Source organism: Erpetoichthys calabaricus, chromosome 4, assembly GCF_900747795.2.
Source record: "Erpetoichthys calabaricus chromosome 4, fErpCal1.3, whole genome shotgun sequence".
Lineage (NCBI taxonomy): Eukaryota > Metazoa > Chordata > Cladistia > Polypteriformes > Polypteridae > Erpetoichthys > Erpetoichthys calabaricus.
The window spans coordinates 188,752,672-188,863,206 of NC_041397.2; the positions used below are offsets into that span (position 1 = coordinate 188,752,672).

Below are 110,535 nucleotides of genomic sequence, written 5' to 3' on the forward strand. Positions count from 1 at the left end.
GCCTTATCAGTTACAAAAAATATGGCTCAAGGCTATGTCCCACTACAGTATTAATTTATGCAAGGTTAGAAAGACCGTGTCACTCATGTGGCGTCTGTGGATCACCATACTGGCTCACATCAGGTATGCGATACCACTCTGGGTAGAGAAGGGCGCTGTTACTAACATTCTTGTCCCATCCCTCTGCAGCTCAGAGAAGACAACCCTTGAGGGAGAACGAATCCGCCCTTCTTCCACTGGGACACCCTGCCCCTTCCAATCTGAGCCATATAAAGCTGACCATCCCCAGAATGCAATTTTTCAGTCTTGACCCTGACCCTGCTTCAGGAGCCCCATAGACAGATGCTTAGTGAAGAGCCATCAGTGTCTATTGCTTATATCTTGATATTTTGTGCTTGCAACATTGAGCACCTGTTAATTTTGCTGACAAAAGCCATTGTTTGGTGATTTATTTTCAAACAGGATGGCCGGGTTGGCACCTCAGTTTTTCTTTGGTCTTTGTCTGTTCTTTGTACCATGACAACAGGTATGTGGACTTGCCGTTTAATAGGATTAAGACCAATCCCATAACCATTAGATCTTGCAGCTAAGCTATTTTATCAAAGTGTTCAAACTCAATTAAAAAGAACTTTAGAGATACAGTAAAACAATGCAGAATTATTTCTTTAGCCAAAAAAAATGCTGTGACACCTTTACAGTATATGATTTAAAAAAGTAAGGATACATCCATCACTACTAAATATATATGACAGCCTACTTCAGAGTTGCATGGCCACATGAATATAGAGATTAGCAGAAGGAAAAATTAAAGACACTTAGAGCTAAAAATCGAAAAAGCCAGAAATTAAGGAAATTCTCAAGGAGATTAATGGCTCCAGTGACTTGGAATTTTTATATAATCAAATAACTCCCATACTAGAATAGTCATAGACATGTCCAAAAATATGAGACATTACTGCAGCTAAAAAAATGATAATTACAGTGCATGCCTTTCCTGCATACATGAGGAGTTTCTCTGGTTATGTTGGTTTACCCCTCTATCCCAAAAATACACATATTAATTTACATTGAATCTTTAAGTTGACTCACATGGGTGAGTGTGTCTTCCGACTGTCATCCCATCCGGGTAGGCTCCAGATTCATGAGACATGAAGACTCAGGAAATCGATGGAAGAATGATATTATTTCTGAAACTAAATGTTTCTCCTACTATGCATGACTGGAAAGATGGAGCAGATGGCTACAATCTTCTTTAGTATGCAAAACAGTTAAATGCATCTCCTAACATCCTTATAACAAATTCATGTTCAGTCACAAAAAACATAATATAAAAGGAAAGATAAAACACGTTTGATTTCAAAACAGTTTGGTGTAAAATGTTCTCATCTCAGTGCTCATCTTGTGATTAAATATTATAATGTAAAATCAAATCATACAACTTTAACGCTTGCAGCTTCATCTTAACCGTCAGGGCCCTGAGTTCAAGTCCTTACCTAGCTACTGACTCTGTGTAGTTTGACTTTTCATCCAAGGATCAATAGTTTTTCTGAGCTCCTTTCCAAAGACTTCCATCTAATTTAAATTAACAACTGAAAATTGCAGCAACAACTAACAAGTTAAAAAATTTAAAGTACAGTTTGCTTTTTGAAAAAATATGTTACTCTTCTTCTTCTTTCGGCTGCTCCCGTTAGGGTTTGCCACAGCGGATCATCTTCTTCCATATCTTTCTGTCCTCTGCATCTTGCTCTGTTACACCCATCACCTGCATGTCCTCTCTCACCACATCCATAAACCTTCCTCGTCACACCCAATGCAAATCTTAGCATCTTTTACTCTGCCTCCTCCAGCTCTGTCTCCTGCTTTCTGGTCAGGCCACCGTCTCCAACCCATATAACATAGCTGGTCTCACTACCATCCTGTAGACCTTCCCTTTCACTCTTGCTGTAAAAAAAGAAAACAGACAAGTTGAAGTAACTTATCTTAAGCTAAATTGGAAACTTGAAACTATTTCTTTAATTAAAGTAGCACATAATGTTTCTTTGGATTTGCCAGTGCTTATTAAATGGGAGTTTTGGGAATTTCAGAAATATGTGTACAGAGGGTTCTATTCAATATACTTTCAGTGAAAACTGAACTTTCCCCATAAATTTCCTTGAAGAGTAAGTTTGCCAAATTTCAATCAATTTGCTCCACTAGGAATGGAGTTTTTTCATGCTGGCAGATGGAAATGACGACAAAGAGTCAATGCTTTTCATACTACTGTATGTGCAAACACACCTATGAAAGAACTTGTGGAAAAGAGGCCATTAGGCTGAAGATATGAAACAACTTCCCACCAATATTTTTAAACATCATTCAATTGATATTGCTAATGTGGAAGAAACCCCCCAAGGAAGACAGGAACAGTTCAATCAATTAGGTTTTTATTCAGTCACAGATGAGTACATGGACTCTATGTTGCCAGGTAGAAGAGAAAAGTTCCCTTTTTCAATTGGCTTTTTTATATTTTCTCCCTCCCCCTTCCCCTTAATTAATCAAAAAGCAAAATATCGTTTACCTAAGCATTTCATTTTATTACGCTAATGATCCATCTGTTTCTGTTTTGTGTTCATGTTAGATGGGGCCTAAAGAAGGAAAGGTCATCTTTCCTGTGTCTAACACACGCGTTCCTAAAGAGGAAATTGTCCCAGGTCAGCTTACCTTGCACCTTGTCTCATGACAGACGCCTGTATGAAAAATCTGCAGTTAGAGCAAAACAGCTTTTAAAACTTTAAAGCTTGCAAGTAATTTTTTTCTTTCTTTCACCGTAAGAACCACATTTAGACTTCCCTGGTTCAATTTATGCCATTTTAGTAATTTCTGCACATGTATTTTTTATGTGGATTCATTTTATTATTATTCTGGCAATCCCATTAGGTTTGGTATTATCACCACCATTTGTGCTGTTCTCTGCGTGGTGTCACACACGTGCACATGGGAGGCAGCTAAAGGGCTTGAGGAAGGGCAGTTCCGAATCAGACCAGGATGTGGCAGAGTGCACTGACTCTTTTTCTCCCTTTCCTGCAGACCATTCATGGGAGATTCCACCTGGCCCTCTTGACATCATTTCCGGGACCGAGTCTATGGAAGTAGACCTTGCCGGCTCTGGCCCGTGTGATGTCACGTCCGGGCTTGAGCGTATGGTTGAAGACCCTTATGAGCTCAACCCCTCTGACCTCACTTCCTGTCTTCCCCTTTAAAAGCCTCCACCTTTTCCCTATTCCCTCAGTTCTGTTTTGGACTTGGTTTTGTGCACAACAGTGCTATCATTTACTTAAGTTTGCAGCCAGGAAACCAAATATATGGGTGGCTGCCCCAAGCCTTGCTACGGCTCTTTGTGGAGTTTGTGACAGTGGCTACAATTATACTGTACACAGTTGCTATGTCCGTTGCCAGTCACATGACACAGAAGTCACTCGACATGTTAATTATCATGCTTGATATATTTTGTGACTTAAATTCCTTTTTCATTTTTTTGTGCTATTTCTTTGCATCTTTTTTGTGTTATTTTATTCTGTTTGAGGTTTTATTACATGGACAGTTCTTTTTTGCAGCTTAGAATATTATTAGATGTACTGTACAGTATATTTTAGAACATTAAACAATATTTAACATTTTTTGTTGTGGCTCTTCTTCACTGTATATGCTAGACCTTACATTTACATATTGTACTTCTTGTTTCCTTTGTTCATCTGACATTGCTTCCTTCTTGTAGATGCTGGGTGACATTACTCCGCTGAATGTTTTGTCTTTTTATAGATATATGCATGCTGTATATAGATATATAAACAAAGGATAATAACAAACAACGGTAATCATAGATTTATGTTACCTTAGTTTGAACTTTTTCTCTACTATAGAAAAAGATACATAACTTAATTCTGATCTTTCAGTTAATGTGGTCAAGACAAATGTTATTTAGTTAATTATTAAGTTTCTAGCATCTGTACCTTTGACAGTGATGTTGATGCCTCAAATCCCATAGACCAGGGGTGTCCAAACTTTTTTCTCTGGGGGCCACATACAGAGAAATATACAAAGGGCTGGGCCACCCACTAGTGGTGAGCTACAGTATATTGCCTCATCTCCTGTGTATTAAATTAGCAAAATCAATCAAATATAGGTAAATTATGCTTCATAAATGAATATGTTTAAAGAAAAAACAGTATCACAGCTCTCCATTAATGGGTTTTCATTTATTGTATTTCAAAGTGCTCTCATCACATGCAATCGAGTAAAAATCAAAAGCACAAGCTTTATCTGACACCTAATGTTTTAAGTTAGCTGACAAATCTTCAGTTCACCGCAAAACTGCATTTCTGGACAAGTGAATGTTGTTGAATTCCTGCATTTTCTCCGAGCACATTAGATAGATAGATAGATAGATAGATAGATAGATAGATAGATAGATAGATAGATAGATAGATAGATAGATAGATAGATAGATACTTTATTAATCCCAAGGGGAAATTCACAAATTATTATTATTCACACATTATTCCTGCGACTTTACTGAGGCACTGTTTTATGAAGTCACCATCTGAGAAAAGTTTCCCGTGACGGGCACTGAGTTGCATTACCTTGTAAATGGCTAATGTGGCATTTTCTTATGTTTTGTTAGCACAGAAAAAAATCCTGTTGTTGAGCTAGCAGACTAGTTGCCATTTGCTTAACTTTCTGTTCACTCGGCACCGGTGTAGGACGTATAGGTCGGATGTTTGGTTTCGTAGTGTTGACAAACATTATACTCTTTCATCACTGCTATAGTTTCATTGCAAATCAAATAGACACACTTGTCCTTGGCTTCTAGAAGAAATATTCATTTTTCCACCGTGTCTGAAATTTTCTGCACTCACTTGCTATTGTGCATTTCTTTGTTCTGCCATTTTTGGTCACCCGTAGTAAAATTGTTCTTTGTTTGCACTTGTTTGAGAAGATGCTGTCTTGATCAAGACAGTAGCTCCACCTTTTGTTAAACCTAAGAAGTACAATACAGTTAAGAACAAATTTCATGTGTGGGCCATATTTCATTATATTTTTAGAATTTGCTGCGGGCCAATTAAAAATGGACCACGGGCTGCAGTTGGCCCGCGGGCCGTAGTTGGACACCCCTGGCATAGACTAACCACTCTTTACTGTACTTCAGCACTCCCTCCCCTTTCCTTCTATTTTTATAATCTTGGGTATTTAAACAGAGTAAATAAAAAAGCAGCAGAAAGAGAAACACTTTTAACTTTGTATTATAGGTAACACATTTTATTATAACTAGTGCTATACAAGCAAATAGAATTTGCTTTGCAATCCAAAAGCATACACCTTGATAATGCTAGATGTGTAGAATCAGGTGGCCCAATAACTTATGGTTGCATTGGATTCTTCCTTTGTCAGCTCTTCATCTGCAAGGCCCAGGCAGCTTGCCTGTCTCAATATGGCTACTGAGATGGAGTTGTCTCCTCTTCGTGAAGGTATTGCAAAAGAGGGAGGTGGTCTTCTCTTCATGGCAAGACGGTAAGAGAGGGAGAGGTGGAGGGGGAGCCTTGTCTTATACTGGTCCATCTTCTGTTGGTATACTTCTGGACCAGTGGGTGCAAGCAGCTTCCTTGAGTTATCCAGTTCTATTTCGGCCACAATCCAATTTAAATGATCAATAGAGTAAGTCTACTTGACACTTCCCCTTTCCCAATTCAGCTACTTTACAGTGTGGTTGTAATAAACAAGCAAGAATGGAAACTATGAAGCCATAAAACTAGCCCAGATGGTGATTTCCTCATCCATGAAACTCTGGGGGTAGAAAATTGGTTTGTCCAGCTTCCTAACTCTTTAACATTACAAATAAAGACATACAAAATATTTATCGAATTGTGCTAGATATCACTCCACTATAGGCAGTCTGCAGTGATTTACTGTATATCCCCCAAGTTCCTCTATGTGTATGTGTTTGTGTGTATGTGTGTGAAACTGCTCTGAACTTTCCTATTGAATTTAGGAAGAGAAACTCATAGTACTTATAGCACCTGAAAACTTATAGTACAAAAAAATGACCTTTCACAATGATTACTCTTCAATTACTACCATACCAATGACCTGAATAAATTAGATGGTTTTATCCTAAGTACTGAGTTACAATCAATATTTCTTGGAATCAAAGTAGGTGTACTTAAGGTCTGGTTTCTGTTGACTCCAGGTGTAGGTGACACCATGTGCCAGTCCTTCTGGGTTGGCTTTCTCTGACACAAGTAGAAGGATGTTCAGCATGCTTTTTCTTTCTTTGTTTAGAAGCTCTTTTCCTTCTTTGCCTTAGTCACACCTTTTGGTAGTGGGTGGTAGTGCAGGTTTCTTACAGCAGTGCCCTTTTGCTAGCATACAATTTATGTCTGCTGGATAGTTGGTGATCACTTGACTCCAGTCTTTAGCAAGGTAAATGTGTTGCTTTAGTACAGCCTCTCTTTTTCTTGTGCAATTCAATTAAGGACCATCATCCACTCTTCCAGTCCATCACTAGGTTGCCCTTAGGAATAAAAGGGATCGCTTATGCTTTTATCTCAGCCACAAACTAGGCAATATGTGTCCTGCTATATGGATCAGAGTTACAGCCAGCCCGAGAGCAAGGAGACCATATAGAGAGAGAACACATCTGGTGCTTGCTATGGGTTATAAAGGAAGTAACTGACATTTTGCAGTTAGTTTTTTCAGTGTGCATAAGCCCAACCTTGTGGTTGACAATTGGTGCAAAGGTTTTTCCATCAAGGTTTCCAATTGGTGAGTTATGGCTCTTTGTTCATTGACCCAAGTGTTTAAATGGTGCATCATGGAGACATCTCTGGATGTCACTTTGTGATTGATCAGTCTAATCAGATAAGGTCTAAATAATGAAATCCAAAGTGGACCTGTAGGAAGGGAACTCATACTTGAGCTGAACTTAACAGTGACTGGCAGCTGGCTTATAAGCAAAGGATTTATCTGCCAAAGCAAAGCAAAATTGATGATGCCAATCTATCCTACAATGGGCTCCATCATTAAGTGTCCTGTACTGTTTATGGTTTTGTCTCAGAGTAACAACCTGGAATATGCAGCATGTGACATCATTAATGCAGCAGTTTAAAAGGTTGAGTCAAGTACTTCTTGGTCATCCGAGAATCTGGATATTTACCAGTGATTTACCAGCATGTTTCTGTGTTTTTCTGAAGTCTTAACTTATCTCTGTGTCATTTTCACTGTGTGTTTTAGTTACTGTTTTGGCTGAGGTGAAAGGATTAGCACTGATATTTAGTTCATGAACTTTTGCTTGGCTTTTTGACAGTGTCCCACCACTCGGTCATTATCTTTATAAAGTAACTTCCTTATTAACGACAGTATGCCATATTTAGAGGTGTTCAGAAATTAGTTATCTTAATAGGTTCTTTCTTCTGTAATTTTGGTTCAGTGTTTCCATTTGGATGATTGGTTTTGAGTTTAGCTAGCTCTCTGACTATGCTTCATGGTCATCACAAAGATTTAAATTTAACAAGGTTCAGCTTTCAGCTCTCCTACTTGAAGAATTAGTCCATGTGCTTATTAATTGTACCAATGAAGACACATTTCCTTACAATTTTACAAAATTTTCTGTAATCCTACTCATTTTAGTTGAAGAATTTATTGTTATAATAGATTGCCTCCATTCTAGTTATCACTCCCTAATTTTAAAATCTATTTTAAAGCATGTTTTATCTCTGCTCCCTTAAAGTGAAAAGATTTAGCCCCCCTCCATTCTTTCCTCCTAGCTCACTCCACTTTCTCTTAAAACAAGTTTGTCAGCATTGAACTTCGTTTGCTGCATTCCAAACTCTGAATTTATTAGTCTACTTTACATTTACATCACATTAAGTCTACAGTTAATGTCTATGACAAAAAACTACACTCCCTAATTATCTTGAAATATTCAATAATTGCTAAAACTAAACCCGAAACTAATATATAGGATCAGAAATAGAATAGAAATAAAAAACTAGTACAAAAAAGCAAAACTATAATAGCCTTGGTGCTCACCAATTTAGATGCACTCACAGAAGCAGGAGAGCACAATGAGCATTCCCATTAGCATTGCCTTTTATTCAGGAAAAGTCATGCTCAGTGACTGTAAAAATATGATACATTCCTGGCAGGGTAAATAAAAGTTCATGTGCAGATCAGATCAGGGTTTTCTGAATACAAAACACTCATATTGAAGTGGAAAATACATGTTTATTTCAACAAGTAATCTGAAAGAGTGATCAAAACCAGACAGTAGACCAGATACAAGCACACAGAGAAATAAATAACCAAAATCCAATGATGCAAATACCAAAGTAGACTTCAAACAACAGGCAAACAGTCAAAACACTGTAAATTGTGAGCAGCAACAAAAACACTAGACAAAACCTGTAATCATAAACAAAGCAAGATTAAGCAGCACAAAATACACAAGTGGCCCTAGATAGTCCATCCATTCTCCAACCCGCTGAATCCGAACACAGGGTCACGGGGGTCTGCTGGAGCCAATCCCAGCCAACACAGGGCACAAGGCAGGGAACCAATCCCGGGCAGGGTGCCAACCCACCGCAGGACACACACAAACACACCCACACACCAAGCACACACTAGGGCCAATTTAGAATCGCTAATTCACCTAACCTGCATGTATTTGAACTGTGGGAAGAAACCGGAGCGCCCGGAGGAAACCCACGCAGACACGGGGAGAACATGCAAACTCCACGCAGGGAGGACCCGGGAAGCGAACCCGGGTCTCCTAACTGCGAGGCAGCAGAGCTACCACTGCGCCACCGTGCCGCCCGGCCCTAGATAGTGACTGTTGCAAAGATTAACTACCCAATCCCAGCAATGCCACCACTGAGACCACCCTTTTATTTCTCTCTCCCCTTCATTATGTGACTATGTGATCTGTTCCATTATTTCACTGAGTAATAATTTCTGTTTGTTTTCGCTAATACGATCTTTACTATCCTTTTTTGAGACTTTAGAATTTTCGTAGTTCCATTATCTCTAACCTGCTCTGCATGTGTACTGCGCCAACGTTGTTGGAATCTTTTAATTCTCGCGGATACACCTCTTCATTGGGAAAAAACAGTACTTTTCTTTCCCTGATGGCAACACGAATTAGACGATCTACATGTCTCTGACTTAAACTTTAAATCTGAACAATATATTCGATCTCTTTTCACTGTTCCGTTATTTCACTGAGAAATAATTTCCATTTGTTTGCACTAATGCAATCCTTCCTATCCGTTTTTTGAGACTTTTGAATTTTCGTACTTCCATTATCTCTAAACTGCTCTGCATGTGTACTGCGCCAACATTTTTGAATTCTTTACGAAGTTCTACTTTGTTATCTACTCTTTGTCCTTTATTTCCTGTGCCGGGCATGGTTAAATCTCTTGGCACAAAATCTTGTCTCGCGGGATGTATAAGTGTCTCTCCGAGAAAATCACGTCTCGTCTCCTTCCAAGATTTTTCTTTATAATAGAGAGATGTTGTTTTTCTTCTGTTACTATTAACATCTTTACCTGGTAGTTTTGCTCAATTTTTGAAAAGGGTCTGGCTGCTGACACCCGTTAAAACATGTGAAGGATGGCACTATCCATATTTAAGAAAAAGAAGTCTGCTCGTCCCTTTCTTATGCATTCTAGCCTGTCACTGAAGTCCTCTCCCAAATACTTGTAGCAGTAACCCACATCACCCTCTATACTCCACTCCCTAAATATTGATGTAGAGGCTTTTTCATGTGGCAGAAGTCAATAAGCAGTTCCTTGGTTTTACTGATGTTGATCTGAAGAAAATTCTCTTTGCACCAAGAAATAAAGTTCTACACCTGACTCCTATACTCTGTCTCATTCCCCTTTATCATTACACCCGTTAAGTGTGGAATCATCTGACAGTTTCTGCAAGTGACACAACCTGATGTTATATTTATAGTCTGAGGTGTACAAGACAAAGAGAAAAAGAGACAGGACCGTTCTTTGTGATGCTCCAGTGTTGCTTACATCCATATCAGAAACACAGTCCTTGAGCCTCAATTTTCTCTTGTCTCTTGCAACATTTTATGAGTTTTCTTTTCTATCTATCTATCTATCTATCTATCTATCTATCTATCTATCTATCTATCTATCTATCTATCTATCTATCTATCTATCTATCTATCTATCTATCTATCTATCTGTCTGTCTGTCTGTCTGTCTGTCTGTCTGTCTGTCTGTCTGTGTCAGCTTTTGTAATATATACAATTAAACTTAATTTTATACTGTTTAAACTGCGATATGAATAAAACAAAAAATAGTAATTGTTTATTTTTTTAGTACTTATTTTGACTAGTCCTGAAGTGCATTCCTAGAGGCACTTTTCTTCCTAATACTAAATTTTAGGAAGTGTTTCTATCCCTTTTTTTTGCATCTTCCAGTTTCCAAAGCTTTACTATGAAAACAACACACCATTTTTGATTTTTCAGACTGTATGATATTTAGGCCAACTTGTACTGTTGTTTCATAGATATTTTTCTGGTTTAAATTCTCCCATGACGCTGAACTGGATAGGCAAGCTTAGATGATAGATGGATGGTTGGAAGATTTAAAGTACTTTGTTTTTTTTCTTAAATAATGTACTTATTTAATATATAGCACTTTTCACAGTGAATCCTATCTTAGTTTAATTATACAACTGGTACAGGGTATTACAAAGAACATGTAAACTTAAAGGGTAAAATTATTTCTCCACTACATGGTATATATGCATTTGCCATGTGAAATTGTGTTCTACAGTTAAGCATATTCTACTATAAGTTAAAAAAAATATAAATTGCCCTCACTGGTGCTTTACATTAGAAGCTAGTGGGGCATGGGGCACCTCCAGAAAACAAAAGCTTAAAAACTTACTGAATACGTTGAAGGTAATTGTTGAATATTGATCGGTGTCTTGTGATTACACAATTTTACTAAATAATTAAACATTTTAAAATAGTTCATACAGTGCATGTCATTATAAAATCCATACATTTTTAAAAGAAGATCAGCGGTGCACGCCATCTCAGCATTTGTCTCTCTCCGTATTAACCTTTCTCTCCACGGGGCCATGATTTTCTTTTGTTTTGATTTACTTCTGTATTTACGTTCTTACCATAAGAAAATTATTATCAGGAAAATGAGATAAAATGATTATATCCAGATCCCTTTTGTTGTCACAAACCTGCATTGGAAATATGGAAGGCATGTTTTCTTATATTGAAATTTTTGTATCTTCATCTGTATGTTTTTAAGTCTTTAACTTCTCAATGGTGTCCCATACCCCATAAGCCTCTATTGTAAAGTGCCAGTGAGGGCAAGATATTTTTAAAAGTGTATAGAAAACATTTAGCTTTGGAACGCAGATTTACATGACAAATGCATATATGCCGTGTTTATGTAGAATAAGTTTGACTTGAAAAATATTGAACTTATCCTCTAAAGTTTAAAGATCATGTCACGTACAACAGGTAGGACTTAAGCCTTTGTCCTGTTCATTTTAAATCTGGCACTGTAATCTGTAATGTATTTGACAGTAAAAAAATCACAAATACATCTATTTCATTATTTATTTTTACTACATTTGGGCTGGTTAAGCAATGTACAAAAATTCACATTTGGGGACAATTCCCAATGCCATAGCCAGCAGATCACTCTATCAGCATGATTTAAATCTTTATTATCTCCAAAAAATATGTTGCTCATGTGTGATGTTTTGTTTTTTTTTATTCCTAGCTGGTGACATATTATCCCTGCGGAACAACTTATTTTAATGAGTGAGATTTTATATGGCATTTTATTTATTACATTAGTGAAATGAATATGTGCTCATTGAGTCAATGATGTTGACAGTACATTAGGAAATTATGCAAAAGTCAAAGTGAGTAATGTGGTTTTTGCTTTTCCGCCTTCTACTTTCCATCTACACTACATAAGTGCTGAATTTAAAGTTTTACATACAGCACAAGTGTGTAATTTGGAAAAACTTACACTAAACAGGACAGAGCATTGCTTACTGACTGCAAAGAAACAATGAGCTATTCATCTACTTTCTTGTACTTACTGTACATTCATGAAGTATACTGTAATCCTGTGGTTCTCAAACTCAGTCCTGGGGATCCCATACGGATGAAGGTTTTTGTTCCAACCAACTTCTGTTTTTAATTGGCTCCTAGCCAAATTAAGTAAGCTGTTATTTCCTAGTTTGTATGTTTTGGGTTCAAATAAATTACAATAGTTTGGTAAATGTTTATTAGAATGTACCAAGCATTTATGTGTGTTACAGGGGGAATCATTTAGTGAGTTTCTTAACTTTGTTTTCTTTTTTTTTTTTTAAAGATTTTCATAATTATCACCATCATTTCTATTACACCATTCCATGTGTTCTGTTATTTAACTGTTTTTACTAATAAGCATGCTATGGGTCTGATGCTGAAGGAGATGCAGCCTTTCAGCACTCAGTGCCATTTCCCAGATGCCTGCTCTGCACCTTCTTTTTTGTTCTCACAGTTAATCCTGGCAACAAATGGGACAATCAACACCTTCAGTAAATAACAGAAGGGTAATCTTAGTTGTTTTTATTTACGTCCTCATTTTATGCGGAATTTCCTGTCTGTTCCTGACATGGACTGCCATTCCTTTTGACATTTCTATGCCTCGTGTGAACAGATGGTTCAGTGCAGCTTTAGCCTCTATGAATAACAGACAGGCAATTTATTTTATTTGAGCCCCTCATCTTAATGGTTATGCTGGTTTTACATCTTCCTTGTTTTCTTGAGTCCCCTTAAATTTCCCTTGGTAGTCAGGGTATCTTTAGCAATTCATACCACTTGGTATCAAGCTGTCCTTTGCTAGTTTGTTCTAGCATACGTGACCTAACTATTTCTTTTGTATCTTTAAATATTTAGAGTCAGTATGATTTGTTGTCACTCTGGATACTAATGCTCCTTATCTTTTGCATCAGCTGCTCCTGGATATCCAAACATGATTTTCCTCTTTATGCCAGTGGATATGCAGCATGGTTATATGGATTTCCTTCAGTTGTTCCTTATGGGTTTTGGCTCTGGTTTCCAGATATTCAGGATTGCATTGTCCTTTGTGCCACTCGAGAACCTGACTGGCTTTGGCCATTTTATTCAGGGTGGCTTTGTCTTTTTGCCTTTCAATATTCAGGAAACTATAATTGTACATCTTTTATTGCCCCTTTTGCTCCCGCTTCTACAGTGTGGCACTTGGCCCATGTGTTCCTGGATATTCAAGCTTCTTTTATAACTTAAATCACTAGACTTCCTGGTTGGCTCTTTTCCTTTAACCATAAGTGTCAATTCCTATTTGGCTCCTTGGTATTCAGTATGGCTTTTTAATATTTATGTTTGTTTTCGTTCCTTTTGCCAGTGGATAACTAGGATACTATATCCTTATCTGTTTTACTCCTGGATACCCTGGTTGGTCATTACATTTTGTTTCTGAGTGTACAGTGTGCTATTTGGTCCTTTTGTCCCTGCACTCCCAAAAAAAAAAAATACATGCCAGATTGGGTTCTTCAGAGTGATGCTATAGAGGAACCATTTTTGATTCTTAAAAGCATGATCCACAAAAAGGTTCAAGAAAGAACATTTTCTTTAGATAGGTAACAGGCTCTATAAATAACCAAGAAGAGATGGTAGCAGTTTTTTCCTTTGCCCAAAGACATGCAGGTTGGGTAGGGTGGTGATGCTGAATACTATATGTATGTATGTATTTGTGTTTACCCTGCGATGGGTTGGTGCCCTATCTTTGTTCCTGCCTTGCCATAAGCTTGTTGGCATAGGTTCCAGCTTTCAAGTGATCCTGCTCAGGATAAAATGGATTTGGGACGATGGATGGATATTAGCAGATTTGTGATGTATTAGTGGTTTTCTGATTTTAAAAGGACTCTCACTGCATACAGTAACACAAGCTAAAATTAAGGTTGTCTTGATGTTGGTATCCTTATTAGGGAGACTACTAGACTATTCAAGATTTCTGTTTTGTCCACATGTTAGGGACCTTTTCAAAACCCAAAGAACCAGGTTCATATGCAAAGAACCCTTCACAGAATTAAATGAATCATCATTAAGCGATGCTTCCACGAGGATTCACACACTGTGATTAAGTGCCATTAAAGAACCGCTACATTTAACATTGTCAATATAAATACATGTTTTATCCCTTTTGCTCCTAGATATCTTAACTAGTTTTGCCTAATTTGCTTCTAGTTATCAAGTGTATTCAGTGTGTTTTTGCATCTGTGTATTCCAAATTGCTGTGTACCATGTACTACCTTTACTGCTGAATATTTACACTAACTACTTTATATCCCTGAATTTGCAGAATGGTTTTGTCCCTTTTGGATATTCAGAACAATGAAATTTTAGCTGCTTGTTTCCCTTTTGTTCTTTGGTGTAAAATTTGGTCCTTATGATCCTGAATAATTATAATTAATAATAATAATTTAGATGAATCCACCTTTATAAATGGACAAGTGTCTGTGTATCTTTGTGTCTGTCTGTTTGCAATATGTCTGTTATATCCCATTTGGTAGGAGATTCATAACAACAGTGATAATGTTTGTGATATGTGATGTTTATGATCTGTTGGAATGACAAATGCACTTTATTACTACATGTATTACTAAATACACAGTGGTGTAGCTAGAGTTCATGCCACTCGGGGTGGGGCGGTGCTTCAATTTACCGCCCTCCAACATATCTGAATATGTTAATCTATTTAAATAAAAAATTAAAATGAAAAATTAAGATACATTTTGCATAGATTTATTCATATATAGAGAAACAGCAATAATTTTTCACATATAATTATTTATAAGCATCAGCTAGACAAGAATATAGTATAGACGCACTGTTCTAATTATTAGTTTAATATAATTATGCTGCGAAAACCAGAACCAGTGTAGTGTACAAGTGATAGGTTTGGATGTTTTCTGCGCAGAGCAAGAACGCATTCGGATTGATAACGAAACAAAATTATAAATTGTAAATTAGTTGTTTATCTTCCTAGAAATTATTATCGTTGTAATGTTTATGTTTATTTTTGTTATTGCCTCATAAATTTCAACAGCTCTGTCTGATGTCGTCACAGAAGGACAGTCTGAAAATAATTTTTGAAGCATTTGTGGATAAAAGTCAGAGAATTTTACTTTTTTCATTCATGAATGATATTTTTCCTAAACCCTGCTGCTTACACACGAATTGTACTGAGCCTTATGGCCAATAATGTGGCCTCAAAAAATGTGCCGCCCCCTCTGCCCACCCCTAGCTACGCCACTGAAAATACACTCCAATAGATAGTGTACTGCAGACGTTAACTTTAAATACTATGTTGATAATTTGCATTTCAACCATTCTTAGATAGTAGCACAGCTAGTTCAATATCATTTAATTATCTGGTTATATCTGGAAATATTGAGATATCCTAGCTATTATCTAAATAAACAAGCTTGATGGACTGAATGTTCTCTTCTTGTTTGTCAAGTTTCTTATGTTCTTATGATGATTTTGTCTTTTTTGCTCCTGGCTTTTTTCATTGTGCTTCTTGGTATTCAATGCATTCAGTGTGACTTTTTTGCCCCTGCATATTCTGGCTTGTTTTGTATCTTGTACCCATGGGCATGGGTGTTGTAGTGAGCTGGGCCATCTTAATAGCATTATAGGCCCCCGGGCAAAGCAGTGCACTGGGGCCCCTACCTAAACAACCACTCAGCAAGTTACAACATATATAGGTTAGCATGAGGCCCCTTCGCTTGTGGGGCCCCCAGGCAACTGCCCAGCGTGCCCATGCATTAAGACGGGCCTGGTAATGAGGGGAAAAAGAGTAATGATTACCCGGGGACTCGAAGCCTGGAATGAAAAGTATGTTTTCGAGAGAAAAGGACCCCCAGACACTGCTTATGTACAGGGTCCGGAGTTCTGCGCCAAACTCCTGCCTATCTGCCTACCTCTGCCCTTCCAGTTTTATTACTTTAATGTTCAGGCTAAAGCTATCTATATCCTGTATACCCCCAACTATTCAGACTCACTCTTTCCCTTTTGGAACGGGATGTACCTATTTTACTCCAGGCTATTTGCTAAATGTAGCGTCGCTTTTGCCCCCGGATATCCAGACAATCTTCGTACTTTGTGAAACAGGATACCTTGGCTGGAAGTGTCCCTTTCAACCCTGAATATTCAGGCTATCTCGATCACTTCTATCCTGAATATACAGGCTGGCTTTGCTTATTTCTACCTGGATATTCAGGCTAGCCTTGTCCCTTTAACTCCTCACTGGCTTTGTCCCTCACGCCCACACACATCCAAACCCGCTTGCCCTCGGCTCCTCTCATTTGCTGTCTGGCAGTTCGATGTGACACACAGAGGCTCCCCTGGCGGGCAGTGAATGTTCTCACTGTTCCTCTTTGAGACTCTCTCTCCAAGGATTAGGCTCATAAAGTGAAACTGCGTTCCTCCCTCTCCCTCTCCCACTCCTGCTCTCTCTTACACGCTCTGTGCGTCGCTGTCTCTCTCTCTCTCTCTCTCTCTCTCTCTCTCTCTCTCTCTGATACACACAAACGCGCGCACAAGGCGCGTGCACATATAACAAACATGCCGATTTCTGTGCGGCTGTTCTCCGCTCTTCTGCTCGTCATGGGCGCCTCTCCATGTAAGTAAACGTTTCAGTCTGACATTTTTATTGTGCTGTTCGCTGCGCCTCCAAACAGCACCAGTATCGTCCTGTTTTCTTTTATTTGCCTTAACGACTGTAAGGTACAAAATAAATTAAATCAAACGGCCCATTTTGAAGACGTGCCTAACTGATGCTGCTTGGCGCACACGGGTAAACTTTGCAGCTGTATAGTACATTTCTAGTTCATTCGCATAATGTTGCATTTCTTTTACCCTGTCATCTTGTAGTTTTATTGTCACCAGAAGAGGCTACCCAGTTCCTGTCAAGGCGGAGACGGGCTTATCAAGTTTTTGAAGAAACGAAACAGGGCCATTTGGAAAGAGAATGCGTGGAGGAGCAGTGCAGTCGCGAGGAAGCCAGAGAGGTGTTTGAAAATGACCCCGAGACAGTAAGGATACCTTGCTTCAAATTGGGTGGCGGCTTGTCAGTCTGCATGAATTTGGACAGTTCTCATAAGTTAGGGTTAACCTGTTTGCCTGACAGTTAAGAGCTGGTGCTGTAGGTGTCCTAAACGGATGAATTCAAAAGTATAGCAGAACAATGCAATTCTGCTTAGAAACTTGTAAATACTATCAATTGGCAAGGGATTACAACTACAAACTGGCCCCTTGGAGAGAAGCTATTCATGAAGTCTTAGGATTTACCTAACATATGGACCCTAGATAAAAAGCAAACAGTTGAAGAGGGTAGAAATGAGAATCACAAAAGGTGTGGACACATTTTAGTTAAAATAATATTCTCTTGACAGGTTGAAAATCATTTTCTAAGATTGTGGCAAGACGTACCTTGTTTTTTCGTGATGAATCATTAATGGTGTGATAGCTTTTGTGAGGCTGCTAGGCGTCAATGTCAAATCATGGCCAGCCAAGTAATCTTTTAAAGCATTTTACTACATTTGGATAGCAGCCAATTGTAAACATTAGTGGGCTTAAGAAGAATACTATATGTGCACTTTGACATAACTCTGCTTGTGATGCAGCGCAGCATCTGTTCATTTTTTTGCAACCCACTTTTGCTAATAAAATGTCTTGGGTAGCTGAAGCCTCACCTGGCAGCAGCAGACAAAAGGTAAGATGCATTCTGGGAGTGGGCAACAGTCATCATAGGACACAACACATAGCCTGTTTGTTTAGTGTCACCAGCTTTCCTCACAGTTTGTCTTTGGTCTGTGGGAGGAAATCCAAGTCCATGTAGACCACTCAATTAATAATGGACAAAACGTATAAGCTCCACACAAACATCTCCCCAGCTGGAAATAACACAAGCTTCCCATCTCTATTAGTCATCATTGCTGTCTGCTGCACATTAGTTCTGCATGTTGTGCAGCAGTCAGCAGTAATAAATTAAACAAAGTGAAAGACTTGCATAAGTGTGCCGATAATAATTGTCAAGTGCAGACCATGCTTTGAGTAGCACATCTGTAAAGCACTTATTGCTAATAATTAGGAGCATCAGTTTGCTTTGCAACCGTTTACCCCAGTTGAATATCATTTGTTGGTTATATTGGTAACTTGTCTATTTGTAGCCTCTGTTTTTAGTAAAATGCTATTTTTTTTCTTCATGTACTGCTGGGCAGTTGATTAGAGTTCACATAAATGAAAATGAATGCCATTAATTTCTTCAAATGTTAAACAACTGTCATTTTGATTAATCTATAAAAGTGTTAGATAATAACTCACCAGGAACTCGAATAACCTTATTAAGAATCATCTAAGCTAAATGAGTTTGGCCATCATTCTTTGCTGGATTTTGAACTGTTGGGTACAAATATCACTGTCCAGAACTGACAGAACTGCTGTGTGATGATAGCAGAGTCCATTGAAGCATACTGACAAATCAGTCATTATTTTTAATATTTAGATTTTGTACTGTAACCTAGCACCTCACAAAATAAATAACATCACATTACAAGATTAGCATATTTCATCAAATAAGGGAAGAAAAACAGCAATATGTTTACTTATGGAAATACATGTACTAATAACGAAGATATTTTGGAAATGTCTAACATTTAAGTTACCTTAAAGGGTACCATTTTATTTAGAATTGTTTGATTGTAACATTTCTCTTTGCTGGTATCTTCTCTAGAGATAGCATACATACAGTTAAGGAATAGAGTGTAGATTTTTTTAAGAACTGTAACAATGCTAGAATCTGCACTATAATGCAATTGTTCAGTTTAATTTATTGTCATTATACATTACAGTACAGTGGAAAGTATTTGTTGCGTCCTGCTGGTGAAGATGAATGCAATGACAATACAGTGCATGATACATTAACACTGCACAATAGACTTATGTCACAAAATGTTTAATATTTTAATGGTCAATAGCAATATATATCAATAAAAATATAATAGTGTCACATAAAAATGTAATCATCAGGTCATAATCGTACACATATCTTCAAAACAATGACTTTCAGGCATGTGGGCAAAGTTAAGATGAAAAGGGTTAACAAAGGTGCAGCTTTGTTGCTCCTAAAAAATAAGGAAATAGTATGATTGTCATATACATATGAAACAAGCTCAAGCGTCCTTTCATTCTAAATTGTTCAAACGGCATAAAGATGAAAATTCAAATTATTACTTGATCTTTTGCCATAACTGCCTTTTTGTTTTTCAGATTTGTACATTTAAATAAATCCTATACCACTGTGCCGTAGAGACTGCATTCATTCAGTATGCACAAGATAGAACGTTGTTCCTTTAAAGTGTTCATTTTTTGATCGTATAGCATAGTGGCCATTTTCTTTTAGGGTTATTTTTTCTATTATAATGAGATTTAAAATATTAGTTCTCCACACATCGGTTCATGTAATATCCAGGATTTAAAACACTGTAGTTGAAATTTTCTTAGAAGTGCAAACCTGTATCACCTCCATATCTAAATGTCAGCGTGCATATTTTTTTAAGAAATATCCCTGGAACCAAAACATCAACTCAAATGACTTTTCTTACATTCTGTAGAGGGGTAGATCTAATTTTAAAAAAAGAATAAGCTTTTTAAATGGTAAAATTTTTAATGATGGTCAAGACAGTGTAATCTACTGAACACCACTGAGCAGTGTTCTCTTTGTGAACCAATCAAAGAAGACAGCTGTTCAAAACAGAACATTAATCCTTTTGTTTAACTGCAAGTAGATTGCCACATTGGACAATTGGTGGCTTATTATTTGCCAAAAATATATGTATTATTTGTGGCACTTAAGGAATTTTCTGGCAACATTAGGTCCATTTTTATGGCTAAAGTACTCGTAGTGGATAAAACATTTTATAACAGTGAGACTCAAAAGGTGGATGGAATTGAGGTAGAAATGTAGTAAGCACTGGACAGTATAGGACTGTATTTTTGAATATGCTTTTTCATTGTTGCATGAAAGGAAGGGACAGTGCATTGGTACTGGTAGACTGGAGTCAAAGGCTTAATTTAAAAAAGTGAGTTACAAGAATGTCATAGAGCTTAGTCATGGCAGAAGATTTTTTTTGGTTTGCTATTTCATCATCTTTTCTTTGAAAAAATTACAAAGAAACTTTGACTGTTAGTAAGTTGGAAACAAAAAGAAAAAAAAACCCTGTTATGTGCCCTTATTTGTGATTTGCCACAATAATTAGTCATTGCAACAGCAACAACAACATTTATTTATATACCACGTTTTCATACAAATGATGTAGCTCAAAGTGCTTTACAGGATGAAGAAAGAAAAAATAGAGAAATAAAATTAGGCAATACTAATTAACATAAAATAAAAGTAAGATCCGATGGCCAGGGAGGACAGAAAAAATAAAACCTCAAAATAGCTGGATGATAAAAAAAAACAAAATCTGCAGGGGTTCCAAGGCCATGAGACCGCCCAGCCCCCTCTAGGCATTCAACCTGACATAAATGATCTCAATCAGTCCTCATGGTTTTCAGGCTTCACATGGAAGAATTTGATGATGATGGTCATGTGGACGTCTGGCCTTCAATCCATCGATGTAGATCGCTACCACAGAAAACCGGAAAAAGAACAGCAGAGAAAGTAGGTGGTTAGTACGGATTTTGGATCCCTGAAAAAAAAAGATAATTAAATGCATATACAGAATATCAGGGTTAAAATGAAACTATGAGAAAGCCATGTTAAAATAATGGGTTTTTAGCATTTTTTTAAAGTGCTTCACCGTATTAGCCTAGCAAATTTCTATTCTTAAGCTATTCCAGATTTTAGGTGCATAACAGCAGAAGGCTGCCTCACCACTTCTTTTAAGTTTAGCTGTTGAAATTATAAGCAGACACTCATTTGAAGATCTAAGGTTATGATTTGGGGTGGGGGTTCCCAAACAGATTCATAATCAGTGACAACAACTGATAACACTAATCAAATTTAATTAACTGTTTTCTCTCTCTGTCTCTCTCTCTTATTCTACATTTAGAAAAGTACCGCAGTATGATTTTTACATTTATAAGACATGCAGAAATATTTCTATTTTTGCTATAGATTTAAATGCTTAACTCTCTTTCATTACATTTTAACCTTTTCTCTGTGCAGCTTGGACCCTTCTTAATGTGTGTCTTAATAATGACAATTCAAAACTAGTAGAGCAGACACCCAGGCAAACAACACTGAATCATGAAAGGCTGCAACTACTTTAGTGTCAAGCCCCTCTAATTAGTAAACAATTAGAATACCTGGAAAAGTATAATGAAAATCAAGATGAAAATTTAAAAAGAAAGAAATATACATTTTCCCATATAACTCCTTAGTACATTTTAATATTTTACCAAACCTGATTTTCTAATTTCTATACTGTTCCCAAAACACAGAACTTAGGAAATAACAGTTGTCTTAATTAGCCCAGGAGTCCAACTAAAAACAGAAGCTGGTTGGAAGAAAAACCTGCAGCCACAGTGGGTCCCCAGGATGGGGTTTGGGAATCTCTGATTTGGGGTACAAGGTGAAAGGCATTCTGAAATATAGGATGGAGTAAGCTTATTTAAGGCTTTGTAAACCAATAAGCAGTATTTTAAAGTTAATTCTAAATGGCACATTAAACCAATGTAGTGACATCAAAACTGGAGAGATGTGCTCAGATTTTCTTTTCCTAGTTAAGATTCTGGCAGCTGCATTCTGCACTAGTTGCAATCAATTGATGTCTTTTTGGGTAGTCCTGAGAGGAGTGCGTTACAATGATCTAGCCGACTGAAAACAAATCCGTGAACTAATTTCTCAGCATCTTGAAAAGTTATAAGGGATCTAACTTTTGCTATATTTCTTAAGTGAAAAAGTGCTGTCCTAGTAATCTGATTGTGATTTAAAATTTAGGTCACAGTCAATAATTACCCGTAAATTCTTTACGTCTGTCTTGACGTTTAAGCCTAATGGATCAAGTTTATTTCTAATATCCTCTTTTACATCCATTTTTGTCAATCACTAAGATTTCTGTTTTTTTCTTATTTAGTTTGAGAAAATTACTACTCATCCACTCAGAAACACAAGTAAGACATTGTGTCAGTGAACCAAGAGAGTCAGGGTCCTCAGGTGCTTTTGATAAATACAGTTGTGTGTCAAATACAGTTGTGTGTTTTAGCTCATGTTATGCCTTGAGATAATATGACCTAATGGAAGCATGTAGATAGAAAAGTGCAGTGGACCCTGGATAGATCCTTGTGCAGCTACACATAGAATATCATGTGTCTTTGAAGTATAATTACCACAACTAACAAAGAATTTTCTACCTGCCAAGTAAGACTCAAATCAATTTAAGACACTGTCAGAGAGGCACACCCACTGACTAAGGAGATTTCTAAGAATATTGTAATCAATGGTATCAAATGCGGCAGTCAGATCTAAGAGGATGAGAACAGATAAATCGCCTCTGTCTGCATTTACCTGCAAGTCATTTACTATTTTAACGAGTACAGTTTCTGTACTGTGATTTGTTCTGAAACCTGACTGAAACTTGTCAAGAACAGAATGTTTATTCAAATGATCATTTAGCTGCATAATGAATGCCTTTTCTGGGATTTTACTTAAAGTCAGGTTAGAAATAGGTCTAAAATTTTCAAAAGCAGAGGAGTCAAGATTATTTTTCTTGATCAGTGGTTTAACAACAACAGCCTTAAGACAGTCTGGGAAGACCCCCGTATCTAATGATGAATTTACTATGTCAAGAACACTATCAATTAGCATGCTGGATACTTCTTTGAAAAAACTTCTTGGCATTGGGTCAAGGACGCAGATGGATGGTCTCAGTTGGGAAATTATTTTATATAAATTATAGATCTGTCCTGGTGAAAGAATTGAATTTGTTTAAAATGGAGTACCAGGGTTTAAGAGGATCAGTATTGGGGGGATGTACTACAGTAATCGCTATATCGCGCTTCGACTTTTGCGGCTTCATTGTATCACGGATTTTATATGTAAGCATATCTAAATATATATTGTGGATTTTTCGCTGGTTTGCAGATTTCCGTGGACAATGGGTCTTTTTATTTCTGGTACATGCTTCCTCAGTTGGTTTGCCCAGTTGATTTCATACAAGGGACCCAATCAGAGCACGCGGTTAAGTTCCTGGGTGCTGATTGGCTCAGCGATGGGCAGCAGCATTTGATTCTGCTTTGCGTTAGCCAGCATCTCGTCTCGCTCATTCAGCATCAACGTGTTTCGTTTTGTAAAGAGTTAACTTTTGTGTTTATCTTTGTGCGTAGTCAAGCCCTTTGTTATGTCTCCAAAACAATCTGCTCCTGCTACTGCTTCCGGGGCTGTGCCCAAGTGCCAACAGAAGATGCTAATGATTGCCAAAAAGGTAAAATTTTGGATATGTTGAAGGAAGGGAACAGATACGCCACTGTAGGACTCCATTACGGCATCATTACTTATTGAACTGTTGGCCGTAAGTTTACGTCCCTACTACTTGCCCAGAGAGTTTGGACATGTCATTGTCATCGTGTACTCCTCGGGCAGACGAGGAGTCAGCGAGTGACATCATCCATTCTGCTGTTGCTAAGTTACAAACGCAGCACCCTGAGGCGCTTGTGCTAATCGCTGGAGACTTTAACCATGTGATGCAGGACAAAACATTACCTGCATTCTCCCAGTATGTGGACTGTAACACCCGGGGAAATAAGACTATTGATTTACTGTATGCAAACGTTAAAGACGCATACAGCGCCACCCCGCTGCCTGCGCTTGGGAAAGCAGATCATAACCTGGTTCTGCTTCAGCCTCACTATAAACCAAAAGTGAGAGTCCTACCTGTAACCACACAATCATTCAGGAAGTGGACCCCGGAGGCTGAGAATACTCTGAGAGAATGTTTTGGAACTACAGACTGGGATAAACCTGCAGGGATCTCATAGTGAGAACATTGAGGAAGTTGTTGACTGCACTACTGACTACATCAACTTCTGTATGGACATTGTAGTTCCAGTAAGAACAGTACGCTGCTATGCTAACAACAAGCCATGGATTACAAGTGACATCAAGGGCCTTTTGAACCAGAAGAAAAGGGCTTTTAAAGACGGTGATCAGCATGAGCTCAAGCGCGTGCAGAAGGAACTCCGAGTCCAGCTCAGGGCGGCGAAGGAGCAGTACAGGAGAAAGCTGGAGCAGAAGTTGCAGAATAACAGCATGAAGGAAGTGTGGGATGGGATGAAGATCATCACTGGCTGCAGCTCGAAGCGGGGTACCACCATCGAGAGAGACGTGAAGAGAGCAAACCAAATGAACAACTTCTTTAACAGGTTTGACCACCCTAACCCACTCTCACTCTCACCTCGGAGTATTGCACCCTCCACACATCCTTCTGCTAATACCAGCATAGGAAAGACATCCCCACCCATAATTACAACAGCGCAAGTGAGCAGAGAGCTGAGGAGACTTCGTGCCAGCAAAGCAGCGGGTCCAGATGGAGTATCGCCACGACTGCTGAAGGTCTGTGCATCGGAGCTGGGGGGGGTCCTCTACAGCGCATCTTCAACCTGAGCCTGGAACAGGGGAGAGTCCCGAGGCTTTGGAAAACATCTTGTATCACCCCAGTCCCAAAGGTAATCACGTCCTAGTGAGCTGAATGACTTTCGGCCTGTTGCTCTGACATCACATGTGATGAAGACCATTGAGAGGCTGCTGCTTCACCACCTTAGGCCACAGGTTCAACACGCCCTTGACCCTCTGCAGTTTGCATATCAGGAGAAGGTGGGAGCAGAGGATGCCATCATCTATATGCTACACCGATCCCTCTCTCACTTGGACAGAGGCAGTGGTGCTGTAAGAATTATGTTTCTAGACTTCTCTAGCATCTTCAACACAATCCAACCTCTGCTCCTTAGGGACAAGCTGACAGAGATGGGATTAGATTCATACCTAGTGGCATGGATCGTGGACTATCTTAAAGACAGACCTCAGTATGTGCGTCTTGGGAACTGCACGTCTGACATTGTGGTCAGCAACACAGGAGCGCCACAGGGGACTGTACTTTCTCCGGTCCTTTTCAGCCTATATACATCGGACTTCCAATACAACTCGGAGTCCTGCCATGTGCAAAAGTTCGCTGATGACACTGCTATCGTGGGCTGCATCAGGAATGGGCTGGAGGAGGAGTATAGGGACCTAATCAATGACTTTGTTAAATGGTGCGACTCAAACCACCTACACCTGAACACCAGCAAAACCAAAGAGCTGGTGGTGGATTTTAGGAGGCCCAGACCCCTCATAGACCCAGTGATCATCAAAGGTGACTGTGTGCAGATGGTGCAGACCTATAAATAACTGGGAGTCCAGCTGGATGATAAATTAGACTGGACTGCCAATACTGATGCGCTGTGCAAGAAAGGACAGAGCCGGTTATACTACCTTAGAAGGTTGGCGTCCTTCAACATCTGCAATAAGATGCTGCAGATGTTCTATCAGACAGTTGTGGCGAGTGCCCTCTTCTACGCAGTGGTGTGCTGGGGAGGCAGCATTAAGAGGAAAGACGCCTCACCTCTAGACAAACTGGTGAGGAAGGCAAGCTCTATTGTTGGCATGGAGCTGGACAGTTTAACATCTGTGGCAGAGCGAAGGGCGCTCAGCAGTCTCCTATCAATTATGGAGAATCCACTGCATCCACTTAATAGTATCATCTCCAGACAGAAGAGTAGCTTCAGCGACAGACTGCTGTCACTGTCCTGCTCCACTGACAGATTGAGGAGATCGTTCCTCCCCCAAACTATGCGACTCTTTAATTCCATCCGGGGCGGTAAATGTTAACATTTAACATTATACATAGTTATTGTCTGTTTTTCACCTGCATTATTATCATTCTTTAATTTAATATTATTTATTGTATCAGTATGCTGCTGCTGAAGAATGTGAATTTCCCATTGGGATTAATTAAGTATCTATCTATCTATCTATCTATCTATCTATCTATCTATCTATCTATCTATCTATCTATCTATCTATCTATCTATCTATCTATCTATCTATCTATCTATCTATCTATCTATCTATCTATCTATCTATCTAAATAACTCCTCAATGATATAGGATACATAGGTTTGTGCATAGTAAACAAACAGTGTGTTTACATACATAATTTTAACGAATCTTACCTAATATCTAAGAGAATATAAAGGGTTTATGTTGTATAACTGTGCGGGAAATGTTTATAAGAGTGTGGGAGAGTTTATAAGGGCTTAAAATATATAAAAATAACCATATAAACATATGGTTTTTACTTCACGGATTTTCATCTTTCGCGGGGGGTTCTGTAACGCAACCCCCACGATCGAGGAGGGATCACTGTATATTATTTCTAATATCATCAATTTTATGATTAAAAATACAGTAAAAACCTTACAAGTTTCACTGGAAGCTTTTTGGAGGCATTCCATTGAATGACCTGGGATTAGCAGACAATTAATTGTGGAGATACAGTATAGCTATTAAAAGAATACTCCATCCAAAATCATTTATTTTGTGATGTTAGCAGTGATGGCCAAGAAAATTCCCAATGCAATGGCCTTAAACAAGAACCAATGCTGAACAACAGAAAACAATTTCATAATGTCCATGAAAAAAAACTCTTGTTACTTGTATCCCCATGTCAGGTATTCAGTTGCATGCTCATAATGTTCCAAACACATGTATTTTTGCCACAGCATTGTTGCATAAGCTTCTTCAGGAAGATCCTATTGTGAACATATTCAAACAGGATTGATCATTTGGGTGGCATTTTTCCTTTAATCTCTTTTTTAGTGTTGTTCAGTGAATTTTGACAAAACGTTATTCGCAGTAAATTTGCTGCATTCATGTTGGCCCTCCTTCATCTAATTATTTACTGATAATTCAGCTGGTTTAGGAGATTTTTTTTTTTAATACCAGCTCCCCATAATACTTTGTGAGGCCAGTGCGACGTCCTCCGGAGCTGTAACAGCCGACATTGATGGGACCACAGGGTATTTAATATTGATCATTTGCATTTCAGAATCTGTGGAATGAGTTATCTGTGCTTGTACCTGAATGTGCAGGTCAATCTTCAAGTTCTACGTCAACATAAGAGATGGAGGTGCATGCCCCATGCATGTATAATAATTAGCCACATGCAGCTAAAAAACAAACTTTGAAGGAGCCTGACACCCACAAACACAGGAAACTCTATGAAAAGAATAATAATAATGAAAGATTTATTACTATTTACAACACATTTCTATCTTTTTAAAGAAGAAAAAGTGCAAAGCATCAACACAGACAGTTTGGAGAGCCTTCAGTGCAACTTCAAAAAATAGAACGAGTTAGTGGCTTTAATCATGACACACCACTTTTAATTTTCTTCCGTTTAAAGACCTACATGTTTTTTCTGACTTTTGAATAAGATTTTGGCTTTTCTGCTTTGTTTTGACAAAATCTATGTTTGCACATCTCTGAAAGCGTACTTTCTTCTTTGATATCATGGAGGCACAGTGGTGCAGTTGTTGGCACTGCTGCTGCACAGCTCAGATCACCTTTTTGGCCACAATAATTGCTCCAGTATAGTTGGCAGATGTTTTCCTAGCCCTCAGGGACACTTTAAAGGCGACTGCATCATTATAATCCAGTCAAATCTAGTTCAGTTAGTTTTTCCCCATTGACTTTAATGCAGTTCCCCAAGTTTGGCGAATATCGCAAACATTTCTGTGATTTCTGGGAACTCATGGCGAAGTGAACTCAATAGTGTTCGCTTGTCACTTCTCTTTTGTAGCTTTTAGTTACACTTATCTTGCCAAGCTGTTTTTTTATAAATTAGGCACTACTTGTTTTATGTATTGAAAAACTGAATGGACTTAATTTTCATGTTGTGGTGGTCAGTGTTTTATGTACAGCCACTTTTGTTCGTTGCGATTGTTTATGAGGACTGTACCGATACTTGGCATCCAAGAAACATCACACAATTTATGAGAGCGACTTGTTTTAGGAAGTAGTGTTTGGCTTTGTCTAGACCAGGTTGTTTCTGAGCGAACTATGGCTAATGTTATCCGAAGGAACACCATTATGCCATTCCTTGCCTTAGCCAGTACTGCAACTAATAGGAAGAATGGCATTAATTAATCCAAAATCACCTTACCTGCTATTTAAAATGGAAAATTCCAACGTTGTTCATTAAATAGATGCCTGTCTGAATCATTGATGGAAATAGAAACTATTCAACTGAAAAAAATGAAAAGGCTCTTACTTGAAATGAATGTGCAAATAATGTCCAACATTTACAGGAACAATAAGCTGAATGGAGTAATCTCTTAACAATTCAGTTAATTTCAGAAGTGTAGACTATAATGAAAAGTTTTAATATATTTCAAGTTATGACAGCAATGACCAGAATTTTTTATTTATGGGTATCTAAATGGTGTCTCTACTTAAAATGTTTCTGATGAGGATAATGTTTTATAAAAGATTGCCATTTTGGCAAGATGGTCCTTAGAGTAGAGACTAGGGATGCACCGATACCGAAACGGGTATCTGGTATCGGCCTCGATACCACATTTTCTAAAGTACTTGTACTCGTTAAAAGTCCCCCGATACCAGGGACCGATACCACAGTCTGAGAAATGTCTATGTTTGAGCGGCGTGTAAGGGATTAATCACAGGCGCCGAGTGCCCGCCCCCAGGCCCCGGCTGCAGCTCAGAGCGGGGAGAAGGCAAGGTGAGGTGAGACATGTCAGCCGTGTGGAACTATTTCAAAGTGAATGAAGACGACAAAACAAAGGCGGACTGCAAATTGTGCTCAGCGAAATTGTCCAGAGGAGGCTCAAAAGGTAGCGCATTTAACACAAGTAATTTAATCAAGCACCTAAAATCCCAACACGACAACGAGTACAAAGAGTTTACCCACGCTTCTAAACCAACACAACCCACGCTGCAGCAAACTCTTGCAAGACGAGAGAAAATGTGCAGAGACAATCCACGTGCTGTGAAAATAACACAGGCAATTATCGAGTACATTGCATTGAGTGACCAGCCACTCTCGGAGGTAGAAAATGTGGGATTCCTGCGTCTCCTCCATGTTCTGGAGCCCAGATATGATATCCCAAGCCGCCGCTACATGACTGACATGGAGCTGCCTAAACTAAACGACTCCGTGAAAAAACATATCCACAGCCTACTGCAAGCCTCCTCTGCGTTTAGTTTCACCACGGATATTTGGACAAGCAGTGTTAGCCCCGTGTCGCTAATTAGCCTAACCTCCCAGTGGATAGACGAGAGTTTCTTGTTTTTTTTGTTAAATTATATGACTAAAGCTGTTACCTGTAAATTTAAATCATGTTTTTATTAAGTACTCGGTATCGGCAAGTACTCGGTATCGGCAAGTACTCGGTATCGGCGAGTACTGAAATGCAAGTACTCGTACTCGTACTCGTTTTCCAAAAAAGTGGTATCGGTGCATCCCTAGTAGAGACGCAACAGGAGACTAACCTGGACAGGTCCGTATTGCAAAAGAAGTAAGTGCTCTGGTAAGTGAAGAGCACCTACATCCGCCACTGTGCATAGTGGCTAGGGAATCCATTCCTGGGATTCCGGACATTTCCCATTGCTGGGAATGAAACTGCTGGAATTCCCGGCTGAACAGGAACGGCCAAGCTTGCATATATAGCGTGTAAAAATCGATCAAGAAATAACAGAGTTATAGTTGAAAATAATTAAGGTGGCGTCATTGCTGCAGCTTGCACTTCATCAGACAACAGCTTTGAACAACAACTTGAAATTTCAATGCGTCAGTCTGTTGCATCCGCATTATCTGTGCCAAGAAACTTGCCATCACAGAATGATGACAAGAAACTGGATGCATCAGTAAAAGCTGAAATGGCGGTGTTTCAGAGCAACGGCAAGCGCGGGCGTTGTTTATAACAAGTGTATCAGTATCTGATGACTGTGCCACCTACTTCAGTGGAGGCAGAGCGTGCTTTCTCAGTGGCTGGCGTACTCTGCACGAAGGTGCGCTCTCGCCTGGATGACCACACACTTGACACGTTGTGCTTTCTACGCTGTTATTACCGCAACTAACTAGATACATGTACTTACAGTATTTGACAGTATCAAATGCTTGTAGTTAAGGTTAGGCTTTTATTGGTGTCAACATATTGCAGTAGTTTAATTAAAAACAAGTGTCACTCGTTCTAAAACCGTTCACATGTGAGATTCCCGTGCACTGTGTCATTCCCGGGAGCCCGGGATTCCCAGGAATGGATAAACCCGTCCGGGAATGGATTCCCTAGTAGTGGCCTATGGGCTTAAAATACATTTTAGAAGTAGTTTTTGCAAGGGCTCTGATCTTAGGGAGGGGTGTTAGTTAGGGCACCCAGATATCCCATATTTTCTGAGACAGTCATGTACTTCATTTCCTGTCTTAAAAAAGTTAGCCTACTTTAGCAGTGTACATACCATGTGAAGAAGGGAAAAACAGAGTGGTCAGACAGAGGATGACCAAAATTTAAGTGTAAAATTTGGTTCACAGACAGAGAACAATTATGAAGCATCTGTATCTGAGAAAGAATATTTTAAGTTGTGCTTTTGTAAAAGAATGTGCTGGTATTTGTGATTTTTAGTTCATCTTGAGGCCAGTGGTTTGTGTATGTGATTGTTACCGATAGTGCACACAAAATGTATCATATCATTCGTGAAGCTGTCCATGACTGTGGGCAACTCTTGTGTGGTTGTTACGAGTGCAAGCAGTTATAGAAAATATAGGTGTATGTTCTAATACTGGCATAAGCTCCCTGATTTCATTCTTGGAATGTTGCAATGGCTCCATGTCTTTGATCACACTGTTTCCAAAATTAAAAAGCAATAGAATATGAGCATTTAATCGATTGATTATCCCTGCTGTCTTGCTGATGTTTCTGATGCTTACAGTACCAGTGAATAATTACTGGAAAAATCATCCAAATGCTTAGTAGAACAAAATGAATTACTACTACTCAATATCTTGTATATATTTCTTGTAATTAATTACTTTACAGAGTACCCACTAAGAGAAGAGGAAGCAGTTACTTTTTGTTTCATTTTAGCTTGGCTGCTTAAAGTTATAGTAACTGATGTCACTCCTGCACTAAATGCTGTAACTGCATCGTCTTTCCGTTTTATTTTTTTATTGGAGAAGTAAAATGTGAATTATAAGTACTATTTGCTTTATTACTAAGAACAAAATATGTCGACTAATTAGAAAATTGGGTGAAACAAAACTTGCCATTGTCCAAGATTAGAACTGGGAATCCTTACTTATAAAGAGTGGTAAAAATTTATTTATAGTCCCATTCAGGAGTTCAGCTAAATATGCCTTGGTTACTCAGATCAGATTGTCACTTTTTTTATCTTTGAACGAAACCTTATTTGAAATGCAGATTTACTTTTTTTGGCCGCTTAATAAATCTAATTTTTATTTGTAGCTATGCAGCCCAATTAACAGTATAATTTAAAAGAAAATTGCTGAATAAATATACCAATATTTTATAAGAGCTTGTTGAAACAAATGTTGAGCTAGAAAAACGTCCAATACTTCATGTCTGTTTTCAGTTTTTTTAAACTTTTCTATCACCAATAAATCAGTTTTGGGCTGGTGTGGAAGTGTTAAGCCACCTGCAGTGGCTTCAGATTCTGTAAACCTGTGTTTTTAGCACTTCACGTGATGCACAGTATACAAGTCCTTCATAAACATACTTCTTTAAAGAGCATACCATCCTAAAGTATTTTATAAATACAAAAACAGGAGTTGGGGAAGTAATTACATTTTTTGGAGTCAAAAATCTTATATGTAATTATAGTTTTGTCAGGTAGTATGAAAAAACATAAATTACAGGAGTGAACATTCCACGTATGGCTTTTTTTCATTAGGATATTTAGAAACTGTGTAGTGTATGAATACCACATATATAATATCTTTTGAGGCTGTGTGAAGAATTCTGTTCCTTCCTATGGACAGGAACACTGTCCAGTCCTGGTTTCTGCTGTTGCAGTGTCTTTCCCCCATGACCCTAAATTGGACTTGATTTTGTCTTAAGAATGTTAAGTCTCTAAAGTGCAATAAAGTTTATTAAAATCATGCCAAGAATAAAAATGCTACAATTTCTGATGTGGCTAGACTGTTTCACAGAACATGTTTAACACATTTAATTACATATATTTTATTGGAACTTTATTTTATTGTACCTTTCAATAGTTCTATGGTTAATACTATATTATTAAGCTGAAAAATGTGCCAACCAATACTGCTTATTGTTCATTTACTGTAGGGATTCCATTAAATATTGAATCTATTTCCTCAGTAAGTGTCGAACAATTGTGAATTGACAATGTACAGTGATTTCTATTTGCCCTTTCTCTTCTTAACTGTAATGCAAATACAGAACTTGTCAGTGAAGAGTGGTTTTAAAGCTAAGATATTTTTTCTGTTTTTTTTTTTCCAGGATTATTTTTATCCAAGGTACACAGGTAAGTTAATGGAAAAATTACAGTCAGTGTGTTGCCTGACGTTTATTTTTTCCTTTTAAACATCCTGTAAGTAACTAAACACAAATGTACGTTTGAAATCTGACTTTGTAATGCCTCCCTGGGTTTTCACCTAGTGAAATGTCAGAAATGTCAGGAGTTGCTGGATTTATACCATGTAAGTAGTTATCAATAGGCTATTTAGCATTATTTGGTTGTAGTATACCATGATGAAAAGACAATATAGTTACACTATTGCAATACTCATGGTTGGTTCACTACTTGTGTGTTTTGCCTCTTGCTGTTAGCTGTTCTCATCAATAAATTAAATGTTAAATTAATATGCTCAAAACTGTTAAGGGTAATTGATCTTGATCAATATATAATGTGTAACAGTTAATATTTTTTACTATATAGGTATGCATAAAAATCCACCAGATAAAACTACTGTGTATACCTTATTCATGCAAGATACTTACATTTAAGTAAAATGCATTCAAACCACACTAGTAAGCTTCAAATGCAAAACCACAATAAAATATAACAAACCGTATTTTTATTACATATTTATATGCCTTAGTTTTTTTTTCCAAGGTACTCTAGTTTTCAAGCTGGACCCTCAGGTTTGCTAGAGAGGATTATTGTTTGTAAGAGTGTAAAGGAAGCTTGAATTTACTGTTTTTATGTAAAATCACGTATCTTTGTTTTTTGCTTAACTTAAACAAATATAAGGAATGCTTTTTTAAAGGATCTCATATCTTTGTGCATTTTATAGGTTGCTGTACAATTAATTTTAACAGTGGACAATGGAGAAGAAATATTGGAAATGCATGTATATAAATGTTTTAAGCAATTTTGCTCAAATTTATACCCTTTATTTTTAGCAACATTCAGTAGTGAACGCCACCCAAGGCATAAGTATACAAACATAGTACAGAATTTTACAAACATTTTGGACATTTTTAAGTGCAGGCAGGTTAAGTGATTTTCTTACTGTCATCTAGTGGGTTCTACATAGAAGCTTAATTAGCAACCTGACAGTTTAGTCTCTAGATCCTTAGCCACTACACCATACTGCCTACCAAGGTAGGGAGCTCATGGATTACTTATGACATATAAACAAATATAATATATATTATAATAATATAATAAAGACATTTGGCAAGGTTTAAGTGTAAGAAAATCACATGATTATGTTAACAAATGACAGCTATGCAACATTCCTTTAAATGTAATATTGTACCTATGTAAGTGTTCATTATTGATTTCTGTCAGAGACTGTTCATATCTTTATGATGAGTCATGTATTAGACAAATAAAACATTTAATTAGTAATAGATAACTCTTAAACATCTTTGATCTACATGGTTTTTGTATTTTTTTAATAATAAATATGTACATTTATATAATCTAATGAGTATGTTTTAAGATTATTAAAGGTTTTCAGTCTGTGTATGATATGATTTAACAATATCAATTTATAATTTCAGTTTTCTTTTTTGTGCAGAATGCATTCGAAAGTTTGGTTCACCTCAGGATAAGAATCCAGCACTTACAACATGTATACACAGTGAGTTAAAATATGGTGATAGAAAATATTTACGGTTTAATGTTATTTAATGTACAAATTATTGTTTGTGTTCTCATTAATTTATTAGATAATATTCATCCATTATTATTTTCCATATTTATTTTATTTTTTTATGTGAAACTATTTGGTGTGGCTTAGGGGCCCAATGGTTAACATTGGTTCCTCAAAGAAATACAGGTTAGGTTAGTTACAAACTCTAAACTAATTCCATGAGTGTATGTACATGCATATGAGTTGGCCTTAAAGTGGTCTTGTGCCCAGTTCAAGGCCAATCCCTGCCTTGTACCCAGTCCTGCCAGGATAGGCTTCTGCCCCTCATGACTCTGAATAGAATTTAGTGGGTTTCAGAATGCTGTGTTGTATTATGGTTATCTTGCATGGTACAAATGATTATTTTCACTCAGATTGGTACCAGTTAAATTAAATAAACAATAACATAATTAAAAGTGATTTCGGAATTTGTTAAGGATTAAACTTAAATATTTTTGCTAGAGATTTTTAAAAAATCATTATTTATAAGCCATCTACCTGATGCATCTGCTGATAATACCTTATTACTTTTCAGTCTTGTCTCACCATTATCAAAATTAATTGTACCTCATTTTAATTTAAAACATTGTTTGCTGCCACTTCCCTTACCCATTGAATATTGGACTTAGGGTAGAGTGGAGTTGAGTGGTCGGAGGCTAAATGTTAAGCATTCAACTCTAGTCAGAGAAGAAACTGAGTGCTGGAAAATTGTTACTTGACCTAGAATTCTATTGTTTGGCTTTCACGTTTTGTCCAATTTGGTCATGATTCTGTCCGCTCCCATATTCTTTGTGGCTCCCAATTGAAGGCGCCCTTGCTTTCCCAGTTTCTCATCAGGGTTTTCTGTTTGATTCCCTAAAGCCTAAATTCTCCAAGATTTCTTTGAGTCTGTCTTGTCATTTGTCAATAAGGAGAACTTCCTGGTGGATAAATAAGGAACTAAAAAGATGTTACAAAAAAAAAAAACAGCTTTATAACATGCAAAAGACTAATAACTCCACTGGTAACCATAGGGCATATGAGAGCAACAGTTAAAAAAAAGTATTAGGAAAGGTAAAAAGCAATTGGAGAGAAATATTTCAGTAAAGACAAAAGTTACCCAAAGAAATACCACAATATTATATATGGTAAAATGGTGGTCAAGGAGTAGGTGAGGAGTATTTAAGAACAGTAAAGGCGAGACAGAATGCACATTTTTTGATTTTCATTTACTGCAGGTGAAATCATTATGTTTTCTATTTCTATGCTGTTAGCACAGTAGTATATCATATTTTTGGTTGCAGAGTATGCCACTTATCCAAAGCTTTATCACAGAAGTCTTTGTTCTGTATGTTGAAGTGTTCTAGGTGGAAAAGAGGGAAATAATCAGTTTTATTCTAATATAGAAACGTCAACACGTGGAAGTGTGTGTGTCTGTTTGTCCAGCCTAAAAGTGCGAGGCTATAGCATGAAGCTCAAAGAAATTGACTCTGTTGCCAAAATGAAACAGCCGAGAAAAGAGAAACTCACTTAGCTGCTAATACACAAGTGAGGTGAGCACATCAGCAAAACGAAACCTCAGAGGAGAGAGAAGTTCACTTAGCCGCTGATAGACAATGGTGGCAAGCACACCAGCAAAACTAAACCGCAGAGAAAAGAGAACCTCGTTTAGCTGCTAATGCACAACCGATGTGATTGATTGATTGAAGTGCCAGAATCCATGGTTTCTAGGAGCCTGGGCTTTTTACAGCATGGGCTTATACAGGTAGTATATTATAAAAGGTTTCATCTAGCAGTTCAAGTGTAAGAGGGGCATATATGTATAATATGTTAAAAGGTTTATTTTAATGTTGAAATTATAGTGGTAACTTATAAACGTTTATTTATAACATATTGGAAATTGAATATCACTGCTAATTCTGAGAACACTATAGTATTTACACCACCTATTACAAGGCTTAAAAACACTGTCGGATTTACATACATTTAACAACATAAAATTACTACACCTACTATTGTACCATACCTGATTGCTTTAAGAAGTCTTACTTCATTGTTATTTATTTTATTTGTCTATAACATGTTGTTCTCAAAATGTATTGTTTAAGACTACAGAAGATCACTACTGTTTTCATTTTTAAACTTGTGTTTAAAACCAGATGTCTATTGAATTTATTTACTGTACATAAACTCTCATTACAAAAAAATGAGGCAAATTACCATTTATTTTTTGTAATGTGAAACTTGATTCTTGTTTCAGAAACTTTAAACCCTTTACTTACAAACCTGTCCAGACAGGCAGGCTGAAATTTGTAGGTGCCACTGAGATTTGTTTTTTGTAGTTCTTCTAATACTTGTAAAAGTTACCATCAAAATGTTCATAACATCTTTGCCTGAACGATTTTTTAGCTAACGCTGTGAGAATGACTTTAGAGGATATTCATCTTCATCTCATGTTAAAAACTACATGAGAAAACTACTACTAATGCACATATTTCCCAGGAACCTAAGCTGTTTATTTTCAGTATTTGTTTCTGTAGATTACAAGAAAGGGCATGTTTGTGCAATTTGAGTCTTGGGATTCTGGCACCCTGTATACTTATCTATTTCTATTCAGGAATTCTTGCAGTGGTTGTTTCCTATCATTTGTTTTTACATTCCATTTACAGTGTAGTGTCCAGGGGGATATGTTTAGTAGTTATCTCATGTTTTTTTTTCCCTGACATTTTGCAAGTAAATTGCCCTAAAGGAAACAACTTGTGTTCATCTGCAAATTCCAGGAATATCCAGTTCATTTAGTGGAAATGACGGCGAAGTATGATGCTGTGTTTAATTATATTTCAAAAGAAAACTACTAAATAAAAATGTATTTTTGAATAATATTCCAGTAATTGCTAAACAGATCATTTTTTTTGTCTGCTTCCAGTGTGTACTTTCAGGTTTATTATCATTTTTTTGGCTGTAGTCAGTATAACTGTCATTTGTCAAGTCTTTATAAAAATTGTTTAAAATGAAATCTTTAGAAGTGTTTTCAAGATAGGAAGATTTTTGTAAAGCTTGTGCTATATTCATAAAACTAAAAATCTTAAGTTAATAAATTAAATGAAATTTTTTAAATTCGGTGATCTTTTTTTACAGATAATTTTAGTCATAACAAGTAAGTTAAATTAAATTAAACCAGCCACAGGGGATGCACAAAACAGTGTTTCTCTTTGTGCCGGTACCAAGCCCAGATAAATGGGGAGGGCTATGGCAGGAAGGGCATCCAGTGTAAAATTTTGACAAATCAATATGCGGACAACAGTACAAATTTCCATACTGGATCGGTTGAGCCCCAGGTTAACAACGACCGCCACCAGTACTGTTAGCCAACAGGGTGCTGGCAGAAATTGGGCTACTGTTGGCCGAAGAAGAAGAGGAGGGGGGAGATGTGTCCGGAGGCAGGAGGAGAGGAGGAAAGTAAAGAGAGTGGAACTGAGGGTAGGAACTTTGAATGTTGGCAGTATGACTGGTAAGGGGATTTGAGTTAGCAGATATGATGGAGAGAAGGAAAGTTGATATATTGTGCGTGCAAGAGACTAAATGGAAGGGGAGTAAGGCCAGGTGGATCGGAGGTGGATTCAAATTGTTCTGTCATGGTGTGGATGGGAGGAGAAATGGGGTAGGAGTTATTCTGAAGGAACAGTATGTAAAGAGTGTCAGGCAGAGTAATGATTATGAAGCTGGAAATTGGAGGTGTGATGATGAATGTTGTTAGTGCATATGCACCACAAGTTGGGTGTGCAATGGTTGAGAAAGAAGATTTTTGGAGTGAGTTGGATGAAGTGATGAACAGTGTACCCAAGGGACAGAAAGTGGTGATTGGGGCAGATTTCAATGGGCATGTTGGTGATGGGAACAGTAGAGACGAAGAGGTGATGGGTAGGTATGGTGTCAAGGAGAGGAATGAAGAAGGTAAGAGGATAGTGGTTTTTGCCAAAAGGATGGACATGGCTGTGTTGAATACGTATTTTAAGAAGAGGGTGGAACATAGGGTTACGTACAAGAGTGGCGGAAGATGCACACAGGTAGATTACATCCTATGCAGAAGAGTTGATCTGAAGGAGATTGAAGACTGCAAAGTGGTGGCAGGGGAAAGTGTAGTTGAGCAGCATAGGATGGTGGTCTGTAGGATGACGTTGGAGATCAAGAAGAGGAAGAGAGTGAGGTCAGAGCCAAGGATCAAGTGGTGGAAGTTGAAAAAGGAAGACTGCAAGGTTGAGTTTAGGGATGAGGTGAGACAGGCACTGGGTGGCAGTGAAGAGTTAACAGACAGCTGGGAAACTACAGCAGATGTAGTAAGGGTGACAGCAAGAAGGGTACTTGCCATGACATCTGGAAAGAGGAAGGAGGAAAAGGAAACCTGGTGGTGGAATGAGGAAATACAGGAGAGTATACAGAGGAAGAGGATGGCAAAGAAGAAGTGGGATAGTCAGAGAGATGCAGAAAATAGATAAGAGTACAAGGAGATAAGGTGCAAGGTGAAGAGAGAGGTGACAAAGGCTAAAGAAAAGGCATATGATGAGTTGTATGAGAGGTTGAACACTAAGGAGGGAGAAAAGGACCTATACCGATTGGATAGACAGAGGCCGAGCTGGGAAAGATGTGCAGCAGGTTAGGGTGATAAAGGATAAAGATGGAAATGTACTCACAAGCGAGGAGAGTGTGTTGAGCAGATGGAAATGTACTCACAAGCGAGGAGAGTGTGTTGAGCAGATGGAAAGAGTACTTTGAGAGGCGAATGAATGAAGAGAATGAGAGAGAGAAGAGGTTGGATGATGTGGAGATAGTGAATCATGAAGTACAACAGATTAGCAAGGAGGAAGTAAGGACAGCTGTGAGGAGGATGAAAAATGAAAAGGCCGTTGGTCCAGATGACATACCTATTGAAGCATGGAGGTGTTTAGGAGAGATGGCAGTGGAGTTTTTAACCAGATTGTTTAATGAAATCTTGGAAAGTGAGAGGATGCCTGAGGAGTGGAGAAGAAGTGTACTGGTGCCGATATTTAAGAATAGGGGGATGTGCAGGACTGCAGTAACTACAGGGGAATAAAATTGATGAGCCACAGCATGAAGTTATGGGAAAGAGTAGTGGAAGCTAGGTTAAGAAATGATTTGATGATTAGTGAGCAGCAGTATGGGTTTCATGCCAAGAAAGAGCACCACAGAATCAATGTGTGCTCTGAGGATGTTGATGGAGAAGTTTAGAGAAGGCCAGAAGCAGTTGCATTGCATTTTTGTGGACCTGGAGAAAGCATATGACAGGGTGCCTCGAGAGGAGCTGTGGTATTGTATGAGAAAGTCAGGAGTGGCAGAGAAGTATGTAAGTAGTTGTAGAGGATATGTACGAGGGAAGTGTGACAGAGGTGAGGTCTATGGTAAGAGTGACGGATGCATTCTAGTTGGAGGTGGGATTACATCAGGGATCGGGATAGACGAGATTAGACAGAAGTCCCCATAGACTATGATGTTTGCTGATGACATTGTTATATGTAGCGATAGTAGGAAAGAGGTTGAGGAGACCCTGGAGAGGTGGAGATATGCTCTAGAGAGGAGAGGAATGAAGGTCAGTAGGAACAAGACAGAATACATGTGTGTAAATGAGAGCGAGGTCAGTGGAATGGTGAGGATGTAGGGAGTAGAGTTGGCGAAGGTGGATGAGTTTAAATACTTGGGATCAACAGTACAGAGTAATGGGGATTGTGGAAGAGAGGTGAAAAAGAGAGTGCAGGCAGGGTGGAATGGGTGGAGAAGAGTGTCAGGAGTAATTTGTGACAGACGGGTATCAGCAAGAGTGAAAGGGAAAGTCTACAGGATGGTAGTGAGACCAGCTATGTTATATGGGTTGGAGACAGTGACACTGACCAGAAAGCAGGAGACAGAGGTATAGGTAGCAGAGTTAAAGATGCTAAGATTTGCACTGGGTGTGACGAGGATGGATAGGATTAGGAATGAGTTCATTAGAGGGTCAGCACAAGTTGGACGGTTGGGAGACAAAGTCAGATACGCGAGATTGTGTTGGTTTGGACATGTGCAGAAGAGAGATGCTGGGTATATTGGGAGAAGGATGCTAAGGATAGAGCTGCCAGGCAAGAGAAAAAGAGGAAGGCCTATGAGGAGGTTTATGGATGTGGTGAGAGAAGACATGCAGGTGATGAGTGTAACAGAACAAGATACAGAGGACGGAAAGATACAGAAGAAGATGATGCACTGTGGCAACCCCTAACGGGAGCAGCCGAAAGAAGAAGAAGAAGATTGTAATATGTAATATTGATGAGCTTTTCTTTTTCTTTTCAAAAGAGTAATTTTTGTGCTCTATTATTTCATTTCAGTTAAACTCCACATCATATGTGTAATATACATGTTTCCTTTTCCTAAACTAAATGGGATCTGAACACATATAGCTAAAGTAAAGTAAAAGTCTACAGGGTTTTATCAGTCCAACAAATACTGCTAATCAAAAAATGTACTGTTTTTGTTCTTCTAATTTAATATCAAGCTATTTCATGGTAGAATTTTCCCCTGGAAATTTTCCCAACTTCCAGCATGTCACTTCACTATATGGAATAAACAACTGTAGGGAGCAGTGAGAGCAGGCAAACTTTAAACTTTTTTGTATGCAAAATGTACATTTTCAATGTAGTCTATCTTTGCAAGTGACTAGAAAGTTTTTGTTGAGGTGACATAACATTTCCATTGCTCAAATGGTGTCATATGTTTTAACAACAGTAACTCATTTGGAAAAAAAAACAAATAAATGCATTTCATTCGTGCATCCATTATGCATATTATGGTAGTTTAAACTAAAAATGCCTTCCTGCTTTAAAAAAATACAGTAGCTGAGTTATTTAAATTTTTTCTGTTCTCCTTATTTAGGATATACATTAAATGCTTGCTCAAAATAAGCAGTTGCAAGAAGTGAAAACTTATCTGCATGCTTTTGATGCTTTGTGTTTGCTAGAACGCTGTCATGCCCTGCATCAGACATATAAAGCTGATTTGAACAAGCAGGTTCTGTAATTTTGCAATTTTTCCTCAAGTGAGTTTACATTTCTTTTATCATTGATTTATGTGAAGTATCCTCTGTTTGTTATTATGCCTTTCCCCGAAACTATAAGTAGTATATTTATAAAAATCTTTCTCAAACCAATTTTCAATATGAGTAGTCCTATCGCTAAAATGTATTGAACAGAACAAATTTTATAATTCAGCCCGTATGAAGAAGAAAACTGTTTCTATCTGTGCAGATATTCCTGACCAGTGCTCTCCATCTCCATGCCATTCACCTGGCACTGCAAGATGTGAAGACAAAAAAGGAGATTTCAAATGTCACTGCTTTAAAGGCTGGAATGGAACCATATGTGATAAAGGTAACAAAGTTTTAGTTTTCTTATATCTGGAATCGACTTTAACACCGGGTGAGCTCAGGTTGATGTTATCATACCCTTGCAGTGTAGTATGCTGAGGATAAACATGGGTGAGTTCTGTTCCAGAGTATTTTTATCATTCAGAACAATGATAATAATAATAGCAGCTCACTACTCAAAACGGGGAGAACCCAGGCTTGAATTCGCAACCTCTTGATTACGAGGTAGCAGTTCTTATTTCTGTACCAAACACTTTGTGTCAATTGATATTTGGGTTAGGTTATTAACTCATTGATGGCAGCATGTGCTGTAAATTGAATGATTTCTTTTTCTTCGGTTATAAATTCCCTTATGTAGAGGCAAATTAATATAAAAATCAAACAAAAAGCAATGTATTTAAAATAGCTCAAAGCCTGTCTTATGAAACTTGAAGCTTGAGGTATCTATCTATCTATCTATCTATCTATCTATCTATCTATCTATCTATCTATCTATCTATCTATCTATCTATCTATCTATCTATCTATCTATCTATCTATCTATCTATCTATCTATCTATCAACTTTTAAATTGTAAATAGTCAGCAGGTAGGTTATGCTTGTTGGCATGTACAGTGTATCTTTGCTTTAAAGGAACTGCAGGACTGATGCTCTTATTATCATTACCATTTGAGACTGTTTAGCATCTCTGCAATCAGGAGAAAACTGTAGGTTAAAGATCTCATATTTAAATCGAGTTCCTGTTTTATTTTGTTATTTTTTTTAGATGTTAATGAGTGTGAAAATGAAAATGGAGGCTGCAACCAGCTCTGTTTGAATAAAATGGGGAGTTACAGATGCTCTTGCTTTTCTGGATATACTCTTGCTGAAAGACATTGGTGTACAGGTAGCAACTTCTTTGTTTATCTCTCCATTTATACATCGCTACATACTTATTTGTTAATGCCAGTTTATTTAGTAAAGGGTTGTGTTAATAGTTTATGTAGTGTTTGGCCAATACAAAAACACTATGTCAAGTTATTGTTTTGTCATGTGCATTTTGTTTTTAATACCATGAACAATCAATTTTATTTCTAAAGACATTTTTATATAGATAACATAGTTCAGCTTTACATGATTCAGTGTTTCCTGTTTCTAGCATGTAAATGGTATATATCATTTTGTAAAAAATGTATTTTTTTTTTACAAATTCTTATTTTGTATATTAAATTATCAACACTGTGAAAATTTATCAAGTTCTGTAGAAAAAGTTAGATGTTGTAACTATTTGAGTGAAAGGCCCCTTTGTCTTTATGCTAAAGATCTCCTCACTCATAACCTTACAATGCTATTGATTCTAGATATTGATGAATGCAAGGAAACTCCAGACATCTGTGGCTCAGCTTCTTGCCAAAATCGTGTTGGTTCTTTTAATTGTCTGTGTCCTGAAGGTTATGTTTATGACAATTTCACAAAAACATGTCTTGGTAAGCATTTTGATATTTTTATAAAAAAATGACTTGTTAGCATGAGACAACTTACTGTTTATCTAATAAAATGATTTCATGATCATTAAAATATGAATAAACTATTTTTTTGTCATAGATCTAGAAAAATTGCTCTGAATTGGTCACACTGAAGATGGTGTACAATGACATTGTCTTACCTTTGTCTGTAATGTCTTTCACAGTGTAATATCACCTGGTCAGTTATGAAATGCTTTATATAAACTCTTACCTGGTGGATTGACTGCATCTTAATTTTTACAAGTAAATAATGGAATGTAGTTGTATATTTAAAAAAACAAGTATATACTGAAAGTAAAACAAATGGCTGGAAATCAGCAAATCCTGATCCCTACAATTAACCTGCACATTTAAGGATTTGTTTACAGTGCGTATAAAAATAACAACAATACCACAGACGTAAAACAATTTGAGTTATGTACAGTGATGAACTGCAGTATATTATCAGCTAGTGAAAGAAGACAGAAGAAATAAACATTTCATTAGTGTGGTATCAGTGGATTAGAAAACCAGTAGATGCCAAATGACTGATATGGTACATGTGTCCCCTTTCTAACTGTAGGGGGTACACATAGATGAATTTGGTGATTAGAAAATTAACATAAAATTAAAAAAAAACACGTCAACATAGCTTTTGATTAAGTATATTAACTGCTTGAAGTATATCAACAAGCTGATGTATGAATCTTTCAAATTCTTTCAATGTTTAAAATTTTTGATTTTTTTTTATTTACACTGTTCTTTTCAAAGCAAGGAAGCAAATCCAGTAGCTTCTGTAAAAATCATTGAAAGAACAATAGAAAATGCACACAAAACACAAAAACATACCCAAAAATAAAATAACACTATGTAATCCCAATATAGTGGGACTTCAGACATATTTGCTTTACCTTTATTTCACTTCTAGATTGTTTCCTCAGGATAGATGTTTATTGATGAGCAATTACTTTATCCCAAGGCATTTTAAGACTTCAAAAGCAATAACTGAAGAATAAGGTTTCTTTAAGATCCATTATTAATGGTTTGATTTTAACAGTATTTTATGGCTCTATATATGTATTGACATTTTGCTACATATCTTATGACGGTGTTTTATGATTCCCCAACATGCTCAGTATTTAGTCTAGATACCTATTTCCTTATTTCTGTGTATGGTTTCTTTCTACAGATGTCAATGAATGTGAGTCCAAAGTGTGTGAAGATACTTGTCTGAATATTCCAGGAAGACATCAGTGCTATTGTGATGGGAGAAAAGGAGTTAAACTCTCTTCAGACTTGAGTAGCTGTGAGGTTGTTTTTTTACCTTATTTTGCCAGTTTAATTCATATTTAGCAAGAAGTACAGTTTAGTAGATGTCTTTGTAAACTTAAAGACCTGGTTATACATAATGCATACTTTACTGTAAAATTTTATAAATGCCAGATATGTAAGTTTCATCCCCCGTGACTGTATGTATTAGTAAAATGATCTGTATTTTAAGCCCACATTGTATAATGTTTAATGTTTCATCTCATAATGAAGTGACTTTATTAGTTTTGACTTTACAGACAAAACTTTTATAGTATAATAAGTGGAGTGAACACAAATCTCTGCATAGCAAACAATTTAAAGCCTTCATACACTGGATTTTACCATATATTTTCTAATTCTGTTGTAAGGGTCATCTTCCTGGCTTTCCCTCACCTATATTATAGATGGTCTGATAGAAATTGCCCATGAGATCTTGTGCTACTTAAAACATGTATGCCTCTTTTGGTTTACTATTTGTAAAATATCTTTATGACAATAGATGATGGGAGTGAGTCAGTGCTAATTCAACTGGATTCTGTTCTATGGTTTTTTTTCCTGCAAAAAGCCACTGGAGATTTTATGTATTCACGCATCATTCAGTTTTTTTAGTTAACATTTCAGATGATTTACCTTCCCCATTGTTTTATATACATGAAATTCCTGTCACAAATTCTGTAAGCATTTATTATTGTTTAGAATATAAACCAAAGCAAGATAACAGTGAAATACAGGAAACATGCGGGCAATTAATTTGGAGGCAGCATTTCATTTGGAGGTGGCATTTAATCTCCTTAGTGTTAGACCTGAGCATCACTTGGGCCATAAAAACAGTGCTAAAATCATTAGTCCTGACCATCACTCGGGCAACCATATAGATGCGTCTCATATAAGCATTAGACCCAAAGATTAATTGGGCTGTAAAAATGGCAACAGTGTTAGTGCAGAGCATTGCTTGGGAAACAATATAGGTGTGTCTTGTATAAGCGACAGGCCTGAGTGTTACCCGGGCAATCATGCAGACATCCTAGCCTCATAATGGCGTCTCGTAAGAAACATTTTTCAGCAGCTCAGGTGTTGGACGCTCTTGACAGTGATATGAGTAGTAATGATGAAATGAATCTGTCTTCACGCAGTGAAATTGAAACGGACAGTGAAATGGAATGTGATTCTAATGAATCCAAAAGTGACACTCGTGTCAATCGCATGTGTGGAGTGTGCTGTTCAAAAGCTCATCGGATGGAAAAACAATCCACAAGGATTGTGACGCTGGACTGTATATTTCACCGTACTTTAAGATATACCACACAAATGACACATTTTTACAGTATATACGGTATTAGCATTATTTTTATTATTATTAGTATTATTTATTATTATTATTTGTATCATGATTATGCATTCTACACTTCTGACTACTTTATTAGTGTTTTGCACATTTTACATTGGAAAGATAAGATTTAATAAATATGTCATTTTTCAAGCCAAAAAATGCAACTCCCTTTTTACGTTTTTAAATAAAAAATGTAATGCTAAGGAGGCTACACTAAGTGTACCTGAAAGACATGAATGTGAATAGGGAAAAAAGCCAAATGACTTTACCTTTTGTGCATAGAATGTTACTGTGGCATACATGGGACTCACCAAATTTGTTTTGAATTGGCCTATTCTCACACTCCAAACTTAACACACGCACAGACCCTTTCCACTTAAGGATTGATTAGTAATGGTGTCTGTTCAGCCTATCACTCCTCAGTACTCCACATTGGGACTCATTAGCTTCAGTATGAACAACACATGGGTGTTCACTGGAAATAACCTAGATGCTAAATGATGAGAATAACCTAGACACATGTAGGCGGCTACACCAAGTGGTGTCTGAATCTTTTTGTTCTCACTATTGGCCTATCAGTTCAGCAACATGATATAGCATCCCTCCTGCTCTACCCTCAAAAACCACAGATAGCCTTATACAGCTTGAGTGGACTTCAGAATAAATTATGTCTTTACCCAATGACAATACTATTTACATTTATTTTCACTTTAAATGTATATGTTGTCATTTTAAAAAAACAAACTTTCCAGGGTTGAACTACCAGTGGGCAGTAAACTGCTTTAGTATTAGTATTTATTAGTGAAAAGAAAAGCAACATATTTCAATCAGCTGAGTACATAAAATAACAAATGAAGCAGAAGCAAGTTTATTTTATAGAAATAGTTTGAAAATTTACATCTGCATATTTCAATGTAGTGGCATGTAGGCTTATAGCAAAACAGTCCGCATTAGTAGTCAGCATACATTCTTGGCATCTTTATACAGTTTTGTTTTATTATGTGTGCATCCCACCTTGCCCTGCTTTGTTCTACCATGCTATGACATGAACAGGTTTCCATATATGATTTAGTACAACACATTTCAATCAGCTGTAAAATAATAAATGAAGTTTTCTGTATAATGAGTTTATAAAAATTATATAAATACTTTCATATTTCATGGAATCTTTGGGCAAATAGCAAGCAGTGTGATGGATGTAGTGTAAAACTGTGCATATGCACTGTCTTGTATGGGTCTGCCTCTGCACTATATTTGTTGCTGTCTCCTTGACCATCTATTGTGTTGCCTTTCACAGTTAGGGGGCAGCTCCTGTCTCATTTGCCTAGAAATTCAATAATGTGCAGACTTGTCTTTTAGCCTATTTGTCATGGAAAGTAATATGAAAATATTGTCAGCAGTGGATTTCTTCTGTTGTCTGGGAAAGGTTCAAATATTCATATCACCACACATCACAGACTACTTTTCCCCGATAATCAAGTGTGATCCGTCTCCAGATAGGGAATAGCATTTAATATTTTTTGTGACTTACATCAGCAGCTTTTCAGAGTTTGATTCCAGAATTATCAAGTTTGCTTAACTTGTCCTGCATAAAAAGGCTAATTAATGGTTATGTTCTGCATGTTATATTTCACCCAGGGTTACTTCAGTAGTGGAGGTTCAGATGCTGTTTTTGTGTCCTATTTTGTGCATTTTTGATTCCTTTGTTTATGTTATTACTGTTTGTCATTTAGTTTCTATACATATATGTATCTTCTTTTATATTCAGTTTGTTTTGAGGGCGGTCCCTAAGATGCAGGGCCACCTGTCCATCACCACAAAGGACTGCCCTCGGCAGTATAAAGGCTAAGGAAAACCTATATTTTCTTGCAGTTCATTGTGAATGTTCTCATGGTGTTGGTGAGTTTTCAGGTGATTATTATTGTGCTTTTATTGTGATTTCATAGATTTATTTGAACCCTCGCTCTGTTTTTTTCACTTCACCTTTGCATCACATATTGGGACATTGTTTGCTTTGGATTGCTTTTTTGTTTCAGGTAATTCCTTGTCCTCTTGTGCTCTTCAGAGTTTTATCAGGTTACAGAGCATTTTCTCTAAAAATATTTTTTTTATTTATAAAGATTCTTCATGGCCTTTTTATTTAATTGTCGGGGTTTGACAGTATTTCCCCCTATAGTGGACATTTTTATTCACTGTTTGAGACTTTTGTGCTTGGGAACTCTCAAGTTCACAGCACTGCTTCTGTTTATAACACATAATGCGCTTCTATACAAAATATGGCAAATGTCCAATATAACAACAAAGCTGTCAGTACTTGAAGTTTATGGCAGCATCACTTTGACATGGGGAAACTACACACGAGAGGCCACATTGTGGATGGTGCAAGCTGCAAATGAAGAGCATAGCCATCAAAGGCAGTTTTCTTCATGTTTTCACAGACACTGCATACCTGGAAATATATGCATATGCCAAAGTAAAGATTTACCTTTCTTTTCTTGTGTATTCCACAAAATCATTATGTGTGTATATGAGTCAATACCTGAGATTTATGTCTATATAATTCAATATGTGTGCCAGCATTTTAGTATAACTACTTAAATCATGTACTTTTATTCCTAAAAGACACTTAATTCATGATCAGATACCATGTTCTATTGGTCCTTTCAAATTGAGAAACAAAGCTCACATTCTTGCATTTGCATACATCATTGGGTCTGCAGTGTATGTGGAAACATTTTAAGTCAGCTGCCTTTCAGTGCAGTGCTCTTAACTTGTGGCTTTCTTTATCCACAGTGAGTCATCCTGTGTTTTCTTCTTTCCCCACATCATATTGAGGCTGGCTGTGAACTTTGGTTTTAGAATTAAGTGAAAACATTATTTTTATGACTTTGTGAGTACCCAAGTACCAATGTCCCATAAATTATCCAGTAATTGGGGAACCCATCACACCCCAGTTATGTATTAAAAAGACAAAACATAGAATTATAATAAATAAAAATTTTATTCTACCAAAAAATTCTCTTCATTAACAAAAACAGGTCAACCTAGTTCAACAGACAAAAAGGAGTTGCCAAGAGAGGCTGTCTTGGCCATGGAAAATGTACTATATAAATAAAATGTATTATTATTTTCCTCAGTAAATACATTCCTGTAAAACAGATCCTCAAGAATAGTGGAAAAGCAGGCCATATACAGTATCTGTAATAATGAACATAGATATTGTAAAAGGAACACTCTCCGCTACAGCATGATCATAGAAAACAGCACATAATAAACCGCCAGAGGCTCTGGGAATCACTCAACTAGTTACTGACAGGTGTCCCAGCCTCTTGGGAACCACCCATAAAACACAAGAAAAGTAAAAGAAAATGCATGAACACAATGTTCATGGAATATGTTGGAATATGACAATTAAAATTCATTCTTATATAAGTTTACTGTATATACTGTTTTTTTGCTAACAAACAACGGGAGCACCTACAGTTTTCAGATTAGCTTAAGATCTTTATTTTTACACATATTTAAAAAAGCAAGTGATTATATGAGATATTTCTTCTTTTAGTGTTGTGTAGTCATATTGAGGAGAGAGACAGGAATTCACATTTGAGTATTGACGTACAATAACAAGATAGGTAAATGTGATCCAAGTGTGTACTGAAGGAGAAAGATAGCGATTTGATTCATACCTGGGCAATGGCATTGATTATGGTGATAATAGGATGTCTGTTGTGTAAAAAAAAAAAAAAACTTTATGCAGTTTAAGAAAAGTGAAAGAAGATCATGACACACTTTAATAAAATAATTGAAGATTTAAAAACACAGTGGCAATTGCTGTTGGCTATAGTGGTTCTAGTGTTAATTTGTTCCATAAAGATATGAAGACTAAAGAGTAGCATCAAAGAAAACATAAATATTAGAGGAGGAGCATTGTTTTGGGTGAATTTTAGATTCAGCACTTCCAACGAATTTACTAAATGTTTTGCTGAGGAAAAGCCTGTATGTGCAAAACAATATATCTTGTCGAGAGTGTTTATCTGTGTGTTATCTAGCTCCCTTTGGGAAAATCCATGTGGCATTTAAGTTATGAATTTACAGATCAGTGTCATTTAAAGTTATAGTGTGAGTTTTATACTTAAAATACATAAAAGAATAATAGACAAAATACAGTACATAGGAATGAAACAAAAACAGAAAGCATATTCTCACACTGCCACTCACAGGGCTTCATGGTGTTGCCCTGTATGAAATCATTAGGTCTAGATGAGAACAGGTTATTCAGCCCAACAAAGCTCACCAGTCCAATCCACTTCATTTTTCCAGAACAGCATCAAATCTAGTTTTGAAGGTCCCTAAAGTTGTACTATCTACTACACTACTTGGCAACTTATTCTATGTGTCTGTGGTTCTCTGAATGAAGAAAACCTCCTAATGATTTGACGATATTTACCCATAACAAGTTTCCAACTGTTTCTCCATATTCTTGCTGAGCTCATTTTAAAGTAACAGTCTCGATCCACTGCACTAATTCCCTTCACAACTTTGAACACTTCAGTCATGTCTCTTCTTAATCTCCTTTTGCTTAAACTGGAAAGGCTTATTTTTTTCTCATAACACATCCGTTGTAGTCCAGAAATCATCCTAGTCACAATTCTCTGGACTTTTTCTTGCACTTTTGTGTGTTGTTTTGTTGCCTGTAGACCAAAACTGCATACGATTCTCCAGATGACGTCTAATCAGTTTGTTTTAAAGTTTGAGGATAGCCTCCTTTGACTTGTACTCTACAAACATCTTGCTATATAACCTAACATTCTCTTAGCCTTATTAATGGCTTCTGGACACTGTCTGGAAGTTGATAGTGATGAGTCAACTATGACTCCAAAATCATTCTCATAAGGTGTGCTTTTAATATTCAGACCCCCCATTGTGTATTCAACCCTAACATTTTACTTCCTATGTGTAATACTTTACATTTATTTACATTAGATTTCATTTGCCACAAATCTGCGCACGCCTATATGCCGTCCAGGTGCCTATGTAATGATTCAACAGATTCTTGTTTGTTTGTCAATCCACCTAGCTTGGTATCATTCGCAAACTTAACCAATTCCTATCCAAATCATTTATATATATTAAATATAGCAGTGGCCCCGGCATTGACCTCTGTGGGACACCACTTTTAACATCACCCAGTTCTAATAAGGCTTTTCGTACCATAACCCTCTACTTCTTATATACAGTCATGGCTGAAATTATTGGCACCCCTGGAATTTTCCTTGAAAATGCACCATTTCTCCCAGAAAATTGTTGCAATTACAAATGTTTTGGTATACACATGTTTATTTCCTTTATGTGCATTGGAACAACACAAAAAACAGAGAAAAAAAGCCAAATCTGACATCATTTCACACAAAACTCAAAAACCGGGCTGGACCTACGAAAAAAGTCATAATCCAGGGTCACCTTAAATTCCTTCGCACCTCTTCATCAGTGTCTTTGTTTTGCAAATGTGTCAATCAGCACAAGCAGCCTGATATCCCATACCATCCCAAGTCTGTTTATCTGGATGTGAGGTGCCTGGAATTGTATAGGATAAATAATATATCGTTATTTAGAATACATACATTTCATGTGTGTTTCATGTCTATAATGATCAGGGTAAATGTAGGATGACAGGAAATGCGTGGCAAGAAATGTTGAACGCATAACTAAAACAGAAAATTTTTGAAGTCGAAATATCAAATAAATACTTTCACAAAAGGTATAACAAAACAAGCTTTTATTCAGGAATATAACCGATGGGACTCGAGGAACCCTGTGTAGATAGATGGATGGAATAATTAAACATATATTACAAAGATTTAAATGTTCCTTAAACATTTTGAAGAATCAGTGTTCTAAACTTACATTTCAGACGTTAGTGTGGCAATTGGTTACGTTTAGAAAGAAAAGGAAGGACAGGAATTGGGGGTTGATACATTTGACAGGCAGTGTACTGCTGCAAGAAATTATTATATACACTGTCAGCATGGTACTGCCAGATCTAAACGCTTGCTTACTGAAGTGACTTTAGCTGCAGGTGGAAGTCCCATTTGATAATCAGAGTTGTGTTGTGGTGCAGCAGTCTATTAGCCAGCAAAAGCACTGTGAAGAAGCCGCCTGTTGTTATGGTTCTGCCTTTGTCTAGAAACAGCTCCATAAGCTTTATGAGAACAGACTCGGAAAGTCTTTGCCCTGGGTTGTAACTCAAAACACAGCTCTCAACAAACATTGCCCTATGTCCGAAATCACAGCAAAATCTCTTGCTTTTCACACGTTCTGCACGGGTGTCTTTGTTGTCAAAACACAAATGCCGCATAATAGTTTGATAGTGGTCATGAGAAACTGTATCTTTGATTGCCGGTACAATAAGTAATTCTGAGCAGGCATCAACCACAGCACCAGCTGTGGTCAACGCTGCTCTTGTCAAAAGAATAGAGATAAATGCCATCAGCTCACAGGGGGAGAGGCAAGTTCGTTGTACCAGATGAATGTCACTGACAGAATAAAACTGAATAATGAAAAAAAAAGCTCTGACTTTTATCAGTAGCCAAAATTTACACCGGGTGTTACACACCCAAGTCAAATGTATGTTTTTATTATATTACTAGCAAAATACCTGCGCTTCGCAGCGGAGAAGTAGTGTGTTAAAGAGGTTATGTAAACATATATATACATAAACATATATACATATGTATACATATCTACATATACACATAACTACATATACATATATATATACATACAGTGATCCCTCGCTATATCGCGCTTCGCCTTTCGCGGCTTCACTCCATCGCGGATTTTATATGTAAGCATATTTAAATATATATCGCGGATTTTTCGCTGCTTTGTGGGTTTCTGCGGACAATGGGTCTTTTAATTTCTGGTACATGCTTCCTCAGGTGGTTTGCCCAGTTGATTTCATACAAGGGACGCTATTGGCAGATGGCTGAGAAGCTACCCAGCTTCCCAGCTTCCTTTCTCTCTCTCTTGCGCTGACGTAGGGGGGTGTGAGCAGGGGGGCTGTTCGCACACCTAGACGATAGGGACTTTGCTACCTTCTGTGTGCAGCTGCTTCCTGAAGGACATGCTGCACGGTGCTTCGCATACTTAAAAGCTCAAAGGGCACGTATTGATTTTTTTATCTGTCTCTCTCTCTCTCTCTCTGCTCCTGACGGAGGGTGTGTGAGCTGCCGCCTTCAGCAGCTTTGTACCGGCGGTGCTTCGCATACTTAAAACAGCCCTATTTGATTTGTTTGCTTTTCTCTCTCTGACGCGCACTCCGTTGAAGAGGAAGATATGTTTGCATTCTTTTAATTGTGAGACAGAACTGTCATCTCTGTCTTGTCATGGAGCACAGTTTAAACTTTTGAAAAAGAGACAAATGTTTGTTTGCAGTGTTTGAATAACGTTCCTGTCTCTCTACAACCTCCTGTGTTTCTGCGCAAATCTGTGACCCAAGCATGACAATATAAAAATAACCATATAAACATATGGTTTCTACTTCGCGGATTTTCTTATTTCGCGGGTGGCTCTGGAACGCAACCCCCACGATGGAGGAGGGATTACTGAATATACAAATATATATACATATACACATCCACATATATATACATATATATATATATATATATACACATATCAACATATATATATATACACATACATATACACACATACATACACACACACATACATATATACATATACACATACATATATACACATACATATATATATATACACACATACATACATACACACATATATATATACACATACAGATATCTACATATATATACACATATATATACATATCTACATATATATATATAGACATACATAGATAGATATATATATATATCTATATATATCTATATCTATATCTATATATATACATATATATATATATATATATATATATATATATATATATATATATATATATATATATATATATATATAAATCCCCGAGAAGTACTGCTTTTAAATTTTTATTAAAAAGAAAAGAAAACCTTTTTAAATTGAGGGAAAATATACCAATAACAATTTATTAAGGATCTGTTTTTTTGTGAAGCAGCCTTAACACAGCTTTTCCGCTGTTTTATAAACGAACGCCATATAAGGTCTTCCTTTTTCCTTGCCTCGCCAAGGAAGGAGCCTTTTTATTTAATCCACGGGTTCTTCGCTTTTTTTTTTTCTTTTTTTACGATTGTTATAATTCTGTTTGTATACCACGTTGTCAGTTCAGCACTCCGGTTGTAATATGACCAAGCCGTGCAAGCTTACTGTTAAGAATGCAACATATAGTTGTACAGGAGAAAAGCAATCTTGCCTCAAATCAATGGCAACCTTTTGTAGGTCTATGAACTTAATTTAAACTTTAGGTTTACACGGTGCTTTCTTTCCGAAGTACCTGCACTCATGAATATGTCTGTATGCGTCCGTCGCTCAAATCCCCGCGCTTCGCACCGGCGAAGTACTGCTTTTAAATTTTTATTAAGAAGAAAAGAAAACCTTTTTAAATTGAGGTAAAATATACCAGTAACAATTTGTTAAGGATCTGTTTTTTTGTGAAGCTGCCTTCACACAGCCTCTCCGCTGTTTTATAAACGAACGGCATATAAGGTCTTCCTTTTTCGTTGCTTCGGCCAACGGAAGCAGCCTTTTTATTTAATCCACGGGTTGTCCGCTGTTTTTTTGTTTGTTTATTACGATTGTTATAGTTCTGTTTGTATACCACGTTGTCAGTTCAGCACTCCGGTTGTAATATGACCAAGCCGTGCAAGCACACTCTTGAGAATGCAACGTATAGTTGTACAGGAGAAAAGCAATCTTGCCTCAAATCAATGGCAACCTTTTTAGGTCTATGAACTTAATTTAAACTTTAGGTTTAGACGGTGCTTTGTTTCCGACATGTTGCGTTCTATGTGCTGTTAGCTAAGACCCGGCACTTAAAAGTTTCTCGCTACAGCAATTTTTAATCCGTTACAAAGTCATCCAAAGTGTCGTTTATACCTCGTGTCTTCTCATTAAACTTGTATCTCGTGAATATGGTATTGCAAACAGCAGCGGGAGCGTTTCTCATTAAACTTGTATCTCGCGAATATGGTATTGCAAACGGCAGCGGTAGCGTTTCTATAAACTTAATTTAAACTTACGTTTTACACCGTGCTTTGTTTCCACAGTATCGAAGTGATCACTCGTGCTGCATTCAGTCAGTTCACATGAGCCGCTCTCTTGTGCCTTCTCAATTGTGTAATGAATGTTTTCTTCAGGGCTCTTCCTTGTTTTCAGTTCACGTGATTACGTAGGAGGCGTGATGACGCGATACGCGACTCCGCCTCCTCCATTACAGTATATGGACAAAAAACAGGTTCCAGTTATGACCGTTACGCTTTGAATTTCGAAATGAAACCTGCCTAACTTTTGTAAGTAAGCTGTAAAGAATGAGCCTGCCAAATTTCAGCCTTCCACCTACACGGGAAGTTGGAGAATTAGTGATGAGTCAGTCAGTCTGTCAGTGAGGGCTTTGCCTTTTATTAGTATAGATAGTAATAATAATAGCAGGTCACTACTCAAAATGCAGAGCACCCGGACTCGAAACCCAAAACCTTTTGGTTATAAGGTAGAAGTCCTTACCTATGCACCATCCAAGAATACATATCAACTATCTGTCGAATGACATTTGAGCTTGAGTTTTTAAGTCATTGACTTTTTGGCGGGTGGCTCAAAGAAGCCAGTTTTCCTTGAAGGCTATGTCTTCAGGGGCCTTATGAATAACAGCATGTGTAGAATTAACACTAAAACATTGCGTACAGACAAAGACAGAAATGTGCGTACACACAAAAAAATCCAAATGCATAAATCTGTGCATATGCCAACTTCCACGTTCTTCTGCAACATACATCCTGGTCAGCGTGAAATGTAACGCATGTGCACGCCCCTGCCACCCCATCTCGACTCCTCCCAGAATTACATCTCTTTGAATACGCAAATCAATACAATAAAACACTTCCTTTATGTCTGAAGAGGAATTCTGAGGACACATTTTGAGACTGATTAACATGACTTCTACATATGAACAAATCAAGATATGTATAACTTGTAGAATTATAGAAAGACATGAGTCTTTCTCCTATATCTGTATTTTCGAATAATTCAAGAATAAATTTGGCTAACAGTTTAGTTGAAGGGTGTCTACACTGGTGATTTTTAAGAAATGAATAGTGTACTGAATAACATTTATTACTTAAGAAGCAATATTTGATTATTTTATTATAATATTAACAAGATTATATACTGTAGATGTTTTATGGGAAAGGCATTATATAAACAAAATGTATTAGGAAGAAGGATGTTAAGGATGGCACTGCCAAATAAGAGGAAAAGAGGAAGGTCTAAGAGAAGTTTTATGGATGTGGTGAGAGAGAACATGAAGGTGGTGGGTGTAATGGAGCAAGATGCAGAGGAAAGAAAGATATGGAAAAAGATAATCCGCTGTGGTGACCCCAAACGGGAGAAGCCAAAAGAAGAAGAAGAAGATTATTATTTTTATTATTGTTATTATTAAGTAGATGTCATTGCTTTGTATTGAAATAAGGAGCCCCCCCATAATAGGTGTGGACTCTGATGTAGCGATACATGTTAGTTAAATTATGGTGAATTTTAAATGAGTGCAATGCTATGAAAAAGGTGTTTTTTATTAGCAGTATTATTTTGTTCCACATCTTGCAGATACTGTTGTTATTGTTCATTATTAATCAAGTATTTCTTCTTAAATATCATTCCTTGCTTATGCATATGTTATGAAATCACAATGTAGACATCAATCAAATAAAGTGTTACTGAAATATGTCACATATTAAAGTTCTCAGTGCACGCTAATTCAATCAATATAAAATTGATAGTTGAATTGAATCGGGACATTGTGAATCGAAATCAAATCGGGGTATCAGTATTAATACGCAGACCAAATTACCAATGTAGTTAGTGGGACAAGTGACAAAATAAAACAGGGTGTGCTCCCCATTTTTATTTTTCACCACCAACTGCACCCATATATACTCTAGCCTGTCCGAAAGCAATTATGTTTCCTTACCACCAGTTTGGATTAACCTGGTAAGCACTGCCAAATAAAACTTAGACTTTGTCCCATACCACCTGTACACTGTAGTACTCTAGCCCAGGAAGTGGTTTACAAAAAGGAACCTGTTATACAATGTCACTTACTCCCCCGCCCCCAGAAGCCTGGCAAAGTAATTGTTCCTATTTCAAGTATGTTTCTGTTTATGCAAAACATCTGATAATTGCTGCTTGTCTCGTTGCCATGTTCTTTCGGTATATGTGTTATTCTTATTCATCAACACAATTTAAGAGCTAAATTTAGTGTAACACAATTTTTCCTAAGCAATCATATAAGCCACAATGAACTTCATTTTATTTTTCAACTCTTTGAATTCTTAATCAATATTTTCTATCTATATTTTTAGCCTGAAACATGAACCAAGCTAACGGCAAGTGTCGTGGTGTACCTCTAGAAACCATGAATTCTCTTGGATCTTAGGCTTGTGCCTACTTTAGAGCAAAAACTTTTTTTATGAAACCTAAGCCAGGCAAACTCCTGTAGCCATTTAAATGTATATTTTGCTCTGGTGGCGTATTAACCTTGACTTATAATTCACTTGTCATTTTTATCTGACAGGGGTTTTAAAATGAGCTGGTAAGGTTGTACATTTTGTTCTTTGCCATTACAGCAAGTCAATGTATGTTTCTGCACCCAATAAAGCAGCTTGTTTTTAATGGATTACACTGTAAACAGAGTCAACCTAGAGTGGTGCAGTGTGGGTTGGCAGGTGAAGGTTTGTTCATGGAAGAAAGAAAAGCTATCAGGTGCAATGAGCTAAAACCTGTGTGCTATTTTGTTAAGGTTCACATTTGTAACTGTTAGATGTAGTCTTGAGCCCTGCATTGTGGAACTATTATATAGTCCACTCAAAATAGTTTTTCATAATAATGTGGGGACCCATTCCATATGTGCACATTTTCAAAAGTGTTATTTTTGATACTGCTGAAAGTTTAACCCAATACATATATTTAAAAGTCAGTTTAGATGTGTTTTAGTAATTGTCTTTTTGAGTTCACATAGTTGGCTATTGGACAGAGAAACGCTGAATTCTGTACCAAACTAAGATGAAACTGACAGATTTTGTTTGCTGATTTTTTTTTTCTGTGGTTTATGAAAAGCATAATCCTTTAGTGGGCGGCACGGTGGCGCAGTGGGTAGCGCTGCTGCCTCGCAGTTAGGAGACCCGGGTTCGCTTCCCGGGTCCTCCCTGCGTGGAGTTTGCATGTTCTCCCCGTGTCTGCGTGGGTTTCCTCCGGGCGCTCCGGTTTCCTCCCACAGTCCAAAGACATGCAGGTTAGGTGGATTGGTGGTTCTAAATTGGCCCTAGTGTGTGCTTGGTGTGTGTGGTTGTGTTTGTGTGTGTCCTGCGGTGGGTTGGCACCCTGCCCGGGATTGGTTCCCTGCCTTGTGCCCTGTGTTGGCTGGGATTGGCTCCAGCAGACCCCCGTGACCCTGTGTTCGGATTCAGCGGGTTGGATACTGGATGGATGGATGGATAATCCTTTAGTGAAAGAAGCTTGTGCAAAACATAACAATATACTGTACATCAATAGTCTGTTTTTCATTAATAAATTTTAATTGCCCCAGAGTGACAGAGTGTGATTGTGTTTGTCCTTGTGTACTGTGATGGGCTGGTGAGCCACCCAAAGTTGTTTCCTGCTTTCTGCCCAATGTTGCCTTTGTACTGAAAATACAGAGTCTTGTGAAAATCATAGTCATTTGTACTTTGTGTGTCTATCGTGTGGCTGTGATTTTTTTTGGGACATGTATACAAACTTTTGGTCTTGAATTGGACGAAGCTGATACCTAAAATGGATGGGTTCACATTGTAGATGCACATATATTTACATTCAGATGGCAACATGCCATTAATTCTAGTGCAATTTGGATTACTGTGGTATTTTCCCTGTGAATTACGTGCATCTTACTGCTATGCAGGCTGACACCTATTTATATAAGGTAGAATTACACATGTACTCAGTGTATTAAGAAAACATGCAAAGTTTATGTTAGCAGCATGGAGCCCAGGGTAGGAGTCAAACCTGGAAGATGTTATCATGTACACTCACCCACACCAATTGACCCATGCAAACAAACACTGCAACCAAGCTATACATTAAAGTTAACACTGTATCAAAATATTATCTATAAAACGTAACAGATACTTTAAACACTGATTTAAAAAATAAAGATAATACTTTCTGAAATTGGAAAACTGTAGCCTATGTGCGTCTTTTTTCCATCAGGAATCATAATCACAAGAATAGCATAAAAATATATTTGTGTAGCGGGAATAAGCCTTTGTAGTATACAAGAAAAAAGTCAACCACTTAGAGATGCAGTGTTAAAATTCCCAAACGTAAGCTCATGCAGAGTATGGGGTTTCAAAGGAAGCAGCTTGCAATTGTGTAGTTCTTTTTGAAACTGCAAGGACCATGAAATCGAATGTTCCAAAAATACAACCCCAAATCAGAAAACATTGAAATGGTATGGAAAATAAAACCCCATACTGTTGCACACCTTAAGATGTGTTTGCAGGAAAAGTAACACCTGGGATGCTTTATCGCTTGATATCCTCAGTGCCATAATGTCTTTAAGGTGTTTTGAGAAGGAATGGTGATGAATGATTTACCGTTGCAATTTTTTATGAATGTGTTGCAGGCCTGAAATTCAGGAATGGAAGTATATTAACAAATTAAATGAAGTTGACCAGACAAAACATAACATACCCTGGGAGCATATTGTCTGCAATGAAATAAAAGTGAAAGTAAATTTAAGAATTGCTGATTTTTTTTTTTATTTGGATTTTCCATACCATCCCAACTTTTTCTGACTTGGGGTTGTAAGATCTCAGTGACTTTTTGGGGGGGTGGAGGTGTCTAATTTTTTGTGAAAAAGAGCAATTGAATTGTTGTGGATAGGTTTGACATTCTTAAACTATTGTGTCAAGTTTTCTCTTAAATCATAAACTAATAATTTCCATTTTAATTTCAACCAATTGCCGGAGAATATTTGTCTATTGCCTCTTCTAGCTCCTTCTAACTTAGCTTTGACCTCCTTTCATTTACTATTTTATTTCTTCAGAGGTGCTGCAAGATCAAACAAGTTGGTGTTAGTTTTAGCCATTATTATGAATGTAATTAACGTAGCCTTAGGTATTATTCGTGTGATATTCACCTTGTCCCACTTTTTTAGATAAGCAGAACTAAACTTGTGTTGTTTATATTAGGAATTTAGTTACAAAGAGTGTAAGGAAGCAAATTGAAGAAAAAAAAAATGGTCAGGATATGTCCAACCCCAGCTTCTGGTGCAGCAGACAAACTAGAGTGATATTAATGTTTCTAATATATATATATCTATATATATATATGTGTGGGCGGCACGGTGGCGCAGTGGGTAGCGCTGCTGCCTCGCAGTTGGGAGACCTGGGGACCTGGGTTCGATTCCCGGGTCCTCCCTGCGTGGAGTTTGCATGTTCTCCCCGTGTCTGCGTGGGTTTCCTCCGGGCGCTCCGGTTTCCTCCCACAGTCCAAAGACATGCAGGTTAGGTGGATTGGCGATTCTAAATTGGCCCTAGTGTGTGCTTGGTGTGTGGGTGTGTTTGTGTGTGTCCTGCGGTGGGTTGGCACCCTGCCCAGGATTGGTTCCTGCCTTGTGCCCTGTGTTGGCTGGGATTGGCTCCAGCAGACCCCCGTGACCCTGTGTTCGGATTCAGCGGGTTGGAAAATGGATGGATGGATATATATGTGTGTATATATATATATATATATATATATATATATATATATATATATATATATATATATATATATATATATATACATATATATACAGTATAAAGGAACTACTGTAAGACTACCTTCCATCTCAGTAACAATCTTAGACCCTGTGGTCCAAGGAACCTACATCCAAGTCATTGGCCCGATCTTCTTGACTATCCCACGGTTGTATGTGGTGGTATAGCAATATGTCCTTCATGCAAAGTATCATTGCTCATCTTTGGTCTAGAGCTAATTTGAGCCTAGAATTCAAATTTTATTCTCTTGTTACTATTTAGCATTAGTTATAAATTATGATTTCCTCAACCATAAGAGTGGTGCCTTAAATATTCAGATTTTAATCCCATAAATTTGTGCTGCCTAGTTACTGTACATAACATTTTGTTAGAAAGAACAGCTGCAACCAGAACCATTTGCTGTAACTCTCAAAAGTGTTGCAAAAATTCTTGTTGTGATTTAAAATTGTTGTAAAAGCTTATAACTAAAATAAACATTGATAACTTTGATATTGCAAATTGACAGTAACTCATTTCTATTTTTTTTTTTTTTTAACAATTGTAGGTTATACAACCCTGCCAATTTCTGTCTACAAACAAAAATGTGAAAACACTGTATCTAGGAAGAATGTTTAGTGGAGTTCCTGTGGTTCGCTTGCGATTTAGAAGAAAAGAATACACTGGGTGAGAATTGGTTCAAGTTTTATTTTATGACTATAATCGCTTATACTTCAGTTCTCTGTTTCAAACTAAAATGTATTTGCCTTCTCTTCTTGCAATCAAAGCATAAATCATTGTTCATGTGACTTGTCAAGGTGAGATTTTCTTAGCTACAGTACCTGTTTTGTTTATTTTTGCCTAGTTGGCTTGCCTGTATCTGTACATTCTTGAAAAAATACATACAGTATTTGTCTGATCACTTTTTTTCTGTGTAAAAGAACAGATGCAGGTTTATAATGAATAAAATGCTGATAATTGAGCAATTTGATACAACAGAGTTACTGTAGTTGTAGTAGCTGAATAAATATTTTGATGATTCAGTCAGTGAGGAGTTCAAAAGGTAAGGCATATGCTATATATTCAGATTTTCTGAAGTACTACAGTTACTTTCCTGGTAAAAATTACCTAACACATCCAAAGTAGCAAAGAATCTATCATTAAAACTTTAGGCCCATTCTCTGATAATAATACTTTAAACTAGATAGCCTAGGTTACAGTGTAGTTTATATCTTGCATTTACTGACATTCATGTTTATGCCTTTATTTTTCCCATTGCTCATTATTAGTCATCACTTCTATATGCATGTTAATAAGATGACACACTCATTAAATTAATTACACATTAACAATACATTTCAGAACCCAGATAATCAGGTTATAGAATGATATGAAGTTAGAGTGGGAAAAAGTCAGAAGCACAGCCTTGATAGGGCATCGATAAATAATATATACATAATGTTACAAACAAGTGAAAGTCCCCTTGTAGTGACACTCCATAATAACAATACTAAGAAGGCCTAAAAGGAGTACAGTAATCCCTCCTCCATCGCGGGGGTTGCGTTCCAGAGCCATGTGGTGTTATGGGTCCACAGCTCTTGCAGCAAAGGCCGTTTTATTTAAATAAATAATCGCCGCGCTCGCGGTTTAGGAAGGGGCGTGGTGGTTGTAGCAAGCCGCAGGGCGATCTGCGGTGTGGGCGGTTCTCACCTAAGTGCACAGGTGAGAGACTGCCCACATCCGTGATTGCTCCTGTGGCTAATATGCTACAGCTGCTATGTCCCTCGGTATAAAGGGAAGCCCAAGTCGGTTAAGGGAGAGAAAAGAAAGAAAAGAGACAGGTGAACGAGGTGAAAGAAAGACGGAGGTTATGGGAGGAAGCGAGAGAGAGCGTGCGCCGGTGCAGGAAAACGAGCGAGTAAAGGCTCACAGCAGCTGGGATGGTAGCATGGGTGTTAGGCCGACACCTCGTGCGTAGTAGTTGTTGTTGTCGCTCCCGCAGAGTTTTGTTTGAAGGACGGGAGTGACAGGAAGGCGGAAGATTCTCCGCGGATGGCAGCAGGAGTCTTGACATGGGATAGGGTGTCCTCCACGTGAGAGCCTTGGCCGTGGGAGGGAGTCCCATGTCGTTGTCTGAAGGAGCCGACCGGAGCCGAGGATCGGTGAGGCAAGTCGGACAACTGTGGCAGGAGTAGGCAGAAGGCCAGCTGCAAAAAGACGTCTCGTCTGTTGAGTAGCCCAGACGGGTGTAGCAGGGGAGTCGCCAGTCTAAAGTGAAGAAGCACTTCACTTCGTTTGTTTTTAAAAGACTGCTTCCAGTAACATTTTACCTCGTTGTTTTAAAGGATTGTTTTGTTTGGATTTTAACCTCCACTTTTCTTTTATTGGATTATTTATTTGAATTGTTCAATCAACTGCACAGCACTTTATTTGAACACTTGTTTTGTTTTAATAAAAGCACTTTGCACTTTATAACCATCCTCTTGCTCAATTGTTTATTGCCCCACTGTCTAGCTCATCGGTGACATTACCGACGGTGTTGGGTTCAAGGGCTCCCAAACAACCGATGGGAGCATGGAGCTGAACCCACATCGTCACATTTGGTGGCAGCGGTGGGATGAGCTAGCAGTGGGGACAGAAGAGGAAACAGAGCAGCAAGCGGGATTGGTACCTGACTTTGTAAAGGACCCATGTACCCAAGCCGGAGGAGGACATTTTTAAACGACAGAGCTTTTTATGGACATTTATTTATTGCTGGTTTTTATTTGTCTTTTGAAGAGTTCTTATTCTTTTAATGTCCTGTTTTAATGAAGGGGGGCTTGGGTTGATTTTATTGTGGGGATTGATTGTTTTAGTGCTTTTATTTTAGTGCAGTGTAGAGTGGCCGAGCTGTGGACCTGGTCTCCAGTTGCATTGGGTTGGTAGTGTAGTGGTGTGGAGCCTTCCCATGCAACTGGAGTTTTATGGAGGGTGGAATGTGGTGTTATGGGTCCACAGCTCTTGCAGCAAAGGCCGTTTTATTTAAATAAATAATCGCCGCGCTCGCGGTTTAGGAAGGGGTGTGGTGGTTGTAGCAAGCCGCAGGGCGATCTGCGGTGTGGGCGGTTCTCACCTAAGTGCACAGGTGAGAGACTGCCCACATCCGTGATTGCTCCTGTGGCTAATATGCTACAGCTGCTATGTCCCTCGGTATAAAGGGAAGCCCGAGTCAGTTAAGGGAGAGAAAAGAAAGAAAAGAGACAGGTGAACGAGGTGAAAGAAAGACGGAGGTTATGGGAGGAAGCGAGAGAGAGCGTGCGCCGGTGCAGGAAAACGAGCGAGTAAAGGCTCACAGCAGTTGGGATGGTAGCATGGGTGTTAGGCCGACACCTCGTGCGTAGTAGTTGTTGTCGCTCCCGCAGAGTTTTGTTTGAAGGACGGGAGTGACAGGAAGGCGGAAGATTCTCCGCGGATGGCAGCATGAGTCTTGACATGGGATAGGGTGTCCTCCACGTGAGAGCCTTGGCCGTGGGAGGGAGTCCCATGTCGTTGTCTGAAGGAGCCGACCGGAGCTGAGGATCGGTGAGGCAAGTCGGACAACTGTGGCAGGAGTAGGCAGAAGGCCAGCTGCAAAAAGGCGTCTCGTCTGTTGAGTAGCCCAGACGGGTGTAGCAGGGGAATCGCCAGTCTAAAGTGAAGAAGCACCGGGTTTATCGTTTGTTTTTAAAAGACTGCTTCCAGTAACATTTTACCTCGTTGTTTTAAAGGATTGTTTTGTTTGGAGTTTAACCTCCACTTTTCTTTTATTGGATTATTTATTTGAATTGTTCAATCAACTCCACAGCACTTTATTTGAACACTTGTTTTGTTTTAATAAAAGCACTTTGCACTTTATAACCATCCTCTTGCTCAATTGTTTATTGCCCCACTGTCTAGCTCATCGGTGACTTTACCGACGGTGTTGGGTTCAAGGGCTCCCAAACAGAAGATGGGAGCATGGAGCCGAACCCTCATCGTCACAAGCCACCCGCGAAATAAGAAAATCCGCGAAGTAGAAACCATATGTTTATATGGTTATTTTTATATTGTCATGCTTGGGTCACAGATTTGCGCAGAAACACAGGAGGTTGTAGAGAGACAGGAACGTTATTCAAACACTGCAAACAAACATTTGTCTCTTTTTCAAAAGTTTAAACTGTGCTCCATGACAAGACAGAGATGACAGTTCCGTCTCACAATTAAAAGAATGCGAACTATATCTTCCTCTTCAAAGGAGTGCGCATCAGGAGCAGATCATGTCAGAGAGATAGAGAAAAGCAAACAAATCAATAGGGCTGTTTGGCTTTTAAGTATGCGAAGCACCGCGGCACAAAGCTGTTGAAGGCGGCAGCTCACACCCCCTCCGTCAGGAGCAGAGAGAGAGAGAGAGATATAGAGAGAGACAGAGAAAAACAAACAAGCAAAAATCAATACGTGCCCTTCGAGCTTTTTAGTATGTGAAGCACCGTGCAGCATGTTGCTTCAGGAAGCAGCTGCACAGAAGGTAGCAACGTGAAGATAATCTTTCAGCATTTTTAGATGAGCGTCCGTATCGTCTAGGTGTGCGAACAGCCCCCCTGCTCAATCCCCCTAGGTCAGGATCAGAGAAAGTCAGCGCAAGAGAGAGAGAGAAAAGTAAGTTGGGTAGCTTCTCAGCCATCTGCCAATAGCGTCCCTTGTATGAAATCAACTGGGCAAACCAACTGAGGAAGCATGTACCAGAAATTAAAAGACCCATTGTCCGCAGAAATCCGCGAACCAGCAAAAAATCCGCGATATATATTTAAATATGCTTACATATAAAATCCGCAATGAAGTGAAGCCGCGAAAGGCGAAGCGCGATATAGCGAGGGATTACTGTATTTTATTAAAAACATACTGCATACAAAGCAGAGATAGAAACAAGCAAACATGCACAAAGTATATGACAAATACAGAAAATAAATAATATGCTGCTTCTCAGTGCATGCTTCTACAGTTATCGATATTTGTCAAATGATGTATGTGAGCCAGCTCATCTGCCTTCTGCAATTCTAGTACAAACACACTTGCCTAATTTTCCATCTCTCTCTTTGTGTCAGTTTCTGTCTCTTTTTCTAAGTATACTCTATGTTTTGCTTTCTTCTGCCAGTTGGATCACTTTTCTAAGTTCTCTGTTCAATTTGGCTTCTGGCCTTGACGCAGCTATAAATGTCATCCTGAGTTCATATTTTGCCAATCCCTGGAATTACTTCTGAAGACAGGGGTGGCCTCACCTGTGCCCTGGGGAAGCTATCCTAGAACTCCATCTAGTGGGCCCTGGTGTCTTGTAACGCTATCCCTCAGCTGGTCTCTTTGATAGTTCATTAACATTCTTAACACTAAAATTCCTGAAGCCTATGAAAAAAGTCGTAATTCCGGGCCACCTTAAATTCCTTCACACCTCTGCATCGGCATTGTTGTTTTGCAAATGTGTCAATCAGCTCAAGCAGCAAGCAGCCTGCTATCCCATCCCCCACTGAGGCAGCTGAAGTTCTCCCAGCTCAAGTCTGTTTATATGGGTGTGAGATGCTTGGACTTGTATAGGGTAAATAATATATCATTTTTCTTAATACATACATTTCATGTGTGTTCCATTTCTACAATGATTTGGGTAAATGTAGGATGACAGGAAATGGGAAGCAAGAAACACATAACTAAAACAGAAACTTTTTTCATGTTATATTAATGACAGAATGCTGACATAAAGTGTATAATGTGTGAAGAATGAAGTCCAAATATCAAATAAACACTTTCACAGGAGGTATAACAAAACAAGTGCACCTTTATTCAAGAATATAACCAAAGAAATTATTCAATTTACATGTTGTTGTCAATATGTAAAAACCATTTATCAGTTGCATGGGTGGATTAGAGGTAAGAACAGCTGCTTCTAAATCAAGAGGTTGGAGGTTCTATTCCAGGCCTTCCCCACATTTTCCATTTTGAGAAGTGAGCTGTTATTATTATTATTATATAATAAAAACATACATTTGATTTGAGTCTGTAACACCCATTATACATTTTTCTATTTGTAAAAGTCTGTTTTTTTATTCAGTTTTATTTTCTCAGTCACTCTCTGAGTTGATGGCGTTTTATCTCCATTCTTTTCACAAGAGCAGCAATGACCACAGTTGGTGCTGTGGTTGATGCCTGGTCAGAACTATTTGTTGTACCGGCAATCAAAGATACAATGCCTCTTATCATGCAGCATTTGCACTTTGACAACAAAGACACCCGCGCATTGTGAATTGTCAAAACGACTCACTTTATTGTGACCAAAGTTAAATTTAGATTATGCTGTATATATGGCTATAATTACATAAAGGTGTTTTATTAGCTGTCACACCAATTACCTAAACTAAATATTTGGGTTCATGTAAACGTAGATATAGTCTTGAATTAAAGTACTAAAATACCATATTTTCCCGTATTCCTCACACATGCCTTGCAGCTTATATAGTATATGTTTCCTCTTTATAAATGGTATTTCTGTTTTAATAATTATTTTCCTGTATGCTGTGTTTAAATCCTGCTCCTGGACATTTTGCATGTGAAGTCTGCACATACTCCATTTGCTTATGTGGGGTTTAGTTGTGCTGGTTAGGTTAACGGATGGATCCAACATGGCCTCTATGTGAGTTTAGGTGTAGGCGTGAGGTGCTTTGTGATGGACTGGCACCTTAGTAAAGGCCTGTTTCCTGCCTTGTACCTAGCATTTCAAGGCTAGGATCAGGCCCACCATGACCTTGACTTGGATAAAGCTGGTTTGAAAATGTTACGTTATGGTACTTCATATGGCTACTTAATGCTTACATTAAACTAAGCTCTGATAAAAATACTACATTCTATAAAGAATATCATATATAGTCATATGTAGTCCACGTGTTTAGCATTATTCCCAAAATTATGGCATTTCATTCAGATTCATTCATTTCAATTGAACTACATTAAAATGAGAAAGAACAACTTGCAGAAGCTTGCCCTTAATGAACTGTCTTTGTCATGACATGACACAGATTTTTAAGAGGGTGTAATTGAATATTCAGTCATCTTTTATTTTTTCACTTAGCCTACAAACTTAAATATTAACAATATCACAAGTATAAGCAGTAAATTTTTTGTCTTAAGGATTGCCATTACAGCACCAGAATGGAATTTACTATCTGGACGAATGGTTTCTTTCTTTATCAGTATAAACTATTTTCTAATTCCTGAAATGTTCATTGGCAAGCTAAAATACACAAATTGACACTAAAATACACAAATGGGGAGTGAATATGAAAATTTCCCAAGACTGTACTGCTTTGGTTCCTCAGTGCACTGTGCATTCCCATAGGGGGGCTGCTGCTACTCAACAGGCACTTAAAAAGCTTCTCAGCTCTAACAAGATAGCTGTTGTGTATGGATCTTCTGATGATGTAGACACAGCTGCTGCAAGCAACTGTCTCCCTGGTAGTTACAGTTGTATTTATTTTTATCTTTCCATCTTCATAGAGTATTTAAAGAAATATGCTCCTATTGATGCAAAAGATAAGAAATAGTTTTTTTCTTGCCCTTCAAGTTATAATGTCATTTATTACTTCTGGTAGTTTATATTGAACACATTGAACCTTTCCATTTGGGCAACATTTTCTTTTATTTTCAAAATTAAAAAAATAGCGCTTCAAAATTAACATATTGCCAGTCTAACTTTTTAAAGTGGTGCTTCTCAAACAAATATTGATTGATGGATGTAAAGGCAATGTATTCATATGAGTAGAATCTGTGAGTCTTTGTCGTTGCTGTAGTCTTTGTTGTGGAGTGTGTCTGACATGCCAGAAGTTACAGTTTAATTTCTCCGGTTAATACCTCATATTGATGCCTGCCTTTCGATGTTGTATGCACTTCAGTGTCTTCACCAGTGATGCGCCTCCTGTGTTTGGCTTGACACTAATTTTTTTGTGCCATATCAGTGTGTATCAGTGTATTTTGCACTTATATGCAGTTCACTTTGTGCAGGGATGCACCTCCTTTTGTCACACGTGCATTCTGTATCCTGTTTGCTGTATGAAAGACACAAATCGCAATAACTTTCATGTTGCCATCAGCCAATACTAGAAGGTTGTGCACAGCAGAGTCCAGGGCTGTCATACAGCAGATCGCAGAACTGTCATTCTACTTCTTTCCATCACTTAATTAGCCCGTGGACACCAGGGGGTGCTCCAGCTCCCCAATATCCCCATATCAGGAGACCCTCCGTTTCCATTGCGGATCTCTTTGATAATTTGGCATGTGGCGATGATAAGCATCTCTCTATGAGACAAAGAGCGACCCCGTATTGTCTGCACCTCTTTTGTTTTGTGTGTGACCATCACCAGGATAGTATGGGCCTGGACTACCAGGACACCAGCTCTAATAAGCCAATCTGTCTCGTCCAGCCCTCCACAGGTAGTCTTCTGCCTACTGTAGGGGTGCCTCAGCCATCATCCCCAGCTCCTCAATTATCATCTTCATAATCCCGATGATCTGTAACAAAAACCTCAAGGACTGGAGCACCTCTCCAGTTCCCATACATCAAAATCTCCAACATTGATTATTTCAGACGGCAGAGGGCTCAAACACAGACATATCCCTTCTCCTTGGCTGCGAGCTGTAGAATAAGAGCCTGTCTGGCACATGCTCAGTCACTTGTTGTGGAGGCTTACGGGAAATGGAGTTTCGGAGGTTATCAATTTGCTGACTGAGATCCGCCTGTTTCCGTTTGTCAGCAGACCACACAGTCACCCCCTGACCCTCCTTACCTTCATTCAACGCAACTTGACTGCAGCTCACCCCCCCCCATCCCCTTTTGGGAGCTTGAGTTCATTGGGCTGTGTTTTAGGCAGTCTGAGGGCCACCACTGACCTCCTACATCCCATTATCCCTCAGGGAAGGTCACATGTCCCTCTCCAGCAAACAGCTGGGCGAAGTCCTCAGCACTTGAACGTTTTTCAGAATTAACCATCATCTCTGGGCCTCCGGATATTCTCCCTTTAAGAAGTACAAGTACGAGAAACACATTAAATATTCATGGGACATGTCGATCCTGGATCCAGCATGTACTGTACCACTTCTTCGATGCCATTGTTCAGAGCTCCTTTCTATTGAGAGGTGCGGCCATTCCCCATCTTGCCTCCAGCGGCGGTGATATTGAGCATCTGGCGCCTTGCTGCATTCTTGGTCTGCCTGGTCATCTTCTTCCCTATTTTCAACAGCAAGGCGTCGGTGAGCACTCAAAAACTTTTTTTGCTGCTGTGTGGATTCATAGACCTTTCTGTTTTTTGATAGTCCCTGCCTTTCTACACTGGCATGGGAGTAGTAACCTGCGTTTCTAATAATATATCTCATAATTGTTGCAGATTTGCTGTTGGTGAAGCTCCATCCATCATATGTATGGATTGATTGTGTTGTTGTTAATGGGGAAATGATTGCATTATCCTGAATTAGTTGTCATTGTTGAACATCCCTAGACTTGTAGCAGTATTCATTCTGAATGCCTTCTTTCAATGCTTCACTCAGTTTTATTTGATTTATTTGAACCTCTTTGCTACTCTGTATAAGTTGTAACAGCCTTCAACAACTAATTTAGTAAAATTACTCCTTCCAACCATAGGATTACCAATGGCTGGATGTTTTTGCATTTTTTCACATTTTTGTTCTTCCTATGACAATGCAATGTGTGATCGTTGCTGCAGTGGTGCTTATACATCTTACATCTGCTGTCATGCTGTATTCAAAGTCACAGAAATCATCAATCCTACTTATTCTCTTACTCACTCATAGTCTTTTGGTACCTCCATATCTGCTTTAAAAATCACTGTCTGTACATGTGTTGTTTTCTCTTAAGAACAGCCAGTTACAAGGATAGATAAAGTAGTGACGAAAAGAATGAAATATAAGTACTGCATAAACAGCCTGATTGAAGCTCAGATCACGTTTTATGACAGTGTAGAACTCAGCAATAAGGTGGACCTCTAAGTACAATTGTTGCTGTTGTGGAGAAGGGGAGCCAGTGGAGGTTGTTTGGGTTGGATGTGTAGATAGGATTCCTCCTGTGCTCCTCCAATAGGACACAGGGTACAGTTGATGGATTTTATCTCTTGAGAAGCCTAAAATGCCTAGGAATTCACAAGGAAAAACTGTAACAGATTGTGGAACATAAAGTAGACTTGTCTATCCAGCATGTAGCTACTTGCCCTTCCCAACTGTTGACTCATTGTCTGAGACTGTCCAGCCCCTTTGCTCTTTCTCTGTTGCCACACGGGAAGAGGTGGAGGATGTCATCAGGAAAATTAAACTGTCTACTAGTTCCCTGGACCCTATCCCCTCACCCTTGTTGAGGGCCAACATTTCTGCCGTCTCTCTACTTATCACCAGGATCATAAATCATTCCCTCCTGGCTGGCCATATTCCTTCTGCACTAAAAACTGCTGTCATCAGACCTCTACTGAAAAAATCCACCTTGGATCCTGAAGTTCTCTCTAACTATAGGCCCATCTCCAATCTTCCATTTCTTTCTAAAGTTCTGGAAAAAATAGTTGCAGCACAACTTCATGATCATCTCAAACTGAATAACCTGTTTGAAAAGTTTTAGTCTGGTGTTCGCCCTGACCATAGCACCGAAACAGCCCTGGTCATGGTCACCAATGATCTTCTGATGACAGCAGATACTGGTTCGCCTTCACTACTTATTCTCCTTGACCTGACATCTGCTTTTGACACAATAGACCATAACATCCTTCTTCACCGCCTGCAATACACTATTGGACTCTCAGGAAATGTTCTAAATTGGTTTACATCATACCTGACTGGCAGAACTGAGCATGTCGCCCTTGGCAGCGCAAAGTCCCACACCCACAACGTCACCTGTGGTGTTCCACAGGGCTCTGTGCTGGGCCCTATCCTTTTTACCATCTACATGCTCCCCCTTGGAATTGTCATTAGCAGACATGGTTTATCTTTCCATTGCTATGCCGATGACACTCAGCTTTATCTCAGGACTACTCCCACCTCCTCTACTGCTCCTTTGCCAACATCTACATTGACTACCTGCCTGGAGGAGATAGAGGCATGGATGAGGCTCAATTTTCTTCAGCTGAATAAATATAAAACAGAAGCCATCTTAGTTGGCACATCACATCATCTCCGCTCTTCTACCATCACCAGTATTACTTTCTCTGGCCAAAATATTCCTCTTTCAACATCTGTTACTAATTTGGGTGTTAAAATGGACTCCCAACTTACTTTTGACACCCACATCAAATATCTCTGTAAGTCATCTTTTTACCATCTCAAGAACATCGCCAAACTACGCCCATTACTCAACCTGGCAGATGCAGAGAAGCTCATCCATGCCTTTGTCTCTTCCAGGCTGGATTACTGTAATGCGCTCCTCATCGGGATTCCTGGCAAGAGTATCCAGAGACTCCAGTATATTCAGAATAGCGCTGCCAGGATCCTGATGAGGGTGCGAAAGCATGATCACATTACCCCCATTCTGAAAACCCTTCACTGGCTCCCTGTTTCATTCAGAATAGAGTATAAGGTCTCCCTTCTTACCCATCAGTGCATTTATGGACATGCCCCTCTTTATTTACAGGAACTCCTTACCCCTCATACCTCCTTACGCTCCCTCCGCTCTGTACACACTAACACACTTCAAGTCCCCAGAACTAAGCTCAGCAGCATGGGTGATAGGGCGTTTTCATCTGTGGCGTCGAGGCTGTGGAATGCCCTCCCTGATTACCTGAGAGCCCCACAGCCGACTGAGGCCTTTAAGCGAAACCTAAAAACTCATCTTTTTAAAAAGACATTTTGTTAAAGTATTTTATAGATTCTTATGTTTTTATTATTCTATTTTTACTCTGTAGCACTTTGGGATTGCTAAAATATAAAGTGCAATATAAATAAAATTTATTATTATTATTATTACTTCAATAAAGTAAAGTGTGAAGTTAATTTTGGTTTATTGTAGACCTTAATATCTTTATTGCAAAAATATGTTTTAGAAAGAATTTTCCTAATGCAATAAGAAAAAACTATTTCAAAGTGGCATTCTTATTTGCTACAAATATGTTATGATAAAATATTTACACAGCATTTTAAATAGCAAAATTACCTCAATTTGATAAAGCCATCTTTAAAGGATTTATTTTGTATTTAACTAGCAATTATAAGGAAGCAGAATACTCTTTGTATTAGTTCTGTTTGGTCAGCAGGAAATTGCTAAGTGTAATAAAGTATATAACAAAGTTCACTTGCACAGTATGTGCAGAGTTTAATTGTTTATTAAGCAAATAATTTTTAACCTAAAAATAAATGAATTTGTAATATCCAATTTTAGGTTCACAGCAGAATTTGATTTAAGAACATTTGATCCAGAGGGAGTCATCTTCTTTGCTGGCGGACATCTGAACAGTTCTTGGATAGTGCTTGCTGTTCGCAATGGAAGATTGGAGCTACAGCTGAAATATGATCAAATTAGTCGAGTCACTAGCAGTGGACCTGTGATAAATGATGGTAAATGGCATAAGGTAATCACTCTAAGCTCATAATCGTTATTCAGCTTCTTTTCCTTTGAATTATTCATTGTAGTGTTTTCATGCATCTTTAATGGAAGACCCAAACAGTGTTTCCAAGTACTGGCTGTGCTCTTGGTCTGAACTGTAATTCTGAGCTTCAGTTGTTGAAATTGTAACCCACTGGTTTTTAAGTCAGTTCATGCAATTTTTGGTCTCTCTTATCGTCCAGCTTTTTGTAGATATTTTGATATTAAAACAAAGCATGTGGAAATGCTTTTAATAAGACCTATGTAGGAAATTTAGAGTATGCCAGTTTTTAGTTTACACACATGCACACTTGTCTTCCATTACAGAAAATTCCTAGAAGTAACTGACCCTTTTAAGGGAGGGTCGCACTAAAAAATGATATTATTTCAATGCATGCTAATCCAAACGGACAAAGAATGCATTGTTATGAAATGCAAGTTTTGGTCATTTAAAGGAATACTCCACCCAACAAAAGGTATTTTTTGTATGTGTATGTAAAGGCATGTGTTTTGTAGAGATGACTGATAAAAAGAGATAGAATGGCAGCTTATGGTGACCCAACACTGGATCATAGCAAACAATATAAATACGTCCATAAAAAAAATCTCACGTTACTCATGTCACATAATCCACATGTCAGATACCCTGTCGCATGCATATTTTGCTCAAATTTTGTTAACTACTTCTGGGAATATTAGCACAAAGCATAACAGGGAAACACAATTCACATGGGTCATTCACTGGTCAAGAGTCCTGTCTTCAGTTCAACAGCTCAGTCCTGTGTGAACTGTCTTTCCTGTTTTTGCCCGGCACCTAGAAGCATTTACCTAACAATATTTTAGTAAAAAAAATGTATCCATCTTGTAAGTTATGCGCACAGGACTATATGACTGACATGTGCATCTTGTGACACGAATAGTGTGGGGGTTTTTTTGTTGTTTTTTTTTTTTTCATGGATGATTTTGACATTGTTCACTGTGGTCCAGCATTGGTCACCGTAGACTGCTTTGCTGTTATAAACTTTTTTTACCTTTGTTCTATATGAAAACATGAGATTAAAAATGGTCATCAATATAAAAAACAAGGGAGTAAGTTAACATACACAAAAAATAAAATTTTTTACTTTCCTTAATGGATTTTATCTTCAAATTGACAAAATGTTTAAATGTTTTTTATTATTTGCATCCTTACTAAACAAAGTAGATATCAAAGTATATACAGTATAGGGTGGTCCAGATCTAACTATGGAATTATTGCATTGCATTAAAAGTTGCATAGTTAGATCTAGATCACCCTATACTTTTGTGTATCATATATCCAGGCAGGGTAAAACAGCAAATTGGTCAAATTAATACATTAGCTTGTGACATGATACCTGATGTTTGCACTGCAAAGTTGACCAAATGTTATCTAGTGTGAGATTTTCTGTTAATAATGGAACAAGTTTTACTTAAATGATTTTGCAGCATAGTGATTATCACTGCAGCATCACAGTGCTGGTGTCCTGAAGACAGCTCTAGCACTGTCACTATATTTGCGGCAGTTTTTTATTCAGGGAATGATTCCAATTCAATACAAGTACAGTGGAACCTCGGTTCATGAACATCTTGGAACACGTACAAATCGGTTTACAACCAAAAAGTTTGCCAAACTTTTGCATCTGTTCACGACCGCACACTCGGTGTATGAACAAGCCAGTTTCCCTTTCGGTTTGTGCGAGCTGATGATTTCCGCACGTGTTCAGTCTCTCCCTGTGCAGCAAGCGAGTGAGCCAGAGAGAGAGAGCGAGAGAGACACACACACACACACACACAGGCGTGCAAGAGAGACACACACACACACACACACAGGCGCAACAGAGAGAGAGAGGGGGCTGGACTCATAAGGCAGAGAAGGCAGTTAAAGAATACGCTGGGCTTTTTTTCACTTCTGTTTACAGCGATCGGTTCGTGGCGTGCATTATTGCAATGTTACTTTTCTTGGAGGTTTATTAAATTACAGATTTTTCAAATGTTCATTTTTTTCCCTGTGCTTAAAGCTCATTTAATAAGTGTTTTTAGCGAGCGGTTCGTACCGCTATAGTGCGAGCTCTTGCAGTGTTAGTTTTCTCTGTTGTTCAAGGTTTTCTCGGTGTTATTCAATGTTTTTACATTTAGTTTACTATTACACTGTGCATTCTATGGTATAATTAACTATATTTGTGCTTAAAAACTTTAAAAAAAATATATTTACATACAGTTCGTATGGTCTGGAACGGATTAATTGTATTTACATACAGTCCTATGGGGGAAATTACTTCGGTTCATGACCAAATCGGGTTACAACCAGAGTTTTGGAACGAATTATGGTCGTGAACCGAGGTTCCACTGTACTGTGTTTCACTTTTGAGTTAGTTGTTTATATAGAACTAGCCGACGCCCGTCGTTGCATACGGCAGTGTAAGAATAGGAATGGAAAAAGGTGAGAAAGAAATTCACAAATCAAGAAGAAATAAATACTTCTTGAAAGACGTAGTTGTGAATAGGTGTTTTGGTGGAGATGACAGATAATGAGTCGAAAGATCTAACCCTAGAAAACAATAACAACCCCAAAAAGATGTTGTAGAATGTCTTTAAGTAATTCCTTAAGCTTAATCCAAAAGACTCGTACTACAATATCAGGTCTGTGCTCTAGTCTTTGGGTATCCGACAGTGCATGTAGAATTTCAGGCCAAGCAGGATTACATGTGAAAGCGATAAATAAATCAGGCTTTCCGAATTTACGTACTATGGCCATGGCATCCTGATAGTTTTGTTGCATGTATCTTGGACTTCCTGGAAATGTGGATGGTAATATGATCATTTTGCCTACACGTACGTTGAAATTTTCAGCGTTTGCTTGCAGTGTGTCTGATAGTCCTTTGTATTATTCCACGCACAGATCTTGTTGATGTAATCTGAGATAGCTGAGACGCGCGCCCTCTGTTTTAACATACCCATCTACGACGTACTGTTGGAATAGTTTGCCACTGGAGTGCAAAATACTAAATGTATTCCTCATTGCTAATCTGTACGCATAAAATTGGCATTGAGTAAGCTTTATTTGCTTGGCGGTTCTTTTATCGGGAACATGTTGTAAATCTTTGTGCCAGCCAATGTCTCCGTAAGGGAATAAAAGTGGGTAAACCACAGGATTCATATTGAGTGTGGAAATCTGTTTACAAGAGTTGCCTATGGGATAGATGCAAATGTCCCTTTCGGCAGGCGGTTCACCATCTTCTCCGACAAAAATTGCTGCAACATCGGTGTGACATGTCGGGGCATTGTATCGTCGTAAATCCTGCCTAGGGTTTTCCTTGAAAACCATTCGTACAGATGCTGTTGGATTGGACTGAGCGATTTCATGCATGTGTTTGTATGATTTAGCGAAGGGGTTGATGGTTCTGAGCATGGAATCTAGCTGGAGAAGTAAATTTTCGCTGCATGCAGAGTTTGCTTTATTTTGTAAGCATACTTCAGTAGCTTGCGCTGTGTCAAAAACATACAACTGTCCAGGCAGCGTGGGGAATGGTTTGGAAGAGGACGAATAGGAATCGAGAAATGCTGTGTCGGCTGCGTGTGGGTGGGACCGGTTTTGAAGTGGAAGCAGGACGAACCAGAAGAGAAATATATATAAGAGATGATATACTTTGTAAATAGAATGGATTCAATTTATTTCTTTTCTTATTTTAATGAACTATTTAATATGTTTGCAAATTCAAAAATGACTTCACAATATTTTTTTTGCTTTTTGGTTGTTAGATATCCATGGAGGAGAAATCTAGAAGTCTAATTATTAAAATAGACAAAGAGGCTATAATGAAGATAACTGTTGCTGGGAATCTGTTTACTCTGAAAAAAGGCCTGCATGAACTTAATTTGACTGTTGGAGGAGTACCTTTTAAGGGAGATCAACTTGTTAATCGGGTAGGGAAGCAGCTGTATGTTCTTTGGTATTTCACGCCCAATAAACATGTTGAGTCATTGTTTTCTTAATTTTTTAAATAACCTTATCTTGATTTCCCAGGTTTTCCCAAGTAGAGTGTGTTGTTATTAATAAAGAAATTAATGTCAACTATTAAAAATCCTGCATATAGCATTGACAGGAATAGGAAGTTTACACTATTTTTATTGCTAATTACATGTGTAGAATTGCTGAAGTGTACCTTTATTTTGAACAAGCATGCGCTGGCTTCACAGTTTAAATCATCCATTCTACCACTCCACACATGTAAGACAATGATATAATTTTGTCTTATAAGTATAAGCAGAAGGGTAAAGATACAGGTATGTATATTTACAGTATATTGCATGATAAATGGTCTTTGAAGTGATACACTCTTTCAACCAAATAAGTCTAGAAGATAAGTATAGTGGTAACTATGATAATCAATAAGCTTAAAGCAAATTGTGCCTAATTATTTTTTGTTCAGGAGTGTAGATAGTTGATCTTATTCTGTTTAAAACTTTGCTTAAGAAATTTTAGGCAGCTTGAAGCTGTGATGCATGTAAAAATAATGGCGGTCTGAACACTGTATAGTATAGTACACAGTATACACTGCACTAGTTTTGCAGCAGCTCAGTATATCATAAATTAGTCCATTCTTTGAATTATGTTTATTTTCAAAGGTTTGTATCTCTCTGTCTTTTCTTTTTTTCTTATGAAGACATTGTGGAGGCAGAAACCTCTAGGTTATTCTGTGCTAGAAGCACTTGGTTAAAAATCAAATGAATATGCCATAAAATCCACATCAATGCATCTGAATTCTTATTATTTTTTCTACAGACATTATAGGCTATAGTAGCATACACTACTTAATTCAACATGTATTTTAAAGATCTAGATTACAGTATCTTTCCCAGTCTCTGCATGCCCACACTACATTTGGAAATTTCCTGTTTTTCTAACTAAAACGTTTGCCAGTATCTTAACACAATTATTCAGATATGTATGATGCACACTCTAGTAAGTCTTACTTTTATTTGTAAAGGCGGGAACTGATGCTTAATGTAATGCTTTTTGTGCAATTTTGCTTACTTTTGCTTCAATAAATGTTGCTACCAATAATGGTACTAATTCCCAGTCATTGTTCTCTTATTTTAGATATTTACCTACCACCTCTGCACACACCAGTTTGCTGCCACTCCTCATATTTTGTGGAAACAGCTCTTTCATTGTTCTGCTTCTTAACATTATTTTATCAAAGTTTAGCTACCCTGGCTGGCAGAGTAGTCAGAAACAGTGAATGGAGTGGTCATGTCTGACCTAGAATCCCACAAATCCTCTCAAAATCCAATCAAACCAAATGACATACCTCCTATTTCAGGAAAGTATGTTTTTCTTGATAATTACAATAATAATGGTCAATAATATATTGAAAAAGTACTGTTTCTTAAGCTCCCATTGTACACTGAAATTTGTGTATCACTGCAGCACTGGTATTAGATAAAGAAAAAAAATTAAAGGTTTCACAATTTTAAGTGTATTCTTTTGTAAGACAACATCACACATGAATGAGTTCTACCCTTATGATTTGTTTGATGGAAATGAATATGAAGTAACTTAGTCTCAGTCTTTGCACATTGGCTTTCAGAGTAAAATTGTAAGCACACAAAGCACAATACTGTAGTTTCATATGTGGCCACAGTTTTCCCCTAGGTTTTTGTTATTTTTATGCCCCCTCCTTCACCATTCATTTTAATATAATCTTCATTCTGCAGATATTTAGCTTACTGTTCAGTTCATACTGTACATTAACATCAAATATGTTCAGATCTCTCACTTGTACTGCAGAAACAATGCAATGCAATGTAAGATGTCCTAGTTAGGGCTTTTAACTATTGGATACTTAAGTGCTGGAAAAGAAAAGGCTAAAAAGCAAAAAAGTGAAGAAAAGTGTTGTACTAGAACAATGTAATAATTTTTTATGGCTTTCTATAATACTTTGTGGACTATTACAGAGGAGTTCTATAGTACTCTGAATGTTACAGTATATAGGAGATTGCAGAATTAAAACAAGCAAGATTTTGCATTTTTCATTAAATACTTAAAATGTGTATTTTTCTTTGTAGTTAAATCCCAGGTTTGATGCTTGCATGCAAGACTGGAAATGGCTAACTGGAGAGGATTCATCTATTCAAGAAACAGTGAAACTGAATGATAAAATGCAGTGCTTCTCTTCTGAAGGTTGGGGATCCTACTTTCCAGGGAAAGGATTTGCTTTATTTAATTTCACCTATTGTAAGTATATTTCATTTAGAGACATATAGTGGACATCTAAGACAGTGTTTTCTAAACTATGGGTTTGCTTACATAATTTTCATGGATTGCTACATAATAGTTTATTGCAGTAGTATGTGGTCTGAGATGTACAAAAAAGATCATTGATCCCTCACAGAGAATTTTAGTTTCTGTGGTATACAGTTAATATCGTGACATTCAGAAAAATGGGATTGTCACAGTATCAGGCCAGTGTCTGCACAATTGTCTTTGTTCTCTTTTACAGATGTAGTCATATTTTAATAAAAGTGACCTGAAATATATTTTAATAAACTTGACCTGAATATTTTTAATTACACCTTATGTGTCAAACCAGCAGTCACATAAGACAAGGACTAATTGTGCGATAAGGCATGTTAGATGATGAGGCTCTTTAAAGTTAGAGATTTAAAGCTTTGTAATAAAAGGAAAATCAGAATTATGTTGTTTATTTTCTATCTGTTTCAATGTGAAGGTCTTACCATTAAACAACAGTCATGGATCTCAGTTTAAAAGTGAATGGGTCAGAATCAGATGCAAAGCAATGCTTTTGGATCTTGAGGTACTTTTAGAAAAACTGCTATGAGTACACTTGTAAATCAAAGTACAGAGTAGTGGGAGAGGAAAAAAGCACTACATTGTGTAGGGGTCTGGTTGTAAGTGTTACATACAAGTTTGCTCCAGATACAGAGAGTTTTGCACAGTATGTTGCCTTCCAAGTGTACAGGTGAGAAACCCCCTTGGAAGGATGGCAGGCTCTTGGCTGGAGCAGCATTGGAGCCTGTTGTCATTGTCTGTGTTGGAACAAATAACATATGTACAGTTAGGGTAGACTGTCAGTTCTGCAGTCCATCTTTAAAGAGTTGGGTGCCAAGATGAAGAGTAGAACTGACAAGGTAGTTTTCTTCTTTTCCCCAGTCCAGGTAAAGCTGATGAGATTAGAAGGGCTACTGTGTGGCTCAAAACTTGGTGTAGGATAAAGGGATATAGGTTTATGTGGCATTGGGAGCTGTGCAGTGTGTCAGGTTCCATTTGAATCAAAGGGACACCAATATTTCAGGGAGGTGTATGAGCAGATTAGTTGAGGATTTTTTAAACTAGGGAATGGGGGCCATGAGTTTAGTATAGGCCAGGTTTAGGACTGTACATGAAAGGGAGAAACAGTATTGGAATAACAAATATGCATAGTAATTTAAAGTGTTAGTTTGGAATTATTCAAGTTGAAGTTATTTCTTCGCAATCATGATATGTATTAATTTTACACAATAAATTGTGCTCTGTGGGGATGAATGAATTGATCAGTGTCTATATATGATAAAATGGCTTAAACTTGCCAAATATGTCCATTTTTGAAGGTAATAATGTTACTGGATGTAAATCTGCATCTTAAGATTGCATAAATATTGCAAAACAGTGTATTCACATCACTTTTGAAAGTCATGAAAGTTGGCCATATGAAAAGAAAACCAACTCTGCACCTCATGTCACCGATCGTCTTTCTCTCTGTGGCAACCTTCCACCCCACAAGGTCATAGTTTCCTGTAGCTTGTATTGTGGAAGCCACACATACCATTTTCATTTTGAGAATCAACTCTTTATGGGTATGTTTTCTTTCAGGATTTAGGCAAATAAATAAAAGACTGGGGATAAAATAAGGAACTTTTGTTGTTTAGCTGTGATCTGACATTTGTACAAATTTCATCACCTTTTCAAATAATAATTCAAAAGACTTATATATATTTATTTTCAGCACAAACTCAGCTATAAAAATATGAAAATAGTAAATGGGTCAGGATTGTTTTCAGCTTCTCAACTGCTAAATTGTTCCAAATGTGCAAAAAATTGTAAACAGTGGTTCTCAGCGTATACAGTGTTCTTCAAGGTCTTGAGTACCAGAACATACCAGAATATGTTAGATAATCCACTCAGAAAGATATAAAATCTCTAAAAACTTCTTTTTTGTCACTAATCTTTTTCAAGAAAAGCTGATGATGGACTGAGAAGTGGTGTATCTCTGCCGAATATGCCTTAGGGACAAACCATTCTATACGCTGACATTTCAACTGTTAATACTAGAAATACCAAAGCTTACGAAAAACTCGTAAACCAGCCCACCTGAAATCCGCTTGCACCTCACATTCAGTGTCTTTCGTCTTATAAATGTGTTGATAATCTCAAGCAGCAAGCAGCCTTCTATACCACACCCCCAAACACTGCTGTAGAAACTGCAAAAACCTCTCCCAACTGAAGCCTTGTTTATCAGGGAGTCAGGTACCTTGAGCTGTATAGGCTAAAGATATATTGTGATTTGGGGCACATGCATTTCATGTGTGTTCCGTGTCTACAAAGATCTACTGTCTATATAAGTGTAAGATGACAGAAATGTTGAACACATACCTAAAAGACAAACTTTTTCCATGTTTTAGTACTAACGACAAAATATAGACATGAAGTGTTTAATGTGTGAAGACTGAAGTCCAAATATTAAATAAGCACTTTCACAAAAGGTACAAATATAACAGAACAAGCTTTTTTTCAAGACTATAACTGAAGAAAAAGAAATCGGGTTAGTGTGGCATGTTATCTTGACTTCTTTGGTAGTACAGCGGTAAGAGCGGCTGACTCCTATTCAGAAGTAACCGAGTTCAAGTCTTACCATGTCCCAAAATAAACCTTTTGAGTAGTGAGCTGCTCTTATTCTTACTATTTTAGAATAAAAACATATTTTTGATTTGAGTCTGTAACAGCTGGTGTAAATGTACTTGTAAAGGTTAGCATTTTTTTAAATTCAGTTTTATTCTCTCAGTTGCATTCACACTCGCTCCGATCTGACACTGCTGTTTTCAAATAAAGACGAGCTATAACAAAGGTGAACTCAGATCGGAGAAAGAGAACAGAAGCCGTCCCCGCAAGAAACGTCCACTCACATATAAAAACAATGCAGTTGCACCAGGCATAAAGGCAAAAGATGGCACCATTTGGATACAGGACAAGGTCCAGCATCATCCTGCTAATGTCAATTTCTCCTTGGGATTAATAAAGTATCTATCTATCTATCTATCTATCTATCTATCTATCTATCTATCTATCTGTCTGTCTGTCTGTCTGTCTGTCTGTCTGTCTGTCTGTCTGTCTGTCTGTCTGTCTGTCTGTCTGTCTGTCTGTCTATCTATCTATCTATCTATCTATCTATCTATCTATCTATCTGCCCCACAGCTTTCCTTCAAAGAAACAGCACGGTTTACAGAGCTCGCCAACGTATCGTGCAAACTCCTGTTTGTGATTATGTTTTGTGATGGACTTTACATAAGAAGCATTTATATGTTACTTATATAAAAGCCAAATCGAATATTATTTACCTTGATTTATTTACTTATTTTCCTACAGCGTAAAGTCACAAGTAGACTGCAGAGCTTCTTCTCTTTGATCGACAAGGGCATGCTCACAAATTATACGTGTAATGCCACGAAAAATGCCTGCTGACACTTTAGTAAGTGAGCAATGGTACGAGAATGCAGTTAGACTTTTTTTTGGGCACATACACTGTCTAGATCTAAACACTAGCATGGCTGAACATCCCTTTCCCAACTAGGTAACATTACTTATGACTTTAGTAGGAATAGGCTTGTTATTGCACATTCTTAAATGTATTTTTTTCTGTTTAATTTTGGGTTTAATGCAGAGTCTGCTAAAATCTTTCATTGGCAGTATATTCACCTTTGCATCTATGCGAAATTTCAATGGCATTGTCATTCGGCTAATATTCAAATTGGTTATCTACTCCTCCTTTAAGCTCCTCTAATTAGACATAGTCTCTACAAAGAATAAGTCATTCATGTTGCTGATGTTGTTGCTTTGTTCTAATGCTTGATTTTTGTTCTTGGAGAAACAGCACTTTGAAAAGGGATTATCTTTCACATTTTCAACTATCTTTGCCATAAACTATAAGGAGGTGCCAGATTATGAAGGTTCTTGTCAATAATGAGCAGAATCTTAAAATCAATGCAATATTTAACAGAGAGTAAATGAAGTTGCTGGAGGACAGGAGTAATGTGTTCTATGGAATGGGTTCTGGTAATAATATGAGCTGCAGCATTCTGAACCAACTGAAGCTTATAAAGGAGTTTGTGAGGAAGACCAGAAAGGATACAATTACAATAATCAATATGAGATGTAACCAGATCATGAACAAGCAGTGCTGGTAGCTGAAAGAGGTGGACAGAAACATCTGATATTACGTAGATAGAAATATGCAGACCGAGTAACATTATTAATATGCGCCTCAAATTTTAAGGTACTTCAAGAATAACACCTAAACTCTTAACGTGGGAGGAAGAAGAGATTAGAGAATTATCGATAGTTAATAAAATATTATCACATTTGTCCAAAATAGATTTAGTTTATACCAGAATAGCCTCTATTTTATCACTATTTAATTTAAGAAAATTATCAGACAGCCATGATTTAACTTCCTGCAGACAGTCAGAGAGGGAAAAAGGTCTGAGTGGAATCAGGCTTATTAGACAGATAGAGCTGAGTGTCGTCAGCATAACAGTGAAAATAGAATATTAAATTTCCTGAAGATATGATCAAGAGGCAGGAGAAAAATAATAAACAGAAGGGGACCCAAGACAGTGCACTGGGGAGCACTACAAACAACTGGGCAAACTTGTGATCTGAAATTTTTTAGTTGTACAAACTGTGTACTATACAAGAGATAAGGTTTAAACCAGGTATGTGGAGTGCCAATAATACCAATCGATTTTATTCTCTCAAGAAGAATATCATGAGAGATTGTGTCAAAGGCAGAACTCAGATCAAAAAGGAGCACAAGTATGGTCAACAGTCCAGAGTCAGCTGCCATCAGCAGGTCATTGGTGATTTTAACCAGGGCTAACTCTGAACTGTGAAATGGACAGAAGCTGGACTGAAATTGTTCAAACAAATGATTGTCAGTAAAGTAAGAGTGAACCTGCTCAGCAATAGTTTTTTCAAGTGTTTTTGAAAGGAAAGTTAAATTTGAGATTGGATGATAATTATACTGCTCTATGAATTCTGTCTCCTTTTCCATTTTGTTACAGAAAACATATATACATTTTATTTTTATACATTATTTTTTTTATAAAAATTTCTAGCATTCATTGCTTTCATCCAGATCTGACTCCATCATATAAAGCTCACAAGTTTGTTTAAAAGATTTACAGTTTTTCTGAACATTTCCACTTAATATTAACTCATCTGACTGTCGGATGATAGTTATACTCATTGTTAGGTTATTTGTTTTTATCTTCTGGTACCACATACTGTTATGCATACTCACACCACTTTCTGATGCAACAGCAACTTTCTTAAAGCAACACTTGCTTACATACATAACAACACATATGTGCCCTCTACTGCATGTCTTACTACACTAACTGTTTTACATAGTAGTGTGGAAACTGACAGATTTGTCCATTATCTCTAATGCTTTTGTAATTGCTATTGAACCTTTAGCTATTTATGCATGGATGCAATCCAATACAAAAGAGATTATAAAAGAGGGTCTTAAGAAAAAAATATCTCTTAGCGCTAATATTTTGCCCTATGTCTCGTAACCACTATCATCACTGGTAGATGAATTTCATAAAATCTCTGGGATTGAAATACATTTTAAAAATGTATCATCCCAGTGAATGCTCTTGCATTCCAGAACAAACTTAATACCTTTGTGTTAATTGTGTCAGAACATTTTAAATATTTAGGAGTAACTACCAGAATGAAACTTGAAATATGTAAAAAGTTAGTTTTGGCAGTTTAGGGGAGAGCATTAGAAATGTGCTGAAAGATGGTCATTCCTCCATCTCACTGTAGGTAAGAGAATTAATATCGTCAAAATGAATATACTGTCAAAGCACCTCTAGCTCTTTGAGATTTTTTAACTTTTTTGAGACACACTGAAATGCGAGTGGCACGTCTGTCAAGGGCTGCTTGTCTGTCGCCAAGGCAACTGCAGGTTTGCAGTACCTTGTAGGTTCACAGCGCCACAGCGGCAACAGTAAGCTCACCACCTCCTCGTGCAGCGCGTCTGTCACCGTATGGGTGATTCGGGGAACACTATTAACTTGGCCACTGACCTGGCCCTAGCCCTCCCAGCTTGCTGTGTCTGTGTGTAGTAGAGTGGTAGCTTCCTGCTGCAATAAATAACCTTGCTGTTCCCGTTTCAAATTTAATAAAGCTGATTTTCCTGAAATCCTTAGACTCTGCCTTGGCCTTTGGGTGTAAGGCAGCAACTCACGAGTTACAATGTATATATTAACCTTTTTCTAAAAAGTTAGACTCAGTTTTAGACTTTGTTTATTTGGAATTCAAAATTACCATACTTTACACTGCTTTACAAAAACCTATGATGAGAATGCCATGGCACTACCTGAATTTCTGTTCTTTTAGTGGTCTGCATATACTGTAATATGTACACTTGTTATTTTGTAAGAGGGCATAAGTCAGTGAAACCACACCTGCTTGATTAGTCATGAATATTAAATTATGTTTGAAATCCTCTATGTATTCTGTTGACCATGATAAAGTCAGAATACAGATTCTTTAAATGAAGAGATAATAGTTACCCACTTGGACCAAGCTTTTTATTCCACAAATTGCTTTGGGAGCCGGCTTTACAGTGTCCAGCATGGACTTTAGAGTCGAACTCAAAATCATTTTCCAAACATTTTTCATTCAATATCGAATATTTATTTTAAAAGTACTAAAAACAAGACACAAGGGTGCATTTGGTATCCTTTTTTGTATGTAATATCAATATAATGCTTAATGTGGCAAATGTATTGAATGCATTTCCAATAAGTAGTATTTTTTTTAATAAAATACCTCATTCTTTGCAGATGAGAGTGATGGCAGAGAATGGGTTGTAAAGGCTGAACTGAACATCCGGCCATCTCAGAACACCGGTGTACTGTTGGCATTAGTCAGTGGTGACAAGGTACCCTTGTCAGTGGCTCTTACCGATTACATTCCCGAATCAAAACTCAGAGAGCAGGTAAGTACATACAATTTTATTTATACTTTTATTAAATTGTGTATTGTAGTCTAGTAGTTTTGAGACTTGTCTCCTCTATATATAGTTCAATAAGAGCCCTTTTGAGCTTAATCACAATCTAGCTGAGCGTAAAAAATAATAATCATTCATAAAAGTTGCTAGATTGTTAGTTTTAGCAAGGGATAGTCAGCAATTCTACCAAAGCTATTAGTCAAAATAGAAGGAAGGTATAAGCCAGAATGCCAAGACATCTCAATTGAGGCAGTACCAGGCTTAAAATATTATCAACATCATCATCATCAACGGTGTAACAGCTTTTTTCTAGTTTTATCCAGGTTAGCAGGTTAGGTGCCAAATCTTACTTCCACTCCTCATGGTCCTGGCCATTCGGAGACTCATTCATTTCATATTACCTAACAGCACTGCCAAACATGTCTTCTTTGTCCTTTCTGTTGGTGGCATGCCATCCACCTCCATCTTGGTGCACTTCTTCACTCTGTCATCTTCTGTTTTTTGATCCACAGGCCCAAACAGCTTAAAACTGTTTCTCCTTAGCACAGCAGCTGTCACGTCCTTACCAAGACTTTCTCATACCTCAGTATTTACCTTCCACTCACCCTGTGAATCTACACACATCCAGCTGATCATTTTCATGTATGTTTGTTCTGTTGCTTCACAGTCCTGTTTCTTCAAACATTTCTCACTTCTATACAACATAGTGCTCCTTACACAGCTTTCATAAACTTTATCAGAATGAGGATATGTGATATTGACAAAAAATTATATCTTAATGTTTTTCTGGTATTTTGCCGATAATAAGTAGACAATATTTTGCATTCTTCAAAAATGTGTTTGTAAAAGTCTTATATTGTACTAGCTCCAGCTCACTGTTTTTAATAGGACATTAACTATTGCTTACTAATGATTTTAATGGAAACAATATTAAAGTTAGTTGTTGAGATGTCTTTAACGGCAAACAATTTCCAATATAGTTTGTAGATTGCTGTCTTTTGAGCCACTTCCATCTTTTCAAAATCAAACCACCTCGCCTATAGCAATTATATCTAATGACGAAAATTGCTGATAGTGTCTGTATTTTGTCTTCTGGCATTGTCTGTTCACTCATTTTTAGCCAGCTTCTTCAGCTTAACTTGTGAATTAGTGACCATATACACTTATACTAGTGCACTGCATGCTCTCTCAGTGCACACACACAGTAGTCTGCCCTACTAAGCTACATATAATCTTGCTGCATCAGATTTGTTAGGAGACAATCATAAGTGAATGTTGCTTAAAACTGGGTGGGAACAATTAGATTGTTCGCAGAGAGTCACATTTCTAAGCCAATCCAATGCCTCACGAAGGTGGCACTCATATTAGGGGCAATGATTTTGTACTGCAAAGAACAGAGGTGCTCTTGTTAATTTGATCCAACAGAGAGCAAGCTTCTGATTACTGAACTGGTTTGTTCTTGAAAATATGAATGGTAAAATATGCATTTGCCAAATGCTATGTCACACCTCGTCAAAAGGAGATTAAAAGACTTCCGTTAAGAGATTTGATTAAAAAAAGAGATACAGAATATTCAGATTTAAGTACTCAATACACCCAAATTAACATCTCATTAAAGAGTAATAACAAAACAAAATGGCAGAAACAAAAGCCTATGTGTATGTATCTGTGTTTTTCACCCTTTTTTTCAAAGTAATAACATGTCCTGCAATTGCATGCTGATATACTCGTGCTTTAAACACAAAACATCTCCAGACATGACTCCTGCTGTTTTTCTTTTTGACATGTGTGGATGCAGTGCTGTATCAACATCAAGGCAAACCATTTTTATATGTAGTTGTTAGTCCCTTTTTTCACATATTTTTGTGCCTTCCAAAGTATTTCATCTACTTATTGTCATGCATGAGTGCAGTATAGACTTTCAGCCAGTGCTATTGATACTGTAAAAAAAAAAACTAGTACCATTGCAACTTTGGAATTTTGATACTGACTTGGTACTAAAGTATTCGTTATTGTGACATCCCTAATAGGGGTTGGCGATATAGCCTTTAAGTTATATCACAATATTTCAGTTAAATTTGCGATAGTGATATTTATGACAGTATACAAAAAACATCCTGAACAATGTATTATTGGTGATTACAGCTTGTAGGCAGAAGCATTTATTAGTGCATTTATTAGTGCAAAGAAAATAAAGGACATTTTCCCAGGGCTGTGGAGTCGGTAGATAAATTCTTTGACTCCAACTCTGAGTCCGACTCCTTAGTTTCCGGTACTTCCAACTTCGACTCCCTGACTCCGACTCCTCTGTATTTAATATGCTAATGTATTTTCCATGTTGATTGAAGGAAGGAAACATACACATCTTCTAACCACAGACCTACTGGCTAGGAAGCTGACTCTCTACTGTATTGGCCAGTTGAACAAAAGACAAAAAAATTATAACAATTTTTTATCAAGGAACGTTACCAGTTCAAAAAATATAAACCACATTATTTGGTAGTTTTAAAACAAAAACAAAGCTTAACTACATGAACAAAAAACAAAAAACAAAAGCTGGAAAACCTAAAACAGTTTATATATTAAACTTGAAATACAGTTGTAGAGTGGAATAGCTGTTAAATGCAATCCAAAATTAACTCAATGCAATGTTCTAAGAAACAGAACAGCTTCTGCCAGATCCTCTTTCATAGAAGCTCTTAAATCTGACTTGATTATTTTTAGAGCTGAAAATAGTCTTTCAGCACTGACTTGAGTGAGTGGCATTGCTGCTACAGTTCTAGCCACATCACTAATAATCTCTGGATCAACAAGGATGGCTTCTTCTACAGTCAGTTTCGATGAGCGATTATACTTTTCAACTTCTTTTAATTCTTTAAAAAAAATCCTGCTGAAATCTCTTTATTTGGACATTTACTGGTCGTTTATCTATAGGTGATGTCGGTTTGCTTTTGAAACTTCCATTTTGTCCAAATAGGAATCAAAGTCTAATTCTTCATTTGAAAAGGATGATTTTGAGTTACCAGTGCTTATAGCTTCATCCAGTGGTGGTGTTTCAGGTAGTAGCAATCCCTTCATGTGAACGGCTACATCATAGAGTGCCTTTTTTCCATTAGCAATCTGGTCACTGCTCAATAAAATTCAGGTCATTTGATCAACATAAATAGCAGCTAACAAGATTTGATTATCCAGTAAGGGACTCTCTCTTTTCTTCATTGAAGATATGATGCCATCAGCTATTAACCCTCCACTTTTGTTCAGGCAATATATCGAGCTCTTCCATTCCAAGAAAAATTTACTGGGTGTTAAATCTTCATATTGCAACCTCTTGGTTGACAGTAAAGGGGTAACAAAGTAGACTTTCCAGTTCTTTTAATTGTGCCCACTGGCTTTCAGTTTATAAAACATTTTCATTGTCCAGTTCTTCAAGAAAGTCTTTTAATTCAAGCAAACGCTTTACCATCAAATAAGTGCTCCCCCAGCGTGTTGTTTGATCCAAAATGGCTCCTTTTCCTGCATGTCTTTTCAAAATGGCATCTGTATTAGGAGCCCTGGCTGCAACAGTTACTTGCCAAAATTTGCCAATTAGAGTAGCTGCATGACGATCTTTCAATCCATCTCTTATTGCAAGTTGCAGAGTAAGAACAGCACAATGCATATGTTGAATAGTAGTAAGCTTAGATGCTTCTTCAGCAAAGTTATCCAAAATTTCACTATCTCTTCGGTTTCACTTTGGTGTGAGCTGCCGCCTTCAACAGCTTTGTGCCGCGCGGTGCTTCGCATACTTAAAAGCAAACAGCCCTATTGATTTGTTTGCTTTTCTCTATCTCTATGACATGATCCTTTGAAAAGGAAGATATGTTTGCATTCTTTTAATTGTGAGACGGAACTGTCATCTCTGTCTTGTCATGGAGCACAGTTTAAACTTTTGAAAAAGAGACAAATGTTTGTTTGCAGTGTTTGAATAACGTTCCTGTCTCTCTACAACCTCCTGTGTTTCTGCGCAAATCTGTGACCCAAGCATGACAATATAAAAATAACCATATAAACATATGGTTTCTACTTCGCGGATTTTCTTATTTCGCGGGTGGCTCTGGAACGCAACCCCCGCGATGGAGGAGGGATTACTGTATATCTGAAATAAAATGAAAACACTTTTTGTACCAGATTACAATATGCGAATGTCAGGTTGTATAATAGCTCAGCAGAACTTCACACTAGTAGTAACACAACTATGCACTGGGCTTTATTCTTACATCAGAGAAGTACTTAATTATGACTATTGTTTGTGAAATGGGACATTTGAACTTGCTGTATTTTTTTTTTCAGTACAATTTTAATTTATTAGGAGTCGGAGTCCGTACATTTTCGCTGACTCCAACCCTGACTCCAGGTACCCAAAATTGTCTCAGACTTCGACTCCACAGCCCTGCATTTTCCATCCTTCTTTTCCAGTGAGCTTCTGTCATTGACGACAGACTACCTAATTTGAAGTGTGAATCTATTGCACAAGGTGCCAGCAGCTCTAAAATTATATTGCAATAGTGGTGACACAGCATTACATACATCCATCCATTCATTTTCCAACCCGCTGAATCCGAACACAGGGTCATGGGGGGGTCTGCTGGAGCCAATCCCAGCCAACACAGGGCACAAGGCAGGAACCAATCCCGGGCAGGGTGCCAACCCACCGCAGGCATTACATACATTGTAATTGTAAATTAAATATAAGCACAGAAGTAGCTTAGACAGTGTATTATTCCATGGGAATCTTAAGTATAATATAACTGCTTAACACTTTAGTTTAACAATTATAGTGACTAAAGTAACTTAACCGTGTAACACTTTTGGAGCCTGTACAGTATTGTCACCTAATAAAATGACCTCAAGAATATGTGTAGCAAACAGCAGCAACCCAAACAAACTTTCAATCAAAATGTACACACTCACTGCATATAAAAATATAATAAAATGTTTTCAAAACTTAAATAGTAGTTGCCTTTTTTGGATTATCATCAAATGAGGTAGAATATCAGTGCTGGAACTGTTGCATTGCCTCTAATTTCTTGTGTAAACTTAAAAAGTGTATATCATGAAATGAGGCAAGTTAGAATGTCAGTGTTGGAACTGTACAAGTAAACACTTTTAAGAGTTAACTAGCCATCCTTATTGTCAAAATTTCACAGTAAACTAATTTACAATCGTATAGGCTTCAGTACCTCTCATTAAACCTTATGGGTCCAGACGCAGACACACATAAACAATAAACAGTGCATCCAATAAATATCATTTTAGATTTCTATAGATAGAGGCACAAAAATGAAACTGCCTGTGTGAGTTTTATATTAATATTTTTTATGTTCTGTTAATTTGAAGATATATTAAATTTATTTCATATTTCAAGATTAGTTTATGCATTAAGAATAGGGGAGTAGATAATGATTAATTTTCATTTGGGTGCTGTTTCTCTATGAAGGGGTGCTGCATTTCAGGAGTTATTGAGAACTAGGAAGTATTAACTCTTAAGTTTCTTTTTATAATTGTGGACATAGATAACATGGAAAATGAATGTTCTTCACTTTTTCGGCGCACATCACCAGCTGCTAGCATGTCCTTGCTTGCCTTCCTAGCCTGGTTGTCCTGGATGTTGTTTTTGCTTCAAGTGGTGAAACAAGTTTGTTGTATTTCCACCTTTAATGCTAACAGTTTTCTTGCTTATTTTGCAAAAGTATTCTGCTTTGTTGGAGGTCTGACATCTTGTAGCCAAATCACTTACTATACTATTGAAGTAGCTCCCTTTTTAGGTACTAAATCATCATTGGAGGCTCAGACATTTTTGGGCTTGTGGTGTTGAGTGCGCTAGGGAATGTATATCTTTCTATACCAGTGTTATCGTGGACGATATGATGTGGCACAATCCCTACTCACACATCATGTTTGGAACTCCAGATAATAACAACAGCAGGTGTCAATGGACAGACCAATGACAAAATGCTTTTGTGGAATAAAGAAAGTGTGGTGAACAATCCTAAAATAAATGTTTTAGAGATCAGGGTTCTTAGTCAAATATGAACTATTAGAAGAGAATAAATTTTCCAGACAAAGGACTGTTGAGGAAAGGTCATTCTACCAAACACAGAATTGACAGAGGTCATTAAGAGACAATGCACAAACAAGCCATATCTGATGCAGTATCCAAGATTCCAGATCTAACAGTCAAACAACTTTTTTTTATTTTTGATTCACAATAATTCTCATTTTAGCTCCTGTAACAGTCTTGTGTCTAGATTTTGGTGGCTTTATGCCTTCTGATTCTTAAACTGTTTCAAGTGTAGATTTCAGCAACAGCCTTCCTTCAGATTCTTGTATAATTTTGATTGTGGTTTTTGGCCTTAGCTCAAGTTCTGATTATTTTATGTTGTCGAGACTAGATTTTGGTGGCAACTCACCTTCAGACTATTGTATTATTTCAAGTCTGGAAATTTGGTGGCAGTATGCCTTCTGACCATTTTTGTTTTTGCATTAATCACATTTTCACATTTCAGTTTTGGTTAAGGCTCCGATTTAAACTACTATACAAACAACTTCAGCAGACCCTCGTGACCCTGTGTTCGGATTCAGCGGGTTGGAAAGTGGATGGATGGATGGACAAACAACTTCAGTTTGTACATTCATAGTATTAAAGGTCATTTATACTTTGACACTTAATAATTCTGTTGTTGACTTTGCTAACAGTTCTACATCTAATTTTGGTGAGAGCTCATCTCTTGATTTCTTTTACTTGCAGCATTTCACCCTTTAGCTTCTTTGTTAGTTTACATGCTTATCAATCCTTGGTACAGTTTTCCAAATAAACACATATTTCCTAGTCCTCACCCCTACGATTTTCCCTCTAGCCAATAGGCAATTTAGGGGGGTTGGCTTGAACTAAAATAGCAGGTGGGCATTGCCTATTCAACAGTCCAGGAGTCCAACCTAGATAAAGCAACTGGTATAACTCTCTTGCAGTCAGTCACATTTAGTTAATTTCTCATTTTTGGTAGATAACCATGTTTATTTTATTGTTTCCTTTCTTGGTGGCAATTTCATCATTTTTTGTGTACAATTTCTTAAATGTGCTAATTTCATTTAAACCTTAATTTTCTAATTTCATTTAAACTCATTTAAATTTAAACCTTTCTTTACAGCATGTAGTTTTGTCCATGAACAATACGATTGTTTTGAACACTGCAGTTCAAGTGTGTGATTCTCGAAATCACTCTATTAAAGCCATTTTGAAGAAAGACCTAGTTTTCTTGGAGGTAGATGGCATTCAGAGGCGTGGTGACCCAAACTCAACATGGCCTTTAACTGAAGCTCTTTTCAAAGGAGACATCAAAACCTACTTAGGAGGAATACCAGGTATTTTATTAATTATATTACTCTTTCATAGCTATGCTATTAGTGACAGACTGTTTTAAATAAATAGTGAATTCAGTTTTTTTATTAAACAGAAAGTTTCCATGGGACATAATTTATAGGGTTAGGAATATTGTGATTCAAATTGGTTCAATGGGATTCATGGGGTCTCAGTTTGAGTCAAAATTAATTCTTCATTCAGTTCTCAATTCAATACATAGGTTGGGACTATAGTACATCGTGTACCAAGCAATTGATATACTTGTGTTACGGAGTTGGTCTCGTCCGTTTATAGGAGATGGACATCTGAAGCAGAGCTCCGCTAGCAGCGGCTTTATTTTCCCACGTATTTCATATTATTTAAAGGTATCCTGTATTTAACCCGACCAAAGAACTTCCACTACAATATACAAACATGAGTAACAAGAAGAAAAGTCCGAAAGAACCGGAAAAGAAACTTAAAGCTGCTTCAAAGTCTGGACAGACATCCGGCCCGAGTGCAAGGTATGGCCTCTCAGAGACTGACCTGGAACAGGCAGACGAATGCGCAGATCTCCTGGGATCCCGCTCCATTGTATCGTCTCCAGTCGAGAGTGAAAATGGGAGCGAAGGTGCAAGTGATACAGGTCGCGATGGATTGGCGACTTCTGAGGATCATTCGAGATTAGAAAAGGCCCTGCAAGATGTGCTCTCATCTACTCATCGCGAGCCCGCAGCACCTGCTGTAACAGGAGCTGCATTTCCACTCGCGGAGCACGAAATCCGAAGCGAACTGTCCGAACTGAAAGAGATGATTACTACACTGGCTGTCGCCGTGGCTACGGCCATAAATGAGATTAAGAAGGATAACAAGAAATCTAACATTGAGCTTAAGAACGAGCTTAAGAAGGATATCATTGAGATTAAAAAGAATAATAAAGACCGGGAAATGCATCTATTTAAACGTTTTGATGTGAACTTTAAAGGCATGTTGGAGAAATTAGAGGAACACATCGAAGAAAATAGATCCAAACTGAAAATGCTTGCCAACCAGATTAATGACGCTACAGATCAGCTGGATGACGTTAAGCAGGCATTCACGGCTCGAGTTGAAACAGCGGAACAATTGGCGTCTAACGCCGATGATAAAGCCACAGCTGTGAATTCCGAATGCAAAAAACTCGGAGACAGACTTGCGGCCCTGGAAGATGGGTACAGAAGAAATAATATAAGAATTGAGGGTATACCTGAGAAATGAGAAAGCTCAAGCCCAGTGAAATTTGCAATAGAATTACTGTCTAAAATAATTGGAGATGATTTTAAACTCGACATTGAGATAGCAGCTGCTTATCGCACATACAGGTCAAGTACCTTTAAACCTAGGTCTTTTATTGTCCGCTTCCAGTGACTACGATGTAAGCCTGATGTGATGGCACTTCTCAGACACAAGCAAGACATTATATTTGAAAATAATCTTATTCGTATTTTCCCCGACTTCTCACCATTAACAGCTGTAAAACGTGCCACCTACTTTGACATTAAAAAGTTGCTACGGAAAGCCGATATCAAATACAGCCTCTTGTATCCCACCAAACTGAAAGTGGAAGTTCAAAATCAATATTATATTTTTTCAAGCAAGGAAGAAGCTGAAAAGGAATTAAAGAAGCTGTTTTCAACACTCTTTTGAAAATTAATAAGGAGCCGTATTATGTCATGGCATTGGAAGGACCTATCATCTGCTCTCGGATCCATTTTTAAAGAGACTGGTATTATAATTATACATCCTTTTCTTTATCTTGACATTATATGTTTATGTCTTAATTAGAGTTATAGACGTGAGTGTGGAAATAATTAGAGTAGGATTTTTTTTTTTTTTTTTTTAACTACCTTAAAGTAGACAGTTTAACATCATACTCTTGGTTTATTGCTATTTCTACTATTACATTACTATTACATTTATACTATTACATTATACTATTACACTAGGAATTATCATGTTTATCCTAGACTACTTTTTAAAATCATTCCCAGGGTTCATTCTTTTCTTTTATCTTAATATCTTAAAATTGCTGAAGATTATTTTAAGCTTAAAGACTGTTAATGATTATATTTTCGGCAGATAGTATTTAGAATTCAGCTGCAATAGATATCTCTTTCTTTTAATTCTCTTAATGCCGCTGCGAGGTGGGGTTTGTTTTGTTTTGGACGTGCTATGTCTCTTCGTATGTCAGAGGACCGGGACATTGCAAAGTGGGATCAAGCCTCATGTGGGGAGGCAAAATGGGGGGGTGGGGGGATAAAGGGGGGAGAGAAGGAGAGCAGGCTATATCTAATCTATTCTTCTAATCCCTATAACTATAAGTATCAATGCAACAATAGGCTAAAATGCAATAACTCATGGGGAATCTTAAAACTAAGATTAAAACTGCCTCATTACCAGTTAAGACTATAAAATGACATTAAAAACTCAGAATCAAGGTCTCCATGATGGGACAGTTAACTTTGTGAGCTGAAATGTTAAAGGCCTGAATCACAAATTAAAGAGAAAGAAAGTATGCTCTCACCTAACAGGCTTAAACGCTAAAATAGTATTTTTACAGGAGACCCACTTACTAAGCAAGGATCAGTTCAGATTACAAAAAGACTGGACTGGCCAAATGTTCCATTCTAGCTTTATAAAGAAAACCAGAGGGGTGGGAATTCTCGTACACAGAACAGTTCCATTTGTAGCATCAGATGTAGTATCGGACCCTGAAGGGAGATATGTGATGGTCATGGGCAACTTATATAACAGTAAAATGATTTTGATAAATGTTTATGCACCCAATGTCGATGATAAGGAATTCATGCAAAATCTATTTACATCCATTCCCAATGTGAACACTCATAAAATTATAAAGGCTGGGGACTTTAATTGTGTTTTAAATCCACTTTTAGATAGGACTCCTGTGACAGGGGGGACGACATCTAATACTGCAAAGACAATTACACAGTTTTTAAATGATCACAACTTATCAGACCCCTGGAGGTTTCTTAACCCAAACTCAAGAACATATTCATTCTACTCACCAGTGCATTATAGCTACTCAAGAATTGATTATTTTTTTATAGATAATAATTTCCTGCCTACAATTAAATCATGCAAATACAACACAATTGTTATCTCCGACCATGCCCCTCTAGGCTTGGAGCTAAAATCATTAAGCCCCTCACACTCACCTCGCAGATGGCGCCTTAACCCTCTTCTATTGGCAGACGAGAACTGCACAGAATTTATATCCAAACAAATCAGCTTTTTCCTAGAGACAAACACGCCCACAGAGGTTTCTGCAGGAACACTCTGGGAAACTCTAAAGGCCTTCTTAAGAGGACAGATTATTTCATTTCTTTCCCACAGAAATAAATTAGAAACAAAGAAAGTGTCAGAGCTAAGAAGCGAAATTACTAGAATAGATGAAGAACAAGCCAGGCGTCCAAGTGAAGCTCTCCACAGGAAAAGGCAGGCCCTGCATACAGAGCTTAACATCTTAACAACTAAAGAAACTGAACAACTTATTTATATGTCTAGACATCATTACTATGAACACGGAGAAAAAGCTAATAAGCTTTTAGCTCAACAAATTCACAAACAAGAAGTTCGCAATGCAATACCAGTAATCACCAACACGAATGGAGAAGAAATTATTGACCATATAAATATAATGCACGCATTTAGAGATTATTATAAGTCCTTATATTATACTGAGCTCAAAGAAGACAACACACAATCTAATGCATTTCTGGACACATTACAGACACCACAAATAGATGCTTTAAGTGCTGAGGAACTGGATAAACCTCTAACACTAATAGAATTACTAAATGCAATAAAGTCACTTCAAAGCGGGAAATCAGCAGGCCCTGATTTTTACCCCATAGAATTTTATAAGAAATTCTCCACTCAGCTAGCTCCTCTCTTATTGGCAACATTTACAGAAGCTAGAGACAACCAAATACTACCTCAAACATTTCATCAAGCATTAATCACCGTCTTTCCTAAACAAAATAAGGACTTGTTACAATGTGCATCATACAGACCAATTTCACTCCTGAATAATGATGATAAGATAATCTCAAAAATTCTAGCCAGAAGGATGGAGAAAGTGCTGCCTTCGGTAATATAATAGGATCAAACTGGATTTATTAAAGGCCGACATCTATCTTCCAATCTCCGACGCTTATTTAATGTTATATATTCACCAGCAAAATCAAACACCCCAGAGATATTATTATCATTAGACGCAGAAAAAGCATTTGATATGATTGAATGGAACTACCTTTTCACTGCATTGGAGAAATTTGGGTTTGGCCCAAATATTTGTGCATGGATCAAACTACTGTATACCAATCCAGAAGCCTCAGTTTGTATTAATAACATTTGCTCAGACTACTTTAAGCTAGAACGTGATACCAGACAAGGATGTCCCTTGTCGCCACTGCTGTTTGCAATCTCCATTGAACCACTGGCGGTTCACTGTCAAAATTCTTATCAGATAAAGGGGATTATCAGAGAAGGACTGGAACAGAAAATTTCTCTATATGCAGATGATATGGTTTTATATATTTCAGACCCAGAAAACACTGTCCCTGCAGTTTTAACAGCACTAACAGAATTTCAAAAGATATCTGGTCTTAAAATTAATCTGAATAATAGTATACTCTTTCCAGTGAATTCACAAGCATATAATATCAGATTGGACACCCTACCTTTTACCATAGCAGATCAGTTTAAATACCTAGGGGTAAATATCACAAGTAAACATAAAGCTTTTTATCAACAAAATTTTGCCGTCTGTATGGAAAAAATTAAGCAAGACTTGCATAGATGGTCAACCCTTCATCTCACCCTAGCCGGAAGAATTAACATTGTTAAGATCAATATCCTTCCTAAACTTCTTTTTTTATTTCAAAATATTCCAATATATATCAATAAATCGTTTTTTAAACAGTTAGATTCAACAATCACCTCATTCATTTGGAACTCAAAACACCCACGTATCCGAAGAGCGACCCTACAAAGACCTCAGGCAGAAAGTGGCATGGCTTTACCTAATTTTCAGTTTTATTACTGGACAGCAAACATACAAGCCATAAAAACCTGGACACAAATAAATGAACTTACACAGGCTTGGTCCGCAATAGAAGTTAAATCCTGTAGTACTTCTTTATACTCCCTGCTCTGCTCTCCAATAAATGCAAATTATCACAAATATACTAATAACCCAGTTGTGCTTTACTCACTCAGAATATGGAACCAACTTAGAAAGCATTTTAAGATGGAAAATCTTTTATCTGTGGCACCTCTGCAAGAGAACCACCTCTTTCAACCCTCGCAAACATCCAGTTTTTAATACCTAGAAAAGTTTTGCGATTAAAATGCTCAGAGATCTTTATATAGACAACATATTTGCATCTTTTGAACAATTACGTTCAAAATTCAACCTCCCAGCTACACATTTCTTTCACTATCTTCAAATTAGAAATTTCGTTAAACAGAAATTGCCCGATTTCCCCCACCTCGCACCCTCCACAATGCTGGAAAAAATACTGCTCAATTTCGAGGAATTAAACACCATTTCCGTATTATATAAAATCCTATTAGAGTCCCTACCTTTCAAAGATCCAAGAGGACATTGGAAAGAAGATCTCTTAATCAATATATCAGAAAAGGAGTGGAAGGTAGCAAAGCAGAGAATTCATTCCAGCTCCATATGCGCAAAGCATAGAATTATTCAACTAAAAATTATATATCAAGCCCATCTGTTTTGCTTAAAATGTTTCCAACCTGTGAACGCTGCAACCAAGCTCCTGCCTCACATGTTCTGGGCCTGCACTAAACTAATATCATTTTGGACCAAAATTTTTAAGTGCCTTTCAGACAGCCTTGGTGTCACAATCACTCCTAACCCATTAACAGCTGTGTTCGGTGTTCTTCCAGACGAACATGAAGTGGAGAAGGACAGGCAAACGGTGATTGCATTCACTACACTTTTGGCACGTAGACTTATTCTGTTAAATTGGAAGAATCCTAACTCTCCTGATAAGTCAGTGGGAAACCGATGTTTTATATTATTTGAAATTGGAAAAAATCAAATTCTCAGTTAGAGGATCTGTACAAAATTTTTTCAAAACCTGGCAGGATCTAATCAATATTATTTTAGAATAAGAGAAATAACTATTACCGCATTTAATTCCCTTCTCCATCTCTTATTTACCTATATATTTATTTCTCCCTTTCTTTTATTTATTGTTGCCTTATTAAAAAGCCCTAAGCAATTCTCCTTTGGCTTAGCTCTCCTTCTCAGGGGTGGGGTTTGATTTGTCTTCAGTTTTATTTGGTTATAAATTGATCTATTTGTATGGAATGATTACAATAAAAATTAATAAATAAAATAAATTAAAAAAAAGATATACTTGTGTTACTAGTCCACTGTAATGTTAAACATAATTGGCAGTGAAGCAAACTGGTCTTGATTAAGGTCAGTAACTTTTGACTAAACATTAAGTTAATAGAATAGTGTGTTTTGTGTATGCAGCTCTTGGCATATCTTGACAATGTCCAAAATAAAATTACTATATACTGTATACTTGCAGATAAGCAACACATTTTAGGATCCAAAATTAGACCCAAAACATTGTGCTTAGCTTATCTATGGGCCAGAGCTCAATTTTTTTAACCATTATTCAATTAGAATATATGAAAGGCCCTGAAATCCCTCTATGACTATATGGAAAGTAATGATGAAGAGAGATACGCGTTATTAGAATAATATCTGAAGCATAATTCTCCCACTGTAACTAATTATTAAATTAATGTTCATAATACAGAAGAGTTGTAATTCATTATGTGCCCAGCTTTTCCTAATAACCAAATTAATCCAGCAGTCAAGAAAATATATAAAATACCTTGTCAGAGTCTGGAAAGTATTTGTAAAGAATGTCTCATCACAATTTATCTTGGAAGAAACTGCATACTTTCCAAACTGGCGGCCTGGCAATTTCTTAATTAGGCACAAAGACTCTGTGTCTTTTTACTGAAGATCAAGGCTTAAAGTGGGCTGGTATGCAATGGTATGTTGTACTGGCTCTATTCCATTATTTTCGCTGTGGCTTACTTGCAGTAAATGGTTGCATACTGACATCTCCTTCTCTGACCTTGAAGGAGGTCTCCAACCCCATATCTTTCTGATGTAATGTACATATATCTTAGTGATCAAAACTCCAAGTGCTAAAATTTGCAACACATCGGGAGGAGGACCAAGAAGGTGACAAAAAGAGAGAGTACCGGTACTTTTTTACTTCCACTTCAGACATTGCTGAAGATTAATGGTTAAATGTATGTTGATCCATATGTTTTATCTATACATATAAAAGGCAAAGCCCTCACTGACTCATCATTAATTCTCCCACTTTCCATATAGGTGGGTGTGGTCCACAGCTCATGTCAAAGGGCCATTTTTAAAATAAATAACCACCGCACTCATGGCTTAGCGAGGGGGCATGGTGGTGTGTGGCTGAAGCGGTTCCTGAGGAGTTTGTGATGTGGGCGTTTCACACCTAAGTGCACAGGTGAGAAACGGCCCGCATCCGTAATTGTTCCCTGGAACTGCAGACTGCTACAGCTGCCACGTCCTCTTCATAAATAGAAGCACAAGGCGGCTAAAGAGAAGAGAAAAAAGAAAGAAAAAGGAAGGATAAAAAGATGGAGGTTGCAGGAAGCAGCATGGAGAGAGAGAGAGAGCGCCGGTGTGAGAGAGAGCGAGTGCAGGCTCGCAGGCAGGCAGCTGGACAGTGAGACCTAGCAGGGGTGTTTGTCCGACACTAGGTGGGGCAGAAGGAAGCGGTCGCTCCAGCTGAGCGATCATGGAGCTGGAGTGACTGGAGAAGAAGGTTGGCTGGCTGCGTAAGGCCCAAGAAGGCAGCGGGAGTCGGGTGGCTTGGATGTAGAAGCCCTAATGTGAGGGTCCTGGCCGTTGGATTTAAAGCCAAATCTCAATCGGGAGAGCGGAACTGAAGCCAGGAATCGGGGACCCTCCAGATCAGTCATGTGGAGAGAAGGCCAGCTGCAGAAGGGCGACTCTCCTGTTGTGTGGCCCAAATGGGAGAAGCAGGAGAGCCGCCAGGTAAAAGAAGCACCAGGCTTTGTGTTGTTTTTATGAGACTGCTTCCAGCATTGTTTTAACCTTGTCGTTTTAAAGGATTGTTTTTTTTCTTCTATTTATTGGATTTTTAACCTCCACAATAACACTTGTATTTTATGGATTATTTATTTAATTACTTTGAAAGCAGTGCACTTTATTTTGAAAACTGTTTTTAATTGTTTGTTTGCTGTTTTTAATAAAAGCACTTTGCACCTTTTTACACCATCCCCTTGCTGCATTTGTTGTGCCTCACCGCCGAGCTCATCGGTAACATTACCGACGGTGTTGGGTTCAAGGTGGTCCAGAAGCTGAATGGGAGTATGCAGCAAACCTGCAGCGTCACAGTGTGAAGCTGAAATTTCGCATATTCATTCCTTGCAGTGTACTTACAAAAGTTAGGTATGTTTCATGTCCTATTGCAACACCCAAGGGGGGAAACGGGTGTACCCCCTAATCTGTATATATATATATATATATATACAGGGTAGGATTCAAAAGTAATGAGCCTCATTTTGTTCTGACGCGAACGTACCTTGCCGCGCGCCCCACTTGCCAGCGACGGTGGGTGTTGGCATCGGCCTTGACGGGAACCCCTGTGCAGTAGTGCGTTACACGGCGGAATGGAAAGTTCGTTAGAGCAACGGTACGCGTTGAAGACGAAGACCATGCTCATTGCCTTCTTCGGAGTGAAGGGGATCATCCACTACGAGTTTGTCCTGCAAGGACAGACCGTGAATGCTGCTTACTACTTGGAAGTCCTGAAAAGGCTGAAAAGAAGAGTCGCGCGCAAGCGAAGGGACATCAAGGACAGCTGGAAGCTTCACCACGATAACGCGCCCAGCCACACCGCCTTCATCGTGAGCGCCTACCTGGCCCGGGTGAACATTCCGGTGGTCCCCCAGCCTCCCTACAGTCCGGACGTGTCGCCTTCTGACTTCTTCTTGTTTCCGCGCTTAAAATCAGCGCTGAAAGGAAAATGCTTCGACTCGATCGAGGACATCCAAGCAAATGTCAAGGCAGCCTTTGCAGCCATCCCGGAACAGGCCTACATGGACGCCTTCGAGTCATGGAAAAGCCGCCTACAAAAGTGTATTGATGCAGGAGGTGCCTATTTTGAAGACTATTAATTAGTTGTACCGATTTGCTCAATAAATTTGTCTTTTTGAACAAAGGCTCATTACTTTTGAATCCTACCCTGTGTATATATATATATATATATATATATATATATATATATATATATATATATAGACAGATAGGGGAAACCCCTCCTCACTATTTTGGCGACTTCCAATATACATAGGAAGCCCAAATTTCCCGTGTTCATCCTTTACACTGTACTTAGAAACGTTAAGTATGTTTCATTTCGTGCCGTGCCCTGTAACAAACTTTCGAAAATAACATCTTCTTTTTGGCGTTTCTCACCATTATGCTGTAAGGAACTTTTGGAACTGACCTCTCCTTTTGGCGGTTTCATTCCTTATTTCCGTTAACAGTTGATTTATTGCATGGCAGAGATGCACCTACAGTACCACATGGTTGGCTTCCTGCCTATATACATTAATAACATCCCGCGCTCATGTGCCTCCTTACTCGCTTTCTTACTTTTCTCAGCTGTTCATCATGCTCACTGCTCCCTTCTTCTTTACTCCACCGCTTCAAGGGTGGAAGGACTGCTCATTCTTCTTTCAGGCTACCTCTAAACCTCACCCATACTGATTCCATGTGTAACATATCCAAGCAGAGCACCATGGCGCAAGTGCTGTGCGATTGTAAGCACATTGTATTGGATGAATGCACTATGGCACACAGACCAGGTGTTGAGGCTTTATACAGGGCCCTACAAGACATCAGAAACACAACAAAAATGATGGGAGGCTTGACAGTCTTGCTGCAGACCTTACCAGTTGTCCCAATAGGAACATGCGCTGACAAAGTTAAAGCATGTCTGAAGTCTTCATACTTATGGCCTAAGACCAACGTTCTTACCTTAAGAATGAACATGAGGGTTTATTTGAACTGCGACAGAAAAGCCAGAGAATTCGCTGCTCTCCTCATCAAAATAGGTGATGGCAATTTAATTGAACAGAACTGTAAAATCAATGTTCCTAACAATCTTTGTCTCTTGGTAAATACCTTACAAACCCTTATTGAAAATGTTTACCCCAACCTACGAAATCTGCATGAAAAGGATGTCTCATGTTTGAGGGAGAGAGCTATTCTAACCCCAAAAAATGACATAACTTCACATATAAATGCCATTTTACTTCACCAGCTAACTTCTGAAACAAAAACATATACAGTAAGTCTGTCGACTCTGTTGTAGATCTAACGGACGCGGTGCACTATCTGGTAGAGTTTCTTCACACTCTTAATCCTCCAGGCATGCCTCCACATACTCTACTTTTGAAGGTCGGCGCACCAATTACGTTACTACGAAACTTACAACCACCAAAACTTTGTAACAACACCAGGCTTCAGATCAAATCTCTGCACCAGAACCTCATTGAGGCAACTGTCTTCACTGGAACTGACTCAGGGGAGACTGTATTTATTCCTCGCATCCTTCTCATGCCCTCTGACCTCCCATTCCAATTCAAACGCCTCCAATTTCCAGTAAGGGTCTGCTTTGCTAGTGACAATAAATAAGTCACTGGGCCAGACTCTAAAAACGGTAGGCATTGACTTGACACAAGATTGCTTCTCACATGGCCAACTGTACATTGCATGCTCAGCAGACAGCTTGGTCATTTTACAGCCCGAGGGCAGAACTACAAACATCGTTTACAAAGAGATCCTTACATCCTAAAAATGTGCATTTCTCATACACAACATTTGCAATCATAAATTAAACTCTTTACAATCATCAAATTCACTCTAAGCCTACGACATTTACATTGACAATCATGTTACGTTATTTTTTAAATATTTCCTGTTCTTTTTCATAACTTCTTTAACATAGTACTTCTCCGCTGCAAAGCCGCGGGTTTTTTGCTAGTTTCTTATATTATGCAAAATAAAAATTTGCATGCATTGCTTGTTTTTTTCTTTACTTTATTGGCTGAATAAAGCCATCATCTTCCAACCTGCTATATACTAACACATAATAAAATTTAAAAACAAAAAAAATGAATAATACTATAGTACATCATTTCCCTTCTACGCCAAGCATATGACTGGTGGTAAAGACAAAAACAAATTCTTGAGTGAACAAAGTAAAAACTTTGCTCAGCTCGCTTTCATCCAATTATATGATACAAATACAGTGCTAATTGCAAGGTTAGGATTTGCGGCTAGCTTTTCTATTTATGTCACTTTCCATTGCTTTCCACTTTCAATGTTTATTTAGAATGTATTTCAGTTCTAATTGGTTCAGATTTTTCATTCATAGTAAACCCTGCCAAAGAAATCTACAAATAGTTGCGTAGTACTTTTTAACTGAAGGCACAGTAACTGAGACCTTTTGTCTTAATAAGTTTCCCAATCGAATTCGGGTAGTACAGCTAGTAGTGGATTATAAAGAGTAAAACTGTGACTTTGAAAATACCTCTGATCTATACCTCTAAATTCTCTTTTGATGTGAACCTCTGAATGATCTACTGTATATACCTGTCAAAAGTTGTACTTCTTGAAGAGCAACTTTGTTTTGGTCATGAATCAATGGTAAGGGGCTTCATCATCTGGAGTCTGATAAACCTTCATGCTGTTAAGTATTTCATTATCTCACACTTAAGATTGTTCATTAATTAGCAAATGTTTCCCAAAACTTTGTAATTAAATTACTACTTAATCTCATTAATTAATTAATTGTTATTAATTACTTCATTATTTTTAAGGTTGACTTTTGCCAATGATTTGATTTTGTCACAGGGAAAGAGGTCATCTTAAGTAGATTACAAAAACACACTTATGCTCTTATTTGGACATTGTAATAATAATAATAATAGGTTGTTACGCAATAAATTAAATTACAATGTAGGCTATAGATTAGCACAAAATGGGCCGTTTGTAGCTATAACACCATAGACAACTTGAGTACATAATGAGTTAACTAATCAAACTCGGCACGTAATCAGTCACATCCTTTAAAGTTGAAAGGTAAATCACCCATTAGTACCAGCAACAACAATGGAAGTATTGTGCAACTCTACCAGAGAAGCTGTTAGAAATGGCATTGATGATCAAAATGCACTTTGATAGGCAGACAGGAACCCCTTGGACCATCTCAGTAATCAACAACTAAAAGAGGAATACAGGCTACCCAGGAGTGACATAACAACTGTACTTGGTCTGATGAAGGACAAAATTAGAAAGAGGAACACATTGTGATTTTGCTCTGTCCCATTGTGCAGTTTCTGACAGCTGTTTGTTTGTACTCTACCGGTAGATACTAGTAGACAGCTAGTGATGCACACAGCCTCAGCAAGACTGCTGTATCCAAATCTGTGCATGCAGTGACAAGATAACTATTGTACCATGCATACAACAATACCTGTGGTTGTGTGACCATGAGCAAGTTTCTTCACCTGCCTGTGCCCCAATTGGAAAAAATAAGAAATGCAACCACTTGTATCTCAAATGTTTTAAGTCACTTTGGATAAAGGCATCACCCAAATAAGTACCTTGTAATAATAATAATTCAGTGCCTTGCATGACACTAAAATTGGTTTTCATGCCATTGCAAGCATACCTGACATTGTGGGGGCAGTGGATGGAATGCTTATCCCTATTCATACTCCCAGGCTCTTGAATCCCATCCATATCTGTCAAAAAGGGTTCTCGGCACTAAATGTCCAGGTGATAAGCAACCATTATGTGGCCTGGGAGGACACATGATGCTTATATCTGAACCAACTCTGGAGTGAGTCAGATGGTGAGGGATGGTGCCTTTGGTAGTGGCTGATTACTGGGAGATAGTTGGGTATACATTTTGCAAATACTTAGTATCCCGAAACCATGGCTGAGGAGAAGTGGAACACCACACAGCAAAACACATGCACTGTTTCAGAGTGCACTCTGGACATGTTGAAGTTGGTAAAAGATACAGTAACAATCTCCGTTTGTTGTAAATCTCCTATTGTGTCCACTTTTGCTTTGAGATGGAAAACAATGGCCTTCTATTTGATCCAGTTGTTGCTGCTGAACTTCAATTTAGTGGGGAACATAATAATAATAATACAGTGGAACCTCGAGATACGAGTTTAATTCGTTCCAGCACTGAGCTTGTATAGCGAATTTCTCGTATCTAGAACAAACTTCCCCATTGAAAATAATGGAAATCCAGTTAATCCGTTCCGCACCCCAAAAATATTAACATAAAAATCAATTTTCCTAACAAATAACACTGATAAATAATATATACTGTAGTCTACCTTTAATAAATAACACTGGTAAATAATATAACTGATTATTAAAAGAATCAAAACAGGTGTCCAAAGTGCAGTAGAGCATTCAATAAATCTTTAAATAAATAATCCTTAAAACAGTTGTGAAGTGGAGGTTTAAAATACACAAGAATAACAATCCTTTAACACGAGGTTTAAACGTCAACAGGAAGCAGTCTTTAAAAAACAGATGACAATCCCCGGTGCTTCTTCTCTGTTAGCGTCAGCGTCTCACCTGCTTCTCCCATGCGGGCTCTGCATCAGGCGAGACACTCTTAATGCAGCTGACCTTCTCTACACCGTCCTGCTTCAGCTGTTTGGCTCGCCTGTTCAGCTCACTGTTCAGCTACACGTGAGCCTGCACTCGCTTGCCCTCCCGCACCGACTTTCTCCTACTGCTGCTTCCTGCCTCCTCCTGCAACCTCCGTTCTCTCTCTCTCTCTCTCTCTTTTCTTTTACTTCTTCTCCCCCTTAACCGGCTCGCACTTCTCTATATATGTGGGGAGGACATGGCAGCTGCAGCCCATCAGCCACAGGAACAATCATGGATGTGGGCAGTTTCCCACCTGTGCACTTAGGTGAGAAACGCCCACACTGCAGATCGCCCTGCGGCTCGCTACAGCTACCACGCCCCCTCACTAAGCCACGAGCTATACCCACAGCCTGGCTTGTGGCTCGTTACGCGAGCCAATGCTCGTATTTAGATCTGAATTTTTCGCTCATACTTTCCTCGTATCTTGAATTTCTCGTATACAGAGGTGATTGTATCTCGAGGTTCCACTGTATTATTATTATGTGACAGACAAAAGTAACACATTTGCCCAATGTTTTTCAAGCAATAGTTGTGTACCATAAGCAGAAATGTTTTTTTAAATATTTAATGTGCAGCTTTTTCTGTATTGTAAGTAGTTGAAGAAATACAAAACAATAGCGTAAACCACAGTAAAATATTGATAGTTAAAAATACAATCATTATTTGAGGTTTTAAATATAATATGCAATGAATGAATAGAGATTGTGATTTAATTTTGTTCATTAAATGAAGGGATGGTAGGAACAAGATTTCCCTAAAGTGGATATACATAAATGTTGGTATTGTTAAACATAAAAGTGTGTTTTGGATGATTGGATGCCTGGTACCCTTGAAGTTAAGAACACCTTGATATGCTGGCATTTGATCGCAGAGCATGGTTGGCTTTGTGTTTGGGGTTGATTTGTTATGGGTGTTGAATGCTTGGTGTGTTGAGCTCTCGGATTTTGACTTTTGCGATACTTTAACATACAATTGGAATGACGGGGGTGGGGGAGGCCACCTGTTGTGTCTCATGTAACTCGATGCCGGCCAGCACTCACAACAGAAATTAATAAGACTCAGTAAACAAATCAAATTGACAACTACTTTATTTCAAACATGAGCCTCAATATTAAATAACAGTCTGATGCAATTGAAGTAACCCTTTCACTGACAAAATAAAAGTCATTTTTCAAAACAGACAATACAACCAAGAAGTCTTATCCTACAGTCATCCATGTGGTTTCTTACACCGCAATATACTAATATTCCTTTGCAGTGCAATACGGTAGTATTAGATTGAAATCAGGGTTAAGGGGAGGTTAGGCAGAAATGAATGATACATTTCAGTATGCTTGAAAAAACTACCAATATGTACCGGCCCAATTCAAGCCATGGTGGCAAAGATATATAAATAATTTTCAAAATGACACTATTTGTTACAAGTACTGATTGATTGAAGTTAGACTTGTGTGTAAAGGAAAGTGTTTTTTGAACATTAAATATTACTAGATAATTTTGGTCACGGTCTTGTTTTAGGATAATGAGTATTATGCTAGGCTATTATCATCAGTTTTTACTGTGACTTATGACTTTTAAAACTATATTTGTAACATTTTTGGATCTCATTTGTCTTTCTAGCTGTTCCAGTTATTTCCACACCTGTCTCAGCCTTCTACAGTGGCTGTATGGAATTGCGCATCAATAATAAACTTGTGGATCTGGATGACTCCATCTCTAAGCACAATGACATCCGGTCACACTCCTGCCCAGCCCTATCAGGATTGTAGTTACACATTAACTTGTCTAAGTGGAATGTCTTTAAGCTCTTGTGCCATGCTCAAACTTTAGAACCAAAGTAGCCCTTGTTCTTCTGTCCAAACGAATTACAAATTATTTGTTGCTAGACGTCAACATTTCCTTTACATCACTGTTGTGCTATCATCAATTCATTATTTTGTATGAGCTACTGAGATTTAATTAATTTTTGAAACTATACTGCTTTGCACAGAAGGTTTGTGATTCTGTAAAATAACTGTATATAATTTTTAATGATATAATTTTGTTCCCTAGCATGTAACTCTTACTCGATCCAAATTATAAATATTTAGTTTTAGCATAAATGTCATTGTAATTTCTATAGAGATTAAATAATTTTACCCTGTACTGTTAATTTAATGAATGAATCAGGACACAATGCATATTTACTTTTGAGCAACTGCTTGATTATGTTGACATTTTATAATAAATGATTTGTTTTTATTCTTGAATATTTTTTCTTATTCCAGTTTGAACTGTATTTTTATATCATCCAGGATTGTAAAATGTTTTTATTTATTTTAAACACATTTTCACTTTCATTTTGTAAATTTCTTCTTTATAACCTACAGGTGTGATTAATAGTCTATGTCTAATCATTAATATTTTTTTCACGTTTACCTATTATATAAACAGATAAAACTGAGTCAAATAAATTTTGCTAATATAATGTTATTTGCTGTGATCTTTTACTTAAATGATATATATTCAGGACTTTCATAAGTTAATAGATATTGATAATTTAAAGAGTGAGATTGGTCTCTATGCATGTGGTGTCAGCCAAGCAAATTCTATTAACTAATAATTAAAA

The 110,535-nt window shown here is 37.7% G+C and overlaps 1 protein-coding gene across 1 annotated transcript; it reads left to right on the forward strand.

The window, feature by feature from the left end:
- Positions 1–16,599: 16,599 nt before the first annotated feature.
- On the forward strand, positions 16,600–110,176 carry gas6 (growth arrest-specific 6). Its single transcript, XM_028800057.2, has 15 exons — positions 16,600–16,742; positions 16,994–17,154; positions 32,660–32,684; positions 34,189–34,251; positions 41,568–41,690; positions 42,453–42,572; positions 43,027–43,152; positions 44,360–44,481; positions 61,316–61,434; positions 73,148–73,337; positions 77,132–77,296; positions 79,442–79,610; positions 86,507–86,661; positions 93,861–94,074; positions 109,548–110,176. The coding sequence occupies exons 1-15, from the start codon at positions 16,685–16,687 to the stop codon at positions 109,694–109,696; spliced, it is 1,959 nt and encodes a 652-aa protein (XP_028655890.1). The 5' UTR covers positions 16,600–16,684; the 3' UTR covers positions 109,697–110,176.
- The last annotated feature ends 359 nt before the right edge of the window (positions 110,177–110,535 follow it).

Coding starts and splice junctions, on each gene's coding strand:
- gas6 (XM_028800057.2), top strand. CDS start 16,685: ATGCCGATTTCTGTGCGGCTGTTCTCCGCTCTTCTGCTCGTCATGGGC. Junction 32,685..34,188: donor TTTTTATCCAAGGTACACAG/GTAAGTTAATGG, acceptor TTTTTTGTGCAG/AATGCATTCGAAAGTTTGGT. Junction 44,482..61,315: donor CAGACTTGAGTAGCTGTGAG/GTTGTTTTTTTA, acceptor TAACAATTGTAG/GTTATACAACCCTGCCAATT.